The sequence below is a fragment of the Oncorhynchus gorbuscha genome, linkage group LG16 (assembly GCF_021184085.1).
Source record: "Oncorhynchus gorbuscha isolate QuinsamMale2020 ecotype Even-year linkage group LG16, OgorEven_v1.0, whole genome shotgun sequence".
NCBI lineage: Eukaryota > Metazoa > Chordata > Actinopteri > Salmoniformes > Salmonidae > Oncorhynchus > Oncorhynchus gorbuscha.
In genome coordinates this window covers 36194409-36316921 of record NC_060188.1, presented here as the reverse complement: position 1 = coordinate 36316921, position 122513 = coordinate 36194409, and the positions used below count along the sequence as shown (strand labels likewise).

General features: G+C 42.8%; 3 protein-coding genes and 1 long non-coding RNA gene across 16 annotated transcripts; 3 read left to right on the top strand and 1 right to left on the bottom strand.

Moving 5' to 3' along the window:
* The first annotated feature begins 11988 nt into the window (after window positions 1-11988).
* mrps34 (mitochondrial ribosomal protein S34) lies at window positions 11989-21239 on the top strand. The gene is made up of 5 exons (XM_046306537.1): window positions 11989-12078; window positions 12736-12939; window positions 13379-13534; window positions 14696-14738; window positions 19506-21239. Exons 2-5 carry the CDS (start codon window positions 12775-12777, stop codon window positions 19802-19804), a joined length of 663 nt encoding a protein of 220 aa, XP_046162493.1. The 5' UTR covers window positions 11989-12078; window positions 12736-12774; the 3' UTR covers window positions 19805-21239.
* Window positions 21240-25395: 4156 nt separating this feature from the next.
* On the top strand, window positions 25396-31419 carry LOC124000280 (nucleoside diphosphate kinase 3-like). Of its 5 annotated transcripts, none has more exons than XM_046306544.1 (6): window positions 25396-25457; window positions 25825-25878; window positions 29761-29891; window positions 30177-30278; window positions 30451-30563; window positions 30884-31419. In XM_046306544.1, exons 2-6 carry the CDS (start codon window positions 25836-25838, stop codon window positions 30999-31001), a joined length of 507 nt encoding a protein of 168 aa, XP_046162500.1. In that variant the 5' UTR covers window positions 25396-25457; window positions 25825-25835; the 3' UTR covers window positions 31002-31419. The 5 variants fall into 5 exon arrangements, with proteins under 5 accessions (XP_046162500.1, XP_046162496.1, XP_046162498.1 ...); XM_046306540.1 differs by lacking the exon at window positions 25396-25457 and adding an exon at window positions 26265-26318 and having other exon boundaries at window positions 25590-25878; XM_046306539.1 differs by lacking the exons at window positions 25396-25457; window positions 25825-25878 and adding exons at window positions 26038-26146; window positions 26265-26318.
* Window positions 31420-40375: 8956 nt separating this feature from the next.
* LOC124000193 lies at window positions 40376-41436 on the top strand. The gene is made up of 2 exons (XR_006832554.1): window positions 40376-40580; window positions 40901-41436. It is a non-coding gene; the product is annotated as an uncharacterized LOC124000193 (long non-coding RNA).
* An 8898-nt stretch (window positions 41437-50334) lies between these two features.
* On the bottom strand, window positions 50335-119261 carry mapk8ip3 (mitogen-activated protein kinase 8 interacting protein 3). 9 transcript variants are annotated; one of them, XM_046306740.1, is made up of 36 exons: window positions 118836-119261; window positions 118244-118602; window positions 102334-102454; window positions 87704-87774; window positions 87444-87535; window positions 86820-86843; window positions 84068-84128; window positions 82949-83183; window positions 82594-82696; window positions 82297-82415; window positions 81616-81627; window positions 81290-81307; window positions 80585-80642; window positions 80095-80247; window positions 79951-80014; window positions 73636-73787; window positions 72921-72977; window positions 69904-70074; window positions 69047-69206; window positions 66742-66792; window positions 65217-65303; window positions 64202-64366; window positions 63985-64059; window positions 63764-63854; window positions 61702-61890; window positions 59190-59379; window positions 58763-58885; window positions 58441-58521; window positions 58253-58320; window positions 57910-58058; window positions 57463-57634; window positions 56921-57034; window positions 55522-55560; window positions 53228-53404; window positions 51048-51194; window positions 50335-50775 (listed from the first exon to the last, which is right to left on the bottom strand). In XM_046306740.1, exons 2-36 carry the CDS (start codon window positions 118541-118543, stop codon window positions 50648-50650), a joined length of 4017 nt encoding a protein of 1338 aa, XP_046162696.1. In that variant the 5' UTR covers window positions 118544-118602; window positions 118836-119261; the 3' UTR covers window positions 50335-50647. The 9 variants fall into 9 exon arrangements, with proteins under 9 accessions (XP_046162696.1, XP_046162700.1, XP_046162697.1 ...); XM_046306744.1 differs by having other exon boundaries at window positions 69047-69173; window positions 118244-119261; XM_046306741.1 differs by having other exon boundaries at window positions 84068-84125; window positions 118244-119261.
* Between the last annotated feature and the right edge of the window lie 3252 nt (window positions 119262-122513).

The window sequence follows — 122513 nt, the reverse complement described above, 5'->3', positions numbered from 1 at the left end:
ATGTCCAGGCCTTTATTCTTATCTTGATCTCTGTCAATCTTTCTCTCCAATAATGTATATCTAAAGCATGGCCTTTGACTGAAACTAAGATGAATAGGTGAAATATGCACAGAACTATCGCTGTATTGGCAAGGTTTTTTTTTGGTCAAATTATCTGTGCTTTTTGCCTTTTTTTTCCCCCTGGTTCCAGCAAATGTTTCATCTTTAATAATCATTTACATTCAGTATTCTCTGTTAGGTTGCAATAACAATATAAATCTTATGTTTGCACACCAATATTCCTCCCAAGAACTAAGGATTAAGTAAGTAATGTTTGCTGGTCTAAAGAACCTACAATGGCACAATGCAAATACCTTGGCATATCAACATCAAATAAAATACAAATCAACCTTTCTTTGCAAAACAAATGCCACTTTCAGAGTACAGACAGCGGTATCAGCTGAGGCAGCTCTGGCCAAAAAAATAATTTTTTGTGATCTGAAAATCATATTGACAAAAACATTCTACTGGTATTCATATTCGTAGTCTAAGCAGAGGTCACTTCCCAACCTAGCAGGTGACATGACAACAGATGGCCATAGATGCGGAAAAGGAGTCAATGGAACTCAGACCATTCCATTGCCCAGATTGGTGTACATTCAACAAATCTGATCTATCAAAGTGAAAAATGCAGGCCACCTGCATTGCTTGCTGTTTGGGGTTTTAGGCTGTGTTTCTGTACAGCACTTTGAGATATCAGCTATATAAATCAATTTGATTTGATTTGAAGAAGAAAAAATTCCTTTATTTAACCAGGTAGGTCAGTTGAAAACAAGTTGTCATTTACAACTGCGACCTGGCCAAAGCCGTGCGACAACAACAACAGTTACACATGGGATAAACAAATGTACTGTCAATAACACAATAGAAAAATATATGTATAGGGTGTGCAAATGTAGTAAGATTAGGGAGGTAAGACAATAAATAGGCCATAGTGGCAAAATAAATACAATGTAGCATTAACCCTGGAATGATAGATGTGCAGATGATGATGTGCAAGTAGAGATACTGGGGTGCAAAAATAAATCATTTGGGGAATGAGGTAGTTGGGTGGGCTATTTACAGATGGGCTGTCTACAGGTGCAGTGATCAGTAAGCTGCTCTAACTGCTGATGCTTAAGTTAGTGAGGGAGATTTAAGTCTCCAGGTTCAGTGATTTTTGCAATTCGTTCCAGTCATTGGCTGCAGAGAACTAGAAGGAAAGTAAGTTTTGGCTTTGGGGATGACCAGTGAAATATACCTACTGGAGCGCGTGCTATGGGTTGGTGTCCAGTGAGCTGAGATAAGGCAGGGCTTTACCGAGCACAGACTTGTAGATGACCTGGAGCCAGTGGGTTTGGCGACAAATATGGAGCCAGTGGGTTTGGCGACAAATATGAAGCGAGGGCCAGCCAACGAGAGCATACAGGTCGCGGTGGTAGGTAGTATATGGGGATTTGGTGACAAAACGGATGGCACTGTGATAGACTACATCTAATTTGCTGAGTAGAGTGTTGGAGGCTATTTTGTAAATGAGCCGATTCTAAATGTAATTTTGGATTGGAGATGAGTCTGGAAGAAGAGTTTACAGTCTAACCAGACACATAGGTATGTGTAGTTGTCCACATATTCTAAGTCAGAACCGTCCAGAGTAGTGATGCTAGTCGGCGGGCAGATGCGGGCAGCGATCAGTTGAAGAGCATGCATTTAGTTTTACTAGCATTTAATAGCAGTTGGAGGCCACGGAAGTAGTGTTGTATGGCATTGAAGCTCGTCTGGAGGTTTGTTAACTCCTGATGCTGACCGTGAAACCACCCCCCAAAACTTTCCTCAAGTCAGCCACCTGTGCAACTACCTGTGCATTCCTGCGACCTGCTCCCCCTCAGAGCGTGTTTTTAGCACAGGTGGCAACATGGTGACCTGCCATAGGGTAGCTTTAAAGCCAGAGACCGTAGATAGACTTGTCTTTCTTGCTTGTAAGACAACAACTACCCCAACTTCAACTGTGATGTGCCATTAGGCTAAACAGTTATAATGCATATTGACTTGCATAATGTTTTTTTTTTCTTGTTCATAACTTGTAAGGATTTACAGCTATAACCTCTTTGGGCTGAGATCCCTCTAACGGGATCGATATAACAATAGCCAGTGAAAGTGCACCAAATTCAAAACAACAAATCCCATAATTAAAATTCCTCAAACATGCAAGTATTTTACACCATTTTAAAGATACACTTCTTGGTAATCCCACCACAGTGTCTGATTTGAAAAAGACGAAAGCAAACCAAACTATTATGTTTGGTGAGTGCCTAGTCACAGAAAAACACAGCCATTTTTCCAGCCAAAGAGAGGAGTCACAAAAAGCAGAAATGGAGATAAATGAATCACTAACCTTTGATGATCTTCATCAGATGACACTCATAGGACTTCATGTTACACAATACATGTATGTTTTGTTTGATAAAGGTCATATTTATATCCAAAAATCTCAGTATACATTGGCCCGTTATGTTCAGTAGTTCCAAAACATCCGGTGATTTTGCAGAGAGCCACATCAATTTACAGAAATACTCATAATAAACATTGACAAGATGCAAGTGTTATGTATGGAATTAAAGATAGACTTCTCCTTAATGCAACGGCTGTGTCAGATTTTAAAAAAGCTTTACCGAGAAAGCACACCATGCAATAATCTGAACACAGCGCTCAGAGACCAAAACAACCCAAACAGATATCCGCCATGTTGTGTAGTCAACAGAAGTCATAAATAGCATTATAAATATTCACTTACCTTTGATCTTCATCAGAATGCACTCCCAGGAATCCCAGTTCCACAATAAATGTTTGATTTGTTCGATAAAGTGCATAATTTATGTCCAAATACCTCCTTTTTGTTTGCACGTTTTAGCCCAGTAATCCAAATTCATGACACGCGATCACTAGGTGCAGACAAAGTCAAATAGTTCCGTTACAGGCAATAGAAACATGTCAAATGATGTATAGAATCAATCTTTAGGATGTTTTTAACATAAATCTTCGATAATGTTCCAACCGGAGAATTCCTTTGTCTGTAGAATTGCAATGGAACTCAAGCTAACTATCACGTGAAAGCGCGTGGTCAGCTCATGCCTCTCTCATTCGCCCCCACTTCACAGTAGGAAGCATCAAACAAAGACTGTTGACATCTAGTGGAAGCCTTAGGAAGTGCAATTTGACCCCATAGACACTGTGTATTCGATAGGCAAAGAGTTGAAAAACTACAAACCTCAGATTTCCCACTTCCTGGTTGGATTCTTTTCTCAGGTTTTTGCCTGCCATATGAGTTCTGTTATACTCACAGACATCATTAAAACAGTTTTAGATACTTCAGCGTGTTTTCTATCCAAATCTACTAATATTATGCACATATTAGCAACTGGGCCTCAGTAGCAGACAGTGTACTCTGGGCACCTTACTCATCCAAGCTACTCAATACTGCGCCCAGCCATAAGTTAAAAAAGGAGTTCATGTTATTTGCTAGTACTTCTACTTCTGACAATAAATAAGAAACATTAAAGCCTTCGATTTGTTCAGGCTTGAGTCTGAAGAAGAAATTACCCTTTTAAACATTATTTGATTCAAATTGTGATAATTATCAATAAAGCTAGAGACAGTAGACAGACTTGTTTTTCTTACTTGTAAGGTAAGACAACTACCCCAATATAAACTGTGATGTGCCATTAGGCTAACAGTTATAATGAATATTGACTTGCACTATTTTATTTAAAAAATATATATTTATTGCTCATGACTTGTAAGGGTTTACAGCTTTTTTTTAATGGAGTTAAAATGTTATTTGTGAGTTCTACTTCTGACAAATAAGAAACATTAAAGCCATTTGTTTGTTCAGGTATTCTTGAGTCTGAAGCAGATATGCAACTTTTATACATAATTTGATTAATATCCTAATGATTATCATTATCGAATGAAAATATATATATACAGTTGAAGCCGGAAGTTTACATACATCTTAGCCAAATACATTTAAACTCAGTTGGTCACAATTCCTGACATTTAATCCAAGTAAGAATTCCCTGTCTTAGGTCAGTTAGGATAACCACATTATTTTAAGAATGGGAAATGTCAGAATAATAGTAGAGACAGATTTATTTAGCCTCCAAAACTCTACTCAACAAATTGGATGCAGTCTATAACAGTGCCATCCGTTTTGTCACCAAAGTCCCATACACTTACCCACTACTGTGACCTGTATGATCTCGTTGGCTGGCCCTCGCTTCATACTCGTCGCCAAACCCACTGGCTACAGGTTATCTACAAGTCTCTGCTAGGTAAAGCCCCACCTTATCTCAGCTCACAGGTCACCATAGCAGCACCCACTCGTAGCACGTGCTCCAGCAGGTATATCTCACTGGTCACCCCCAAAGCCAATTCCTCCTTTGGTCGTCTTTCCTTCCAGTTCTCTGCTGCCAATGACTGGAACGAACTGCAAAAATCTCTGAAGCTGGAGACTCATATCTCCCTCACTAGTTTTAAGCACCAGCTGTCAGAGCAGCTCACAGATCACTGCACCTATACATAGCCCATCTGTAAACAGCCCATCTATCTACCTACCTCTTCCCCATACTGTATATATTTATTTATCTTGCTACTTTGCACCCCAGTATCTCTACTTGCACATTTATCTTCTGCACATCTACCATTCCAGTGTTTAATTGCTATATTGTAATTACTTCTCCACCATGGACTATTTATTGCCTTAACTCCCTTATCTTACCTCATTTGCACTCAATGTATATAGACGTTTTGTTTTCTTTTGTTCTAATGTATTATTGACTGTATGTTTTGTTTATTCCATGTGTAACTCTGTGTTGTTGTATGTGTTGAATTGCTCTGCTTTATCTTGGCCAGGCCGCAGTTGCAAATGAGAACTTGTTCTCAACTAGCCTACCTGGTTAAATAAAGGTGAAATAAAAAATGAATAAATAAAATGTTCTGCTTAATTTTTTTTCATCACATTCCCATCACATTTGGCCAATTCATCCTGACAGTGCTGGAGTAACTGAGTCAGGTTTGTAGGCCTCCTTGCTCGCACACGCTTTTTCAGTTCTGCCCACAATTTTTTTTATAGGATTGAGGTCAGTGCTTTGTGATGGCCACTCCAATACCTGGACTTTTATTGTCCTTAAGCCATTTTGCCACAACTTTGGAAGTATGTCATTGTCCATTTGGAAGACCAAGCTTTAACTTCCTGACTGATGTCTTGAGATGTTGCTTCAATATATACACATACTTTTCTTTCCTCATGATGCCACCTATTTTGTGAAGTGCACCAGTTCCTCCTGTAGCAAAGCACCCCCACAACATGATGCTGCCACCCCCATGCTCCAGCAGGTGTATCTCACTGATCATCCCTAAAGCCAACACCTAATTTGGCCGCCTTTCGTTCCAGTTCTCTGCTGCCTGTGACTGGAACGAATTGCAAAAATCACTGAAGTTGGAGACTTTTATCTCCCTCACCAACTTCAAACATCTGCTATCTGAGCAGCTAACCGATCGCTGCAGCTGTACATAGTCTATCGGTAAATAGCCCACCCAATTTTACCTACCTCATCGCCATACTGTTTATATTTATTTACTTTTCTGCTCTTTTGCACACCAATATCTCCACCTGTACATGACCATCTGATCATTTATCACTCCAGTGTTAATCTGCAAAATTATTCGCCTACCTCCTCATGCCTTTTGCACACAATGTATATAGATTCTTTTTTTTCTACTGTGTTATTGACTTGTTAATTGTTTACTCCATGTGTAACTCTGTGTTGTCTGTTCACACTGCTATGCTTTATCTTGGCCAGGTCACAGTTGCAAATGAGAACTTGTTCTCAACTAGCCTACCTGGTTAAATAAAGGTGAAATTAAAATCAAATTTAAAAAACGGTTGGGATGATGTTCTTCGGCTTGCAAACATCAACCATTTTCCTCCAAACGTAACGATTGTCATTATGGCCAAACAGTTATATTTTTATTTCATCAGACCAGAGGACATTTCTCCAAAAAGTACGATCTTTGTCTCCATGTGCAGTTGCAAATCGTACTCTGGCTTTTTTATGGCTGTTTTGGAACAGTGGCTTCTTCCTTGCTGAAGGTTATAGGTTATGTCGATGTAGGACTCGTTTTACTGTGGATATAGACACTTTTGTACCTGTTTCCTCCAGCATCTTCACAGAGTACTTGGCTGTTTTTCTGGGATTGATTTTCACTATTCGCAACAAAGTACGTTCATCTATAGGAGACAGAACGCGTCTCCTTACTGAGCGGTATGACGGCTGCGTGGTCCCATGGTGTTTATACTTGAGAACTATTGTTTGTACAGATGAACGTGGTACCTTCAGCCGTTTGGAAATTGCTCCCAAGGATGAACCAGACTTGTGGAGGTCTACAATTTTTTTTCTGATGTCTTGGCTGATTTCTTTTGATTTTCCCATGATGTCAAGCAAAGAGGCACTGAGTTTGAAGGTAGGCCTTGAAATACATCCACAGTTACACCTCCAATTGACTAAAATGATGTCAATTAGGCTATCAGAAGCTTCTAAAGCCATGACATAATTTTCTGGAATTTTCCAAGCTGTTTAAAGGCACAGTCAACTTAGTGTATGTAAACTTCTGTCCCACTAGAATTCTGATACAGTAAATTAGAAGTGAAATAATCTATCTTTAACAATTGTTGGAAAAATTACTCATGTTATGCACAAAGTAGATGTCCTAACAGACTTGCCAAAAACGATAGTTTGTTAACAAGAAATTTGTGGCGTGGTTGAAAAACGGGTTTTAATGACTCCAACCTAAGTGTATGTAAACTTCCGACTTCAACTGTACGTTCGTGGCCAAATGTTTTGAGAATGACACAAATATTAATTTTCACAAAGTCTGCTGCCTCAGTTTGTATAATGGCAATTTGCATATACTCCCGAATGTTATGAAGAGTGATCAGAGGAATTGCAATTAGTTGCAAAGTTTGCCATGCAAATTAACTGAATCCCCATAAACATTTCCACTGCATTTCAGCCCTGCCTCAAAAGAATCAGCTGACATCATGTCAGTGATTCTCTCGTTAACACAGGTGTGAGTGTTGACGAGGACAAGGCTGGAGATCACTCTGTCATGCTGATTGAGTTGGAATAACAGACTGGAAGCTTCAAAAGGAGGGTGGTGCTTGGAATCATTGTTCTTCCTCTGTCATCCATAGTTACCTGCAAGGAAACATGTGCCGTCATAATAGCTTTGCTTTAAAAGGGCTTCACAGGCAAGGATATTGCTGCCAGTAAGATTGCACCTAAATGAACCATTTATCAGATCATCAAGAACTTCAAGGAGAACGGTTCAATTGTTCTGAAGAAGGCTTCAGGGCACCCAAGAAAGTCCAGCAAGTGCCAGGACCGTCTCCTAAAGTTCATTCAGCTGCGGGATCGGGGCACCACCAGTACAGAGCTTGCTCAGGAATGGCAGCAGGCAGGTGTGAGTGCATCTGCACGCACAGTAGGGCGAAAACTTTTGGAGGATGGCCTGGTGTCAAGAAGGGCGGCAAAGAAGCCAATTCTCTCCAAGAAAAACTTCAGGGACAGACTGATATTCTGCCAAATGTACGGCGATTGGACTGCTGAGGACTGGGATAAAATTATTTTCCCCATTGAATTCCCTTTCTGATTGCTTGGAGCATCCGGAAAAAAACTTGTCCAGAGAAGACAAGGTGAGCGCTACCATCAGTCCTGTGTCATGCCAACAGTAGAGCATCCTGAGCCCATTCATGTGTGGGGTTGCTTCTCAGCCAAGGGAGTGGGCTCACTCACAATTTTGCCTAAGAACACAGCCATGAATAATGAATGGTACCAATACATCCTCCGGGAGTAACTTCTCCCAACCATCCTGGAACAGTTTAGTGATGAACAATGCCTTTTCCAGCATGATGGAGCACCTTGCCATAAGGCAAACGTGATAACTAATTAGCTTGGGGAACAAAACACTGATATTTTGGGTCCATGGCCAGGACACTCCAGACCTTAATCCCATTGAGAACTTGTGGTCAATCCTCAAGAGGCGGGTGGACAAACCAAAACCCACAAATTCTGACAAACACCAAGTATTGATTGGCCTGCCATCAGTCAGGATGTGGCCCAGAAGTTAATTGACAGCATACCAGGGCGGATTGCAGATGTCTTGAAAAAGAAGGGTCAACACTGCAAATATTGACTCTTTGCATCAACTTCATGTAAATTGTCAATAAAAGCCTTTGACACTTGTGAAATGCTTGTAATTATACTTCAGTATTCCATAGTAACATCTGACAAAAATATTTGGGTCATTCTCAAAACTGTTGGCCCTGACTGTACATACATACATACATACACACACACACACACACACACACACACACACACACACACAAACATATATATATACATATTTAAACACTACCGTTCAAATGTTTGGGGTCACTTAGAAATGTCCTTGTTTTTTAAAGAAAAGCACATTTTTTTTGTCCCTTAAAACAACTCCAAATTCATCAAAAATACATTGTAGACATTGTTAATGTTGTGAATGACTATTGTAGCTGGAAACGGCAGATTGTTTTAATGGAACATCTACATAGCCGTACAGAGGCCCATTATCAGCAACCATCACTCCTGTGTTCCAATGGCACGTTGTGTTAGCTAATCCAAGTTTCTCATTTTAAAAAGCTAATTGATCATTAGAAAACTATTTTGCAATCATGTTAGCACAGCTGAAAACTGTTGTACTGATTAAAGAAGCAATACAACTGGCCTTCTTTAGACTAAATCTCGCGTCTTGTGACGGCCGGCCGCCCAACAACCTGCCCGCTTGACCCTATCCCCTCCTCTCTTCTCCAGACCATTTCCGGAGACCTCCTCCCTTACCTCACCTCGCTCATCAACTCATCCCTGACCGCTGGCTACGTCCCTTCCGTCTTCAAGAGAGCGAGAGTTGCACCCCTTCTGAAAAAACCTACACCCGATCCCTCCGATGTCAACAATTACAGACCAGTATCCCTTCTTTCTTTTCTCTCCAAAACTCTTGAACGTGCCGTCCTTGGCCAGCTCTCCCGCTATCTCTCTCTGAATGACCTTCTTGATCCAAATCAGTCAGGTTTCAAGACTAGTCATTCAACTGAGACTGCTCTCCTCTGTATCACGGAGGCGCTCCGCACTGCTAAAGCTAACTCTCTCTCCTCTGCTCTCATCCTTCTAGATCTATCGGCTGCCTTCGATACTGTGAACCATCAGATCCTCCTCTCCACCCTCTCCGAGTTGGGCATCTCCGGCGCGGCCCACGCTTGGATTGCGTCCTACCTGACAGGTCGCTCCTACCAGGTGGCATGGCGAGAATCTGTCTCCTCACCACGCGCTCTCACCACTGGTGTCCCCCAGGGCTCTGTTCTTGGCCCTCTCCTATTCTCGCTATACACCAAGTCACTTGGCTCTGTCATAACCTCACATGGTCTCTCTTATCATTGCTATGCAGACGACACACAATTAATCTTCTCCTTTCCCCTTCTGATGACCAGGTGGCGAATCGCATCTCTGCATGTCTGGCAGACATATCAGTGTGGATGACGGATCACCACCTCAAGCTGAACCTCGGCAAGACGGAGCTGCTCTTCCTCCCGGGGAAGGACTGCCCGTTCCATGATCTCGCCATCACGGTTGACAACTCCATTGTGTCCTCCTCCCAGAGCGCCAAGAACCTTGGCGTGATCCTGGACAACACCCTGTCGTTCTCAACCAACATCAAGGCGGTGGCCCGTTCCTGTAGGTTCATGCTCTACAACATCCGCAGAGTACGACCCTGCCTCACACAGGAAGCGGCGCAGGTCCTAATCCAGGCACTTGTCATCTCCCGTCTGGATTACTGCAACTCGCTGTTGGCTGGGCTCCCTGCCTGTGCCATTAAACCCCTTCAACTCATCCAGAACGCCGCAGCCCGTCTGGTGTTCAACCTTCCCAAGTTCTCTCACGTCACCCCGCTCCTCCGTTCTCTCCACTGGCTTCCAGTTGAAGCTCGCATCCGCTACAAGACCATGGTGCTTGCCTACGGAGCTGTGAGGGGAACGGCACCTCAGTACCTTCAGGTTCTGATCAGGCCCTACACCCAAACAAGGGCACTGCGTTCATCCACCTCTGGCCTGCTCGCCTCCCTACCACTGAGGAAGTACAGCTCCCACTCAGCCCAGTCAAAACTGTTCGCTGCCCTGGCCCCCCCAATGGTGGAACAAACTCCCTCACGACGCCAGGACAGCGGAGTCAATCACCACCTTCCGGAGACACCTGAAACCCCACCTCTTTAAGGAATACCTAGGATAGGATAAGTAATCCCTCTCACCCCCCCCCCCCTTAAGTTTTAGATGCACTATTGTAAAGTGACTGTTCCACTGGATGTCATAAGGTGAATGCACCAATTTGTAAGTCGCTCTGGATAAGAGCGTCTGCTAAATGACTTAAATGTAAATGTTAAATGAGTATCTGGAGCACCAGCATTTGTGGGTTCGATTACAGGGTCAAAATGGGCAGAAACAAATAACTTTCTTCTGAAACTCATCAGTCTATTCTTGTTCTGAGAAATGAAGGATAATCCATGCAAGAAATTGCCACGAAACTGAAGATCTCATACAATGCTGTGTACTACTCATTTCACAGAACAGCACAAACAGGCTCTAACCAGATTAGAAAGAGGAGTGGGAGGCCCCGGTGCACAACTGAGCAAGAGGACAGGTACATTAGAGTGTCTAGTTTGAGAAACAGACGCCTCACAAGTCCTCAACTGGTAGCTTCGTTAAATAGTACCCGCAAAAAACAACAGTTTCAACATCAACAGTGAAGAGGCAACTCCGAGATGTTGGCCTTCTCAGACTGGCCAATAAAAAGAAAAGGTTAAGATGGGCAAAAGAACACAGACACTGGGAAGATGAATATGTGTTATGGACAGACAAATCTAAGTTTGAGTTGTTTGGATCACAAAGAAGAACATTTTTGAGACACAGAAAAAAAAATAAAGACGCTTGAGGAGTGCTTGATGCCATCTGTCAAGCATGGTGGAGGCAATGTGATGGTCTGGGGGTGCTTTGGTGGTGGTAGAGTGGGAGATTTGTACAGGGTAAAAGGGATCTTGAAGAAGGAAGCCTATCACTCCATTTTGCAATGCCATGGTATACCCTGTGGACGGTGCTTAATTTGAGCCAATTTCCTCCTACAACAGGACAATGACCTGAAGCACAGCTCCAAACTATGCAAGAACTCTCTAGGGAAGAAGCCGTCAGCTGGTAGTCTGTCTATAATGGAGTGGTCAGCACAGTCACCGTATCTCAACCCTATTGAGCTGTTGTGGGAGCAGTTTGACTGTAAGAAGTGCCCATCAAGCCAATCCAATTTGTGGGAGGTGCTTCAGGAAGTATGGGGTGGAATCTCTTCAGATTACCTCAACAAATTGACAACGAGAATACCAAAGGTCTGCAAGGCTCTAATTGCTGCAAATGGAGGAATCTTTGACAAAAGCAAAGTTTGAAGGACACAATTATTATTTCAATAAAAAATCATTATTTATAACGTCTTGAAATTGTAACTAATTTCATGTATGTTTTCATGGAAAACAAGGACATTTCTAAGTGACCCCAAACTTTTGAACGGTAGTGTACATATATACATCTTTTTAGAATATATTTTCCTTAATTATTCCCTACAATCCCTACCACCCCTCCCCCAATTGGAGTAAACTAATAAACAATAACACTTGTGCTTCTACTTCCATCTTATACATATTATATACATGTTACAGAATCTATTTTACAATAGTTGTATTTTGCTTGTTATAACTTCAATCTTTGCAAACAACGCAGGGCAAAAACTAAGTCTGGAGTGTCCCCGGAGTGACCACCCCCAAAACGTATCAAAGCGGAACGGTTTCTATCCCGGAACCAAAGTAATGTATCAATAATTCTAGGGAGGAATTTTGTCCGTCGTGTGTTGTGGAGGTCAAGTCAAGGCTCAGGTAGCTATCTAGTTATGCAAAATAAAACATCCCTTGGAAATTTAAGCAACTCTTTTTTATTTATTTATTGTGATAACAAGAATACTGTGTGTTGAATAGTGGAGTACTTAGCTAGCCCGCGACCGTTAGCGTGTCATGCTCTCTGGCTAACATATGTCATGTTAGCTAGCGTGCTATAGACAGATTGCCAGTGCCAGCACGTGAAATAGTAGCTAACCTAAGCGGACCGCATTTAGCTATTTAACAGTATTGATTTAGATTCTTAATAAAGATGTTTGGCTTTAATGGGATTACCTACAGTATGATGACTAGTTACTTAATGGCTAGAATGTTGCTATCTTACATAACAGTCAGACTCTTGAGGAGTACACTGAATGCAGACCCAGGAAAAACTAGGGTTCCATGGTCTGCTGTATTTGGGACTAATGATTCTCTTTCAGCAGATAGCTAGATAGATACTGCCCCAAATTCACTAGACCAAAAACTCTGTTTTTACCTGGGTTTGCATTCAGTGTATTTGGGTCATTCTAGTTTATCGAACCTGCGAGTGTCTCCAGGTTATCAGATCTGTGAATGTCTTCATTTGTACCCCTGTTGTAAAATGGTCAGAACTGTCCTCTGTGAGCCTAACCCCTAATGTAACCACCCCCCCTCCAGGTTCTGAAGGAGACCCGGTGACAACATTATTGACCAATCATGGTGAAGAAGAAGCGCATCCGCCTTATCGCTGAGATGGCCCGGAAGATCCGTGTGTACCGGGAGCTTAAGAATCGGCCACGGGAGTCTGAGAAGTATGCACTGGACTACGACACCATGACGCGACCGCACACCAGGAAGACCCTGCCCGTGCTTGCCTGGCAGGTATGTGTGTGGGGCTCCAGGTAGACTAGAGGTTAGAAAGCAGGACCAGTAGCCAGAAGGTTGATGGTTCAAGCCCCAGGCCAGATGTAAAAAGTGGGAGCTTAACTAGCAATCAGAAATTAGAGTTATTTCAATTAAATGAAAGCATACATGTTTGTTTTATTAACAATGAATAATGAGTAGAAAGTTGTGGGTCTCTGATGCCAGATCCCATCGACTACTGTTGTTCCCTTGATAGGGTTGACAAATTCTGGTACATTTCCCAGAAGTTTTCCTGAAATCCTGGTTGGTGTGATTCCTGGATTTCCTGCTTATTTCTGCAAGACCCTGGGAACCTTCCGACTGTGTTTTTGGGAAAACCTGGGAATTTCAGAAACCTGGGAACCCTAGCCCTCGAACAACGGGGAAAAAAACCTAGAACTGCTTTATTTCTATTCAGGACGTGAGGAGAGAGAGCCGTCTCTTCTCCCTGCTGTCTGGCCTCAGGATGTTCGGGGTGGGCCACCTGTTCACACGCAAGTCCTGGCTGACAGAGCACCCTGAAGCACCTAGCTACTGGCAGGTCACCAAGGTCAAGGTGGACTACACTGCAGAAGTGAGTGGGGAGGGGGGTGGAAAGGAGTTGCAGGGGTAGAGGGTGAAGGGGAGTGGAGGCTTATAACACTGTTATTACACTGATAAGTCTGAATATAAAGCCTCATACTTTTGTGTATATATAGTGTATGTATGTGGACACCACTTCAAATGTATGGATTCGGCCATTTCAGCCTCACCCGTTGCTGACTGGTGTATAAAATTGAGCACACTGCCATGCAATCTCCATAGACAAACAATGGCAGTAGAATGGCCTTACTGAAAGAGCTCGGTGACTTTCAACGTAGCACCGACATAGGATGCCACCTTTCCAACAAGTCAGTTTGTCAAATTTCTGCCCTGCTAGAGTTGCCCCGGTCAACTTCGGAAGAAATGTCAGCACAAGAGCTGTTTGTCGGGAGCTTCATGAAATGGGATTCCAGAGCCGAGCAGCCGCAGACAAGCCTAAGATCACCATGTGCAATGCCAAGCGTCGGCTGGAGTGGTGTAAAGCTTGCCCCGATTGAACTTTGGAGTAATGGAAAGGCATTCTATGGAGTGAAGAATCACGCTTCATTGTTTGGCAGTCCAACAGATGAATCATGGTTCGGCAGATGCTACCTGCCCCAATACATAGTGCCAACTGTAATGTTTGGTGGAGGAAGAATAATGGTCTGAGGCTGTTTTTCATGGTTTGGTCTAGGCCCATTAGTTCCAGTGAAGGGACATATTAACGCTACAGCATTCAATGACATTCTAGACAATTTTCTTCTTCCAACTTTGTGGCAACTGTTTGGGGAATGTTCTTTCCTGTTTCAGCATTGCAGTGCCCCCGTGCACAAAGCGAGGTCCATATAGAAATGCTTTGTTGAGATCGGTGTGGAAGAACTTGACTGGCCTGCACAGAGCCGTGAACTCCATCCCATCGAACTAATTTGAGATGAATTGGAACGCCGACTATGAGCCAGGTCTAATCGCCCAACATCAATGCTCATCAATGGAAGCAAGGTCTAACATCTAGTGGAAAGCCTTCCCAGACGAGTGGAGGCTGTTATAGCAGGAAAGGGGGGACTAACTCCATATTAATAACCATGATTTTAAAATGAGATGTTCGATGAGCAGGTGTCCACATACTTTTGGTAATGTAGTGTACATGTTTATAACTCTGCTGCCTTCTCTGTAGAACATGGACCACGGCAGAGCATGGGGAGTCCTGACCTATAAAGGTGAGAATTTTCCATTCACACATCCAATATCATGCTCTCTTCCTGAAGAAAGTATAGGTTTGGCTTTCCTCGGTAGTACTCTGTAGTACCGACATGTGATTCACGATAGTGGTCGTGAACAAATAAGAGATGACAACCTTTTTATTTGTTTTCACAGAATGACATTTCAGCAGCTTTTCATATGCCTCTCTGTCATTGTATAATCTCTCACAGATTAAATAATGCCTAGGTTTAGGTTTCTTCGGCATTAACTTCGTCCCCAGGCTCGAATAGCTGGTTACATAGAGCCTGGTAACAGTTTAAGTGCCTATTGACGATAGTATCTTTTTTTTAAGAGTTAAAATATTTTTAAAAGTTAAATTATTACACCTTTATAGAGTTAGGGTTCCATGTTACAGCACTTGTTTATGGAAAACGCTGAAGAATAATTGGCTAATGAGCTATCTGTGTCTCCGAACACCTGTGTGTAAACATAAGACAGAAGCCACAAACGTGTTGTAACTGAAAAATACTATCGGCTCCTGTAAGTCCAACTATTGGGCTAGACAACAGTGTGCATTAATGTGGGACTTGAAAGGGGTGTAGTTAAAATTGAGGCGGGAGAAGGAGAGCCTGCTACAGCTGTAGCCTTGGCCTATTACACTGAACAAAAATAGAAACACAACATGTAAAGTGTTGGTCTCATTAGCTGAAATAAAAGATCACAGAAATATTCCATATACACAAAACGTTTATTTCTCAAAAATGCTGTGCACAAATTTGTCTACATAGCTGTTAAGTCAGCATTTCTCCTTTGCCAAGATAATACATCGACCTGGCAGGTGTGGCATATCAAGAAGCTTATTAAACAGCATCACTTTACACAGGTGCACCTTGTGCTTGGGACAAATGCCACTCGAAAATGTCCAGTTTTGTCACACAACGCCACAGATGTCTTAGGCTGATACAGCGTGCAATTTGCATGCTGACTGCAGGAATGTCCACCAGAGCTGTTGCCAAAGAATTTAATGTTCATTTCTCGACCATAAGCCACCTCATATATTTAGAGAACTTGGCAGTTCTTCCAACCGACCTCACAACCGCAGACCACCTTTAACCACGCCAGCCCAGGACCTCCACATCCGGCTTCATTTGCAGGATCGTCTGAGACCAGCCACCCGGACAGCTGATGAAACAGTGGGTTTGCACAACCGAATAATTTCTGCACAAACTGTCAGAAACCATCTCAGGGAACCTGATCTGCGTGCTTGTCATCCTCACCAGGGTCTTGACCTGACTGCAGTTCGGCGTCGTAACTGACTTCAGTGGGCAAATGTCCACCTTCGATGGCCACTAACACACTGGAGAAGTGTGCTCTTCACGGATGAATCTCGGTTTCAACTGTACCAGGCAGATGTTGACGTGAACAGAGTGCCCCATGGTGGCGGTGGGGTTATGGTATGGGCAGATGTGAACTGAGTGCCCCGGACAGGAATTGTCCGTAGAGCTCCGAGACAGGATTGTGTTTCAGCACAGATCTGGGGAACAGTACCAAAAAATGTCTGCAGCGTTGAAGGACCCCAAGAACACAGCGGCCTCCATCATTCTTAAATGAAAGAAGTTTGGTTGGAATCACCAAGCCTTTTCTTAGAGCTGGCCGTCCGACCAAACTGAACAATCGTTGGAAAAGGGCCTTGGTCATGGGGGTGACCAAGAACCCGATGGTCACTCTGACAGAGCTCTAGAGTTCCTCTGTGGAGATGGGAGAACCTTCCAGAAGGACAACCATCTCTGCAGCACTCCACCAACCAGCCCAGACAGAAGCCACTCCTCAGTAAAAGGCACATGACAGCCTATTTTGAGTTTGTCAAAAGACACCTAAATGACTCCGATCATGAGACACAAGATTCTCTGGTTTGATGAAACCAAGATTGAACTCTTTGGCCTGAATGCCAATCGTCACGTCTGGAGGAAACCTAGCACAATCCCTACGGTAAAGCATGGTGGTGGCAGCATCATGCTGTGGGGTTTTTCAGAGGCAGGGACTGGGAGTCAGGATTGAGGCAGAGATGAACGGAGCAAATTTACAGAGAGATCCTTGATGAAAACCTGGTCTAGAGCACTAAGGACCTCAGACTGGGGTGAAGGTTCACCTTCCAACAGGGCAATGACCCTAAGCACACAGCCAAGACAACGCAAGAGTGGCTCTGAATGTCCTTGGGTGGCCCGGAATTGAACCTGATCTAACATCTCTGGAGAGACCTGAAAATAGCTGTGCAGCTATGCTCCCCATCCAACCTGACAGAGCTTGAGAGGATCTCCAGAGAAGAACGGGATAAACTCCAAATACAGCTGTGCCAAGCTCATACCCAGGAAGACTCAATGTTGTAATAGCTGCCAAAGGTGCTTCTATAAAGTACTGAGTGAAGGGTCTGAATACTTATGTAAATATGATATTTCCATGTGTAATATTTTATAAATTAGCAAAACAATTGAAAAACCTGTTTTTGCTTTGTCATTATGGGGTATTGTGTGTAGATATTTTAGAATAAGGTTGTAACATAACAACATGTGGAAAAAGTCAAGGGGTCTGAATACTTTCCGAAGGCACTATATGAGTAGCTCCCCAAACAATTCTGAAAGTACATGCAATTTTCACGTATTCTGCCGCAAAACTCATAAACAAATCTCAAGTATCAGACACCGCAAGCTCCCAGCGGCTATATCTAGCCAATGCAACATTGACATTATCCCACCCCTGGTCAGCCACTATTGGCTTAAAAATCCAAACCTAACATATCTTCCAATTAATTGCACATCTGTCTGTGTGATGTGCAAGTTTGTCCATCACTCCGTGTGTAGCTAGTCGATGTGATTATCGTCTTGTGCGTTGATAGAAATACTTTCCCCAAAACCTTCTCATTAAATGTTAACTGCAAAGTAGGCTTACTTGGCAGAAGTATATCATGATTAAGTATATAATTTGTATCTATTAATTGTTAGTTGCAAACTTTACATGAAATGAGCTGCAGCAGTACAGAACCATCACTAGACCGGAACATTAGATGGCACATTCCTTAACTTCTTGATGCACCCATCCCTTTAGCGGGATCATTTTCGTCAACATCCGCTGAATTGCAGAGCACCAAATAAAAATTTAATTACTAAAAATATTTAATTTTCATGAAAGCACAAGTGCAATATAGCAAAACACAGCTTAGCTTGTTGTTAATCCAGCTGGCGTGTCAGATTTAAAAAGAGCTTTCGGCGAAAGCATACCAAGCGTTTATGTAAGGACATCTCTCTCAGCAGACAAAACATTACAAAAAGCTAACAGCAGATTGGTCACGATAGTCAGAAAAGCAATAAAATGAATCTTACCTTTGATCTTCGGATGTTTGCACTCACGAGACTCCCAGTTACACAATAAATGTTCCTTTTGTTCCATAAAGATTATTTTTACATCCAAAATACCTCCATTTGGTTGGCGCGTTATGTTCAGAAATCCACAGGCTTGAGCAGTCACGACTGGGCAGATGGAAATTCCAAATAGTATCCGTAAAGTTCGTAGAAACATGTCAAACGTTTTTTATAATCAATCCTCAGGTTGATTTTACAATCTATAATCGATAATATTTCAACCGGACAGTAGTTTCTTCAATAGGAGAGAGAGAAAATGTCTGCTCCACTCTGGCGCATGCAAAATGCTGCTGGCACCCAGCCATCCAATGACTCGATGTGATCTTTCTTGCTCATTTTTCAAAATAAAAGCCTGAAATTATGTCTAAAGACTGTTCACAAAATGTGGAAGCCATGGGAAAAGGAATCTGGTTGATATCCCTTTAAATGGAGGATGGGCATGCAATGGAACAGGGAGATTCGTTTCTCTTATGTACTTCCTGGTTGGATTTTCCTCGGGTTTTCGCCTGCAATATCAGTTCTGTTAGATTCACAGACAATATTTTGACAGTTTTGGAAACTTTAGTGTTTTCTTTCCTAATCTGACAATTATATGCAGATTCTGGGCCTGAGAAATAGGCAGTTTCATTTGGGTACGTTTTTCATCCAAACATCAAAATACTGCCCCCTACGCTCAAAAGGTTTTAAAAACGCGCACTTTTCTTTCTTTTTTTTTTCTCTTTTTTTCACAGACTTAAAAAAGTGTCTTCAGATTTAAGCGTTGACATGAATTTGAACATCAACGTAGTTTGTCTACTAACAATTGTAATTTTTAGAGTAAAAAACAAAAAATATAAAATCTGGAAAAATACAACGGAACATAATTTGGGAAAATATTAAACAGAATTTGGGGGCGGGAAAAGATTTTATAGGGCCCCCGTTAGCTGTTTATTATTATTGTTTATTATTATCAATTATTTTACCAGCTATATTGACAGAGAACTGTACACTAAGGACCTGGGGAAGAGTTGCAGGGGAGAGGACAAGAGAAGAATGTGCCTATTTGAAAGCTTGAAAAAATGTGTAGCTCTTGACATGTTTAATTTTCTCATGCTAGAGAAGGTTGGAGACCCCTGTGCTAGATGGTGATGGACTGAGAGAACAGTCAATTAAAACCGGTGGCTGTTTTCGCCGCTCCTGCCATAGACTCACAGTCATGTTCCGTTCTGAGGCGCTGTGAAACCAGACGTCTCGACAGAGAGAGCTGGCTGATGGGCCAGACTACCTCCGCATTACTGCCATTTGAGATATTTATCACAGCAGTGGTTGTGAAAAGAGATTAGGAAAAGATGACCAAGTCACCATTGTGTATATTATTATTTTCCACAGGCAAGCAGGAGAGTGAAGCGAAGGAGATGGACAAGGTGATGTACCATGACTGGCGTCTGGTGCCCAAACATGAGGAGGAGCAGTTCAAACTCTACAACCCTGTTCCCGAGCCCCCCATACGCTATGTGTCGTACCCGCCCCTGCTCCGTGCCATGCTCCTCGCCCAGCGGCAGAAAGATGAGCTAGGGTCGGCAGCTGAGGAGCCAACCTTACCCCTAAAGAGGGATGTCCTACTCAGCAAAGAGTACTTCAGAAGTCAGGAGAAAAAGAGGGAGAGGCAGGAGGGGACAGCAGTGTGAGAGAGGGGTCAAGCGGAAAGGGGGTGAAAGGTTACCATCAAGGGACTGATGTCAACTTGGATAGATCATAGGCTGCGTTCTGTTTCTCAAAGTATTGAATTGGTGCAAGCATGGAGTTTTGACCATATCCTTTGCACCAATCCTTTAAATCCATGAGAAGGTGTAGGAGTGCACATCTCAGGAAAAGGGTAGAGCATTGGACCACAGCTATAGCCGTTTTCCTTTACATTCATATGAGCCTTCTATAACAATTCCACTGAATAGAAAGAATTTGGATTATCAGATGGACTTGAGTGACAGCTTGCTGTAAGGTTTCCACAACTGGCACTTGTCTCTTGTGCATATTGTGATGTGATGCTTGTGTGTTTGTATTGTAAATAGTAAAATATAATACTACATTATGAAAAGAATGGGCACTCTTAGTTTTTCTTAAAACGGATTCATTCTAACTGGATGACTGGGTTAAGATCGATAATAAATAAAAACTATTGTCCCACCCATGTCAAAGCAATTATTATTCCATATCCATCTCAACAACTCTGATGTGTGTTTTTTTTATCAAAGTTGCCAGGATGTCACTTGTCCTACTCAAAATCAGTACACTCGTAACAATTAAAGCATTGCAAAACTTCTATTCGATCAAATAAACCTTTTGCTTGATACGGGCTAAATGAAATACATGTTTTTGAACTCCTAAGAATGTTTCAGGTTAAGTACATGTTCGCTCATGGATCTCCAGTTGAACGTGTTCCCGCATATAAATACTTAGGCGTATGGATTTGACGTTCAAAAACAGATTGTGCTTTTCTCTAAGCAGTGAGAAGCAGATTATTCAGTCAACCTTTTTATCTGTTCTTGATTATGGTGATATTATTTATCAAAGTGCAGCTTCTACTACTCTTAAACCTTTGGATGCCATCATTTAGTGCCCTTCGTTTTGTGACAGTTTTGATACTCATCACTGCATCCTGTATCAAAAAGGTTGGCTGGACTTGGCTGAAGACCTTTATAGATCTCTACATTAGTCCCTGTTTTTGTTTTCAAGGCCCTACTTCATACTTCTGTCATATCTAACTTCTGTTGAAGCATAGACACCTGAGTTGCCTAATCCGTTCACATGATTAACTCTTGATGTTCTGTTGCCATTCAGGTCATTTAAAGTATTGATTGAGGACGTATTTGTGGAGGGATGTCACTTTGTTTTACAATTTTTGAATTGTTTTTATATTTTTTGTTTTGAATCTTTTATTTTAGACAGATTTCCTAATATAATGTGTACCATTTTTTCCAGATGAAGTTGAAAAGCATCTGGTCAACCGCTTTACCTATTTTGTTGTCAAGATGTAGAGACTGGGCTGCATAAGTAGGTCTGGAGATACCTTCAGCTTTAGAAAGCAATTCTCAACCTTTCAAGAATAAATCGCTCTGCAACCAATGGTTCAACTTCTGTTTGGTTTTTTCAATAATAGGTATGAAATTTAATGAGCATCTTTCCTGTTGATTCTTAGACATGGTAAAACAAGGTATATTACCTTTTTCCTTGACTGGAATATTGCATATAGAGGGTATCACACGGTCTTTAACAGCAAACAATTCACACTTAAGGTTTAGGCAAAGACCATATGCTTTGGAAAAAATATTTATCACATCGACTACTCTAGGAATCTGGTAAGCATCTTTCCAAAAGAGGATGGTGTCATCTGCAAGCTGATTTATAAAATTATATCTGTCAGCAATAGAGATCCCTTTTATATCGCTGGATTTAACAAAACGTGTAATATGTTGGGTTGCAAGCAGGAAGAAGTAAGGCGAAATTGGGCAACCTTGCCTAATTCCTCTTTTCAAATCTAGGAGAAGCGCCATGCTTTAATTTAATGGAACTGTTCCCATTCATATAAAGAGCTTTAACAGTACTACAAAATAATTCCCCAAAACCAAATTTTTCAAGGGAGAGAAATAGAAACTCATGCTTCACTGCATCGAAGGCTTTATAAAAGTCTAAGAAGACAAAACTATCTTGGAAGATTAGATCAGAATAGTCAATAAGGTCTAACACCAGTCGGATATTATTAGATATATGTCTATTCCTCATGAAGCCAGATTGGGTCTTGTCACGTTCTGACCTTTATTTCCTGTGTTTTGTATTTAGTTAGTATGGTCCGGGCGTGAGTTGGGTGGGCAGTCTATGTTTGTTTTTCTATGTTTTGGGTATTTCTATGTTTCAGCCTAGTATGGTTCTCAATCAGAGGCAGGTGTCATTAGTTGTCTCTGATTGAGAATCATACTTAGGTAGCCTGGGTTTCACTGTGTGTTTGTTGGGTGATTGTTTCTGTCTCTGTGATTGCACCAGATAGGACTGTTTTGAGTTTTCACATTTATTGTTTTTTTTTTGTAGTCAGTTGTTCATGTGTACCTTAACGTATTAAAAAGAACCATGGACACTTACCACGCCGCGCATTGGTCCTCTGATCCGTTTTGCCTCTCCTCTTCGGAAGAAGAGGAGGAAATTCATTACAGAATCACCCACCCCAATCGGACCAAGCGGCGTGGTAAAGGACAGCGACGACAGCAGCAGCAGCATCAACAACAGAGGCCAGCATCACAGGACTCCTGGACATGGGAGGAGATACTGAACGGAGAGGGACCCTGGGCACAGGCTGGGGAAAATCGCCGCCCCAAAGCAGAGCTGGAGGCAGCGAGAGCTGAGCGGCGGCAATCTGAGGAGCCAGCACGGCAGTGCGACAGGTACGAGAGGCAGCCCCAAAAAATTTGGGGGGGGGGCACACGAGGTGTGGTACTAAGCCAGGTAGCAGACCTGAGCTCATGCCTCGTGCTTATTATAAGCAGCGCATTACTGGTCAGGCACCGTGTTATGCGGTTAAGCGCACGGTGTCGCCAGTGCGTGTCCATAGCCCAGTGCGCTATAGGGCAGCCCTCCAAAAGTGCCATGCGAGTGTGGGCATTGAGCCAGGGCGTATGGTGCCTGCTCAGCGGGTCTGGTCGCCGGTACGCAGTTTTGGTCCAGGTTATCCTGCGCCGGCTCTGCGTGCTGTGTCTCCGGTGCGCTGGGAGGGTGCAGTGCGTCCTCTGCCTGCGCTCCGCTCGTGCCGGGCAACTGTGGGAGTGGAGCCTAAGGGAGAGGTGCGTGTAGTAAGCACTAGATCTCCCGTGCTTACCCACAGCCCGGTTCAACCTGTGCCTGCACTCTGGAGGGTCCGGGCTAGAGTAGTTGTCCAGCCTGGGGAAGTGGTGCCAAGGTTGCGCACCAGAGCTCCAGTGCTCCCCCACAGCCCGGTCTTTCAGGCTCCTCCTAACACCAAGCCTCCTGAAGGTCTCCCCAGCCTGGTGGTTCCTGTGGCAGCTCCACGCACCAGGCTGTCTCTCTGTCTCCTCCCTGCAGGTGCTCCCGCCTGTCTGGCGCCGCTGCCGGAGCGTCCCGCCTGTCCGGCGCCGCTGCCGGAGCGTCCGGCCCGCTGCCGGAGCGTCCCGCCTGTCCGGCGCCGCTGCCGGAGCCTCCCGCCAGTCCGGAGCCGCTGCCGGAGCCTCCTGTGGCAGCTCCACGCACCAGGCTGTCTCTCTGTCTCCTCCCTGCAGGTGCTCCCGCCTGTCCGATGCCGCTGCCGGAGCGTCCCGCCTGTCCGGTGCCGCTGCCGGAGCGTCCCGCCTGTCCGGTGCCGCTGCCGGAGCCTCCCGCCTGTCCGGTGCCGCTGCCGGAGCCTCCCGCCTGTCTGGTGCCGCTGCCGGAGCCTCCCGCCTGTCTGGTGCCGCTGCCGGAGCCTCCCGCCTGTCCGGCGCCGCTGCCGGAGCCTCCCGCCTGTCCGGCGCCGCTGCCGGAGCCTCCCGCCTGTCCGGCGCCGCTGCCGGAGCCTCCCGCCTGTCCGGCGCCGCTGCCGGAGCCTCCCGCCTGTCCGGCGCCGCTGCCGGAGCCTCCCGCCTGTCCGGCGCCGCTGCCTCCTGTGGCAGCTCCACGCACCAGGCTGTCTCTGTCTCCTCCCTGCAGGTGCTCCCGCCTGTCCGGCGCCGCTGCCGGAGCGTCCCGCCTGTCCGGCGCCGCTGCCGGAGCGTCCCGCCAGAGCCCCTCAGCCCAGAGGCGCCAGCAAATTTGGATTATTTGAAAAGAATTACTTTTTGCTGAGTTGATAACGTAATGTCGAAGGCAATATTAATTACTGTGTCGATAGGGGAGTAGGCTAGTGTACAATAATAATGGAATTTGATGTGCTAGTATTATTTATTTCATGGATTAATTAAATGGTAAATGAAAAATATACAAACATGTGCTATAGGATATATAAAAATGGTACGTTGTAATACACTACCCCGACATGCCATTGTGTGCTAAAGCTATGGGACATTCACACCTGCACTGAATAGAATGGGGGATGCCTTTCCTTGAAGGGCGGAAACGAGGTACAACATACAACTTCGAATTGAAGACCTAAAATCACGCCAGTATCATAACGGTATCCTATCATAAGTGGGCATACTGGAGTAGCCTATTCTACGATAATATAACTTTATGTGCTATCATTATTTATCTAATTGATTACATTTTAAATGTGGATGATATGTTACTTCATTCAATGATTACAGTATTATACAAGGTAGGTACAAGAGTAGCCTACAATAATAATCACGAGTCATTGAATGTGCTGTTAGTATAATTTATTGTAAATGTGGATGGGTAGGCTACTTCATTCAGTGAATACTGAATGTCTATTTTTGAGAGCATGTAAATGAAGGCTTTTCAACATTGAACTATGGCAATGTCTAACTAATTTCTGAATCTGTCTTTCTTTTAATCAAGAAGATGTGATAGCCAAAGCAACCAATCAGCTTCCCTGCAGCTGTTGAACCCACCACCCCCACAAGTAATCACATCCTCTTCTCCTGTTCAACCAAATTTGCCCACCACACAGAAAATGACTGTACACACGTCTGTGCCCATGTCAGTGGATGCCTAAATTTGAGAAATGTAAACAATATGCTACAGTAGTGTGTGTATGTGTGTGTGTGTGTGTGCGTGTGTGTGTGTGGAGTCCCAAGAAAAGACATGAGTGTGATGTGCCACTCTGTATCAATGTTGAAGTGCCATAAATGAAAGATGGCAACGGAAAAAGCGATGTGAGTGAGAGCTTATGAATATAAATACACCTTGGCAGTGCTTAATTTGTAAATTGGGAAGTGCAGGAACAAAAAGTGAGCCAGAGAGGGGGGTGACCCAGAGTATGCTGAGGTACCAGAATGCATGAAAAAAACTACTTTATAATAAAGCATTGCATGCATTATCATTGTTTTAGCATGCTGTCATAGATCAGTATAGGGGGTTGCAGAAATTGCACACATGGGGATTTTTTTTGTTTAGGGTTCGGGGCTATATTTGGGCAACAGGATTAACAGAGAATTTGGCAAAATACAATGTATGTAGGCTGGTATATACAGTATCATCGGTAACAATTGTGTACAAGCCACCTAGCTAATACAATATTGGAGCGAGCAGTCATTCGTTAAGTTACATGTTAACCATAGCAATAGCCTAATTGGGGCGCAGTAGAGTTCACTGGCCGAATGCCGACACACCGGAAATAATAACTAAAACATTAAACGAGAAATGGTGGAGGCTACCAGAATGATTTTGGGGGGAATAAACGTGGTGAGTGAAACACGTAATTACATAGCACACTCCCTACCCGGTATCCTATTCCGCCGCTATACAACTTTGTATGCGTTATTTGTTGGCAACTTTTTTGGAACAGATTCCTCTTGGAACGTTCCATAAATTATACCAACCAGGGTCAAATTGACATGTTTGGACTGCAGCCCTTGTCTCCATTGACAGTGCATATTTAATGCATGGTGGTATTTTATGGAGCGAGGAAGATGTTAGGTAACTTGGTGAAAGGTATCAGTAGCTTATTTCCTGAATCACTCCCCACACTGCGCGTTCGCGCACTACTTCCTGGCTGCTTTCCGAAGATACGTGAAGGACTTTCTTCCTTATTTTCACTTTTTCCCCGTAGATGATGCAACGATGATTTTCCTCTTGACTATATTGGCAAGTGTTTTCCAAACAGGTTTGTTGCACTTATTATGGTTTTATATGACATTTCCTCAATTGCATATTCCCTACCCGGTATCCCATTCCGCCGCTATACAACTTTGTATGCGTTATTTGTTGGCAACCTTGTTATTTACGAAGATTTTGGAACAGATTCCTCTTGGGACGTTCCACAAATTATACAAACCAGGGTCAAATTGACATGTTTGGACTGCAGCCCCTGTCTCCATTGATTGTGGTGGTATCTTATGAAGCTAGGAAGATGTTAGGTAACTTGGTGAAAGGTATCAGTAGTTTATTTCCTGAATCACTCCCCACACTGCGCGTTCGCGCCCTACTTCCTGGCTGCTTTCCGAAGATACGTGAAGGACTTTCTTCCTTATTTTCACTTTTTCCCTGTAGATGATGCAACGATGATTTTCCTATTGACTATATTGGCAAGTGTTTTCCAAACAGGTTGGTTGCACTTATTATGGTTTTATATGACATTTCCTCAATTTCATATGGTTGATTCAAGTTAAATGCATTGCATCTGTTCGATACTTGTTTGCTTGCAGCAGACTGGCGGTAGTGGTTAGTACTGTTAGGGTTTCGTAAATTCGAATCTGGTATCAGGATAAATATAACAATGAGTCACCGATTTTATACTATCTATTTTTATTAGCTAAGTAATCTGCTGGGCTGTTATCTACTGTTTTGCAACATGCAGGTCACACCATGTTACTCAGTTCTTGTCACACACAAACAGGCAAGTAGCAAGCAGTGGTTTAATCTCATAATGATGCCCCAGTGCACAAATGCAGATACCTCACACAACCAACATCAGATAATATTTAAATATATATATATGTAATGGCTATAATGTAAAATACAGGATCCAACAGTACTCGCAGCTATAATGATTCAAGTTTTCACCTGACACTGTAGGCCTGCATATTATGAACGTAGCAGAAGGTTCCGAGTTATTTTGCGAATGGAGTGGGATTCTGACTATTGCCTTGTGTTAGAGTTGCGTCAATTCGAATCTGGTATCAGGATAAATATGACAATGAGTCACCGATTGTATGCTATGTCTTTTTTATTAACTAAGCAATAAGTGGTAAATGCAATTTTCGTATATACAGGCTCTCTGTCCCACCTCGCAGGGCAAAACAGAGAACTGACTTGTTCCTGACAAAGATATTATAAATATACTCTGACAGGGGTAGTTCCTGCTTCTGAGCCGGCCTGTCAGAGTAGAGACTGGGCGTGGTTTAGACTCACCCAACCTATCGTTGATTGTTGGCGTAGAGCTGGTCCCAACACCCAGGCGCTCCAATTGATAGATGTAACTGTTGCTGTGAAGAATATCTATGCGCTCATGCTCGATACCGTTATCTCGCACCTGGCTCCTGTTATTTAACAAAAGACTGTTTGTTCTCGCAACACTACGTTCTGAATGTGCCCCCCCCAACTCATTGCACAGTTCCTGTCTTCATGTTATTCTGTATTTTTCCATCATGAGAATGGCCCATGGCCCTGAAACGGTTAACAATGTGTCAAGTCAGCTATGTTGCATAACACATACATACATCCACACAAGCCAACAGCAGATAATATTCAATCACATATATGGTAACGGGCTATAGTGCATAACACAGAATCCTCATACTTGTGACATTTGTGTGATCTTCGATCGATTGCTGTTTCGTAAATTGCCAATATTGGAGGGTCAGGGTAGAAGGTTTTAATCATAACCGCTGTCAGATTGGCTTTTTCATTGGCAACATTACCATTCAAATGCGGTGATAGCCTATTTATCGTCACTAAAGTGGTCCTTCTGTAGCTCAGTTGGTAGAGCATGGCGCTTGTAACGCCAGGGTAGTGGGTTCGATCCCCGGGACCACCCATACGTAGAATGTATGCAGACATGACTGTAAGTCGCTTTGGATAAAAGCGTCTGCTAAATGGCATATATTATTATTATTATATTAGAAGTTGTCTTTATAGTGCTTTCCTATGTCTACGCTTCGGAATTCTAATGCTGCATTCAAAACAACTGGGAACTCGGGGGAAAAACGAGCTCCGATTGGGTAAAAGCCTCTTTCTGGAGCTCCGAATTTTCGACGTGAAGATCACTGAGGTCATGATTTGACCTCGTTTTTCCCCGAGTTTCCAGTTGTCTTGAAAGCACCACAAGCAACAGAGCCATCAGGTTGTCACTAGTTACCACAGCCGCAAAGTAATAAACCCCGTCAATTTCTTTAATTTATCTTCTTAAATTTTGATTGTCAACATAACCCTTAACCACACTGCTAACCTTATTCATAACGTTAAATTAAGCACATTTAAAAAAAATCGTACAGCCAATTTAGACTTTGTGGCTGTGTTAATAGTAGATACCAAGAAACGCTTTCACAAAAACCTTCACACGTGATCGTCCCAGCTGTACCCAGATAGGAAGAGGAAGAGCGTGGCCAAATTCGGCAATGAGCAATGAGTTTTTGTATGGAGGTGTGTCGAAATTTGGTCAACAAAAAATGGAATGGCTTATTTGGTCGAATAAGTTTTTTAATGGACACATTGTTTTGAGTGTACTGATAAAAGTAGGACACGTGATATCCAGGCAACTATGAGAAAAAACACTTTATATCGGAGTTGTCGCGAGATGGCTATGCATATTCATATCATGAGGCTAGTAAGCATAGCATCTCTTCATTGGATACGGGTGGTTGACATCGACAACCCTCGTCGAATATTACAATAATGAGATGTGTCCACCATCCAAAGAAAGAATAGGCGGGAGCTAGTTAGCCCTAACCCTAACCCTAACCCGACGTTCTTCTTTGTGGACAATGACTCCAATTGTTAGGGCGGAGAGACATGCAATTTTGTCAGTATACCCATCATCTTTGCTGTAACATAGTTAAAACAATTCCATTACGGACACTGTATCCAGTTTCACTATTTGCCACAAAGTCAAAATTGTCAAGGCCTACAATATATCAAAACAATTCATGAAAACAAAATTGTGCTTTGTGGTCTTCATTTAAGGTTAAGCATAAGGTTAGTAGTGTGGTTAAGGTTAGGGTTGTGTAATCAGATTTTAATAAGATAAATTGTAGTCATATGCGGGGTTTATGACTTTGTGGCTGTGTTATAACTTGGGAACCAGGTTCCGGTGACGCCAGCAATCTGATTGGTTGGTCGCACTCGCACAAGAGCACCACGGCGCAAGCGAGTCTATGATATGGGACGAAGAAAACGGTCATTGCCTGTTCAGCAGGAAAAAATTGAGGATTTGGAGGCAAAACATGCACGAATTGAGGAATCTGATGGTAAAGGTGCTATTTCATATTTCACGCAAGCCAAAATGTATGGTTTTTACAAGCAACGCTTTATGGAAGGTGTGGGGGGGGGGTGTAATCCGACACCTCCTCAGCTCATCAGTTATCTAAATCCTCTCTAGAACATTTTAAATTGGCCATGAGATATTGTAGTAATAGTCACATCACAAATGTGATATTTTATTGCTTGTACTTGCTTGGACTGATTAGGTGTACCACATATGATTGTTAAAATAAAAAAATGTCACACACACGGGATAGGTGCAGTGAAATGTTTTGTTTTACATGGTTAGCGTTTTATATGGCGCCCCTGGAGTAAATTCGGGTTAAGTGCCTTGCTCATTCAAACCAGCAACTTTTCAGTTACTGACCCAACGCTCTAATTGCTAGGCTACCTGCCACCCTAACAGATTTGTAAATTTGCCATAATCTGTGGGCTAGATGGAGTTTCCACCATATTGCTCACACACCCCAGCTGCCGATTTCAAATCTACGAGGTATGGCCAATCAGCAAATGTCATAGGCTAGGGTTTGATTTGGGACTGGACATGATGGTCATGCTTTCGTCCTAGGTTGGACGGGTGTCAATGAGCACAGCTTCATAGCTGTGAAACCGGATGGTGTGCACCGGAGGCTAGTGGGAGAGATCATCCAGCGCTTTGAGAAAAAGGGCTTCAGATTGGTGGGAATGAAACTAGTCCAGGTAATAGCACACACCATGATATACGTCCATCAAACCCACACGCGAGAAGGAGGAAGCACTTCATTAGACAGTTTATTAACATAGTTTACAACACTTGTACGCCATCTTTCAAAACAAACAGGCAATAATTAGCCTTTCCAGAGCAGTGTGAAGGGGGTAACTGGAGAAATCTTGTAAAATATATTTAAATAAAATATGTGATTTATGTTTGTGAAAGGGGCTTATGATATACTGTCTGTGTTGGATCTCTCTGATGTGATGTGGGTGGGTGTGTGTGTTCGTCAGGCGTCCGAGGATCTCCTGAGAGAGCACTACAGGGACCTGAGAGACAAACCCTTCTTCAATGGATTGGTGCGCAACATGAGCTCTGGACCCATCGTTGCCATGGTGAGATAGCATGCCTACTACTACATACACAGCTGCCCTCTCCCGCTCAAGATATTTGACATATTTTATTATGGTTTACACAATTTAAACGTTACTGGTTATCCACGTTAATGTGCACATCCCTAGTTGTGCAATTGTTCATCCAGGTGTGTATATGTGTGCATGTGTTTAGGTGTGGCAAGGTCTGGATGTGGTGAAGATGTCTCGCAAGATGCTGGGGGAGACCAACCCGGCAGACTCCCTACCAGGAACCATCAGAGGAGACTACTGTTTGGAAGTGGGCAGGTAAAGTGTGTCTGTGTATTGTGTGTGTGTGTGTAACTGGTTGTGAAATGGCTAGCTAGTTTGGTGCGCACTAATAGTTTTTCAATCAGTAACGTCACTTGCTCTGAGACCTTGAAGTAGCTGTTTCCCTTGCTCTGCAAGGGCCTCTGCTTTTGTGGAGCAATAGGTAACGATGATTTGTGGGAGGCAGTTGTTGATGTGTGCAGATGGTCCCTTGTTTGAGCCCAGGTAGGGGCGAAGAGAGGGATGGAGAAGCAATACTGTTACATGTTATCATCAGTGACCATGAGATTATATCTTGTTGACTTTCTGTGTTGTAGGAATGTGATCCATGGCAGTGACTCTGTGGAGAGCGCTCAGAGAGAGATCTCTCTGTGGTTCAGGCAGAATGAGCTACAGTGCTGGGAGGACAGCAGCGGACACTGGATCTATGAGTGACACACACACACCACTTGTAAGACCACCCAAGTGCCTTCAGAAACTATTCATACCCCTTTACTTTTTCCACATTTTGTTTTTCCAAGCGGGATTAAAATAGATTTAGTTGTCATTTTTTTCTGTCAACGGTCTACACAATACTTTGTCAAAGTGAAAGAAATTCTAACATATGTACAAATATTCATGAAAAATTGAAAACAAATATGTCTTTGATAAGTATTCATACCCTTGAGTCAATACATGTTAGAATAACCTTTGGCAGCAATCTTTCTGGGTAAGTCTCTTAAGAGCTTTGCACACATGGATTATACAATATCTGTACTTTGGATGTTGATCATGCTAGACAGCTATTTTCAAGTCTTGCCATATATTTTCAAGCTGAGATGAATGAGATGAAATAAAAGATCCCTGAAATGTTCCATATGCTCAAAAAGCTTATTTCTCTCAAATGCTGTTCAATTTTGTTTACATCCCTGTTATTGAGCATTCCTCCTTCGCCAAGATAATCCATCCACCTGACAGGTGTGGAATATCAAGAAGCTGATTAAACAGCATGGTTATTACACAGGTGCACCTTGAGCTGGGGGCCACTCTAAAATGTGCAGTTTTGTCAAACAGAACAACGCCACAGAGCTCTCAAGTTTTGAGGGAGGTGTGCAAATGGCATTGCTCACTGCAGGAATGACCACCAGAGCTGTTGCTAATTTCTCTACCATAAGCTGCCTCCAACCTTGTTGTAGAGAATTTGGTAGTACGCCCAACTGGCCTCACAACTACAGACCACGTGTAACTACGCCAGCCCAGGACCACCACATCTGGCTTCTTCTCTTGTGGGCATAGCCGCAGGAAGTAGTTTGAGGGTGGGGCTGCTGCAAAAATGCTTGCCTGCGCAAAGGGGGCCAATTTTGGTCCACTAATACAGGACGAGTAAAGGCCAAGAGCACTCATTTTGTGAAAACATTTTAACAAAATGTATTTGAGTGTTTCCGAACATTTGTCTGATTATTATCTGTAAAAAAAAGTTAATATGATACTTGCTTGATATACAGTGAATTCAGAAAGTATTCAGACCCCAGAGTTCCTCTGTGGAGATGGGAGAACCTTCCAGAAGTACAACCATCTCTGCAGCACTCTACCAATGAGGCCTTTTTACGGTAGAGTGGCCAGATGGAAGAATGGGAGAAACTCCCCAAATACAGTTATGCCAGGTTTGTAACGTAACGTCATACCCAAATGTGATTCAACAAAGTACTGAGTAAAGGGTCTGAATACTTAGTTGAAGTTGGAAGTTTATATACACCTTAGCCAAATGCATTTAAACTCAGTTTTTCACAATTCCTGACATTCAATCCTAGTAAAAATCCCTGTTTTAGGTCAATTATGATCACCACTTTATTTTAAGAACCAGACTTGTGGTCTAAAATTGTTTTTCTGAGGTCTTGGCTGATTTCTTTTGATTTTCCCATGATGTCAAGCAAAGAGGCACTGAGTTTTGTAAGTCGCTCTGGATAAGAGTAATGGATAAGAGTAATGTAATGTAATGAGTTTGAAGGTAGGCCTTGAAATACAGCCACAGGTACACCTCCAATTGACTCAAATTATGTCAATTAGCCTATCAGAAGCTTCTAAAGCCATTACATTTTCTGAAATTTTCTTAGCTGTTTAAAGGCACAGTCATCTTAGTGTATGTAAACTTCTAACCCACTGGAATTGTGATACAGTAATCTGTAAAATAACTTGTGTCATGCACAAAGTAGATATCCTAACCGACTGGCCAAACTATAGTTTATTAACAAGAAATTTGTGGACTGGTTGAAAAATGAGCTTTAATGACTTCAACCTGTGTATGTAAACTTCCGACTTCAACTGTATGTAATTGTGATAATTTTTTTAAAAAGTATTATAAATTTGCAAACATTTCTAAAAACCTGTTTTTGCTTTGTCATTTGGGGTATTGTGTGTAGATTGATTAGGGAAAAAAATATTGAATCAATTTTAGAATAAGGCTGTAATGTAACAAAATGTGGAAAAAGTCAAGGGGTCTGAATACACTATGTTTTCCAGTTTCTTGAAATACTTTGCAAATGCAACTTATTTCTTTGTGAAAACTGAAATGGTCTATTCATTTATTTTCCATTTTAGTAAACTCTCTTATCCAGAGCAACTTAGTAGTGAGTGCATACATTTTCCCCAATGGAATCGAAACCACAACCCTAGCATTGCAAGCGCCATGCTCTACCAACTGAGCCACATTATCACATCATCACATCATCACAAACCACTTGATGTCACAATGTGCTCAATTACTGTATTCTGCAATGTTTTTCATCATGCTGATGATGTAAAGTGTACAGGTACAAACCTTGATGACCAGCCTATGTACAATATAGTAATGTACATTTACATTAAGTGGTTTGTAAGGATGTTAAAATTATACTACACCAGAAGTGGTTGTTTTTGATCAAGATAAATATTTAATTTGATGTGTATGTTTTGTGTGGATTACTGCAACTCGCTGTTGGCTGGGCTCCCTGCCTGTGCCATTAAACCCCTACAACTCATCCAAGAACGCCGCAGCCCGTCTAGTGTTCAACTTTCCCAAGTTCTCTCACGTCACCCCGCTCCTCCGCTCTCTCCACTGGCTTCCAGTTGAAGCTCGCATCCGCTACAAGACCATGGTGCTTGCCTACGGAGCTGTGAGGGGAACGGCACCTCAGTACCTCCAGGCTCTGATCAGGCCCTTACACCCAGGCGTTCATCCACCTCTGGCCTGCTCGCCTCCCTACCACTGAGGAAGTACAGTTCCCGCTCAGCCCAGTCAAAACTGTTCGCTGCTCTGGCTCCCCAATGGTGGAACAAACTCCCTCACGACGCCAGGACAGCGGAGTCAATCACCACCTTCCGGAGACACCTGAAACCCCACCTCTTTAAGGAATACCTAGGATAGGATAAAGTAATCCTTCTCACCCCCCTTAAAATATTTAGATGCACTATTGTAAAGTGGTTGTTCCACTGAATGTCATAAGGTGAATGCACCAATTTGTAAGTCGCTCTGGATAAGAGCGTCTGCTATAAATTACTTAGTTGTAATGTAATGTAAATGTGTCTTTGCCCATAACTTTGCACCTTTTGATGTAAATGGACAGGGTTTTATTGTTTCTGGATTCCATTAGAATGACAATCGCAGAGAATGGGACAGCAACTCTTCAAATTCTAACGGAGACGAATATGCATATATTTAGACGGATTTCTTTCATTGATGCCTAACATTCTAAACCCGATATATATAACTAGATATGTTCTATTGAGTCTGTGGTCAAAATTCAAACTAAGATAAATGTACTAAAAACCCTATTGAATTAGTTTTTCCTACAACTGTATTGCTTGCTGTTTGGGGTTTTAGGCTGGGTTTCTGTGCAGCACTTTGATAAATCAGCTGATGTAAGAAGGGCTACATTTGATTTGATATTGAATGAAAACTCCATGAGAAAATCCGTTGGCCAGTTAAGTAGGAGGGTTTGCAGCAGTTGAATTACCACACCAGTAAATACTTATGTAAATGAGATATTTCTGTAATTCATTTTAAATAAATTTGCTAATTTTTTTATACATTTGTTTCACTTTGACATTATTAGGTACTGTGTGTAGGTGGGTGAGATTATTATTATTATTTAATTCAGGCTGTAACAAAACAAAATGTGTAATAAGTGAAGGGGTATTGAATAGTTTCTGAAGGCACTGTATATTTGGCCTTGTGTTTTAGGTTATTGTCCTGCTGAAAGGTGTCTCCCAGTGTCTGTTGGAAAGCAGACTGAACCAGGTTTTATCTATTCCGTTTATTTTTATCATGCAAAAACTCCCTAGTCCTTGTCGATGACAAGCATACCCATAACATGATGCAGCCTGGTGGTCCAGGCTTGCAAATATTAAGAGTGGCACTCAGTGTTGTGTTGGTTTTGCCCCAAACATAAGACTTTGTATTCAGGACATAAAGTACATGTTTTTGCCACAATGTTTGCAGTTTTACTTTAGTGCCTTATTGCAAACCTTGATGCATATTTTGGAATATTTATATTTTGCATTTGCTTTTGACTCTGTCAATTAAGGTTAATATTTTGGGGTAACTACAATGTTGTTGATCCATCCTGTTCTCCTATCACAGACAAACAAACTGTTTTATAGTCACCATTGGCCTCATGGTGTAATCCTTGTGTGATTCCTTCCTCTTTGGCAACAGGGTTAGGAAGGATACCTGTGTCTTTGTAGTGACTCGGTTTAGTAATACGCCATCCAAAATGTAATTAATACATCATTAATCATTATTAATAATTAACATCATGCTCAAAGGGATATTCAATGTATGTTTAGGTGCCCCTCTTTGTGAGGCACTGGAACACTTCCTTTGTCTTTGTGGTTGAACTTTTATTTTATTTTATTTATTTCACCTTTATTTAACCAGGTAGGCAAGTTGAGAACAAGTTCTCATTTACAATTGCGACCTGGCCAAGATAAAGCAAAGCAGTTCGACACATACAACAAGACAGAGTTACACATGGAGTAAAACAAAACATACAGTCAATAATACAGTAGACCTATACGATGTGAGCAAATGAGGTGAGATAAGGAAGGTAAAGGCAAAAAAGGCCATGGTGGCAAAGTAAATACAATACAGCAAGTAAAACAATGGAATGGTAGATTTGCAGTGGAAGAATGTGCAAAGTAGAAATAAAAATAATGGGGTGCATAAATAAATAAAATAAATACAGTAGTTCCTTACTGAGGTAGTTGTTTGGGCTAAATTATAGATGGGTTAAAGTAATCTGTGGGCTGCTCGGACAGCTCGTGCTTAAAGCTAGTGAGGGAGATAAGTGTTTCCAGTTTCAGAGATTTTTGTAGTTTGTTCCAGTCATTGGCAGCAGAGAACTGGAAGGAGAGAAAGAAATAATTGGTTTTGGGGTTGACCAGAGAGATATAACCTGCTGGAGCGCGTGCTACAGGTGGGTGATGCTATGGTGACCAGCGAGCTGAGATAAGGGGGACTTTACCTAGCACAGTGTCCAAAGAAGGGCCAGAAGTATACAGAATGGTGTCGTCTGCGTAGAGGTGGATCAGAGACTCACCAGCAGCAAGAGCGACATCATTGATGTATTACAGAGAAGAGTCGGTCCAAGAGTTGAACCCTGTGGCACCCCCATAGAGACTGCCAGAGGTTCGGACAGCAGACCCTCCGATTTGACACACTGAACTCTATCAGAGAAGTAGTTGGTGAACCAGGCGAGGCAATCATTTGAGAAACCAAGGCTGTCGAGTCTGCCGATGAGGATGTGGTGATTGACAGAATTGAAAGCCATGGCCAGATCAATGAATATACGGCTGCACAGTAATGTTTCTTATCGATGGCGGTTAAGATATCGTTTAGGACCTTGAGCGTGGCTGAGGTGCACCCATGACCAGCTCTGAAACCAGATTGCCTAGCAGAGAGTGTATGGTGAGATTCGAAATGGTCGGTAATCTGTTTGTTGACTTGGCTTTCGAAGACCTTAGAAAGGCAGGGTAGGAAAGATTATAGGTCTGTAGCAGTTTGAGTCGAGTGTCCCCCCTTTGAAGAGGGGGATGACCGCAGCTGCTTTCCAATCTTTGGGAATCTCAGACGACACGAAAGAGAGGTTGAACAGACTAGTAATAGGGGCGGCAACAATTTCAGCAGATCATTTTAGAAAGAAAGAACTCGCCCAAGCCTTCCCCATTGTCTAGCCCGGCTAATTTGTCTAGCCCGGCTGATTTGTAGGGGTCCAGATTTTGCAGCTCTTTTAGAACATCAGCTGACTGGATTTGGGAGGAGAAATGGGGAAGGCTTGGGCGAGTTGCTGTGGGGGGTGCAGTGCTGTTGACTGGGGTTAGGGGTAGCCAGGTGGAAAGCATGGCCAGCCGTAGAAAAATGCTTATTGAAATTCTCAATTATAGTGGATTTATCAGTGGCGAAAGTGTTTCCTATATTCAGTGCAGTGGGCAGCTGGGGAGGTGTTCTTTATTCTCCATGGACAGTGTCCCAGAACTTTTTGAGTTAGTGTTGCAGGAAGCAAATTTCTGCTTGAAAAAGCTAGCCTTGGCTTCTCTAACTGCCTGTGTATTATATTGGTTTCTAGCTTCCCTGAAAAGCTGCATATCACGGGGGCTGTTCGATGCTAAATGCAGAACGCCATAGGATGTTTTTGTGTTGGTTAAGGGCAGTCAGGTCTGGGGAGAACCTGTTCCTGGTTCTAAATATCTTGAATGGGGCATGCTTATTTAAGATGGTTAGGAAGGCAAAAAAAAAAAAAAACAGGCATCCTCTATTGACGGGATGAGATCAATATCCTTCCAGGGATACCCCAGCGAGGTCGATTAGAAAGGCCTGCTCGCTGAAGTGTTTCAGGGAGCGTTTGACAGTGATGAGTGGAGGTCGTTTGACCGCTGACCCATTACGGATGCAGGCAATGAGGCAGTGATCGCTGAGATCTTGGTTAAAGACAGCAGAGGTGTATTTAGAGGGCAAGTTGGTTAGGATGATGAAAATATATTTGCGGCTTTTTGTAGTAGGCAGCTAGGAGTGATATTGCTGCTTTGATGAAATATATTGAAGGAATGACAACACATCTTCGCCACGGTTACTTACACAAGATAACATTGAGATTAAACTGCAAGGTGTGAGATTCACAGTGGGTTAACTTTAAGATTGAATTTCCACTGCAAGGAGAATCCTTGTACTGTAGGTTCTTTAATTGCATATCTGCTGCTGCTTTCTGTATGTACTGGACAGTCATGGATGTGGAATGCAATTAGTGCTCTCTCTGAAACTTAGCAATAACCACTGACAGAGAGAGAAGAGAGAAAGGCGAATAAAGGGCACATTTTTCTAATCTCATTCATTCATAGTGATTTATTGTGTTTTAATCTGAAGGCACAACATTCACAGTTCGGTCAGTGTATTTGTTTTATTCATTTTTAGCAGTTTTAAAGATGTCGTCATAAACAACTCTTGGTTTTTGAAGAATATGTCATGAAGCAGCTGTGTCCTGCTTTCTTACCTCATCATAATCCAAAAACACTCTTAAAAACCTCAGAGAACCAACAGTGAAGAAGGAAGTTTGTAAACACTGAATGTGGTCGAACAGCCAACTGTATCGCTTCAAATAAATTTGGATGAATGAATTGAAATTAATAAAAAAAATTCTCAATGAATTTCATTCCTTTATTTTTACAGGTATTATCATAGACATTAAGGGTGGTTGTATGTGTGATAGGCTATGTACTGTCGTCAAAGGACTTTTAACCTGGATCTCAAATGTAACATAATGTCCACTGTGCAATATGAACATCTATAGTACTGCTGTTAGAGGTGCCTATAAAGTTTGACAGGGTATGTTCCAAATGGACTTGAGCTTCACTCTTCCGAATCTGAACCACTGTCCTTGTTACTTCTTTGTACATCTTCAATTAATTCCCGTAAACCCGGAAGTTCCGAACTGCAGCATCATTTAAAGGCAATGTTCCCATGTTAGCGGAAACTGCATTCACAGTAAACTCTGCATACTGTATTGTCGGCTCAATCGGAAATTACCTTTAAATGCGGCAATTCAAAAAAGTAAATTTTTTAAAAAGATCACAAAAAAAGGTTGAAAATAAGTTAATCGACAGAGAACGACAGACAACACAGCCTCTGGTTTTCAGCGCACAAATAGGTTTAATATTTAATCCACACAGATAAAGAGATCAACATATGAGTAACATACTGAACAAGAAGGGGAAGGGCCTTGGGCATGTCTGGAGAGTTACAGAATCGTCAATTACAGCTGTCATTCAAAACAGGCGACCATGCACAAACCTCACTGTCCAACTGTCAGTCTGGGAATCAGAGTAAAGTGGGCGGTTGGTGAATTTAGTTATGAACCAAACAGCCCACAGTCGAGGATATGCCTGGCTCTCTCTCTCCTTCCACTATTTGGCACGGTTACTTTCCCCTTCGCCCTTACCCCTTTGGTGTTCACAGACCTGAGAAGACTAGATAGGTTTTTACAAAGGCCGAAACAGAACTGAGCCTCTTTACCTGTCCATTTTCTCTACAGGAGAGTTTGGGTTTGATCGACAGTGCAAGCCTGACTTATCTACAAATCACCTTGCATCATAAATAACTACTCATTATTATTTGTAGATCAATCAGTCACAATTTACCCACAATGCATCACATATTTGATCCGCTCAAACACGGCCCTTCTATGTCATTAAGGCTGTCTGGAAACTTGCTTCTAATGTGGACCAATTCAAATCCCTGTTCATCCTCTGATGCCAAAACAAGAGTTTCTCTTCACTCCAACTACACCTGATTTACTGGCTCAGTTATCCCCCATGAATTTAACTACATCTGTATTACAAATGGCACCCTATTCCCTATATAGTACACTACTTTTGACAAGCTCTGATCAAAAGTAGTATTATAAAAAGGCATTGGGCGCCATTTCCGAGGCATCCTGAGTCTGCACACCTCCTGATCAAACTTCACTGTATTTACAGGCCAATGCATTCAAGACTGATCTTGTTTTTTTCCCAGTACATTCAACAACGTCTCCTCACCTTCTAACTAAAAGCTGGCTGAGGTAAAATCACCCTGAACCAACCAATCACCTGTCAGTCTCTCTCTCTACATTCAACTCACCAATGAGCAGCCAGTGACCGTGTCACTCACTCAGACCAATAACTGCCTATCTCTGAATTCCTCTTGACCAATCAGCTGTCTCCGTTTCCAGCGTGGTTCAGTGAGCTGAAAGCTGATTGGAGGTGGGGGGTCTTAGTAAGTCATACCATAAATAGTTTTGGGATTACTGGTTGGCAAAACTTGGGTCATTTCTGGAGAGACGTTATATTATGCCTTTAATGTTCCTGTACTTGTGTTGTTGATAAGATGCAGGTGGGCGAGAAAGGGTTGGGTTAGGGGTGATTGTAGGTATCAGGGGGTAGCTTGGGGGAAGATGCAGGCCATTACAAGTCAAAGGTCAAATACAGGAGAGATACAGATGTACTTCCAGGGGAAAGTACATCTGAGTGACATCTAAAACGGCACCCTATTCCCTATATAGTGCATTAGTTTTGTCCAGCGCAATATGGGTCTTTATCAAAAGTAATGCACCATATAGGGACTAGGGTGCCATATCAGACACACTCCAGGCTTTAGGGAGTAGATACAGGGTAGCTGGAGGTAGTTTTACTGTCGTCAAAGGACTTTTAACCTGGATCTCAAATGTAACGTAATGTCCACTGTGCAACATAAACATCTATAGTACTGCTGTTAGAGGTGCCTATAAAGTTTGACAGGGTATGTTCCAAATTATGGTTTACACAATTTAAACGTTACTGGTTATCCACGTTAATGTGCACATCCCTAGTTGTGCAATTGTTCATCCAGGTGTGTATATGTGTGCATGTGTTTAGGTGTGGCAAGGTCTGGATGTGGTGAAGATGTCTCGCAAGATGCTGGGGGAGACCAACCCGGCAGACTCCCTTACCAGGAACCATCAGAGGAGACTACTGTTTGGAAGTGGGCAGGTAAAGTGTGTCTGTGTATTGTGTGTGTGTGTGTAACTGGTTGTGAAATGGCTAGCTAGTTTGGTGCGCACTAATAGTTTTTCAATCAGTAACGTCACTTGCTCTGAGACCTTGAAGTAGCTGTTTCCCTTGCTCTGCAAGGGCCTCTGCTTTTGTGGAGCAATAGGTAACGATGATTTGTGGGAGGCAGTTGTTGATGTGTGCAGATGGTCCCTTGTTTGAGCCCAGGTAGGGGCGAAGAGAGGGATGGAGAAGCAATACTGTTACATGTTATCATCAGTGACCATGAGATTATATCTTGTTGACTTTCTGTGTTGTAGGAATGTGATCCATGGCAGTGACTCTGTGGAGAGCGCTCAGAGAGAGATCTCTCTGTGGTTCAGGCAGAATGAGCTACAGTGCTGGGAGGACAGCAGCGGACACTGGATCTATGAGTGACACACACACACCACTTGTAAGACCACCCAAGTGCCTTCAGAAACTATTCATACCCCTTTACTTTTTCCACATTTTGTTTTTCCAAGCGGGATTAAAATAGATTTAGTTGTCATTTTTTTCTGTCAACGGTCTACACAATACTTTGTCAAAGTGAAAGAAATTCTAACATATGTACAAATATTCATGAAAAATTGAAAACAAATATGTCTTTGATAAGTATTCATACCCTTGAGTCAATACATGTTAGAATAACCTTTGGCAGCAATCTTTCTGGGTAAGTCTCTTAAGAGCTTTGCACACATGGATTATACAATATCTGTACTTTGGATGTTGATCATGCTAGACAGCTATTTTCAAGTCTTGCCATATATTTTCAAGCTGAGATGAATGAGATGAAATAAAAGATCCCTGAAATGTTCCATATGCTCAAAAAGCTTATTTCTCTCAAATGCTGTTCAATTTTGTTTACATCCCTGTTATTGAGCATTCCTCCTTCGCCAAGATAATCCATCCACCTGACAGGTGTGGAATATCAAGAAGCTGATTAAACAGCATGGTTATTACACAGGTGCACCTTGAGCTGGGGGCCACTCTAAAATGTGCAGTTTTGTCAAACAGAACAACGCCACAGAGCTCTCAAGTTTTGAGGGAGGTGTGCAAATGGCATTGCTCACTGCAGGAATGACCACCAGAGCTGTTGCTAATTTCTCTACCATAAGCTGCCTCCAACCTTGTTGTAGAGAATTTGGTAGTACGCCCAACTGGCCTCACAACTACAGACCACTACAGACTACGCCAGCCCAGGACCACCACATCTGGCTTCTTCTCTTGTGGGCATAGCCGCAGGAAGTAGTTTGAGGGTGGGGCTGCTGCAAAAATGCTTGCCTGCGCAAAGGGGGCCAATTTTGGTCCACTAATACAGGACGAGTAAAGGCCAAGAGCACTCATTTTGTGAAAACATTTTAACAAAATGTATTTGAGTGTTTCCCAACATTTGTCTGATTATTATCTGTAAAAAAAAGTTAATATGATACTTGCTTGATATACAGTGAATTCAGAAAGTATTCAGACCCCAGAGTTCCTCTGTGGAGATGGGAGAACCTTCCAGAAGTACAACCATCTCTGCAGCACTCTACCAATGAGGCCTTTTTACGGTAGAGTGGCCAGATGGAAGAATGGGAGAAACTCCCCAAATACAGTTATGCCAGGTTTGTAACGTAACGTCATACCCAAATGTGATTCAACAAAGTACTGAGTAAAGGGTCTGAATACTTAGTTGAAGTTGGAAGTTTATATACACCTTAGCCAAATGCATTTAAACTCAGTTTTTCACAATTCCTGACATTCAATCCTAGTAAAAATCCCTGTTTTAGGTCAATTATGATCACCACTTTATTTTAAGAACCAGACTTGTGGTCTAAAATTGTTTTTCTGAGGTCTTGGCTGATTTCTTTTGATTTTCCCATGATGTCAAGCAAAGAGGCACTGAGTTTTGTAAGTCGCTCTGGATAAGAGTAATGGATAAGAGTAATGTAATGTAATGAGTTTGAAGGTAGGCCTTGAAATACAGCCACAGGTACACCTCCAATTGACTCAAATTATGTCAATTAGCCTATCAGAAGCTTCTAAAGCCATTACATTTTCTGAAATTTTCTTAGCTGTTTAAAGGCACAGTCATCTTAGTGTATGTAAACTTCTAACCCACTGGAATTGTGATACAGTAATCTGTAAAATAACTTGTGTCATGCACAAAGTAGATATCCTAACCGACTGGCCAAACTATAGTTTATTAACAAGAAATTTGTGGACTGGTTGAAAAATGAGCTTTAATGACTTCAACCTGTGTATGTAAACTTCCGACTTCAACTGTATGTAATTGTGATAATTTTTTTAAAAAGTATTATAAATTTGCAAACATTTCTAAAAACCTGTTTTTGCTTTGTCATTTGGGGTATTGTGTGTAGATTGATTAGGGGAAAAAAATATTGAATCAATTTTAGAATAAGGCTGTAATGTAACAAAATGTGGAAAAAGTCAAGGGGTCTGAATACACTATGTTTTCCAGTTTCTTGAAATACTTTGCAAATGCAACTTATTTCTTTGTGAAAACTGAAATGGTCTATTCATTTATTTTCCATTTTAGTAAACTCTCTTATCCAGAGCAACTTAGTAGTGAGTGCATACATTTTCCCCAATGGAATCGAAACCACAACCCTAGCATTGCAAGCGCCATGCTCTACCAACTGAGCCACATTATCACATCATCACATCATCACAAACCACTTGATGTCACAATGTGCTCAATTACTGTATTCTGCAATGTTTTTCATCATGCTGATGATGTAAAGTGTACAGGTACAAACCTTGATGACCAGCCTATGTACAATATAGTAATGTACATTTACATTAAGTGGTTTGTAAGGATGTTAAAATTATACTACACCAGAAGTGGTTGTTTTTGATCAAGATAAATATTTAATTTGATGTGTATGTTTTGTGTGGATTACTGCAACTCGCTGTTGGCTGGGCTCCCTGCCTGTGCCATTAAACCCCTACAACTCATCCAAGAACGCCGCAGCCCGTCTAGTGTTCAACTTTCCCAAGTTCTCTCACGTCACCCCGCTCCTCCGCTCTCTCCACTGGCTTCCAGTTGAAGCTCGCATCCGCTACAAGACCATGGTGCTTGCCTACGGAGCTGTGAGGGGAACGGCACCTCAGTACCTCCAGGCTCTGATCAGGCCCTTACACCCAGGCGTTCATCCACCTCTGGCCTGCTCGCCTCCCTACCACTGAGGAAGTACAGTTCCCGCTCAGCCCAGTCAAAACTGTTCGCTGCTCTGGCTCCCCAATGGTGGAACAAACTCCCTCACGACGCCAGGACAGCGGAGTCAATCACCACCTTCCGGAGACACCTGAAACCCCACCTCTTTAAGGAATACCTAGGATAGGATAAAGTAATCCTTCTCACCCCCCTTAAAATATTTAGATGCACTATTGTAAAGTGGTTGTTCCACTGAATGTCATAAGGTGAATGCACCAATTTGTAAGTCGCTCTGGATAAGAGCGTCTGCTATAAATTACTTAGTTGTAATGTAATGTAAATGTGTCTTTGCCCATAACTTTGCACCTTTTGATGTAAATGGACAGGGTTTTATTGTTTCTGGATTCCATTAGAATGACAATCGCAGAGAATGGGACAGCAACTCTTCAAATTCTAACGGAGACGAATATGCATATATTTAGACGGATTTCTTTCATTGATGCCTAACATTCTAAACCCGATATATATAACTAGATATGTTCTATTGAGTCTGTGGTCAAAATTCAAACTAAGATAAATGTACTAAAAACCCTATTGAATTAGTTTTTCCTACAACTGTATTGCTTGCTGTTTGGGGTTTTAGGCTGGGTTTCTGTGCAGCACTTTGATAAATCAGCTGATGTAAGAAGGGCTACATTTGATTTGATATTGAATGAAAACTCCATGAGAAAATCCGTTGGCCAGTTAAGTAGGAGGGTTTGCAGCAGTTGAATTACCACACCAGTAAATACTTATGTAAATGAGATATTTCTGTAATTCATTTTAAATAAATTTGCTAATTTTTTTATACATTTGTTTCACTTTGACATTATTAGGTACTGTGTGTAGGTGGGTGAGATTATTATTATTATTTAATTCAGGCTGTAACAAAACAAAATGTGTAATAAGTGAAGGGGTATTGAATAGTTTCTGAAGGCACTGTATATTTGGCCTTGTGTTTTAGGTTATTGTCCTGCTGAAAGGTGTCTCCCAGTGTCTGTTGGAAAGCAGACTGAACCAGGTTTTATCTATTCCGTTTATTTTTATCATGCAAAAACTCCCTAGTCCTTGTCGATGACAAGCATACCCATAACATGATGCAGCCTGGTGGTCCAGGCTTGCAAATATTAAGAGTGGCACTCAGTGTTGTGTTGGTTTTGCCCCAAACATAAGACTTTGTATTCAGGACATAAAGTACATGTTTTTGCCACAATGTTTGCAGTTTTACTTTAGTGCCTTATTGCAAACCTTGATGCATATTTTGGAATATTTATATTTTGCATTTGCTTTTGACTCTGTCAATTAAGGTTAATATTTTGGGGTAACTACAATGTTGTTGATCCATCCTGTTCTCCTATCACAGACAAACAAACTGTTTTATAGTCACCATTGGCCTCATGGTGTAATCCTTGTGTGATTCCTTCCTCTTTGGCAACAGGGTTAGGAAGGATACCTGTGTCTTTGTAGTGACTCGGTTTAGTAATACGCCATCCAAAATGTAATTAATACATCATTAATCATTATTAATAATTAACATCATGCTCAAAGGGATATTCAATGTATGTTTAGGTGCCCCTCTTTGTGAGGCACTGGAACACTTCCTTTGTCTTTGTGGTTGAACTTTTATTTTATTTTATTTATTTCACCTTTATTTAACCAGGTAGGCAAGTTGAGAACAAGTTCTCATTTACAATTGCGACCTGGCCAAGATAAAGCAAAGCAGTTCGACACATACAACAAGACAGAGTTACACATGGAGTAAAACAAAACATACAGTCAATAATACAGTAGACCTATACGATGTGAGCAAATGAGGTGAGATAAGGAAGGTAAAGGCAAAAAAGGCCATGGTGGCAAAGTAAATACAATACAGCAAGTAAAACAATGGAATGGTAGATTTGCAGTGGAAGAATGTGCAAAGTAGAAATAAAAATAATGGGGTGCATAAATAAATAAAATAAATACAGTAGTTCCTTACTGAGGTAGTTGTTTGGGCTAAATTATAGATGGGTTAAAGTAATCTGTGGGCTGCTCGGACAGCTCGTGCTTAAAGCTAGTGAGGGAGATAAGTGTTTCCAGTTTCAGAGATTTTTGTAGTTTGTTCCAGTCATTGGCAGCAGAGAACTGGAAGGAGAGAAAGAAATAATTGGTTTTGGGGTTGACCAGAGAGATATAACCTGCTGGAGCGCGTGCTACAGGTGGGTGATGCTATGGTGACCAGCGAGCTGAGATAAGGGGGACTTTACCTAGCACAGTGTCCAAAGAAGGGCCAGAAGTATACAGAATGGTGTCGTCTGCGTAGAGGTGGATCAGAGACTCACCAGCAGCAAGAGCGACATCATTGATGTATTACAGAGAAGAGTCGGTCCAAGAGTTGAACCCTGTGGCACCCCCATAGAGACTGCCAGAGGTTCGGACAGCAGACCCTCCGATTTGACACACTGAACTCTATCAGAGAAGTAGTTGGTGAACCAGGCGAGGCAATCATTTGAGAAACCAAGGCTGTCGAGTCTGCCGATGAGGATGTGGTGATTGACAGAATTGAAAGCCATGGCCAGATCAATGAATATACGGCTGCACAGTAATGTTTCTTATCGATGGCGGTTAAGATATCGTTTAGGACCTTGAGCGTGGCTGAGGTGCACCCATGACCAGCTCTGAAACCAGATTGCCTAGCAGAGAGTGTATGGTGAGATTCGAAATGGTCGGTAATCTGTTTGTTGACTTGGCTTTCGAAGACCTTAGAAAGGCAGGGTAGGAAAGATTATAGGTCTGTAGCAGTTTGAGTCGAGTGTCCCCCCTTTGAAGAGGGGGATGACCGCAGCTGCTTTCCAATCTTTGGGAATCTCAGACGACACGAAAGAGAGGTTGAACAGACTAGTAATAGGGGCGGCAACAATTTCAGCAGATCATTTTAGAAAGAAAGAACTCGCCCAAGCCTTCCCCATTGTCTAGCCCGGCTAATTTGTCTAGCCCGGCTGATTTGTAGGGGTCCAGATTTTGCAGCTCTTTTAGAACATCAGCTGACTGGATTTGGGAGGAGAAATGGGGAAGGCTTGGGCGAGTTGCTGTGGGGGGTGCAGTGCTGTTGACTGGGGTTAGGGGTAGCCAGGTGGAAAGCATGGCCAGCCGTAGAAAAATGCTTATTGAAATTCTCAATTATAGTGGATTTATCAGTGGTGAAAGTGTTTCCTATATTCAGTGCAGTGGGCAGCTGGGAGGAGGTGTTCTTTATTCTCCATGGACAGTGTCCCAGAACTTTTTTGAGTTAGTGTTGCAGGAAGCAAATTTCTGCTTGAAAAAGCTAGCCTTGGCTTCTCTAACTGCCTGTGTATTATATTGGTTTCTAGCTTCCCTGAAAAGCTGCATATCACGGGGGCTGTTCGATGCTAAATGCAGAACGCCATAGGATGTTTTTGTGTTGGTTAAGGGCAGTCAGGTCTGGGGAGAACCTGTTCCTGGTTCTAAATATCTTGAATGGGGCATGCTTATTTAAGATGGTTAGGAAGGCAAAAAAAAAAAAAAACAGGCATCCTCTATTGACGGGATGAGATCAATATCCTTCCAGGGATACCCCAGCGAGGTCGATTAGAAAGGCCTGCTCGCTGAAGTGTTTCAGGGAGCGTTTGACAGTGATGAGTGGAGGTCGTTTGACCGCTGACCCATTACGGATGCAGGCAATGAGATCTTGGTTAAAGACAGCAGAGGTGTATTTAGAGGGCAAGTTGGTTAGGATGATGAAAATATATTTGCGGCTTTTTGTAGTAGGCAGCTAGGAGTGATATTGCTGCTTTGATGAAATATATTGAAGGAATGACAACACATCTTCGCCACGGTTACTTACACAAGATAACATTGAGATTAAACTGCAAGGTGTGAGATTCACAGTGGGTTAACTTGAATTTCCACTGCAAGGAGAATCCTTGTACTGTAGGTTCTTTAATTGCATATCTGCTGCTGCTTTCTGTATGTACTGGACAGTCATGGATGTGGAATGCAATAGTGCTCTCTCTGAAACTTAGCAATAACCACTGACAGAGAGAGAAGAGAGAAAGGCGAATAAAGGGCACATTTTTCTAATCTCATTCATTCATAGTGATTTATTGTGTTTTAATCTGAAGGCACAACATTCACAGTTCGGTCAGTGTATTTGTTTTATTCATTTTTAGCAGTTTTAAAGATGTCGTCATAAACAACTCTTGGTTTTTGAAGAATATGTCATGAAGCAGCTGTGTCCTGCTTTCTTACCTCATCATAATCCAAAAACACTGAAGTTTGTAAACACTGAATGTGGTCGAACAGCCAACTGTATCGCTTCAAATAAATTTGGATGAATGAATTGAAATTAATAAAAAAAATTCTCAATGAATTTCATTCCTTTATTTTTACAGGTATTATCATAGACATTAAGGGTGGTTGTATGTGTGATAGGCTTATGTACTGTCGTCAAAGGACTTTTAACCTGGATCTCAAATGTAACGTAATGTCCACTGTGCAACATGAACATCTATAGTACTGCTGTTAGAGGTGCCTATAAAGTTTGACAGGGTATGTTCCAAATGGACTTGAGCTTCACTCTTCCGAATCTGAACCACTGTCCTTGTTACTTCTTTGTACATCTTCAATTAATTCCCGTAAACCCGGAAGTTCCGAACTGCAGCATCATTTAAAGGCAATGTTCCCATGTTAGCGGAAACTGCATTCACAGTAAACTCTGCATACTGTATTGTCGGCTCAATCGGAAATTACCTTTAAATGCGGCAATTCAAAAAAGTAAATTTTTTAAAAAGATCACAAAAAAAGGTTGAAAATAAGTCAATCGACAGAGAACGACAGACAACACAGCCTCTGGTTTTCAGCGCACAAATAGGTTTAATATTTAATCCACACAGATAAAGAGATCAACATATGAGTAACATACTGAACAAGAAGGGGAAGGGCCTTGGGCATGTCTGGAGAGTTACAGAATCGTCAATTACAGCTGTCATTCAAAACAGGCGACCATGCACAAACCTCACTGTCCAACTGTCAGTCTGGGAATCAGAGTAAAGTGGGCGGTTGGTGAATTTAGTTATGAACCAAACAGCCCACAGTCGAGGATATGCCTGGCTCTTCCACTATTCCACTATTTGGCACGGTTACTTTCCCCTTCGCCCTTACCCCTTTGGTGTTCACAGACCTGAGAAGACTAGATAGGTTTTTACAAAGGCCGAAACAGAACTGAGCCTCTTTACCTGTCCATTTTCTCTACAGGAGAGTTTGGGTTTGATCGACAGTGCAAGCCTGACTTATCTACAAATCACCTTGCATCATAAATAACTACTCATTATTATTTGTAGATCAATCAGTCACAATTTACCCACAATGCATCACATATTTGATCCGCTCAAACACGGCCCTTCTATGTCATTAAGGCTGTCTGGAAACTTGCTTCTAATGTGGACCAATTCAAATCCCTGTTCATCCTCTGATGCCAAAACAAGAGTTTCTCTTCACTCCAACTACACCTGATTTACTGGCTCAGTTATCCCCCATGAATTTAACTACATCTGTATTACAAATGGCACCCTATTCCCTATATAGTACACTACTTTTGACAAGCTCTGATCAAAAGTAGTATTATAAAAGGCATTGGGCGCCATTTCCGAGGCATCCTGAGTCTGCACACCTCCTGATCAAACTTCACTGTATTTACAGGCCAATGCATTCAAGACTGATCTTGTTTTTTTCCCAGTACATTCAACAACGTCTCCTCACCTTCTAACTAAAAGCTGGCTGAGGTAAAATCACCCTGAACCAACCAATCACCTGTCAGTCTCTCTCTCTACATTCAACTCACCAATGAGCAGCCAGTGACCGTGTCACTCACTCAGACCAATAACTGCCTATCTCTGAATTCCTCTTGACCAATCAGCTGTCTCCGTTTCCAGCGTGGTTCAGTGAGCTGAAAGCTGATTGGAGGTGGGGGGTCTTAGTAAGTCATACCATAAATAGTTTTGGGATTACTGGTTGGCAAAACTTGGGTCATTTCTGGAGAGACGTTATATTATGCCTTTAATGTTCCTGTACTTGTGTTGTTGATAAGATGCAGGTGGGCGAGAAAGGTTTGGGTTAGGGGTGATTGTAGGTATCAGGGGGTAGCTTGGGGGAAGATGCAGGCCATTACAAGTCAAAGGTCAAATACAGGAGAGATACAGATGTACTTCCAGGGGAAAGTACATCTGAGTGACATCTAAAACGGCACCCTATTCCCTATATAAGTGCATTAGTTTTGTCCAGCGCAATATGGGTCTTTATCAAAAGTAATGCACCATATAGGGACTAGGGTGCCATTTCAGACACACTCCAGGCTTTAGGGAGTAGATACAGGGTAGCTGGAGGTAGTTTAGGGGGCAGGGGTAGTTACAAGGTGGGGGGAGACGATTACATTGGTAGAAGCGGCAAAAAACAGGGCGAGGGAGGGAGGGGAAGGGGGTAGTCATAGTCAATGTATTTTGAAAGTTACTAGACTGGGGGAGTGATACTTACAAGGCAATAGGTAGTTACAAGGTCTTTGGAGGGGATATTGAGAGTTAAAAGGGGTGTAATAGTACATACATGGGCCGTAGGGATAGTTACACCATGACCAGGGGTAGATACAGGGGCCGTAGGGATAGTTACATCATGACCAGGGGTAGATACAGGGGTAGACCAGGGGTAGATACAGGAAAGAGCGGGGTGGGTAGGGTGGGTTAGTTTTAGGATGGGAGAAGGGGGTGAGAAGGGGGTGATCATCTGGGTGCAAGAAGGGGGACAGGGGGATGCAAGGTGACCCTAGAGGGTGGGAGTGTCACTCGGGGACGTAGGACACCTGCCACACGATGATATGGCTCCGCTCGGCTTTGCACACGGCAGGCTTCATCTGCGGGGCGCCCCCCAACACCTCCCCTTCCTCTGTCTCGTCGTCCTCACCATCACCTGACACACAGATGACGTGAGAGAGTCAGTCAGCATGAAAAGACACACCCGCTTTCTGTAACCTTTGCACTGGTGTTTCTGCACATCCACACACATAAAAGCATTGGATTGGTATTTTAAATGCATGAAGTGAAATGAACAAGTGCACAACTAGGGCAGAAGGGTAGAGAATCTGGAGACAAGTAGAATTCAATTTGTATTTCAAAAGAGCGCCACATGGACTTGGGTGTATATGGCAGAGTGTGCGTGCATGCGTGAGTGATTTTCCTCACCGATGCGGAAGTCGATGTAGCCCTCCCCTCCACTCAGCACCAGGACGTTATGTACGCTCTGAGCCTCAGCCTCCGGCTGTGCCGAGGACCCCTGACCCTCTGACGGACTGTCCAGCACACTACCATTTAGGGTGGCCAACACGTTGCCTGACAGATAAACAGAAAAATAAAATATATATACACACACACACACACACACACACACACACACACACACACACACACACACACACACACACACACACACACACACACACACACACACACACACACACACACACACACACACACACACACACACACACACACACACCTTAGCCAAATACTTTTAAACTCAGTTTCACAGTTCCTGACATTTAATCCTAGTAAAAAATCCCTGTTTTAGGTCAATTAGGATCACCACTTTATTTTAAGAATGTGAAATGTCAGAATAATAGTAGAGAGAGAATGATTTATTTCAGCTTTAATTTTTTTCATCACATTCCCAGTGGGTCAGAAGTGTACTCAATTAGTATTTGGTAGCATTGCCTTTAAATTGTTTAACTTGGGTCAAACATTTCAGGAAGCCTTCAACAAGCTTCCCACAATAAGTTGGGTGAATTTTGGCCCATTCCTCCTGACAGAGCTGGTGTAACTGAGTCAGGTTTGTAGGCCTCCTTGCTCTCACACGCTTTTCCAGTTCTGCCCACAAATTCTCTATAGTATTGAGGTCAGGGCTTTGTGATGGCCACTCCAATACCTTGACTTTGTTGTCCTTAAGCCATTTTGCCACAACTTTGGAAGTATGCTTAGGGTCATTGTCCATTTGGAAGACCCATTTGCGACCAAGCTTTAACTTGATGTCTGATGTCTTGAGATGTTGCTTCAATATATCCACATATTTTTCCTCCCTCATGATGTCATCTATTTTGTGAATTGCACCAATCCCTCCTGCAGCAAAGCACCTCCACAACATGATGCTGCCACACCCGTGCTTCACGGTTGGGATGGTGTTCTTCGACTTGCAAGCCTCCCCCTTTTTCCTCCAAACATAACGTTGGTCATTATGGCCAAGCAGTTCTATTTTTGTTTCATCAGACCAGAGGACATTTCTCCAAAAAGTATGATTTTTGTCCCCATGTGCAGTTGCAAACCGTAGTCTGGCTTTTTCATGGCGGTTTTGGAGCAGTGGCTTCTTCCTGGCTGAGCGGCCTTCAGGTTATGTCGATATAGGACTCGTTTTACTGTGGATATAGATACGTTTGTACCTGTTTCCTCCAGCATCTTCACAAGGTCCTTTGCTGTTGTTCTGGGATTGATTTGCACTTTTCGCACCAAAGTACGTTCATCTCTAGGAGACAGAACGCGTCTCCTTCCTGAGCATTATGACGGCTAAGTGGTCCTATGGTGTTTATACTTGCATACTATTGTTTGTACAGATGAATGTGATACCTTCAGCCATTTGGAAATTGTTCCCAAGGATGAACCAGACTTGTGGAGGTCTTTTGATTTTCCCATGATGTCAAGCAAAGAGGCACTGAGTTTGAAGGTAGGCCGTGAAATACATCCACAGGTACACCTTCAATTGACTCAAATGATGTCAATTAGCCTATCAGAAGCTTCTAAAGCCATGACATACTTTTCTGGAATTTCCAAGTTGTTTAAAGGCACAGTCAATTTAGTGTATGTAAACTTCTGACCCATTGGAATTGTGATACAGTGAATTATAAGTGAAATAATCACTCTGTAAACAATTGTTGGAAAAATTACTTGTGTCATGCACAAAGTAGATGTCCTAACTGACTTGCCAAAACTATAGTTTGTTAACAAGAAATTTGTGGAGTGGTTGAAAAACAAGTTTTAATTACTTTTTTGTAACAGGTAACGAGAAACAGATCAGTCAATCAATTGTATTTATAATGCCCTTTTTACAATAGCAGTTGTCACATAGTAGTAAAGGACGTTACCAATAGGTACCCAGAAATGAAACACTGTAAACCACTTTTGAATTTTAGTGCCCAAGTTGACAACCTGGTCCATCCTCACAGTCCTTAAATACATCAAGTTGAGAGTATTGACAGTAGGTATAATACTTTTTAGTTTGTCAATTACTCCACATTTGATGTAATGTGTTTAAGAGTATAATAAACTCTATTTACTTTTATTGACTTTATAAAATCAAATTATGATTACTAACTGACCTGGCACAGAGACAAAGAACTTGACGGCATCTCTGTGTCCATGGAAACAGAGCTGAGCCTGGGCCATGGAGCAGTATGGGATGAAGCTGCCGCTGCTTTTCTCTGGGTTGTCGTCCGCATACACATGAATCACACCTCCGGCCACGCCGCCGGACGACGTTGGAGACACCTTATTGGCTATCGGGATGAGAGTGGCGTCAATAGCCAATCAGAACATCTGACAGACCAGCAAATAGGACAAGGACATTGATGCATGAGACCATCCAATCACATTAGCACACACAGAGCAGGCTTGCCAATAAGACCCATCAATTGGGCAGGCTACATCGTTACAGAGCATTTAAAATAGAAATGTGTAATATAGAACAGACATCCCTCTCAGTCATGCAGAATAGGAAACTGTGTCAGCTGACTCTATACATAGCAATTCTCTGTACGTGGCAACTCACTGAATAAGCCTGTGGTCATCCACTTATGAATTTGCAAACGGTGAATAGAAAACAATCTGAATACTGAAATAGTAGCAATACCAAAACATGCCATCAAAATGCAATAATGAAGAGACAAGGCATCCCCAAAACCCCATTACCTAATATATTGACTATGTCACTGAAATGATCCATATTCATCACAGAAATAGCATACAAACATGACTCATACATATACATACATTAACACCATACTCAACATACACTACCGTTGAAAAGTTTGGGGTCACATAGAAATGTCCTTGTTTTTGAAAGAAAATCACATTTTTTGTCCATTAAAATAACATCAAATTGATCAGAAATACAGTGTAGACATTGTTAATGTTGTAAATGACTATTGTAGCTGGGAACAGCAGATTTTTTATGGAATATCTACATAGGCGTACAGAGGCCCATTATCAGCAACCATCACTCCTGTGCTCCAATGGCACATTGTGTTCACTAATCCAAGTTTCTCATTTTAAAAGGCTAATTAATAATTAGAAAACCCTTTTAAAATTATGTTAGCACAGCTGTAAACTGCAGTTCTGATTAAAGAAGCAATAAAACTGGCCTTCTTTAGACTAGTTGAGTTTCTGAAGCAATCAGCATTTGTGGGTTTGAGTACAGGTTCAAAATGGCCAGAAACAAAGAACTTTCTTCTGAAACTCATCCATCTATTCTTGTTCTGAGAAATGAAGGCTATTTCATTTGAGAAATTGCCAAGAAACTGAAGATCTCATACAACGATGTGTACTACTCCCTTCACAGAACAGCGCAAACTGCCTCTAACCAGAATAGAAAGACGGGTTGGAGGCCCCGGTGCACTGCTGAGCAAGAGGACAAGTACATTAAGAGTGTCTAGTTTGAGAAACAGACGCCTTAACTGGAAGCTTCATTAAATAGTACCCGTAAAACACCAGTCTTAACGTCAACAGTGAAGAGGCAACTACGGGATGCTGGCATTCTAGGCAGAGTTGCAAAGAAAAAGCCACATAGTTGCAAAGAAAAGGTTTTATTGCTTCTTTAATCAGTACAACAGTTTTCAGCTGTGCTAACATAATTGCAAAAGGGTTTTCTAATGATCAATTAGCCTTTTAAAATGAGAAACTTGAATTAGCTAACACAACATGCCATTGGAACACAGGAGTGACGGTTGCTGATAATGGGCCTCTGTACGCCTATGTAGATATTCCATAAAAAAAATCTGCCGTTTCCAGCTACAATAGTCATGTACAACATTAACAATGTCTACACTGTATTTCTGATCAATTTGATGTTCTTTTAATGGACAAAAAATGTATGCTTGTCTTTCAAAAACAAGGTTCTTGTTCTTTCTGACCCCAAACTTTTGAACGGTAGAGTATATGTGTGCCAATGCATTATATACAGTACTTTACAACACCTGAAGATAGCATGCAGAGTTACATGTGAACAAAAGTCATTTCCCTGAATCAGATCCAGACCACCAGACCACTGTTTCTGTTTCATTTCGGCCGCTAGCCCCTCGTCCCCTTTGTGGTTGACAGATCTGAAATGACTGGATATGTGGCCTTATGAACAAACATGTGCTCGTCCTGTTGGAGGGCTATCTAATCCTCTCAAATCTCCACAAGTGCTATATACTGTAATTTACTCCGGTCCAATCACTATATTACTCACACCTATCCAGTCTATCAGATATGTGAACATTAGGGTAATAAGTGTGCTTAGGACTGAAACTGAACCAGGCCTATGTTGGAGAGCGATTAAGGGGATATGGAGGTAAGACAGGCAGGCAGATGTATGTGACATCATCCCTGTGGGACAGAGGGAGTCCTAACTTACCCCTCAGACCTAGGAGCTGTCCCCGATGAAGTACTACCGCTAAGGGAGGGAAGGAGGGAAGAGAGGAGAGAGTGGACAAGAGTGACAATCAGGACAGGGAGGACAAGTACAGGGATACCAGCCATAAACTAGAGAAAGAAAGAGAGAAAGAGAAAAAACGAACAGAAGCCATTACGGAATAAGAGAAGACAGAAAAATGGACCGACCGATATACATTGAACAAAAATACAAAAGCAACATGTAAAGTGTTGGTCCCATTTTACATGAGCTGAAATAAAAGATGCCAGAAATGTCTAAATGCACACATTTGTTGACATCCCTGTTAGTGAGCATATCTCCTTTGCCAAGATAATCCATTCAAGTGTGTCATATCAAGAAACGAATTAAACAACATGATCATTACACAGGTGCACCTTGTGCTGGGGACAAGAAAAGCCCACTCTAAAATGAGCTGTTTTGTCACGCAACATAATGCCACAGATGTCTCAAGTTTTGAGGGAGCGTGCAATTGGCATGCTGACTGCAGGATTGTCCACCAGATCTGTTGCCAGACAATTGAATGTACATTTCTCTACCCTATAAGCCACCAACGTCGTTTTAGAGAATTTGGCAGCACGTCCAACCTGCCTCACAACTGCAGACCACGTGCATTGTGAACAGAGTGCCCCATGGTGGCAGTGGGGTTATGGTATTTGTTAGGCATAAGCTATAGACAACAAACACAATTGCATTCTATCAATGGAAATTTGAATGCACAGATATACCATGACGAGATCCTGAGGCCCATTGTCGTGCCATTCATCCGCCGACATCACCTCATGTTTCAGCATGATAACGCACAGCCCCATGTCGCAAGGATCTGCACACAATTCCTGGAAGCTGAAAATGTCACAGTTCTTCCATGGCCTGAAATGCTCACCAGACGTGACCCATTTAGCATGTTTGGGATGCTCTGGATTGATGTGTATAACAGCGTGTTCCAGTTCCTGTCAATATCCAGCAACTTTGCACAGTCATTGAAGAGGAGTGGGACAACATTCCACAGGCCACAAATCAACAGCCTGATCTGGAGATGTGTCGTGTTGCATGAGGCAAATCTTGGTCACACCAGATACTGACTGGTTTTCTGACCCACACCCCTACTTTTTTTAAATGCATATGTGACTAACAGATGCATTTCGGTATTCCCAGTCATGTGAAATCCATAGATGACGCCCTAATGAATTTATTTAAATTGAAAGATTTCCTTATATGAATTGTAACAGTAAAATCTTTGAAATTGTTGCATGTTGCATTTATATTTTTGTTCAGTATAAAAAGGGAAAGTAAAAGACAGAAGCAGACATAAACACAGAATAGTGGAATCAAAGAGGTGTGTGTGCGCACCACTCAAACTCACTCTCTGTCAGTGGTATGGAGATGACCACACCATTCCCAGTCCCCACCCACAAGCGGTTTCCACCAATAAGAAGGGCTGTTATTCGCACAAAGGAGAAGCCCAGCTTGCCAGTACCTGTCAATCAGAGTGAGAGAGAAGAGAGAAAGAGATAGAACACAGGTCAATCCATACATTGGATGCATGTCAATAGACTAAAAGTGGAGTCAAATAACATGGTGTCCTATCAATGAGTTGGCCGAAGCTTAGCCTGCTGGTCCCAGATCTGATCTGTCTGAGCTGTCTTGCCAACTCTTATAGTCATTGTCTTGATATGACAACAAACATACAAATTGTCCGTACAACACAAACAGATCTTGGACCACCAGCCAGAGCTGGATAGCATGGTTGCTGTCAATTTCATTTCAATTCAGTCAATTCAGGAAGTAAACTGTAATTCCAAATCTTTTTCTTAGAGGAAAACTGAAATTGGAATTTTAGTTTACTTTCTGAATTGACATGGAAATTGACTCCATTCCTGCTGTTTAGCTTAGGTTTATTCCTACCCAGCATCTTGCTGACGTAGGGTTCGATGTCGACATCCTGTAGGTGCTGGTGTGTGAGGGCGTGGTAGAGACGCAGCGTGGAGTCCAGACGGATTGACACCCACACCCCATCCCCGATCCACGCCAGCTGCCTCACCTGGCTCTCCCTGCGAGGGTGGGCGTCAAAGGACTTCTGACGTGGGAGGGGTTAGGGGGGTGAATTGGTGGATTGATTTACTTTTGATTTATTTCAGAATATTATCAATGTGGAGCGACATTACATGAGCTCTCCCCGACCCATCTCTATCGGCAACATAACTGCAGATAGACTCAAGACTGGGTTAGCCCACTGGGCTAATGTCTTGGCATTATTATGTCTGGGAGCTAGCGTGAGTCTTCAGGTCTCAAAAAAGGTAACTTTGCAACTTCCTCTACTATACAAACAGTCCCTCCCCTCCTGTGACCAACCTCTATCTGCATGCTCTTGGGCTGGATGACATGGATCTTGTTCTTGTAGCCACACCACACTTTGTCATGGACCATGGCCATGCAGCGGATAGAGTGGTGCGGTCTACCCAGGTCCATCAGGTGGTAGTTTGACAGGTCCCACTGCCCGTCTGGAGATAAAGAGATACACAAACACACACAGGCCCACACATGAACAAATGATGTAAAGCTTTAAATCACGATTAGAAAAAGCAATGTTGCTCTCATGGAATGTCATTTTTTGAGCACAGCAGACAGTTAATGGTTAAGGCTCATAGGTGAGAGCTCAGAAGAATTAGGTAGGTTAGGGTTAAGTTTACGTTACCCTCAGATCTGTGGAAGATAGCCAGTGTCCCGTCTGCCAGAGCCACAAGCACACGACCCTTCACATGCCTGAAACAGAGACAGTCATGTTACACAAAGCAACATGCACCCATTTACTACAACATTAATGAAGGACTGGTAAAAATGTCCATTCTAAAAGCAGACAGTGGTCAGTAGTGGGGGACTTACACTAGACTGAGCACAGAGTCCTTCAGTTTGATGGAGTGGAGACACTTCTTCCAGTTGGCCACTGCCGAATGGACGTAAAGCCTGGAGAAGGGATGTAAAGCTCAGTTAGGACATAGACAGAGATAGGGTTTTATGGGTTGGGAGACATATGCAGGCAAAACTGGTTGCCGAAAAAATTATGTTGTTGTTTTTTGTGACATTGTGGTCAAGTGTTGTAAAAATACATTTTTGCACTTTTTTAGAAAACCAGAAAACAACATCACTATGATGTCCCATATTACATTTCCGCCACTAGCTAGGCATTAAGTGATTAATTACCCACCAGCCATTTTGTGCTCCCAGCCACATGGTGGGGGCTACGCTGGTTCCAGCTTTCGGGTCGTCGCTTCCATCCTCCGTCTCCTGGGGTGGGGAGTTAGACTCCTCTTTTGACTGGCCTGCACACCTGACAGGGGACACAAACAGAGAGTTGTCTTGAAGTCCACTATAGACTACCACAGTCCAACTACTGTAGCATGTTAGCAGTATTATCTGCTGCAGAAATGTAAAGAGATGACTAAAGGATTTAAAAAGTAGAAGTTAGACTAAAACAAAATCAAATCAAACTAAAGTGTATGTAAATACACTTTCAGTAAAAATGTTGAGAACATTTATGAAAGTTTCAATGACAACATTTCAATAATGTACTGGCGATATTCTTCTCTTTACAACTACTAGCAATTCAAAACTGGTCAAATCTTGTGTCTTACCGGTCATATTGGCCAGCATCAACCACCGGAGGCTGGGGGTCTGTGAAGACGTGCTCCATGAAGGGCCCTGGAGGCCCCAAGGTGTTGTCTGTCTCGCTGGCGGCTGGCTCAGCTACCTCTGTAGCCTCTGTGGCCTCCTCTGCTGACTGGGCCGGGTGCAGCTTCCCACTGAGTGGTGGAGCCATGGGAGCTGAGGCGACAGGGACACAGGGTGATACATTATACACTATATACTACAACAACTATACCTATTAACTATAGATGGGCACTAATACGGAAAGTCCCTATCGATATTAGTTGAAATTTGTTGTTTGCAATTGATATATCAGATTTTTTTTTTAAACATGTGGAGGCCTATTAACTATACTTATAACTCTTCAACTGACTGGGCTGGGTGCAGCTTCCAATGAGAGGGGAAACTACTGGGGGGAAGGGGGGACATATCAGCACTTGCTGGGATATATACACCAACATATATAGTGGAGGTTCCCAACTAGATTCACCCGAAATCAGCCTCCCACTGAGCGGGAGAGCCACGTCAGAGACACAGGGAGGAGGGACAAGAAGAGGAAGAATTGTGCCGCAATTAAAGCCTATATTTTTTCATTGCAAGCCCGATGATACATATACAGTGCCTTGCGCAAGTATTCGGCCCCCTTGAACTTTGCGACCTTTTGCCACATTTCAGGCTTCAAATATAAAGATATAAGAAGGTGCTCTGGTCAGATGAAACCAAAATTGAACTTTTTGGCAACAATGCAAAACGTTATGTTTGGCGTAAAAGCAACACAGCTCATCACCCTGAACACACCATCCCCACTGTCAGACATGGTGGTGGCAGCATCATGGTTTGGGCCTGCTTTTCTTCAGCAGGGACAGGGAAGACGGTTAAAATTGATGGGAAGATGGATGGAGCCAAATACAGGACCATTCTGGAAGAAAACCTGATGGAGTCTGCAAAAGACCTGAGACTGGGACGGAGATTTGTCTTCCAACAAGACAATGATCCAAAACATAAAGCAAAATCTACAATGGAATGGTTCAAAAATAAACATATCCAGGTGTTAGAATGGCCAAGTCAAAGTCCAGACCTGAATCCAATCGAGAATCTGTGGAAAGAACTGAAAACTGCTGTTCACAAATGCTCTCCATCCAACCTCACTGAGCTCGAGCTGTTTTGCAAGGAGGAATGGGAAAAAATGTCAGTCTCTCGATGTGCAAAACTGATAGAGACATACCCCAAGCGACTTACAGCTGTAATCGCAGCAAAAGGTGGCGCTACAAAGTATTAACTTAAGGGGGCTGAATAATTTTGCACGCCCAATTTTTCAGTTTTTCATTTGTTAAAAAAGTTTGAAATATCCAATAAATGTTGTTCCACTTCATGATTGTGTCCCAATTGTTGTTGATTCTTCACAAAAAAAATACAGTTTTATATCTTTATGTTTGAAGCCTGAAATGTGGCAAAAGGTCGCAAAGTTCAAGGGGGCCGAATACTTTCGCAAGGCACTGTACAGTGTAATATACAGTGCCCTAAGAAAGTATTCACACCCCTTTGTTAAGGCAAGCCTAAATAAGTTCCTGAGTGATTTGCTTAACAAGTCACACAATAAGTTGCATGGACTCACTCTGTGTGCAATAATAGTGTTTAACACTGTCAAATTGAGCCCATGGGCCCCCAGTTGGGGAACCCTGCTGTACAGAATAAAAATGGCAAGACCTTCATCCTGTTTGCAGCAAGGCACTAAAGTAATACTGCAAAAAATGTGGCAAAGTAATTCACTTTTTGTTCAGAATACAAAGTGTTATATGTTTGGGGCCAATCCAATACAACACATTACTGAATACCACTCTCCATAAACATAGTGGTGGCTGCATCATGTTATGGATATGCTTGTAATCGTTAAGGACTGGGAAGTTTTTCAGGTTGAAAAGAAACGGAATGGAAATCCTAGTTGAAAACCTGGTTCAGTCTGCTTTCCACCAGATACTGGGAGATGAATTCATCTTTCAGCAGGAGAATAACCTAAAACACAAGGCCAATGTACACTGGAGTTGCTTACCAAGACAGTGAATGTTCCCGAGTGGCCTAGTTACAGTTTTGACATAAAAACTACATGAAAATCCATGGCAAGACCTGAAAATAGTTGTCTAGCAATGATCAACAACCAATTAGACAGAGCTTGAAGAATTTTGAAAAGAATAATGGGCAAATGTTGCACAATCCAGGTATGGAAAGCTCTTAGAGACTCATCCAGAAAGACTCACAGCTGTTATCGCTGCCAAAGCATCTTCTACAAAGTGTTGACCCAGGGGTGTGAAAACTTATGTAAATGAGATATTTCTGTATTTCATTTTCAATAAATTTGCTAAACATTAATAAAAACATATTTTCCCTTTCTCATTATAGGTTAAAAAAAATCAATTTTGAATTAACACAACAAAATGTGGACTAAGTCAAGGGTATGAATACTTTCTGAAGGCACAATAATTAAATCTCTGGGGTTCTCACCTTGCCCTCGGTCCAGTACGGGTGTGTCTGTGCGCGAGGAGCAGTTGCTGCGGACCACGCTACAGTTGGTGGCACAGCCCACCAGGGTGATGCCTGCTAGCATGCCCTCCACCCCACCTGTCTCCTCACCACCACCCTCCCCAGAGTCCAGCACGATCTCACCCGCCGGGTAGTCACTCTCACTGGCCGCTGCAGACAGACACACAGAAAAGCACATATGCAAACACAGAAACAAGCACGCACACACAGAAATACACACCCATACACATGCACACAAAGCACAAACATTAGATGTGATTCTAGTTCAGTAGATTTAGATGGAATTACAGTGCATTCAGAAAGTATTCAGACCCTTTCCCTTTCTCTACATTTTTAAACATTACAGCCTTATTCTAAAATGTATGAAAAAACATTTTCCCTCATCAATCTACACACAATACCCAATAATGACAAAGCGAAAACAGGTTTTTAGAAATGTTTGCAAATGTATAATATTTTTAAAATCAGAAATACCTTAAGTTTTCAGACCCTTTGCTATGAGACCTATAATTTAGCTCATGTGCATACTTTTTCCATTAAGATGTTTTTTACAACCTGATTGGAGTCCACCTGTGGTAAATTCAATCGATTGGACATGATTTGGAAAGGCACACACCTGTCTACACCTGTCTATATACAGTTGCCAGTGCATGTCAGAGCAAAAACCAAGCCATGAGGTCAAAGGAATTGTCCGTAGAGCTCCGAGACAGGATTGTGTCGAGGCACAGATCTGTGGAAGGGTACCAACACATTTATGCACCATTGAAGGTCCCCAAGAACACAGTGGCCTCCATCATTCTTAAATTAAAGAAGTTTGGAACCACCAAGACTCCTCCTAGAGCTGGTTCGCCCAGCCAAACTGAGCAATCGGGGAAGAAGGGCCTTGGTCAGGGAGGTGCCCAAGAACCCGATGGTCACTCTGACAGAGCTTCAGAGTTTGTCTGTGGACAACCATCTCTGCAGCACTCTACCAATCAGGAGACCATGAGAAACAAGATTCTCTGGTCTGATGAAACCAAGATTTGTCCTGAATGCCGAGCGTCACATCTGGAGGAAACCTGGCACCATCCCTACAGTGAAGCATGGTGGTGGAAGCATCATGCTGTGGGGATGTATTTCAGTGGCAGGGACTGGGAGACTGGTCAGGCTCGAAGGAAAGATGAAAGGAGCAAAAAGTACAGAAAGATCCTTGATCAAAACCTGCTCTAGAGCGCTCAGGACTTCAGACTGGGGTGAAGGTTCACCTTCCCAATTGCTGTAAAAAGTGCTTCAACAAAGTACTGAGTAAAGGGTCTGAATACTTATGTAAATATGATATTTCAGTTTTTATTTTTTTATACATTTGCTAAAATTTCTCAAAAACTTTTTTACTTTGTCATTATGGGGTACTGTGTGTAGATTGATGAGGGGAAAAAAAACAATTTAAGCAATTTTATAATAAGGCTGTAAAATAACAAAATGTGGAAAAAGTCAAGGGGTCTGAATGCACTTTATATATTACGTTGATTTTTGAATTTTTTAAATTTTATTTTTAACCTTTATTTAACCAGGCAAGTCAGTTAAGAACATATTCTTATTTTCAATGACGGCCTGGGAACAGTGGGTTAACTGCCTGTTCAGGGGCAGAACGACAGATTTGTACCTTGTCAGCTCGGGGGTTTGAACTCGCAACCTTCCGGTTACTAGTCCAACACTCTAACCACTAGGCTACGCTGATCTGAATACTATGGTCATGTCATGGTAGTAGATTTGGTTCAGGTGGAGAGTGCTATATGGTTTGTGTTGTGTTAATAGACAGGGTGTAGGATAGGTGGTCGGTAGTCATGTTATTATGGCAGTAGATTCCTTAGTGGGCAAGTTGCAGTAGATTTGGTCCAGATGGTGAGTGCTAATGTATGTGGTCATGTTGTGGTAGTAGATCTGGTTGTGTTATTATAGTAGTAGGGTGCTAAGTTGTCAAGTAGCGGTAGAGTTGGTCTAATAGGTGAGTACTATGTGTTTGTGTTACGGTTTGACCGCTAACCTGGCACGCTGGAGATGCAGAGCACGTGGGCATTGCAGACGTTGAACTGGTCGACCAACGAGCCGGGCTGGTTGGCATCAATTATGACCACCTTGATGATGATAATGATGATAACAGTTTTTTATTATTTGATCAATTGAAACAAATAGCAGCAACAATCTGTGTTACAAGTACAACTTATTAGAAACAAAACAATATGATTTAAAAGTATTATTTAACACCTTGCTGGCCGAGTGGGTACTGGTCAGGATCCAGACTCTGCTACTCATAGTGTCTGTTTCATGGAGCTCCTTAGACTGGGGGAAGGAAAGGGAGAGGGACAGAAAAGGAGGGAGAGGTGGGGGTGAGAAACGGAAGAAGGGGCAATAAGTATGTTTTCAAACTAAAACATTCGCTAAATTAACTAACAAACCAACTAGATCAAGAGACAGACTGTACCTTTCTCTTCTCTGGTGAGCTGTGGTTGCTCTTGCCGTCTCCTCCCTCCCCCTCCTCTATGGCTAGAGGATTCGTAACGCCGTTGCCGGGGCCAGCCTTTAGTGTCATAATTTCCTGAGTGCATGTCTTCCATCCCGTCAGGTCCACCCCCGCCGCACACCACAACTAAACAGAGTTTGTTTTCACACATTGTTAACACAGCTCTCGAGCGGCTAGATGTTCTTTACCATTTGGCCATCAGATTTGCTACAAATGGTCCTTATAGGACACTTTCACTGCACTCTATACTACTCTGTAAACTGGTCATCTTTATACACCCGTCGCAAGACCCACTGGTTGATGCTTATTTATAAGCACTCCCCCCTATCTGAGATATCTACTGCAGCCCTCATCCTCTACATACAACACCTGTTCTGCCAGTCACATTCTGTTAAAGGTCCCCAAAGCACACACACATCCCTGGGTCGCACCTATTTTCAGTTCGCTGCAGCTAGCGTCTGGAGCGAGCTGCAAAAAACACTCAGACTGGACCGTTTTATCTCCATCTCTTCATTCAAAGGCTCAATCACGGACACTCTTCCTCACAGTTGTGGCTGCTTTGTGTGATGCATTGTTGTCTCTACCTTCTTGCCCTTTGTGCTGCTGTCTGTGCCCAATAATGTTTGTACCATGTTTTGTTCTGCTGCCATGTTGTGTTGCTACCATGTTGTTGTCATGTGTTGCTACCATGCTATGTTGTTGTCTTGGGTCTCTCTTTATGTAGTGTTGTGGTGTCTCTTGTCGTGGTGCGTTTTGTCCTATATTAAAAAAATATTTAAAAAATGAGTCCCAGCCCCCATCTCAGCAGGAGGCCTTTTGGTAGGCCGTGATGGTAAATAATAATTTGCTCTTAACTGACTTGCCTAGTTAAATAAAGAATCAATGGGTATATATAATGAATTAACACGACGATTGATTGAACAGCAGTAAATATTGCAGATTTTTGCTTTAACCAAGTACATATTTGTTTGTTTACCTTCCTGTTGGGGTCCTTCTCCACCAGGGGGCGACAGTAGACAGGAACAGGGACATTCTTCATGCGGTTGTCCTCCTTCTCATTGGCCTGGGAGAAGACAGACAGACAAACCCTCCAATCACAAAACTGCTCCAAGACCTCCAATAGAAGAAGCCATTACCACTCAACTAAATCAAAACTACATTGCTGTGTTCATATAGCCATATAACCACACTTTTGACACATCTGATGTGTCTTGGGGAAGAGCTTTGAGATTGGAGGTAGGTTGATATAGCAGAGAAACAGAGTCAACGGGTTGTGGGGTGTCTGTTAACATGACTGAGGGACAGGGGCATTGTGTCAATAGCTTATGTTAGATTGTGTGTTGTGCTGCTGTCTGTGCCCAATGTGTGTCTACTTGGGGACATTAATACAGTAATGTACACACACTTAAGGTTACAAATATATATGTTTTGAGCAGAATAGTGATTTCTAGGTACAAGTGCAAACTTCATGTGCTAGGACATTTAAGAAGTTGGTCTGATGGTGCCCTCTGATGTCATTGGCCTCCCCCTTGCTTGGGGGAAGAATACAATTCCGCAGTACCTAACGTCATTAACAAACTTTTAATGTACAAATGACCAAACCCTGTCTTAGGGATGGCTAACTCAGGAGATCCCTTCAGTCTCCACAGAGTTGGATAAATCTGCTTTTGGTTTCCTTGCACCCCATGTGTGGAACAATCTACAGAGTTCCCTGCAACTAGATGTACTGGTGCCTCTCAGGCAGTTCAAATTGTTGTTTGGGGACATCTATGCTGATGAATGATTCTCCTGAGTATGTTTTGTAGTTTTGTATTATGTTGTATTTATACATTGTGTATATGCAAGGCTCCCTTGTACGAGAGATCTTCATCTCAATGGGACTCCTGCTAAAAAAAAGAAAGGTGAAATAGAAATAGAGAACAAAAGAGGAAAGCTCCCCCTTTTCCTCGACACAATCCTGTCTCGGAGCTCTACGGACAATTCCTTCGAGCTCATGGCTTGGTTTTTGCTCTGACATGCACTGTCAACTGTGGGACCTTGTATAGGCAGGTGTGTGCCTTTCCAAATCATGTCCAATCAATTGAATTTACCACAGGTGGACTCCAATCAAGTTGTAGATCTCAAGGATGATCAATGAAAAAAGGATGCACCTGAGCTCAATTTCGAGTCTCATAGCAAAGGGTCTGAACACTTACATAAATAAAAGGTATCTGTTTTTATTTGGAATACATTTACAAAAATGTTTAAAAACCTGTTATTGCTCTGTCAATATGTGGTATTTCTGTGTAGATTGATGAGAGAAAACATGTATTTAATCAATTTTAGAATAAGGCTTTAAAGTAACAAAATGTGGAAAAAGTGAAGGGTTCTGAATACTTTCTGAATGCAGTGTAGGTGTTGTGTCAGACTTGGGGTCTGTTGGTGTGTCTTGTGATGGGTCTATGGGGTAACTAAATGCGGCTCATGCTAGGTTAGGGAGGGACCCTGTGGGTGTAACTTGCCTGTTGTTTCTTCAGCGGGCCTTCCAGTGCACTGTCCAGCTGAGCACCAGTCTTTGGGAGAAATAGAGTTAAAGAGACACCGCCCTATATGATGTATTTTGACTGCTACATGGATGGCATTTTTTGTTATATATATTTATATTTAGGGGGTACATTTAATATCGCAGATAGATTGTAGCTTCCATCAATGTAATTGTCTGCATCATTTCCAATCCCCCATATATTCTTTTGTAAATATGATATTTAAAAAAAACATGTTCCTTTTATTATTTTCCCCTAACCCTACCACCCCACCCCTAATTGGAGTAAATTAATGGCTTCTTTAAACACGTAGGCTTCTACTTCCAGCTTACGGTGCATTTGGAAAGTATTCAGACCCCTTCATTTTTTCCACATTTTGTTACACTACAGCCTTATTCTAAAATGGATTTAATTGTTTTTTTTCTTCATTAAATCTACACACAATACCCCATAATGACAAAGTAAAAACAGGTTGTTTTTTTTCCCCTCCAGACGTGACGCTTGGCATTTAGGCCAAAGCATTTACATTTACATTTAAGTCATTTAGCAGACGCGCTTATCCAGAGCGACTTACAAATTGGTGCATTCACCTTATGACATCCAGTGGAACACTCACTTTACAATAGTGCATCTAAATCTTAAAGGGGGGGGGTGAGAGGGAATACTTATCCTATCCTAGGTATTCCTTAAAGAGGTGGGGTTTCAGGTGTCTCCGGAAGGTGGTGATTGACTCCGCTGTCCTGGCGTCGTGAGGGAGTTTGTTCCACCATTGGGGGGCCAGAGCAGCGAACAGTTTTGACTGGGCTGAGCGGGAGCTGTACTTCCTCAGTGGTAGGGAGGCGAGCAGGCTAGAGGTGGCCTTGTTTGGGTGTAGGGCCTGATCAGAGCCTGGAGGTACTGAGCGTTCAATCTTGGTTTCATCAGACTGGAGAATCTTGTTTCTCATGGTCTGAGAGTCCTTCAGGTGCCTTTTGGCAAACTCAAAGCGGGCTGTCACGTGCCTTTTACTGAAGAGTGGCTTCCATCTGGCCACTTTATCATTAAGGCCAGATTGGTGGAGTGCTGCAGAGATGGTTGTTCGTCTGGAAGGTTCTCCCATCTCCACAGAGGAACTCTGGAGCTCTGTCAGAGTCACCTCCCTGACCAAGGCCCTTCCTCCCCCGATTGCTCAGTTTGGCAGGGAAGCTAGCTCTAGGAAGAGTCTTGGTGGCTCCAAACCTCTTCCATTTAAGTACGATGGAGGCCACTGTGTCCTTGGGGACCTTCAATGCTGCAGAAATGTTTTGGTACCCTTCCCCAGATCTGACTCGACATAATCCTGATCAATGGAAACAGGATGCACCTGAGCTCAATTTTGAGTGTCATAGCAAAGGGTTTGCATTTATTTTTAATACACTTGAGAAAGAAAAAAAAGTTTGTCATTATGGGGTATTGATGAGGGAATAATACATTTTAGAATAAGGCTGTAATGTAACAAAATGTGGGAAAAGTGAAGGGGTATACATTTTATATACATTTTACGGACAAAATGTATTTTAGAATAGTTATTTGTTTGTTTTTAATCCCATCTACCCTCAACCCCTCCCATCTATCTCTGAAGACCATCCAGTCCTATCCTTCAGTTACCCTAAACCCCTCCCATCTATCTCTGAAGACCATCCTTCAGCTACCAGCAACCTCTCCCATCTATCTCTGAAGACCATCCCATTTTTATTTCTATTCACCATATATTTTTAACTGTGCTGTTTCACAAAAATTCTGTATCTACAGTATATACATTTCACGGACACAATATATTTTACATTAGTTATCTCGTTGTTTTCAGTCCCACCCTTCAGCTCCACTCAACCCCTCCCATCTATCTCTTAACACCATCCATTTTTTATTTCTATTTGCCATATATTTTCCAACTGTGCTGTGATGTTTCACAAAAGTTCTGAACCTTTCTATTGTCATAGTTTCTACAAATTGTACATTAAAGACAACATTTTTGCTAAAAGTATTATTATATTATTGATCAGTTGACTATGACTTTTCAAATCACCCAGCAGGCTCCAGGTAAATGTTACAATTCATTCCTAGACATGCCATTCCTAGACATGCAACCAAAAACAAGCTACATATGGACAGTACTAAAACAAATGATCTAATGATTCTGTCTCTTCACAGCTAAATCTGCAGAGCTGGGATGGAAGACATTTTACTTGGATGCTGAATGCTTGCTAAATACTCAGATTGGTGGGCAAACGGCCGGACAGACGGACAGGTGGATGAGAGACGGTACCTGTTTGAAGCGTGGTGGTACGCTCCAGCCGCAGGCCTGCATAATGCCGTCATCGCGGCGCATGTGCTCTCGGACCTGCCGGTATTGTTCCCGGCGCTGCTCGCGACGAGCTGACAGCGCAGAGTCGCTAAGGAGAGACGCAACACCATTACTGGCCAGTCTAGAACAGAGGGTGGAGAGAAAGGCATAGAGAGAGAGAGAGAGAGAGAGAGAGAGAGAGAGAGAGAGAGAGAGAGAGAGAGAGAGAGAGAGAGAGAGAGAGAGAGAGGCGGAGAGAGAGAAGCGAAGCGTTAGCAAGCGCGGCCAAGCTGCTGCAAAGAAAGAGAGAAGCTACAGCAGCATTGTGAGTTTTTAAGCAGTTAAGCTACAGCCAGCTATGAGAAAATAAATGGAAAACAAAAGAACACACCCAGAAACAAGAGTAGAGCGTAAAATAAGCAGCAATCACTATATGTGATCTGCACTTAGCAATAATCACTAAGAACAATGCACAAAGCAGTAATATGAACTAGCAACCATACATCCTTTTGCACTTTAACATGATGCCACATGCAAGAACACTACTAACTGATTCAAAATATGATGGGAGGTAATAAATTATATCACACATATTGTAGGATTACACATTACACACTCTCCCCTACACATGCATAGACAACTAACTCTACAATGTTAGAGGGTGGACAAGGAAGGGATGGAGATGGAGGTATGAAGGAAGGGATAGAGGGATGGAGATGGAGGATGATCAGAGAGAGAGAGAGAGAGGGGTGGAGGGATAGAGGGATGAAGGTATGGACAGAGACAGATTGAGGGAAGAATGTAAATAAAAAAGGTTGGTGTGTGTGTTTTTCTCTCACTCTTCTGGGAAAAACTCCAGGGTTCGGTTTGAGGTGGAGATCTGACACATGGCGTGGCTGCGTCTCTGGGGGAAGCCTGCAGGGGACGGGGATTTGTAGTGGATGTTGACGCTGTAGTATGGACGCTTGACTGGCGGAGGACTCGCAGAGGAACTGAACAGGCGGGCGAAACTGGAAGGAGAGAAGAGAGAGAGAGAGATGTACAGTCAGAAAGTTCAGTAAAGATTTAATTAACTGTACACTACCATTCAAAAGTTTGGGGTCACTGAAAAATGTCCTTGTTTTTAAAAGAAAAGCAAATGTTTTGTACATTAAAATAACATCAAATTGATCAGAAATTGAATAGCCTTCATTTCTCAGAACAAGAACAGATTGACGAGTATCAGAAGAAAGGTCTTTGTTTCTGGCCATTTTGAGCCTGTAATCGAACCCACAAATGCTGATGCTACAGATACTCAACTAGTCTAAAGAAGGCTAGTTTTATTGCTTCTTTAATCAGTATAACAGTTTTCAGCTGTGCTAACATACTTGCAAAAGGGGTTTTCTAATGATCAATTAGCCTTTTAAAATGAGAAACTTGGAAATAAGCTAACACAACGTGCCATTGGAACACAGTGATGGTTGATGACAATGGGCATCTGTACGCCTATGTAGATATCCCATAAAAAAAGTCATCCGTTTCCAGCTACAATAGTCATTTACAACATTAATGTCTATACTGTATTTCTGATCAATTTGATGTTATTTTAATGGACAAAAAATGTGCTTTTCTTTCAAAAACAAGGACATTTCTAAGTGACCCCAAACTTTTGAACTTTTGACCCCAACTAGTGTACAGTACACAGCCTTAAGGCGTCCGCATGCTACCCAGCTGAAACAGTTCAGCAGAGTTTGTGCATACAGTTGAAGTCGGAAGTTTACATACACTTAGGTTGGAGTCATTAAAACTAGTTTTTCAACTGCTCCACAAAATTCTTGTTAAACTATAGTTTTGGCAAGTCGGTAAGGACATCTACTTTTTTCTTGACACAAGTAATTTTTCCAACAATTGTTTACAGGTGAAGCACCAATTTGTAAGTCGCTCTGGATAAGAGCGTCTGCTAAATGACTTAAATGTAAATGTAAATGATTGTACTTATAATTCACTGTATCACAATTCCAGTGGGTCAGAAGTTTACATACACAAAGTTGACTATGCCTTTAAACAATTTGTTTAAAATGATGTCATGGCGTTAGAAGCATCTGATAGGCTAATTGACATCATTTGAGTCAATTGGAGGTGTACCTGTGGATGTTTTTCAAGGCCTACCTTCAAACTATTTGCTTGACATAATGGGAAAATCAAAAGAAATCAGCCAAAAAAGACAAAAGACAAAAAATTGTAGACTTCCACAAGTCATCCTTGAGAACAATTTCCAAACGCCTGAAAGTACCACGTTCATCTGTACAAACAATAGTACGCAAGTATAAACACCATGGGACCACACAGCCGTCATACCTCTCTGTCTCCTAGAGATGAACGTACTTTGGTGCAAAAAGTGCAAATTTATCCCAGAACAACAGCAAAGGACCTTGTGAAGATGCTGGATGAAACAGGTACAAAAGTATCTATATCCACAGTAAAACGAGTCCTATATTGACATAACCTGAAAGGCCGCTCAGCAAGGAAGAAGCCACTGCTCCAAAACCGCCATAAAAAAGTCAGACTATGGTTTGCAACTGCACATGGGGACAAAGATCATACTTTTTGGAGAAATGCCCTCTGGTCTCATGACACAAAAAGAGAGCTGTTTGGCCATAATGACCAACGTTATGTTTGGAGGAAAAAGGGGGAGCCGAAGAACACCATCCCAGCCGTGAAGCAAGGGGGTGGCAGCATCATGTTGTGGGGGTGCTTTGCTGCAGGAGGGACTGGTGCACTTCACAAAATAGATGGCCACATGAGGGAGGAAATATATGTGGATATATTAAAGCAACATCTCAAGACACCAGTCAGGAAGTTAAAGCTTGGTCACAAATGGGTCTTCTAAATGGACAATGACCCCAAGCATACTTCCAAAGTTGTGGCAAAATGGCTTAAGGACAACGAAGTCAAGGCTTTGGAGTGGCCATAACAAAGCCCTGACCTCAATCCTATAGAAAATTTGTGGAAAGAACTGAAAAAGCGTGCGCGAGCAAGGAGGCCTACAAACCAAACTCAGTTACAACAGCTCTGTCAAGAGGAATGGGCCAAAATTCACCCAACGTATTGTGGGAAACTTGTGGAAGGCTACCTGAAACGTTTGACCCAAGTTAAACACTTTAAAGGCAATGCTGATTGAGTGCATGTAAACTTCTGACCCACTGGGAATGTGATAAAATAAATAAAAGCTGAAATAAATCATTCTCTCTACTATTATTCTGACATTTCACATTCTTAAAATGAAGTGGTGATTCTAACTGACCTAAGGAAATTTTACTAGGATTAAATGTCAGGAATTGTAAAAAACAGAGTATTGGCTAAGGTGCATGTAAACTTCCGACTTCAACTGTATATTCAGACGGCATTTTGTGACGTTTCTGTTCGTTTTCGTTTTCGGGATTTCGGGTAAGGTTTTTTTGGCTGTTCGGGCACACAACATTTTTTCGAGGCAAGCCGAAGTCTACGTCCCTTCATCGTGATTGGTCAACAGTAGGGATTCTTCTATAGAGTCTGTGGTCCTTTAACAAGAGACGACTCGTTTTCAACACAAAAAAATACTGCACCAAACATCTTAGTTTAGATATAATATTGTAACTAAGAACTCCTCGGCAAAAACGTCAAAATAAATGACAGATTTATTGAGTTATCTTAGATTAATTAGGATTATTTTGAGTCGTCTCAAAATTGACAAACAGAACTAGTGCCGCTTTTTTCTCATTTTTCAAGCGAACGTCTTTTAAGGGAGTATGCGAGCTCACTCGTTCGGTTCCAGCCAAACTAGGTGCTAGCCGAACTGAAGTATGCTGACACCTTTATGCCACTGATAATAACTCACAACTGCCAGATGGTGGATTTCTTCTTCTCCTGCATCTGAGGACTCTCCCTGGATGCCCTGAGGAGACAGAGAGAGACATGTTTTTGCAGGAATAAATCATGGGAGCAGCATATATCTAGCCTGGTCACAGATCTGTTGGTCTTGCCAACGTCTTTGGTCATTGTCATGCTAAATATAGGAGATACGGCCTGCCTTTCCCGATCCTCTCTGTCCACCAGATGGCCGACAGCATCTCCATTAGCCTATCCTTGTACTGGTTCCTCCCCCTTTCACCCCTCACTCCCCTCCTCCCACTCCTCCTTCTCCTGTCATCACCTGATCCTCTCTGTCCACCAGACAGCCGACAGCATCTCCATTAGCCTATCCTTGTACTGGTTCCTCTCCCTTTCACCCCTCACTCCCCTCCTCCCACTCCTCCTTCTCCTGTCATCACCTGATCATCTCTGTCCACCGGACGGCCTCCTTTACATTTACATTTACATTTAAGTCATTTAGCAGACGCTCTTATCCAGAGCGACTTACAAATTGGCGCATTCACCTTATGACATCCAGTGGAACAGTCACTTTACAATAGTGCATCTAAATCTTAAAGGGGGGGGGGTGAGAGGGATTACTTATCCTATCCTAGGTAGTTCCATTAGTCTCTCCTTGTACTGGTTCCTCTCCCTTTCACCCCTCACTCCCCTCCTCCCACTCCTCCTTCTCCTGTCATCACCTGATCATCTCTGTCCACCGGACGGCCTCCTGTAGTTCCATTAGTCTCTCCTTGTACTGGTTCCTCTCCATCAGGACCCTGGCCATCTCTACCCGCGTGAAACGCCGACGCTGCGTCATAGTCACATCCCCATCCACCATCGGAGACGAGTACTGAGGGAGAAAAGGAGGGGGAGAAAATGGGGAAGAGAGAAGGGGGAGAGAAGAGAGGAAGAGAAAGGGGAGGATGAGAAGGGATACCCTTTTACACTGTTGTGCCTGCTGACCCCAAACTGTTCTGTGCTGGCTATCAGAAATGTTATTTTTCACAACATTTTCAGAAAGAAAACTATTCAATGCCAACCCAAGAGGCATAGTTAGCTTAACATGCCCCTAGATCAGCATTTCTGTCACACCCTGATCTGTTTCACCAGTTTTGGTGATTGTCTCCACCCACCTCCAGGTGTCTCCTGTTTTCCCCATTAGTCCCCGGTGTATTTATCCCTGTGTTTCCTGTCTCTCTGTGCCAGTTCGGCTTGTTTTGCCAAATCAACCAGCGTTTCTCCTAAGCTCCTATTTCCCAGTCTCTGTTTTTTCCTAGGCATCATGGTTTTGACCCTTGCCTGTCCTGACGCTGTTTCCGCCTGACTATCCCCTTGTACTGTTTGGACTCTGACCTGGTTTATGAACTCTCGCTTGTCCCCCGACCTGCCTTTTGCCTACCCCCTTTTGGCGTAATAAATATCAGAGCTCAACCATCTGCCTCCTGTGTCTGCATTTTGGTCTCGCCTTGTGCCCTTATAGTTTCCCAAAATAGGGGTCACCTGATTTGAAAATGGGGTCGCAAGAGACTCTCCAGTAGCCGCTAGATGTGGTTGTAATAAACAGAGAGGTTTCTGTTATCTTCCAACAAATGCCTCTTATCTTTTCATTGGTTTAAACTGCTAAATATTTTGACCCCATCACTTAAAGATAAGAGTCTAAGGAACATGTACAGTGCATTCGGAAAGAATTTAGACCCCTTCACTTAAAGATAAGAGTCTAAGGAACACGTACAGTGCATTCGGAAAGAATTTAGACCCCATCACTTAAAGATAAGAGTCTAAGGAACACGTACAGTGCATTCGGAAAGAATTTAGACCCCTTCACTTTTTCCAAATGTTGTTGCGTTATAGACTTATTTTCAAATGTATTACCAATAACTAACAGAAATAACTTATTTACATAAATATTCAGACCCTTTGCTATGAGCCTCAAAATTGAGCTCAGATGCATCCTGTTTCAATTGATCATTCTTGACATGTTTCTACAACTTGATTGGAGTCCACCTGTGGTACATTCAATTGATTGGACATGATTTGGAAAGGCACACACCTGTCTATATAAGGTTCACATTTGACAGTGCAGATCAGAGTAAAAACCAAGCCATACTGTCGATGGAATTGTATGTAGAGCTCCGAGACAGGATTGTGTCGAGGCACAGATCTGGGGAAGGGTACCAAAACATTTCTGCAGCATTGAAGGTTCCCAAGAAGACAGTGGCCTCCATCATTCTTAAATGGAAGAAGTTTGGAACCACCAAGACTCTTCCTAGAGCTGGCCAAACTGAGCAATCGGGGGAGAAGGGCCTTGGTCAGGGAGGTGACCAAGAACCCGGTGGTCACTGACAGAGGTCCAGAGTTCCTCTGTGGAGATGGAAGAACCTTCCAAAAGTACAACTATCTCTGCAGCTCTCCACCAATCAGGCCTTTATAGTAGAGTGGCCAGACGGAATGCCAAGAGTCACATCTGGAGGAAACCATGCAACGCTCATCACCTGGCCAATACCATCCCTACGGTGAAGCATGGTGGTGGCAGCATCTTGCTGTGGGGATGTTTTTCAATGGTAGGGACTGGGAGACTAGTCAAGATCGAGGGAAAGATGAACAAAGCAAAGTACAGAGAGATCCTTGATGAAAACTTGCTCCAGAGCGCTCAGGACCTCAGACTGGGGAAAAGGTTTACCTTCCAACAGGACAACGACCCTAAGCACACAGCCAAGACAGCGCAGGATTGGCTTCGGGGAAAGTCTCTGAATGTCCTTGAGTTGCCCAGCTAGAGCCCGGACTTGAACCCGATCGAACATCTCTGGAGAGACCTGAAAATAGCTGTGCAGCGATGCTCCCCAATCAACACGACAGAGCTTGAGAGGATCTGCAGAGAAGAATGGGAGAAACTCCCCAAATACAGATCTGCCAAGCTTGTAGCGTCACACCCAAGAAGACTCAAAGCTTAATCACTGCCAAAGGTGCTTCGACAAAGTACTGAGTAAAGGGTCTGAATACTTATGTAAATGTGATATTTTAGTTATTGTTTTTTTATACATTTGCCAAAAATTCTAAAAACCTGTTTTTACTTTGTCATTATGGGCTATTGTGTGTAGATTGATGAGGGAAAATAACAATTGAATCAATTTTCAAATAAGGCTGTAACGTAACCAGGGCTGTTACGTGACTGTAATCATTGTACCTCTAATCATCCTGACGGCAATGCAAATGTATTCGAAAATCGAATCAAACACTTCATGAGAGCCCATGAGTTCATGTTCTGCAACATTTCTATAGGCTATGCAATTGCATGAGAAAAGAGAGTGATGGTCTCTATTAAAAAGTGATGGCCTCAATCACATTGACCGTTACTCTCTTTGCTGACCATAATTTTCACTTGTCTGACCACTTGCATGATGACGAGTTTCTCACACGACTGGCCTTTCTGGGTGATGTTTTTTCTTGCCTGAATGATCTGAATCTAGGATTACAGGGACTCTCCGCAACTATATTAAATGTGCGTGACAAAATTGAGGCTGTGATTAAGACGTTGGAGCTCTTCTCTGTCTGCATTAAAAGGACAACACACAGGTCTTTCCATCATTGTATGCTTTTCTGAGTGCAAATGAACTCAAGCTTACGGACAATGTCAAATGTGATATAGAAAAGCACCTGAGTGAGCTGGGCGCGCAATTACGCAGGTAAACGGATGACACAAACAACTGGATTCGTTATCCCTTTCATGCCCTGCCTCTAGTCCACTTACCGATATCTGAACAAGAGAGCCTCATCGAAATTTAAACAAGCGGTCCTGTGAAAATGTAATTTAATCAGAAGCCACTGCTGGATTTCTGGATTGGGCTGCGCTCAGAGTATCCTGCCTTGTTGCAAATCGCGCTGTTAAGACACTGATGACTTTTGCAACCACGTACCTATATGAGAGTGGATTCTCGGCCCTCACTAGCATGAAAACTAACTACAGGCACAGACTGTGTGTGGAAAATGATTGAAGACTGAGACTCTCTCCAATTCAACCCAACATTGCAGAGTTATGTGCATGCTTTCAAGCACACCCTTCTCATTAACCTGTGGTGAGTTATTCCCAATTTCCAATGAACAAATACGGTTTTACATGTAAGATGGTTAAATAAAGAGCCAAATTATTGATTATTATTATTTGTGCCCTGTGCCCATATACAATAAGAGCTTTTTGTCACTTCCCACGAGCCGAGTTGTGACAAACTCACACTCATTCTTATGTTTAATAAATGTATCGTATAGTGTGTGTGGCAGGCTTACAATGATGGCAAAAAAACAACATTTGAGAGTGCGCTGACCCTGGTGCTAGAGAGGGTACGTAGCTGGAGGTTGAATGTTTGAAGGGGTATGGGACTATAAAAAGTTTGGGAACCACTGGTGTAGGCTATATTACATGGATATATTAGACTTTTTAAAATGTAGGCTATGCGTGGAAGGAAGGAGATGCTAAATGTGTTTATGATAATTAACAGTCAATTACCGTGAGACTGGCAGTTATTTGCCTGACAATCACCATTTGACAAAGTTTCATGACTGCCATAGCCCTAAACGTAACAAAATGTGGAAAAAGTGAAGGGGTCTGAATACTTTCCGAATGCACTATATGTGTGCCACTCTACAATGCCAACAAGCCACGCAGGAATCATCAGAACAGTGGACGAGACCAGGTACTAAATCAGACTGGGATAAAATATATAAACAAGACCATACAAATGTATGGCCTGGTGACCTTCTGAACTTCCCAATACCTTTCTGATGCATTTCAGTCACTTCAAACCATACTTCCTGTAGATTGAAATACTGTCAAAAGTAGAAGTAAAAACATTGACTGTTGATTACATCACTTTGTTACATGGTGGGGTCGCAAAACATTTTTTATATAAAAATGGGGTCGTGGGGCTAAAACAAATTGGGAACCCCTGCCCTAGCTAATCTTAGTTGAACAGGTAGGTATGTGAAATGTGGTTGTGAATTTCATATGAGCTCAATTAGGATTGAGGGCTCCTGCAAAGGCATTTCTCTCAAACAACCAAGGTCAGTTCTACAGAGAAAACTGGCACAAGAATCTCAATAGTAATTTGGCAGGTGGCATTCTCCCAGGATTAACCCATATACAACAAATCTAACACCAACTACAGTAATTCGACATTTGAAAAAAAAAATCACTGTTGTACTTGCCTTTCTTGCACTACCAGCTGCATTAGTGTGAAAGCAAAAGTGCAAGACCATGTTATAAAACTGTAATTGCATCAAATGGTTGTTTTATGTAACAGAATAGAGAGTTCTTATAACTCTATTGTGTCTGTGTGACCTGAAAGTGGGTCTCTGGGGGATTTAACACGGACATGAGTTAATGTTTCTGTACTGGGGTACCAGGGGGAGATGGCTTCAGTGTGGAGTTGGGGGGGCCAGACCCTCGTTTCCACACAATGTGGACAGTTTTTACAGAAGATACTGTCTGCTGTGAATTATAAGTATCTTTCATACAAATCTTAACCTCGTGACCCATTCCATACATATGTTCTTTGTCATGTAAACTGAAGGAGGATGGACTTTGCTATTAAACGCTGTGGCTCAAACCAGCTCGTTGAGTTCTCAGTGATCACCTCAAGGGGTGATTACCAACCAGCTCCATTACTGCAGTAATTAAATAATAAAGTTTGATTGTTTTGAAGAAATCTAAAAGTCTCTCATTTTTGATTACAATAATTCCACCAAACTAGTCTTTTCTTACTAGATTTTTCTGCTTTATTAAAGAAAATGTTACCTACAGAAACCAGGTTTCCATCCAACCTTTTAATGTCGGATAAAACAATTGCACCACAGGCCTGATGGAAATAGCAAATGTAGATAAATGTAGACAAAACAAAACGCTAGACAAAGTGAGATATTTTTCTGTCTGTAAAATTAATTATGCAAAAAAAGGCGGTGGAAACGCCTTTATGAGTAAATAATGATATACACTGAACAGAAATATAAACGCAAAATGTAAAGAGTTGGTCCCATGTTTTATGAGTTGAAATAAAAGATCACAGAAATGTTCCATATCCACAAAAAGCTAATTTCTCTCAAGTTTTGTGCAAAAATGTGGTTACACACAACACAATTGCACAGATGTCTCAAATTTTGAGGTAGTGAGCAATTGGCATGCTGACTGCAGGAATGTCCACCAGAACTGTTGCCAGAGAACTGAATGTTCATTTCTCTATCATAAACTTTTTTAAAGGTATCTGTGACCAATAGATGCAAATCTGTATTCCCAGTATTGTGAAATCCATAGATTCGGGCCTAATGCATTTATTTCAATTGACTGATTTCCTTAACTGTAACTCAGTAAAATCTATGAAATTGTTGCTTCATATCGAAGTAAACTTGGAGTCACGCGATGATGTGTTGTGTGGTCCTCCCACTACAACTCGGGAAAGAATGCAGTTTATTAGAATACAAATGAAATAAGTTATGAACTTCACAGAGTGGTGAAAGTCCACATTGATGAGCTTAATGATCCTATCTAGGGTCTTATTCTGGTAACATGATGATCGATCTCGCTATTTTGTCCATAATAATCTCATCATGTTGTAGGCTATTCCCAGACTGTGTCTGTGAGGTATTGGTTAGAGCGCATGTGCCAATACCAGATTGGGCACATTCGCAATATAACAAAAATAATTTGTCACAAAACCATCAGTAGAATTGAAAATGTGATGGAAACCCATTTCAATTGTATTTTTATTTGGTACATGGGAGTTCAACTGCAAAAGTGTGTTTTATGTGCACTAAGTCACCACGCATAGCCTTTAATCCGCAACAAGTCAATTTGATGGAAACATCTCCGATGGAAGCATATTTTAAGAATATTCGCATGAAAATCTGTTGCCAATTGGATGGAAACCTATCTTATGACTCTATAACCGTGATATGTGGCTCTGGATAAGACTGTCTTCTATATGACTAATTGTACATTTGTTTATTTTTTGTTTTGTTTTACTCACATCTTCTCCTCCTTCATCCTTGGAGTCCTGAGATGCTCCCAGAGTCAGAGCCTCTGCTCTCAACCTGAAGAGGCAAAGAGTCATAAGAGTCAAAAGTCACACACACACTATGCCCGCAATGCACACACTCCCAACACCCCTCACCTCTTCAGCTCTTCTTCCAGTTCTTTAACCTTTGTGTCTACTTTGTTCTTGGCGGTCCTAAGAGCCTCCAGTTCCTCTCTCAGCACCTCATGCTCCCCAGAGAGCTCATCCACTTTGGCTATTAGGTCGTTCTTCACGATGTTCAGAGCATTTCTGAATGGGGAGAAATGGGAATCAATACTGCTTAACTCAATAATGGTTTCAAGGTGGGGAGGGAGGACGGGCAGATGGATGGGGACATCTTGCATTCATTTATTTGATTGTTTTTTTTTGTACCTGTAACCCCACATAAAAATAAAATGGACAAAACTAAATAAAAACTACACCCTTGCATGTCTGTGTGTGCTCTCTCTATTCATCAAAAATCATTTACTTTTTACTCAACCCTTGCAAAAGAACAGCCCCCCCTAGTAAATCTATCTTGCACCAAACCATCTTTAACATGCAGCAGCACAACAAACAAGAGTAAGTTTAAAACACACACACTTACTTGGTCTCCAGAAGATGTTTGTTCTCCGTCAGCAGGTTCTCCACCTCCTTGCCCATCCCTGTGACGTATCAGTTAGCGTTAGTGTTAGCATTGATTAGCACTAACAACACTCTTTCTAGCGTGGTCCCAGATCTGTTTGTGCTGTCTGTCTTGCCAAACAGTTGGAGAGAGCACAAGCAGACTCCTTCTATAGCTCTATAAACACTTCACGAACTTTCCAAGTGTTCATTAACTATAAACTTAGCTAACTTTTTTTCACGAACACATGAATCGTCTTTGAATATGAATTCTGGGGCTATTTATGGATTAATTCTACTTCAGTAATGTATGAACATTTCGAGGTTTTGGGGAGCATCATCGTGTTTAAGCCAACTTCCGCAAGCTGAAATGAAACCAAGAAAAGCCCAAAAGAAATACAGATATGATAGTGTGTTTGCTGTGACATGCTAAAATGAAAGGAGAATAGATCTCTGAAATTAAGTCAAAGATGAAAAACAAATACAAAAGAAGAAAAAAAAAGCTTGCCACAGACTCAAATAACAGCCAACAGGAAATGGGAGGAAGTGACATCACAGCAGAGGAACAGATAGGAAATGGCATCACAACATGGAACACAGCAAAGACGAGACATCGCAGACAGACACAACAACATGGGAAGATGAGCAACCTTCTAGAGATGCTGAATAAGGCTAGAGGGAGCCTTACCGAAAAAATCATCACGGACTGGGAGAGAGGAAGAGAAACAGGGAGAGAGAGGAGAAAGAAAGAGAGAGAGAGAGAGAGAGAGAGAGAGAGAGAGAGAGAGAGATGGGGTGAGATAAAAGAGAGAGAGAAGAGAGAATGCTGATAAGCACTTGTTATATACTAAAGCTTCAGAGAGTAAAACAACTGGTGTGGCCTGGAATGCCAGCACTGTGTTATTGGGTAAAGCCTACAGGCATACAGTGGAACTTCATGTATTGGAAGATGGGAGGCAGGGGTGTGTGTGTGTGTATGTGTGTGTCTGAGAAAGAGAGGGTTCAGATACACACCTGAGAACTCCCCTAGGGGCGTGTCCAGCATACACAGGAAGGGAGAGAGGAAGCATAGAGAAGGGTCACGGGTCAATAAACTAATATGATCGCAATGAAATAAACTAATCATAAAGCTATGTCAACTAAACCCGGTAACAGAAAGTAAACCAAGACTAAATCAAGAATAATTTAGCTTGCCCTGTAAAATCAACCATTCAAATATATCAAATAAATGTGGACAGCAGCCATGGTGCAAGTGATATCCTAGAGGGCTTTGCAGTGCAGTGGAGGATGGGGGAGCTGCCGGGCATGTGGGGTGGTGGTGAACATTCTGCCGTGTGTAGGGTTAAAGTTCAGAGCCAGCCAGTGCTATGGCAACGGTGACACAGCTGGTGACACAGCCTCAAAACATAGTGCTTAATTGTGACATTTATACAAAACAAAAGCTAAACAAATTTCACAGGAATAACTCTTTCCTCATTTTGAGGCGTTTGGGGCACCCACCAGCTTAGCACTAAGCACCGCAGCTTACATTCCCAATGACTCTTTGCTTAATGCAGACAGAGGTCGGGATCCAGACGCATGCCAGAACTCACAATGCTGGATAGGTGTTTAACATATCAGCTCACCACATCAATCATCCATCATCCAATAGCTAATTTGCATATACCACACCCAAAGCTCCTCTGATTGGCTTACCTAGTAGCTCCGCCCCAGCGTCAACATCCCCGATGATGTCAGACTTGGCATCCTTGATCTCATGGTAGAGGGAGTCTGTGTTGATACCGAATGCCTCGTTCACGATGCCCTGGGAAGGACTGACACACGCACTGATATTTAATCATTGCTGTGTGTGTGTGTGTGTGTGTGTGTGTGTGTGTGTGTGTGTGTGTGTGTGTGTGTGTGTGTGTGTGTGTGTGTGTGTGTGTGTGTGTGTGTGTGTGTGTGTGTGTGTGTGTGTGTGTGTGTGTGTGTGTGTGTGTGTGTGTGTGTTACCTGTTTCCTCCACCATAAAGACGGGGGTCCACACACATATCCAGCTCTGGGGTGGAATCGATGATCTCTTGGAATTCTGACCACTCATCACTGCTACCCATACCTGAGTTCAGATAGAATATCATACACACTCAATACCGTATTCACAAAGTATCTCAGAATAGGAGTGATCTAGGATCAGTTCTGCCTTTTAGATAATAATGAATAAGATTACATGGACAGGGGGGGACCTGATCCTAGATCAGCACTCCTTCTCTGAGGGACTTTATGAATTACAGGCCCTGATCAACGTGTGTGTGCATGGGTGCTTGTATGTGTGTGTGTGTGTGTGTGTGTAACTATACTTTACACTCACCAATGCTGACGTTCCTGGTTTCCTGGGAGACCTGCACCTCCATGTTTCTGCTGAGGCGTTTAGCACTCTTCCTGCCGCGGCTTACAGCATGCATTGGGTCGAACTCGCCGGGCGGGAGGAAGCCCTCGTTGAGGGGCGTGACGGTGGCGGAAGGGACGGAGGACGTGGGCGTGTTGGACTTACTTCCTGTGCTACTGGGCGTGGCTGCCACCGAGTCCGACTCGGAACCATCCTCCTAGGGCATCAGAGGTCAGGGGTTAAAGAGGTCAAGGGGTTATATTGTAAAAGAGGGGCTGCATCCCGATTCTTCCCCCTGCTCCCAAAGTGTACACTTCCCTTCATGGATTTAACAATGGTGGAAACTCCCTCCAGACAATGTTTGCACCAAGCCAATGCTTTAAAATCAATGACGGAGAGTATGCAAGTGCACATTTAGGCTGAAGGGTGGAGAAAAGAGAAGCCAGGGATCTTCTCTTGCAAGGATTGTTCACGATCTTGCTTATACTTACAATCTTGCGCATAGACTTAGTAACAAAGCATCACACTTAGCCTTACACGTGAAATGGGATGTAAAGACAGGTGCAAATGGGACGATAGAAGCTAAGTTATGTTCTATTATTGTAGAAAAAAAGCACTTAAGGGAAAATAAATGACACAAATTTAATGTAATATTTGTCCTAATATTAATTTATTCCTCATATATGTTTATACAATGTAATGTCTTCATTACACTCACTGCCATAAAAAACAATCGACAAACACCACAAAGAAAGGCCCTTGGAAGACAAGGGACACAAGCAGGCGTGAGGGATGTGTCTGGATGATTCTGAATGAAGGTGGGTGTGGCATGACGTGTTCTGCAGATGTGAGGTCCAGGGGGAGTTTCTATGTGCGTCCCAAATGGCATCCTATTCCCCTTTATAGTGTACCACTTTTAACCAGGGCCCATAGTGCTCTGGTCAAAAGTAGTGCCCTATAAAGGGAATAGGGTGCCATTTGGGACAGAGCCTCTATCACACCTGGTAGCCAGAGGTGTGGTGGGATTGGCTGAGCTCGCTGACCTGTCAGACGTTGGTCCCCGACCCAGGCATCCTAGCCCCCCCCGAGACCCCCACGTACCATTCCCATGCCCTCTCCACTGGGGTACAAGCTCAATGACGGGGGACGCTCCACCTTGCTGCTGGGGGAAAAAGACAGGGAGAGAGGTGGGAGGAGAGAGGAGGAGGTGAGGGGAAGGGTAAAGGTTTGAGGGAGAGAAGAAAAAGACAATGAGAATGAAAGACAGAGAGAGAGGTGAGGGGAAAGAGGAGAGGGGCAGAGAGAGGATGAGATAGAGAGGGAGAGGCAGAGAGAGAGGTGTGAGGGGGAAGAGAGAGGAGAGGGGCAGAAAGTGGGGGAGATAGAGAGAGGGAGGGGTAGAGAGAGGGGGAGATAGAGAGGGAGGGTGGGAGGGAGATAATATACTGTACATTAGGTATCTGGGGAGACATGAAAGCTAACTTTGGGGTTGCATAACATAAAACTGAAAATCCCCTGAATTAAGCACAACACACAAAGCCAGCTACTGGACAGACTGACACTAAACCAGACCAACATAATATGACACAATATATCCACATTATGGAGAAACGGGAGAGACTATATGGACTCGCCTGTTGCCCAAATTGATGACGTACTGTATGTTGCGCAACTGAGAGTAAAGTGGAGACGAGTGGATTGGGTTCGGTCAAGCCGGTGCGAATGACCAGTGCAACGATGTGGTATCAAGGCTTGCCGACGTGAGTTGCTTACCACAGGGTAGCTGTATCACATGGGCAATTTGTTCCATCCCAATTGATTTTATCTTGAGTAAGGATAACAGCCTACATGAAAAAGAATGTGTCAAATTGGTAGTAACCATATGGATGTCACCGTGATACAGTCTACTGCTCAATGGGGAGAGTTTGTCGGCAACAACATTTTTATTTTATTTTTTCACCAAAGCAAACAAGTGAAAACAACAATACAGATAAAAACTAATTAAAACAAAAAAACGGTACGCAGGTGTGGTTGGAAGCCCAAGGGCTTATATGAAAACCACACCACAAAAAAACAATATGCAATACATAAGTACAACTAAGCTATTAACGTCTACTTAAAAAATATATATTACTCCGATAAAAACGTAATGATTCTGAATTACATTCCAAGTCCCGACTTCGGCAGACAAGTTTCAAATTCTCGCTGAAGTTTCTAGCCACAAGCATAAACTAGCGAGCTGGGAAGGGCTCATCAGGATGATTGCATGAACTAACTGAACCGAATCCATTCGTCTCCACTCGATTCAGCTGCGCGACAGACAGACAGACAGACAGACAGACAGACAGACAGACAGACAGACAGACAGACAGACAGACAGACAGACAGACAGACAGACAGACAGACAGACAGACAGACAGACAGACAGACAGACAGACAGACAGACAGACAGACAGACAGACAGACAGACAGACAGACAGACCATAAACAGTTGGTGATAGAGGAGAAGGTAAAGGACAAAGGCACGAACTCTGGGTCATTCCATATTGGGACATAGTGGGGGCAGGGGAACTTCTAGTCCAAGAAGGAGAGGCTGGTTGGTCAATGGAGCCAGGGCAGTGATAATCAAGTCCTAGTCCTGGGAACCACAGTGTCTGCAGACCTGATTCAACTAATCAACAAGCCCCCTAGTAGTTGAATCAAGTGTGTTAGTGCTGGACTTGAGCAAACGCCTGTATACCCAGCAGAGCTGGGTTTTTAAACACCTGAAAAGGTGCTGAGCGATTAACCACATTTTAGTTTTTTTGTTGTTATTACAAACAACTAATTGACCACCGTCATTTCAATTACTTGAAATCAAGTTATATATTTTTTTCTTAGTGCCATTTCTCTAGATAGAAATCAAATCATTGACCAGATAAATTAAGTCCAGAACTATATGGGATGCTGGGCTGAAGGGAGTTGTAGTTTTCATTAAGCAAATATTCAACCTAGCTCAGCTCAGAAACGTGGTAATTAACTACAATGGCCATAATCCAATGTGCCAGTTCTTTTCTGGTTCGGATACATTTTTACGCCTGCTACATTAGGTTAGATACACACAGACCGCATTCGCCACCGCATGAGAGAGAGGATAGTAGACAACACAATGACGAGAGTGAGGGATAGAGAGTTCGTGAAAGTATGCCTTATCTACTTTAAAGAACTAGTCAAATGATTTCGTCTGACAGTTCTGCAGCATACTTAGGCAGGCTAGCCTAGCTAAATAGGATGGCTAAAGACTACACAGTATGGTGAGAACAGAGATAACGTTAGATGGTTGTCTTGCTGGCTGCTACTGCCTGAGCAGTTGAGACGAGATGCTGACTTTAAGGAATGAAAAATGATAAAGTCGTCAAATAAAACTAAGTAATATACACAACTGAAATATTTAATTATTTAATAGCAATTCTCGATTTGTGGACCTGACAGAGACAATGAAAATATTTCCAATGTTTTGGCTTGAATGTTCACTATTTTTCTATCTCCATTAAAAAACCTTTAATCATTTTAATGTAAAAAATAAATAACCAAACTGAAACCGAACAGACTTCAAAAATCACTAATCGCTCAGCACTACTGAAATAAATATCTGAGCCTGATTCATCTTGCCTGGCTTTATAAACCAATAGAAAAGTTCCAAAGAGACTCAAACAAAGTGTGTGTTTAAAATTATTTTTCAAGTATTTGAACCTGGGTCCTATCTATACTCAGGACCAAGACTGACAAACACTGAATGAGATTGGGATTGAGGGGACAGGGATGGGGGGGGGGGGGGGGGGGTAAGAGGCAAAGAGGTTTTTGGGAGTAGTACCTTTTCCTCCACACGTGGCGTTGACTGTGCAACACAGCAGCACGAGCACAGAGTGAGACAACGAGACAGACATATGGTGATTAGAGTGAAGCCAAACAGGTCACAAGTGGTGTAGTGGGGGGTAGACACACGTACATTTTGTTTAGTGACATATTTTATTTTGCACAAGCATTTACCCACCTTATGCAGAAAAAGGGCATTGAAAGTATAGGGAGTGTTATTTTACTCACCACAAACAGCGATCATCTTTTACCAACCTGTTTGGTAAACCACTACATCACTGGTCACAAAACAAGCTAACACAGGCTAACACACACAGCACAACACAACTACAGCACACTAAACCCAAGCACAACAAACCACATACAAATACCTCAGCATAGTTGTTACTACTAGCTATGCCAGGATCAATTACTATACCCTTCCCCCTGCACACACACTCCCACCAACACACCCACCCATCCATGCACACTTTCCAGAAAGGTCACAACTAATTATATTATATTTATGTTGTTGTATGAACTGTATTGTTTTGTCTGTACGCTGCTCAATGGAATTCCTCACTGGGGGATAATAACGTTTTTTGATGAACATGTTTTTTTTTTTTTTAAGTCAGCCACTCACGTCCGTCCACTGCCTGGTCCTTCTGGCTGGCTGTTGTTCCCTGCCTGTTGCATCTTGGACCTCTCAATATGCTCCACGTATGTTTGAATCATCTGACAGGAAGATAAGAGGATGAGTGAGGAAGCTGGACGTAATTCCATTGACTTGGTTCTATTGTACCAGGCAAACTACATCAAGATACAAACCTAGCAGCTAGTATGGAGTCAGATACAAAACTCTCCCATGCACACACACACACCCACACCCTCTGCTGTTACTACCTCTGTGTGTCGCTGGTGCAAAGCGTTGTACTCCTTCTTCATGTCTGACTCACGCTCCTCCAGACGCGTGACTGAAACCCAGAAAAACAGAATCAGAGTCAACCAGCCTCCCATTGCAACAGCACTGTGGGTTATATACTTCGGGCTGATTTCCCGGACACAGATCTTGGACAAAAACCTGTTCAAATGAGATTCTCCATTGAAAATGTCTATTAGTCCAGGACTTGCTGGACAAGGCTCCATATTGGACAGTGGATAGTGTGATGGTGCTCTCCATTTGTTAATTGTTTACTCCATGTGTAACTCTGTGTTGTCTGTTCACACTGCTATGCTTTATCTTGGCCAGGTCGCAGTTGTAAATGAGAACTTGTTCTCAACTAGCCTACCTGGTTAAATAAAGGTGAAATAAAAATAAAAAAATTAAATCTGGTCTGCTTTGAAACACGAAATGGTGGCAGGCCTATTTCCTCATTGATTGAATATGTGAGTCTGTTTGCTGTCAGAGGCACTAAAACCCTATTAAGCCATATTGACCACAGAAGACAGAACATGCACTGGCTCATCCGTTCATGGTGGGTTAAGTGTAAAACAGGCTATACTGTGTCCTTGAATACTACATGCAAAGCTCTTCACGGTGCAAAACCAATGTGTGCTAGTATGCTATGTGTAGTCCTCCACAGTGTAGGTAGACAATAGTGCACAGTCACGATGTGCTGGGCTATGCACTTTGTGCTTGGCTGTCAATAGTGCACTGTCACATTGTGCTAGTTCTGAGTAATGCAGACTCACAGTGTGTGTGGTAGTTCTGAGAAGGGAAGACTCACAGTGTGCTAGTTCTGAGTTGTGCTAGTTCTGATTAATGCACACTTACAGTATGCTAGTTTTGAGAAGTACACACTCACTCTGGTCAAAGTAGTTCTTGCTCTGAGTAATAATACACAGTATTTTACTACTGAGGTACTATTCACTCTGGTCAGAATAGTTCTAGTTATTAAAGACTGACCAGCAACGGAAAAACACATGCCGAATCGATGTGTTGTCTTATGTAAACAAAGTCTGATCCATCGCACTGCTGGTCATAACTGTCTCGCTGCATATGCCATTAGATACAGCGCAATCACCTGCAGCTGTTTATCCCATGTAGTGGGCAAATGGCATTGTCGAAATCAAATTGTCAGAGTACTTCTAGTTTATAAGTCTAGTTAACACTTGTTGAAGTCATGTTTTTTAAATATTTTTTTTTATTAGGGGATGGCTCAGCTTTAATATTGGGGATAGATTGTTGCTTCCATCAATGTAATTGTCTGCATCATTTACAATCCCCAATACATTTTTGGGGTAACTATATACAGTTGAAGTCAGAAGTTTACACACACCTTAGCCAAATACATTTCAACTCAGTTTTTCACAATTCCTGACATTTAATCCTAGTAAAAATCTCCTGTCTTAGGTCAGTTAGGATCATCACTTTATTTTAAGAATGTGAAATGTCAGAATAATAGTAGAGAGAGAACGATTTATTTCATTTATTAATTTCATGACATTCCCAGTGGGTCAGAAGTTTATATACACTCAATTAGTATTTGGTAGCATTGCCTTTAAATGGTTTAACTGGGGCAAACATTTCAGGTAGCCTTCCACACGCTTCCCACAATAAGTTGGGTGAATGTTGGCCCATTCCTCCTGACAGAGCTTGGTGTACATACACACAAATATATACATATTGATTACCTTTCAAAATTTTGGGGTCATTTACAAATGTCCTTGTTTTTGAAAGAAAAACTATTTTTTTGTCCATTAAAGTACCATCAAATTGATGCGTCCTCCGAAACACAACCCAACCAAGCCGCACTGCGCACATCCAACCCGGATGCCAGCCGCACCAATGTGTCGGAAAGAAACACCGTACACCTAGCGACCTGGTCAGCGTGCACTGGGCCCGGCCCGCCACCGGAGTCGCTAGTGCGCGATGACACAAGGATATCCCTGCCGGCCAAACCCTCCCTAAACCGGACAACGCTGGGACAATTGTGCGCCGCCCCATGAGCCTCCTGGTCGCGGCCGGCTGCGGCAGAGTCTGGGCTCGAACCCAGAATCTCTGGTGGCACACCTAGCACTGCAATGCAGTGCCTTAGACCACTGCACCACCCGGGAGGCCCGGAAACGGCTGATTTTTTAATTAAATATCTACATAGGCTTACAGAGGCCCATTATCAGCAACCATCACTCCTCTGTTTCAATGACACATTGTGTTAGATAAACTTGAATTATCATTTTAAAGGGCTAACTGATCATTAGAAAACCCTAACGCAATTATGTTAACACAGCTGAAAACTGTTGTCCTGACTAAAGAATAAATACAATTGGCCTTGTTTAGACTAGTTTAGTTTCTGAGGGTCAGCATTTTTGGATACTTCAAGGTCTCAGAGCGAGTGACGTCACCGATTGTAACAGGCTCAAAATGGCCAGAAACAAAGAACTCGTCCGTCTATTCTTGTTCTGAGAAATGAAGGCTATTCCATGTGAGATCTCGTACAACGCTGTGTACTACTCCCTTCACAGAGCAGCGCAAACTGGCTCTAACCAGAATAGAAAGAGGAGTGAGAGGCTCCGGTGCACAACCGAGCAAGAGGACAAGTACATTAGAGCGTCTAGTTTGAGAACCAGACACCTCACAAAACTGGCAGCTTCATTAAATAGCACTTCGCAAAACACCAGTCTCAAAGTGAACAGTGAAGAGGTGACTCTGGAATGCTGGCAGGCGGAGTTGCAAAGAAAAAGACATATCTCAGACTGGCCAATAAAAAGCTAAGATTAAGATGGGCAAAATAACACAGACACTGGGCAGAGGAAGATTGGAAAAAAGTGTTATGGACAGACTAATCTAAGTTTGAGGTGTTCGGATCACAAAGGAGAACATCCGTGAGACGCAAAAAAAAATGAAAAGATGATGGAGGTGTGCTTGACGCTTCTGTCAAGCATGGCGGAGGCAATGTGATGGTCTGGGGGTGCTTTGGTGGTGGTAAAGTGAGAGATTTGTACAGGTTAAAAGGGATCTTAAAGAAGGAAGGCTATCACTTCATTTTGCAACGCCATGACCTGTGGACGGCGGGTTCATTGGATCCAATTTCCTCCTACAACAGGACAATGACAGTCCCTGTCTCCAGTCCCACGTCTCGTCATCCTGCTACTCTGTCATGGATTCCACAATCCACTACTTCTTTGGATTCCCCTCGAACTGCTTACCCTGTCCCAACCCCTCTCACCTCAGCCTCCGTACCTGGTTTCCTGCAAACCCCAAGAGTGTACTCCATCTCCCCCCTGTGTTGTAATAAATACCTTGGTTGCTTCATCCCAGTTTCCTCGGTTGAGTCTGCTCTTGGATTTCCCTGTTCCACTCCACGTACCAATACCTTCTTTTATTATTCCCTGCAAACCCTACCACCCCTCCCCCAATTGGAGTAAACTAATAAACAATAACACTTAGGCTTCTACTTCCAGCTTATACATACTATGCACATTTTACAGACAATCTATTTTACAATAGATATATTTTATTTTGTTTTTAGTCCTGCCCTACCTCTATTACTGATGTTCTATTTGCCATATATTTGTAACTGTGCTATTTCAAAGGTTCTGAACCTATATACATTTTACAGACCCCATATGTTTTACATTTGTTATTAGTCCCACCCTTCAACTCCATTCTGGAGCAACGAACCGCCCTTGCTGTCTCTGCCTGGCCGGTTCCCCTCTTTCCACTGGGATTCTCTGCCTCTAACCCTGTTACGGGGGCTGAGTCACTGGCTTGCTGGGGCTCTCTCGTGCCGTCCCTGGGGGGGGTGCGTCACCTGGGTGGGTTGATTCACTGTTGTGGTCGGCCTGTCTGGGTCCCCCCTTGGGTGGTACCGTGTCGGAGATCTTTGTGGGCTATACTCGGCCTTGTCTCAGGATGGTAAGTTGGTGGTTGAAGATTTCCCTCTAGTGGTGTGGGGGCTGTGCTTTGGCAAAGTGGGTGGGGTTATATCCTTCCTGTTTGGCCCTGTCCGGGGTGTCCTCGGATGGGGCCACAGTGTCTCCGGACCCCTCCTGTCTCAGCCTCCAGTATTTATGCTGCAGTAGTTTATGTGTCGGGGGCTAGGGTCAGTTTGTTTATCTGGAGTACTTCTCCTGTCCTATTCGGTGTCCTGTGTGAATCTAAGTGTGCGTTCTCTAATTCTCTCCTTTCTTTCTTTCTCTCTCTCGGAGGACCTGAGCCCTAGGACCATGCCCCAGGACTACCTGACATGATGACTCCTTGCTGTCCCCAGTCCACCTGGCCATGCTGCTGCTCCAGTTTCAACTGGCCTGGGCCCTAGGACCATGTCCCAGGACTACCTGACATGAGGACTCCTTGCTGTCCCCAGTCCACCTGGCCATGCTCCTGCTCCAGTTTCAACTGACCTGAGCCCTAGGACCGTGCCCCAGGACTACCTGACATGATGGCTCCTTGCTGTCCCCAGTCCACCTGACTGTGCTGCTGCTCCAGTTTCAACTGTTCTGCCTTATTATTATTTGACCATGCTGGTCATTTATGAACATTTGAACATCTTGGTCATGTTCTGTTATAATCTCTACCCGGCACAGCCAGAAGAGGACTGGCCACCCCACATAGCCCGGTTCCTCTCTAGGTTTCTTCCTAGGTTTTGGCCTTTCTAGGGAGTTTTTCCTAGCCACCGTGCTTTTACACCTGCATTGTTTGCTGTTTGGGGTTTTAGGCTGGGTTTCTGTACAGCACTTTGAGATATCAGCTGATGTACGAAGGGCTATATAAATAAATTTGATTTGATTTGATTTGATTCAACCCCTCCCATCTCGGATTTCTATTTGCCATTATTTTTACTGTGCTGTGAGGCGTCACAAAAGTACTGAACCTTTCTATTCTCATAGTTTCTACAGATTGTAAATTAAACATTTTTGCTGAAATCATTATTGATCGATTGACTGACTTTTCAAATCACCCTGTATTGCTATCTGCAGCGTTAGCTCTAGGTAAATGTTGCAATTCTTCAGCCATCCCTGGACCTGTGACAAAACAAGCTACATCTGGACAGTTCCAAAATAAATGACTCCGCCTTCTCGCTGGCAAAATCTGCAGAGCTGAGAAGATTGTATCCCCCATATATAACATTATATTTATTGCAAGTTTTGAATGTCAATTCATAAACCATGTGCCATGGAATCGGTACATCAAAATCCCTTCCCAACTATTTCGCAATTTATATGGTGTAACAGTTTAAACTTTAGTCCGTCCCCTAACCGGGATCGAACCAGGGTCCCTCTGCCCACATCAACAACTGACACCCATGAAGCATCGTTACCCATCGCTCCAGAAAAGCCGCGGCCCTTGCAGAGCAAGGGGAACGACTACTTCAAGGTCTCAGAGCGAGTGACGTCACCGATTGTAACGCTATTAGTGCGCACCACCGCTAACTGGCTAGCCATTTTACATCGGTTACACTGGCACAGCTGTACATTTGTTTTGGTCCTTAAATGAAAGTAGTATATTTTATATCACAATTTTCTTTGACCAATTTTGGTCTTTAATGCAGGGCCAACAGACAAGTTCCTTACTTTGTCCCGCTTCCATTTTTGGGTTGAGCAGACATTTCCGTATGTCTGTGTTAGCTGCATGTGTGACATAACTCCACCAGTCTTTATATCATTTACAAAGATTATACCTTTACCTTTTTATCAATTTGTATATTTGAGTTTAACCACAATACTTGAATTATTTGTTCTGTCTTTTCAGGTGGATTAAATTGAAATTGCAATCAACTTTCTATGGCTTGTTTAAAAGATAACATTTTCGAGATTATTTAGTTTTCGAATAACCAAAAGTGAGCGGTTGTAATCTGAATAAAGGGAAAAAGGCCATTCTGGAACATGGGGTGAGACATTCTTACTAATATACTAGATAACCATTTTGGATTTAAGTATAACTTTATGACTGATACCTTTAGTGAGAGGTCTAATGCTTTGATATTTAATTTCTGCCCTCCGAATTCATGTTCATCATATAAATAGGCCCTTTTAATTTTGCCTGGCTTGTCATTCCAAATCAAATTCAATATTTTTTGCTCATATAATTTAAAAAGCAGGTCACTAGGTGTAGGCAAAACCATAAGCAAATAGGTCAACTGTGATATGACAAAAGAGTTCAATCAGGGTGATTTTTCCACAAATAGACCGATATTTTCCTGTTCATGGTAGCAAGATCTTATCAATTTTTGCTAACTTTCTATTAAAATGTATTGGAGTGAGATTTCTTTCTTTCGGGATATGTATACCGAGAATGTCCACATCCCCGTCAGATATTGTTTTGGTGAACTACACGGTAATATAAAAGTTCAATTTCTTTGTGATCCAATATGTAATATAGTATCATAATTTGGTTTTAATCCAGAGAGGTTAGAAAAAGTATCTAGATCCTCTATGTGGCCGTGGAGGGATTCTTATTGTGGATTTAAAAGAAAACATGTACAATGTACAATAACATCTTCGTTCTTAAGCCATGGATTTCTAATTCCTTAATATTATTGTTGGATCTAATTTTAACAGCTAACATTTCGATGGCCATAATAGATATGCCGATAGTGGACAACCTTGTATTACTCCAACAGTTTAAAACTTTATGAGATGTAGCCATTATTTACCATTTTACACCTACTATACATAACTTTAACCCAAATTGAAATATTCCAGGCATTTATATATAAACCCCAGTCGTACTTTATCAAAGGTTTTTCCGTACACGGTCGCCAGGTGTACGGTGTTTCCTCTGACACATTGGTGTGGCTGGCTTCCGGGTTAAGCAGGCATTGCATCAAGAAGCAGTGTTGCTTGGTTGGGTTGTGTGTCATGTTTTGTCATTGATTGTCATGTCTTGTTTCTGTGCTTCCCCTTCTATTCGTTTCCCCCTGCTGGTCTTATTAGGTTCTTTCCCTCTTTCTATCCCTCTCTCTCCCCCTCCCTCTCTCCCTCTCTCTCTCTCTCTCTCTCTCTCTCTATCGTTCCGTTCCTGCTCCGAGCTGTTCCTCATTCTCCTAACTACCTCATTTACTCTTTCACACCTGTTCCCTATTTTGCCCTCTGATTAAGTCCCTATTTCTCTCTCTGTTTTCGCTTCTGTCCTTGTCGGATCCTTGTTTGCTGTTCTGTGTCCTCGTTCCGTCCTGTCGTGTTTTTGCCTTCTTCAGATGCTGCGTGTGAGCAGGTGTCTAGATCAGCTACGGCCTGCGCCTTCCCGAAGCGACCTGCAGTCTGTGGTCGCATCTCCAGTTGTTCCCCTCTACTGACTAGAGGGTTTCAGTTTTCCTGTTTTGACTTGGAATAAACTCTGTTTCTGTGAAGTCGCTTTTGGGTCCTCATTCACCTGCATAACAGAAGGATCCGACCAAGAATGGACCCAGCGACTACGGATTCTCGCAACTCAGCCGTCAAGATCCAGGGAGCGATGCTCGGCAGACACGAGCAGGAATTGTCTGCAGCTCGTCATGCCGTTGAGACCCTGGCCGCTCAAGTCTCCGACCTCTCAGGACAGTTTCAGAGTCTCCGTCTCGAGCCATCAGCTACTTCCTGGTCTTCCGAGTCTCCGGAACCTAGGGTTAATAACCCACCATGTTACTCTGGGCAGCCCACTGAGTGCCGCTCCTTTCTCACCCAGTGTGATATTGTGTTCTCTCTCCAGCCCAACACATACTCTAGAGAGAGAGCTCGGATCGCCTACGTCATATCACTCCTTACGGGACGGGCTCAGGAGTGGGGCACAGCTATCTGGGAGGCAAGGGCTGAGTGTACTAACGAGTATCAGAACTTTAAAGAGGAGATGATACAGGTTTTTGATCGATCAGTTTTTGGGAGGGAGGCTTCCAGGGCCCTGGCTTCCCTATGTCAAGGTGATCGATCCATAACGGATTACTCTATAGAGTTTCGCACTCTTGCTGCCTCCAGTGACTGGAACAAGCCGGCGTTGCTCGCTCGTTTTCTGGAGGGACTCCACGCTGAGGTTAAGGATGAGATTCTCTCCCGGGAGGTTCCTTCCAGCGTGGATTCTTTGATTGCACTCGCCATCCGCATAGAACGACGGGTAGATCTTCGTCACCGAGCTCGTGGAAGAGAGCTCGCGTTAACGGTGTTCCCCTCTCCGCATCTCAACCATCTCCTCCCACTGGCTCAGAGATTGAGCCCATGCAGCTGGGAGGTATTCGCATCTCGACTAAGGAGAGGGAACGGAGAATCACCAACCGTCTTTGCTTCTATTGCGGTTCTGCTGGACATTTTGTCATTTCATGTCCAGTAAAAGGCCAGAGCTCATCAGTAAGCGGAGGGCTACTGGTGAGCGCTACTACTCAGGTCTCTCCATCTAGATCCTGTACTACCTTGTCGGTCCATCTACGCTGGACCGGTTCGGCAGCTTCCTGCAGTGCCTTGATAGACTCTGGGGCTGAGGGTTGTTTTATGGACGAAGCATGGGCTCGGAAACATGACATTCCTCTCAGACAGTTAGGGGAGCCCACGCCCATGTTCGCCTTAGATGGTAGTCTTCTCCCCAGTATCATATGTGAGACACTACCTTTAACCATCACAGTATCTGGTAACCACAGTGAGACCATTTCCTTTTTGATTTTTCGTTCACCTTTTACACCTGTTGTTTTGGGTCATCCCTGGCTAGTATGTCATAATCCTTCTATTAATTGGTCTAGTAATTCTATCCTATCCTGGAACGTTTCTTGTCATGTGAAGTGTTTAATGTCTGCTATCCCTCCTGTTTCTTCTGTCCCCTCTTCTCAGGAGGAACCTGGTGATTTGACAGGAGTGCCGGAGGAATATCATGATCTGCGCACGGTCTTCAGTCGGTCCAGAGCCAACTCCCTTCCTCCTCACCGGTCGTATGATTGTTGTATTGATCTCCTTCCGGGGACCACTCCCCCTCGGGGTAGACTATACTCTCTGTCGGCTCCCGAACGTAAGGCTCTCGAAGATTATCTGTCTGTTTCTCGACGCCGGTACCGTTGTGCCTTCTTCCTCTCCCGCCGGAGCGGGGTTTTTTTTTGTTAAGAAGAAGGACGGTACCCTGCTCCCCTGCGTGGATTATCGAGGGCTGAATGACATAACGGTTAAGAATCGTTATCCGCTTCCCCTTATGTCGTCAGCCTTCGAGATTCTGCAGGGAGCCAGGTTCTTTACTAAGTTGGACCTTCGTAACGCTTACCATCTCGTGCGCATCAGGGAGGGGGACGAGTGGAAAACGGCGTTTAACACTCCGTTAGGGCATTTTGAATACCGGGTTCTGCCGTTCGGTCTCGCTAATGCTCCAGCTGTCTTTCAGGCATTAGTTAATGATGTACTGAGAGACATGCTGAACATCTTTGTTTTCGTTTACCTTGACGATATCCTGATTTTTTCACCGTCACTCGAGATTCATGTTCAGCACGTTCGACGTGTACTCCAGCGCCTTTTAGAGAATTGTCTCTATGTGAAGGCTGAGAAGTGCGCCTTTCATGTCTCCTCTGTCACATTTCTCGGTTCTGTTATTTCCGCTGAAGGCATTCAGATGGATCCCGCTAAGGTCCAGGCTGTCAGCGATTGGCCCGTCCCTAAGTCACGTGTCGAGTTGCAGCGCTTTCTCGGTTTCGCGAATTTCTATCGGCGTTTCATTCGTAATTTCGGTCAAGTGGCAGCCCCTCTCACAGCCCTTACTTCTGTCAAGTCGTGCTTTAAGTGGTCCGGTTCCGCCCAGGGAGCTTTTGATCTCCTCAAGAAGCGTTTTACATCCGCTCCTATCCTTGTTACTCCTGACGTCACTAAACAATTCATTGTCGAGGTTGACGCTTCAGAGGTGGGCGTGGGAGCCATTCTGTCCCAGCGCTTCCATTCTGACGATAAAGTCCATCCTTGCGCGTATTTTTCTCATCGCCTGTCGCCATCGGAACGCAACTATGATGTGGGTAACCGCGAACTGCTCGCCATCCTCTTAGCCCTAGGCGAATGGCGACAGTGGTTGGAGGGGGCGACCGTTCCTTTTGTCGTTTGGACTGACCATAAGAACCTTGAGTACATCCGTTCTGCCAAACGACTCAATGCACGTCAAGCTCGTTGGGCGTTGTTTTTCGCTCGTTTCGAGTTCGTGATTTCTTATCGCCCGGGAAATAAGAACACCAAGCCTGATGCCTTATCCCGTCTCTTCAGTTCTTCTGTAGCTTCTACCGACCCCGAGGGGATTCTCCCTGAAGGGCGTGTTGTCGGGTTGACTGTCTGGGGAATTGAGAGACAGGTAAAGCAAGCACTCACTCACACTGCGTCGCCGCGCGCTTGTCCTAGTAACCTTCTTTTCGTTCCTGTCTCTACTCGTCTGGCTGTTCTTCAGTGGGCTCACTCTGCCAAGTTAGCTGGCCACCCCGGCGTTCGGGGTACGCTTGCTTCTATTCGCCAGCGGTTTTGGTGGCCTACTCAGGAGCGTGACACGCGCCGTTTCGTGGCTGCTTGTTCGGACTGCGCGCAGACTAAGTCAGGTAACTCCCCTCCTGCCGGTCGTCTCAGACCGCTTCCCATTCCTTCTCGACCATGGTCTCACATCGCCTTAGACTTTATTACCGGTCTGCCTTCGTCTGCGGGGAAGACAGTGATTCTTACGGTTGTCGATAGGTTCTCTAGGTTCTCTCTTATTCCCCTCGCTAAGCTTCCTTCCGCTAAGGAGACGGCACAAATCATCATTGAGAATGTGTTCAGAATTCATGGCCTCCCGTTAGACGCCGTTTCAGACAGAGGTCCGCAATTCACGTCACAGTTTTGGAGGGAGTTCTGTCGTTTGATTGGTGCTTCCGTCAGTCTCTCTTCCGGTTTTCATCCCCAGTCTAACGGTCAAGCAGAACGGGCCAATCAGACGATTGGTCGCATATTACGCAGCCTTTCTTTTAGAAACCCTGCGTCTTGGGCAGAACAGCTCCCCTGGGCAGAATACGCTCACAACTCGCTTCCTTCGTCTGCTACCGGGCTATCTCCTTTTCAGAGTAGTCTTGGGTACCAGCCTCCTCTGTTCTCGTCCCAGCTCGCCGAGTCCAGCGTTCCCTCCGCTCAGGCTTTTGTCCAACGTTGTGAGCGCACCTGGAGGAGGGTCAGGTCTGCACTTTGCCGTTACAGGGCGCAGACTGTGAGAGCCGCCAATAAACGTAGGATTAAGAGTCCTAGGTATTGTCGCGGTCAGAGAGTGTGGCTTTCCACTCGTAACCTTCCCCTTACGACAGCTTCTCGCAAGTTGACTCCGCGGTTCATTGGTCCGTTCCGTGTTTCTCAGGTCGTCAATCCTGTCGCTGTGCGACTGCTTCTTCCGCGACATCTTCGTCGCGTCCACCCTGTCTTCCATGTCTCCTGTGTCAAGCCTTTTCTTCGCGCCCCCGTTCGTCTCCCCCCCCCGTCCTTGTCGAGGGCGCACCTATTTACAAGGTACGGAAGATCATGGACATGCGTTCTCGGGGACGTGGTCACCAGTACTTAGTGGATTGGGAGGGTTTACGGTCCTGAGGAGAGGAGTTGGGTTCCATCTCGGGACGTGCTGGACCGTTCGTTGATTGATGATTTCCTCCGTTGCCGCCAGGGTTCCTCCTCGAGTGCGCCAGGAGGCGCTCGGTGAGTGGGGGGGTACTGTCATGTTTTGTCATGTCTTGTTTCTGTGCTTCCCCTTCTATTCGTTTCCCCCTGCTGGTCTTATTAGGTTCTTTCCCTCTTTCTATCCCTCTCTCTCCCCCTCCCTCTCTCCCTCTCTCTCTCTCTCTCTCTATCGTTCCGTTCCTGCTCCCAGCTGTTCCTCATTCTCCTAACTACCTACCTTTACTCTTTCACACCTGTTCCCTATTTTGCCCTCTGATTAAGTCCCTATTTCTCTCTCTGTTTTCGCTTCTGTCCTTGTCGGATCCTTGTTTGCTGTTCTGTGTCCTCGTTCCGTCCTGTCGTGTTTTTGCCTTCTTCAGATGCTGCGTGTGAGCAGGTGTCTAGATCAGCTACGGCCTGCGCCTTCCCGAAGCGACCTGCAGTCTGTGGTCGCATCTCCAGTTGTTCCCCTCTACTGACTAGAGGGTTTCAGTTTTCCTGTTTTGACTTGGAATAAACTCTGTTTCTGTGAAGTCGCTTTTGGGTCCTCATTCACCTGCATAACATCGTGTTTCAGAGGATGCATGGCTCTCTACCTTCGCCTCTCCCGAGTCCATACGGGAGTTGCAGTGATGAGACAAGACTGTAACTACCAATTGGATACCATGAAATTGGGGAGAAAAAGGGGTCAAAGTAAAAATAATAATTCTATCTGTACTGTTAGTCCTTCAATTTCCTTTGTTAGTATGGACTCTTTTAGGCACATATAATAAGGAGAGCTGCTGTACCTATGTTATGTCAGAAAAAAGTCAGTTATTTACATTTACATTTAAGTCATTTAGCAGACGCTCTTATCCAGAGCGACTTACAAATTGGTGCATTCACCTTATGACATCCAGTGGAACAGTCACTTTACAATAGTGCATCTAAATCTTAAAGGGGAGGGGGGGTGAGAGGGATTACTTATCCTATCCTAGGTATTCCTTAAAGAGGTGGGGTTTCAGTTATAAATTATTCTGTCCTAGTTAAAAGTACCTAGGTACATATCGGTATTTAAAACAGTATTATAATCTCCCACCATAATAAGAGTCTAGTGTTGCTTGTAGAGTTGATAAATTCTTATATATATTTTCTAAGAAGCTTGGATCATCATTATTTGGACCATATAGGTTAATAAGTCATCTGTTTATGGCACAATAACATATTTGAAATCATCCATCTACCTTGAGGATCTGTTTGGACAATTTGCACATTTGGATCAACATTACTGTTAATTAATATCATCACCCATTTTATAATAATATATATTATATATGCCATTTAGCAGACGCTTTTATCCAAAGCGACTTACAGTCATGTGTGCATACATTCTACGTATGGGTGATCCCGGGAATCGAACCCACTACCCTGGCGTTACAAGCGCCATGCTCTACCAACTGAGCTACAGAAGGACCAAATTTCTTTGCTCATGGGAGAAATATATTTCACTTCCCCAGTCGTTTTTCCATAAAACTTCATCTAAAATTGTTGAATGAGTTTCCTTTAAACAATAGATATTATATTCCTTCTCTTTTAGGAAGGTAAATACTGATCGTCTTTTCTTATTATCTGCTAAGCCATTACAATTATAACTGGCTATACTTACTTCACCAATTACAATAATGAGACAAGTTTCAATTCTATTCATCATAATGTTTGTAAACATACCATTAAAAAGTAACATGATGATTGAGTGTCTATATAGCTGTACCATGATATTTGCATTGCTACTAAGTAAACCACCAATTGGTCCCCACTATTCCACCCGCTAAAACCCCTCCTCATCCCGAGTTGGGTTGTCATCCCAATGACCGGCACACCACCCTCAACCCCCCGGATCCCATGGCCCTGGAGAGACCGTGACCATCCTTCGAAAGACCACACAGTGCCACCCACAGAACAGAAGCAGATCAACCGCCAAAAGCATTTCCATTGCCCTCACCTCGATTTGTATTATATATAGCTATTAAAAAATATATATTTAAATCCTGTTTATCTTAATTTCCATAATTAGCTATTCATATTTGTAATAATTCTAGTTATTACGTCTATACTCACTCTGGTCAGCGTCGTTCTAGTTATTATAGTTCTATACCCACTCTGATCGAAGTAGTTCTGGTTATTATAATTTTATACTCACTCTAGTCAGAGTAGTCCTACTTATTAAGTCTAAGGGTCTATTCACAAATAGTCCTCTTTAAAATAACCGATCTCGGTGAACTCTGGAGTAAAAGAAAGCAAAATAACTCAGTTCTCTTTGTATCAACTCTTTTTTTTCTTCCAGTTCACTTCACCTATTTTGTGGTCCGTGTCTTCTTTGCATTCACATCGCTACGCTTTGAAAGGAACCAAGATCTTTGTCCAACATTTACTGAATGCACTCGGGGTTTTTGCAAAGTGCAGGATAAGCCATTCCATCAGAACGTGTTATCATACAGATATTTATATCTACTTATATTTTGGAAGCTAATAGATTCCATTTAGTTCAAAGATGAGACATAATAATTATAATTACTATTAACAAATAGTATTAGTAACAGAATAAATAGCAGAAGAATAACTGCAGATTAAATAATGCTGTAATTTAAAATTGTACACCCAATATAGTCTACTCCCCTTTAAGAGCTAGAATTGATTTTGTACCCTACCCTTTGTTGTGATTCTCACCAAATATATTGTTGTCATCTCACACTATTCAAACCCCACAGGCGAATAAACAGGTTAGAATCTCTCTTTACAGATCACATATTGCAAACAAATGTGGCACGAATGTGAGGGGTTATGGGAGGGGAAACGGTGTTGCAGAACTCTAGTATGTGGAGTGTTCACACTGGACAAAAAATGAAGCGAGCCACACTGAGGTCATGAAAATTGTCAGAAAGGGACCAAGTGTGAAAACATCCTAATGCTCACTCTGGTCAGAGTAGTTCTAGTTCTGAGCAGTAACAGTAGTTTATACTCACTCTGGTCAGAATAGTTCTTGGTCTTGAGCTCCAGCTGTTTCCCCTGCAGTTCCAGGCTCTCCACATGAGTCTGCAGGTCCTTCTTCTCCCCCTCCAACGCATCCTCAAACTCTATGAATTTCTGTGGGATAAAACAACCAATAATTAATTCAGGAAGTGAATTGAAATTGCAAATCAAGAATGGAAAAATCTTAATAAAAATATAAAAAAATAGATAGGAAATACAGCACAGTCGGCAAGTATTCAGACCCCTTGACTTTTTCCAAAGTTTGTTACGTTACAGACTTATTCTAAAATTCCTCAATCTACACACAATAATGACAAAGCGAAAGCAGTTTTTTTTAGAAAGGCTAGCAAATGTATTAAAAATAAAAAACAGAAATACCTTACTTACATAAATATTCAGACCCTTTGCTATGAGACTTCGAAATTGAGCTCAGGTACATCCTATTTCCATTGATAATCCTTGAGATGTTTCCACCTGAGGTAAATTAAATTGATTGGACATTATTTGGAAAGGCACACACCTGTCTATATAAGGTCCCACTGTTGACAGTGAATGTCAGTGTTATGCAGGTGAATGAGGACCCAAAAGCGACTTGGCGAAAACAGAGTCTTTAATCCAGTAAAGTGAATCTACAATCATAAGGCATAATTCCACTCGTAATGACGAGAACAGACTGGAGACTCGATCAAGAACTGCAGGTTGCCTCGGGAAGGCACTTGAACGTAGCAGACTCAGACACCTGCTCACCACGCAGCATCTGAGGGAAACACGACACGACAGGGCGATACACAGACACAGCACGGTGAACAATAGACAAGGATCCGACAGGGCAGAAACGGAAAACAAGGGGAGAAATAGGGACTCTAATCAGGGAAAAAGATAGGGAACAGGTGTGGGAAGACTAAATGATTGATTAGGGGAATAGGAACAGCTGGGAGCAGGAACGGAACGATAGAGAGAAGAGAGAGAGGAAGGGAGAGAGAAAAAGGGGAACGAACCTAAAAAGACCAGCAGGGGGAAAATGAACAGAGGGAAAAGCAAAATGACAAGACAATCTAAGACAAAACATGACAGTCAGAGCAAAAACCAAGCCATGAGGTTGAAGGAATTGTCCTTAGAGCTCCGAGACAGGATTGTGTCGAGGCACAGATCTGGGGAAGGGTACCAAAACATTTCTGCAGCATTCAAGGTCCCCAAGGACACATTATTAAATGGAAGAAGTTTGGAACCACCAAAACCCTTCATAAAGCTGGCTGCCCGGCCAAACTGAGCAATCGGGGGAAAAGGGTCTTGGTCTGGGAGGTGCCCAAGAACCCGACGGTCACTTTGACAGAGCTCCAGAGTTCCTCTGTGCAGATCTGAGAAACTTCCAGAAGGACAACCATCTCTGCAGCACTCCATCAATCAGGCCTTTATGGTAGACTGGCCAAAAAGAAGCCACTCCTCAATAAAAGGCACATGACAGCCCACTTGGAGTTTGCCAAAAGGCACCTAAAGGACTCTCAGACCATGACAAACCAGATTCTCTGGTCTGATGAAACCAAGATTGAACACTGGCCTGAATGCCAAGCATCACGTCTGGAGTAAACCTGGCATCATCCCTACGGTGAAGAATGGTGGTGGCAGCATCATGCTGTGGAGATGTTTTTCAGCGGCAGAGACTGGGAGACTAGTCAGGATCGAGGGAAAGATGAACAAAGCAAAGTACAGAGAGATCATTGATGAAAACTTGCTCCAGAGCGCTCAGGACCTCAGACTGGGGCAAAGGTTCACCTTCTAACAGGACAACGACCCTAAGCACACAGCCAAGACAACGCAGGATTGGCTTCGGGGAAAGTCTCTGAATGTCCTTGAGTGGCCCAGCTAGAGCCCGGACTTGAACTCGATCGAATATCTCTGGAGAGACCTGGAAATAGCTGTGCAGCAACTAAGGGTCTGAATGCCTATGTAACAAAGGGTCTGAATGCCTATGTAAATGGAATATTTTTGTTTTTTATTTGTAATAAATGTGCAAACATTTCTAAAAACCTGTTTTTGCTTAGTCATTATGGGGTAATATGTGTATATTGATGAAAAAAAAGCTATTTAATCCATTTTAGAATAAGGCCGTAACGTAACAGCGTCCAACAAGCTTTCTCTACCCTTAACCTTGCTCTGAACACCTCCAAAACAAAGGTCATGTGGTTTGGTAAGAAGAATGCCCCTCTCCCCACAGGTGTACATGTAAATGTGTTTTGCATTGGATATATTTACCATATCATAAAGAGACAGAAACAAACCTTTTACCTTGTCATAAATAGACATAATTGCAAATGATTAAATCCTTCCAATAGAGAAATAAATAAAAAATTAGTTACGAACTGAACTTTATTTAAATGAGTTAACTCTTCACATGGGATGATTTCACTGAACAACAAAAGAAAGGGAATATTGAATGATCCATCTCATCTCCCAAAATCGTTTTTCAAAATACATATGTAAAAGGATATAGCCTAGAAACTAAAGATTTGGTGGTCTTCGTCTCAGGCTTACATGTCTTCTCCCTGGACCAATGTCCACCTCTTGAACATCAGAATCTTCACTGTCACTTTCCAACCTGGTTGAGGATGGCTCGTTGTCAGGCTCAAAAGGCCTCAAATTTGCCCGGATGGCCACCAATTTTTCAACCCTTATATTGGTCAGCCTGTTACGTGCTTCGGTGTGTGTGATCCCAAACAAGAACCAGTTGCGCTCTGAGGCGGCTGATGTTGGTGGGATTTGGAGGATGATGGAGGAAACAGGGGAAAGAGCCGCAGAGCCACAAAGTCCCTTCCACCAGGTGGCTGATGAGATATGTTGGCACGACTGCCATATTGAATCTCCATCCCAAAGCCCTTGTTTGGAAGTGTACTTCGCTAGACTGCCAAGAACCTTGCCCTCATCCAGGCCAAGGTTGCGAGAAATGGTAGTGATGACACCATAGGCCTTCTTGATCTCTGCACCAGACAGGATGCTCTTGCCAGCATACTTGTGGTCCAACATGTACGCTGCGGCAGGTATGGGCTTCAGGCAGAAGTCTTCACACTTTTTGATGTATTTCAGATCTGCAGTTTCCTCTGCTTGGAGCAACAGTGAAGTGGGCATGGCAGTACGGATTTCTTCTCTTACATTGCTACTGCTATAGGTTTCAGGAGTTTCAGACTTCTTACCACTCTCTCCCAAAATACATCCTCCAGGAGGATCTTCTTGATGGGGCTGTCAATATCGGCAGACTGTGATATGGACATTTTTGGAGAGACTCCTTCCCCTCCACGAGACTGTCAAACATGATGACAACACCACCCCAACGGGTGTCGCTGGGCAGCATCAATGTGGTGCTCTTATTCTTCTCACTTTGCTTGGTGAGGTAGATTGCTGTTATAACTTGATGACCCTTCACATACCTAACAATTTCCTTGGCTCTCATGTAGAGTGTATCCATTGTTTTCATGATGTCCCTGAGGAGCATATTCAATGCATGAGCAGCACGAGTGTGATGTGAGGGTAGGACTCCTCCACTTTAGACCAAGCAGCCTTCATGTTCGCAGCATTGTCTGTCACAAGTTCAAATACCTTCAAATACCTTCTGTGGTCCAAGGTCATTGATGACTGCCTTCAGCTCATCTGCAATGTAGAGACCGGTGTGTCTGTTGTCCCTTGTGTCTGTGCTTTTGTAGAATACTGGTTGAGGGGTGGCGATGATGTAGTTAATTATTCCTCGCAAACAGAACATTCGACAACCCATCTGAGATGATTGCAATAGTCTGCTTTCTCTATGATTTGCTTTACCTTCACTTGAACTCTGTTGAACTCTGCATCCAGCAAATGAGTAGATAAAGCATGTCTGGTTGGATGCTGGGCAAAGAACATTCAGAAAACTCTTCCAATACACATTACTTGTGAGCATCAGAGGTGAACCAGTTGCATACACAGCTCGAGCAAGACATTCATCAGCATTTTTCTGACTACGTTCCTCCATTGAGTCAAAAAAACTCCTGAATTCCAGGAGGACCATGAACTGTTGCTATCGATAAGGTGTCTGATTCATCATTTTCACCTCGAAATGAAGTAGAGGGACTTTTGTCAGAGGTTGCTTGTTGTGAGCACTGAAGGAACTTTATGCACATGGCCAGATGATTCTGCATCTTTGTTACATTCTTCACATATGATTTGGCACAGTATTTGCAAATGTACACAGCTTTTCCTTCTACATTAGCTGCAGTGAAATATCTCCACACATCAGATAGTTCCTGTGGCATTTTCCTGCAAAGATTAGACAAAAAGGAGAGAAAAAAATACAATTCCATGTACAGATAAATATTTAAGGAGTCAGATTAAACAACTCCTTTGTAAGATAAATGTTTTAAAATGAAACATGTATGGAAACAGGTGAATTAACACTCCTCAGTTAGCAGACTCAAGCAAGCTAAAACCCACATGGTAGCAAAAACTAACTAGCAGAACTTGTTAACAAGTTAGAAATTATTTACACACACGTTGCTGTAGGCTACTACTTACTAGTTAACAAAAAACATGTATGTCATACAAAATATATTCACACCACCCAGCATTGTAATCAAAACCTACCGGAAAGCATGCAGTCCTTGACTCAGACAGTGTAGTAGTGTGGTCTCAATAGCATCTCATTAGTATGCAAGATCTTGAGAATCAGCTGTACAGGTGATGGAAGAGTGCACTGCACATGTGATGGAAAAATGCACTGTGCATGCAGAGGGTTGCATATCCATTGAATTGGGGATAGTTTAACCAAAATATGTGTGTATCCCACAAAAAAGGTTCACAGTTATAAGCTAACTTTGATGAATTTAAGCAAAATTCACGGACTTAACTACCCATTGAAATGTCCAACCTTTTGCAACCCTACTTGGGAGTATAGCTAGACGTTACACTGTCCTTCGCTCAGCACATATCAAAGCTGCAGGCTAAAGTTAAAACTAGACTTGGTTTCCTCTATCGTAAATCACTCCCCTTTCACCCCAGCTGCCAAACTAACCTTGATTCAGATGACCATCCTACCCATGCTAGATGACGGAGACATAATTTATAGAACGGCAGGTAAGGGGGCTCTCGAGAGGCTAGATGTTCTTTACCATTCGGCCATCGCATTTGCCACCAATGCTCCTTATAGGACACATCACTGCTCTCTATACTCCTCTGTAAATTGGTCATCTCTTTATACCTGTCGCAAGACCCACTGGTTGATGCTTATTTATAAAATACTCTTAGGCCTCACTCCCCCCTATCTGAGACATCTACTGCAGCCCTCATCCTCCACATACAAAACATGAAAATTAGCAGTATTTTTGTGACACGTTCATGTATTAGCATATCTCCTCCATTTCAAAGCGTTTTGTCCCATGTCGTGCCAACTGAATCAGACCCTGCTCTCCTCTCTCTCTATATACATACTGTTTTTTATACTGTTTTTATTTATTTATTTTTCTGCTCTTTTGCACACCAATATCTCTACCTGTACATGACCTGATCATTTATCACTCCAGTGTTAATCTGCAATACTGTATTATTCGCCTACCTCCTCATGCCTTTTGCACACATTGTATATAGACTGCCCATTTTTTTTTTTTTTTTTTTTTTTTCTACTGTGTTATTGACTTGTTAATTGTTTATTCCATGTGTAACTCTGTGTTGTCTGTTCACACTGCTATGCTTTTATCTTGGCCAGGTCGCAGTTGCAAATGAGAACTTGTTCTCAACTAGCCTACCTGGTTAAATAAAGGTGAAATAAAAAAATTTTAAAAAAATAAAACAGAAAGCAGAAAACGAACAGAAACTAACACAGCTGCCTGGCCTGCCAGCCTTCCTTCCAAGGGCTCTCTCTGCAGCCTGCAGGGATTTATAAAGCCTTGCACAATGGGCCGGCCGGGCTGCAGTCTTACGACTGTAATCCCCCGACTGCAGCGAGGCCCTGCTTGCTGCTAGCTGCTTGCTGCTAGAGATATGCTCTACCATCGCCTGGCTGACCTCAAATAACAGGATCCGGGAACATGGGGAGGCAAACCTGCCAAAGTTAGGGACATGGACATATGTCCATTTGCTCACCCAGTACGTCCCTAAAAATGCCCCTGTTATAAGTCTATGGCAGCCCTATTCATGTAGCCTGTCCAATGCCATTTTCCTACAAATGCCCGGCGTTGCCCCCTGACTAGAGGTCGACCGATTAATCGGAATGGCCGATTATTCATTCAAACAGCACTTTTGTGCATTTTGCCAGCAGCTCTTCGCAAGCACAGCACTGTTTATGACTTCAAGCCTGTCAGCCTAATGGCTGGTGTGAAATGGCTAGCTAGTTAGCTGGGTGTGCGCTAATACTGTTTCAAACGTCACTCACTTTGGAGTAGTTATTCCCCTCGCGCTGCAAGGGCCGCAGCTTTTGTGGAGCGATGGGTAACGATGGTTCGAGTGTGGCTGTTGTCGATGTGTTCCTGGTTCGAGCCCAGGTAGGGGCGAGGAGGGGGAGGGAAGCTATACTGTTACACTGGAAATACTATAGTGCCTATAAGAACATCCAATAGTCAAAGGTATATGAAATACAAATGGTATAAAGAGAAATAGTCCTATAAATACTATATTAACTACAACCTAAAACCTCTTACCTTGGAATATTGAAGTCTCATGTTAAAAGGAACCACCAACATTCATATGTTCTCATGTTCTGAGCAAGGAACTCAAACGTTAGCTTTTTTACATGCCACATATTTTACATGGCACATATTACTTTCTTCTCCAACACTTTGTTTTTGCAATATTTAAACCAAATTGAACATGTTTCATTATTTATTTGAGGCTAAATTGATTTTATTGATGTTTCATATTAAGCTAAAATAAGTGTTAATTCAGTATTGCTGTAATTGTCATTATTACAAATTTTTAGGTATCGGCCTTTTTGGTCCTCCAATAATCGGTATAGGCGTTGAAAAATCATAATCGCTCGACCTCTACCCCTGACCTCAATGAATAGACAACTCCACCCCATCTCACCTCATCTCCTTATTCCCTACATAGTGCTCAACTTTTGACCAGGGCCCATGGTGCACTATAGGGAACCGGGAACATGGGTCCCATTTGGGACACAACTCCATTCTCACCATTTGACCAAAGCAAAGCAACATCATGAGAAAACAATAGCATCATGCTGTAGTCTGGCTTCACACACACACACACACACACACACACACACACACACACACACACACACACACACACACACACACACACACACACACACACACACACACACACACACACACACACACACACACACACACACACACACACACACACACACACACACACACACACACACACACACACACACACACACACACACACACACACACACACACACACACACACACCCCGCCTTGCCACACTATACTATTACACCCCGGGCAACTGTCCTGCTGAACCTCCTGCCCTTCAAACGCCCTCCCCAGGACACTGCTTGCCCCTGTGCACCCCTCCTCCCCAGCCAGACCCAGCAACCCAGCCAGCTCTCAGCAGCATCCACAGCTAGATGCAGCCAAAACAATAACAGGCCCTCTTATTAAAAGGCCCTCTTATCAAAATTAATGAATTGAAGCGCCGCACAGTGGGATGGTGCATTTATATTCTGATAGAACATACTGTATTTCAATCAATAAATCAAATTGTATATTGTTCTTTCAAAACAACATTTGTCACAAAGTGCTTTATAGCATATAGCATATTGGGATCAACATGTTGAGGTCTCAAACTATCAGGAATCAAACAATAAACATTCATGGTCCTTTGAACATATTTATCTACATTTCAGCCTTAGAGTGACGGTGGTTGTCAATTACACTCCTTCGTGGATACAATGGAGACTCAGGGAGGAATCATAGAACGTGATGTTGCCTTTATTTATCAGTGGGTCTATCTAAATCTGGGTCCAAAATGGTACCCTATCCTCTATATAGTGCACTATATTTGACTACCTATGGGCCCTGGTCAAAACTAGTGCACTATAAAGTAGAGGTCAACCAATTAATCGGAATGGCCGATTAATTAGGGGCGATTTCAAGTTTTCATAACAATCGGAAATCTGTATTTTTTTTTACACCTTTATTTAATCTTTATTTAACTAGGCAAGTCAGTTAAGAACACATTCTTATTTTCAATGACGGCCTAGGAACGGTGGGTTAACTGCCTCGTTCAGGGGCAGAACGACAGATTTTTACCTTGTCAGCTCGGGGGAATCAATCTTGCAACCTTACAGTTAACTAGTCCAACGCACTAACCACCTGCCTCTCATTGCACGGGGAGACTGCCTGTTACGCGAATGCAGTAAAGCCAAGGAAAGATGCTAGCTAGCATTAAACTTATCTTATAAAAAACAATCAATAAATCAATCATAATCACTAGTTAACTACACATGGTTGTGTCCTGCGCTGCATATAACCGATGCGGTGCGTATCGTTGCTCCCATGTGTACCTAACCATAAACATCAATGCGTTGAAGTATATATATACAGAAGTATATATTTTTAAACCTGCATATTTAGCTAAAAGAAATCCAGGTTAGCAGGTAATATTAACCAGGTGAAATTGTGTCACTTCTTTTGCGTTCATTGCACGCAGAGTCAGTGTATATGCAACAGTTTGGGCCTCCTAATTTGCCAGAATTTTACGTAATTATGACATAACATTGAAGGTTGTGCAATGTAACAGGAATATTTAGACTTATGGATGTCACCTGTTAGATAAAATATGGAACGGTTCCGTATTTCACTGAAAGAATAAACGTCTTGTTTTCGAGATGATAGTTTCCGGATTCGACCATATTAATGACCTAAAGGCTCGTATTTCTGTGTGTTATCATGTTATAACTAAGTCTATGATTTGAGAGCAGTCTGACTGAGTGGTGGTAGGCAGCAGCAGGCTCGTAAGCATTCATTCAAATAGCACTGTCGTGCGTTTGCCAGCAGCTGTTTATGACTTCAAGCCGATCAACTCCCGAGGTGAAATTGCTAGCTAGTTAGTGGAGTGCACGCTAATAGCGTGTCAAACGTCACAAGATCTGAGGCTAAATTGATTTTATTGATGTATTATATTAAGTTCAAATATGTGTTAATTCAGTATTGTTGTAATTGTCATTATTACAAATTTAAACATTTAAAAACAGCAGATTAATCGGTATCGGCTTTTTTTGGTCCTCCAATAATCGGTATCGCCATTGAAAAATCATAATCGGTCGACCTCTACTAGGGAATAGGGCGCCATTTGGGTCTGTCTAAAGTCCTTGTAATCTGAGCCTTGACAATCACTCCCAAAGGAAACACATGGCACAGGGAGGAGATTCCAGCCAGGGTGTGGGCTGTTGTTGTTTTTTCTCTAGACTTGGGAAGATGTTCCCTCTGTATCTCTGTATCTCTCACCATCTCTGTCTCTCATTCTTTCACTCTGTCTGCCTCTTTCTCTCTCTCCCTGGGAAGATGTTCTCTCTCTCCCTCCCTTTGTATTTCTCCATCTCGGTCTTGTTCTTTCGCTCTTTGTCTACCTTTCTCTAACTCCCTCTGTTTCTCCTCTCTATCCCTGTTTTATGGCATGTATTCCTGTTCATATTCCATCTGTCGCTCTCATCCTCTCTATCACTCTCTCATCCCCTCTCTCTCTCCTCTGTATTGCTCCTTCTCTCTCCATCTCTCGCTCTCTGTCATAAGCACAAAATCAGGTTACAGTGCCAATCTCCCTCAGTGTACAATTGATTTCCCATAATGCACCCTGCCCCACCCCCCCACAACGCACCACGCCACTGTCTCAGGCAGTGCCTTAAAACCAATCATTGGGGCGCATCTAAAACATTTATGTTCGAAATAGCATCTGCGTACTCATATGTTCGGTGCTGTATTCAAAGTTCTAATCCACCACAGCAAATATAGTGTGTTATGGTCTCATTGAAAATGGAGCTCTTGGACTGTTCTGAAGGTTATAACTGTGACCTCAACTCTTAACCTTATAACATTGTACAGGTAACGTAATGTGATTATTACTGTTACTTTAGTGTATAGCACACTATTCTGCAGTTCATCATGAAGTCTCTAATTCATATAATACAGTACGAGTTACTCCAAAGGGCTTTCACTATATCTTTACAGGTTGTCAATATCATTATTAATTTTGGTTGTATCAAGCACGATTTCATCCAAATACTTATCATATTTTCTGACCGACACACTTACTAATTCTTACACATGCTATTTTTGTGTCACTTGCTTCAAAAAGCATATAAACAAATCCTCTTTACACTTTCATGATAATCTATTTCAAATGTACGCATTTAATCATGTTCTCTTCTCCTAAATGTAGCAAAAAATGAGACAGAGAAAACCCCAGTGTCCCAAATGGCACCATATTCCCTATATAGCCCCATGGGCCCGAGTAAAAAGTAGGGCACTAGGCTGGGAATAGGGTGCTATTTTGGACCTTACAATGACTGTACACACATCTATGACTAAGCATCATGTGGCATTGGACCTTTATTTTGGGTAAAACCCTGCACAGCTGTCTGCTTATACTGTACTAGAATGTGTCTAGGATAACACCAGCAACAGTCATCAAAATTGTTAAAAGGTTTTAAAAACAATTATTATAAAACAGTTGGACAATGGATGAAGATACTCCAAATATTTTGAATTTATAGCACATAAAACATTTGACATGAATGGACAAATAACAAATGGAGTTCAAGGATTTTGGTGGGAATTCAGGTATTAAATGTATTGTCAAATGTCACTTTTTTCTTAGAATGCACTCATATATAAATGGTCTAATGGTATCAGGTATTTATTTCATTTTGTGTTTAAAATAAAGATAATTATATGCACCTCATTTCCATAAATGTACATACAGTGCCTTCGGAAAGTATTCAGACCCCTTGACTTTTCCACATTTTTTACGTTACAGCCTTATTCTAAAATGTGTTAAATAATAAAAATCCTCAGCAGTCTACACACACCCCATAAAGACAAAGCATTGTAAATGTTTGCAAATGTATAAAAATAAAAGAAATACCTTATTTACATAAGTATTCAGACCTTTTGCTATGAGACTTGAAATTGAGCTCATGTGCATCCTGTTTCAATTGATAATCCTTGAGATGTTATTACAACTTGGAGTTTACTTATGGTAAATGAAATTGATTAGACATGATTTGGAAAGGCACATGCCTGTCAATATAAGGGCCCACAGTTGAGAGTGCATGTCAGAGCAAAAACCAAGCCATGAGGTCGAAGGAATTGTCCGTAGAGTTCCGAGACAGGGTTGTGTCTAGGCACAGATCTGGGGAAGAGTACCAAAAAAATGTCTGCAGCATTGATGGTCCCCAAGAACAGAGTGGCCTCCATAATTCTTAAAAGGAAGAAGTTTGGAACCACCAATTCTCTTCTTGGTCGCTCGGGCCAAACAGCAATCGGGGTAGAAAGGTATTGGTCAGGGAGGTGACTCTGACAGAGCTCTAGAGTTCCTCCGTGGAGATGAGAGAACCTTCCAGAATAACAACTATCTCTGCAGCACTCCACCAATCAGGCCTTTATGGTCGAATGACCAGACGTAAGCCACTTGTCAGTAAAAGGCACTTGACATCCCACTTTGAGTTTTCGAAAGGCACCTAAAGACTCTCAGACCATGAGAAACAAGATTCTCGATTCTGATGAAACCAAGATGGAACTCTGCCTGAATGCCAAGCATCACATCTGGAGGAAACCAGGCACCATTCCTACGGTGAAGCATGGTGGTGGCAGCATCATGCTGTGGGAGGTTTTTCAGCGGCAGAGACTGGGAGACTAGTCAGGATCGAGGCAAAGATGAATGGAGCAAAGTACAGAGAGATCTTTGATGAAGACCTGCTCCAGAGTGCTCAGGACAGACTGTTTAACACTATTTGACGTGCCAAATAAGCTTGTTGACCAATCAGGACCTGAATATGACTGCACGTCACATAATAATGTAACCCGTTGATACATTTTTTACATAATTATTACACATGGATTTCACTACCAATCGTATTTCATATGTCACAAACGATTCATCGATACGTATGCTATGATGCTGGTAAAGTTGTCTCGCGCACCTACAGTGCTGGTCATAAAAAAAGCTAGTTAATGGATGCAAACAATGTTCTTCCCCAAAAACATAACAAAACAACATAATCTGTTTCAGTAGCTATAGTTAGCTAACTATATAGCTAGGTGTCATCATCTAAAATAACCCTCATTTATAAAACAGTTCTATTTTGATTAATGGTGGTCGGACTCATCTATGTGAAGCTAGCCATAGGTTGTTATTCTGGCACCACACGGCCAGGTCTCTGACCTCCTCCATATAGGCTGTCTCGTCGTTGATCAGGCCTACCACTGTTGTGTCGTCTGCAAACTTAATGATGGTGTTGGAGTCGTGCCTGGCCGTGCAGTCGTGGGTGAACAGGGAGTACAGAGCAAGCACCCCTGTGGGGCTCCAGTGTTGAGGATCAGCGTGGCAGATGTGTTGCTACCTACCCTCACCACCTGGGGGTGGCCCCGTCAGTAAGTCCAGGATCCAGTTGCAGAGGGAAGTGTTTAATCCCAGGATCCTTAGCTTAGTGATGAGTTTTGAGGGTACATGGTGTTGAACGCTTAGCTGTAGTCAATGAATAGCATTCTCACATAAGTGTTCCTTTTGTCCAGGTGGGAAAGGGCAGTGAGGAGTGCAATAGAGATTGCATCATCTGTGGATCTGTTTGGGCGGTATGCAAATTGGAGTGGGTCTAGGGTTTCTGGGATAATGATGTTGATGTGAGCCATTACCAACCTTTCAAAGCACTTCATGGCTACGGATGTGAGTGCTACGGGTCTGTAGTCATTTAGGCAGGTTGTCTTAGTGTTCTTGGTCACAGGGACTATGGTGGACTGCTTGAAACATGTTGGTATTACAGACTCAATCAGGGACATGTTGAAAATGTCTGTGAAGACACTTGCCAGTTGGTCAGCACATGCCCGGAGCACATGTCCTGGTAATCCCTCTGGCCTTGTGAACGTTGACCTGTTTAAAGGTCTTGCTCACATCGGCTATGGAGAGCATTATCACAGTTGTCCGGAACCGCTGGTGCTCTCATGCATGCTTCAGTGTTGCTTGCCTTGAAGCCTGTATAAAAGGCATTGAGCCCGTCTGGTAGGCTCGCGTCACTGGGCAGCTTGTGGCTGGGTTTCCCTTTGTAGTCCGTAATAGTTTACAAGACAACTTGTAATTGTGAAAAGTCCAGTTTCATTTCAGGCATATTGTTGTCAATTAAAAGTCTGTGTCAAATACAATTATTTTATTGAATAAAATGGAATGAAATATAGTACATTCACGTCAGCATCATAACACCCCAGCTTTGCAGGAATCCTTCAGCAAACACACAAGCACACTGAACTGATCACCAACTTGGCCCAGGCACAATACAGGCACTAGGCTATTCAAAGGCCCCTATCCTCATTGAACCACCACTGATGATGCTACATAGATAAGCCTTTCCACTGTCTCTGATCTGCTGTGTTTATATGGATGGGCCATTAGTCCAGATATGAGTACATAGACTGACCAGGTGAATACAGGTGAAAGCTATAATCCTTTACTGATGTGACTTGCTAAATCCACTTCAATCAATATTGATGAAGAGGAGGAGACAGGTTAAAGAAGGATTTTTAATCCTTAAGACAATTGAGACATGGATTGTGTATATGTACAGTCGTGGCCAAAAGTTTTGAGAATGACACAAATATTAATTTCTACAAAGTTTGCTGCTTCAGTGTCTTTAGATATTTTTGTCAGATGTTACTATGGAATACTGAAGTATAATTACAAGCATTTCATAAGTGTCAAATGCTTTTATTGACAATTACATTAACTTGATGCAAAGAGTCATATTTGCAGTGTTGACCCTTCTTTTTCAAGACCTCTGCAATCCGCCCTGGCATGCTGTCAATTAACTTCTGGGTCACATCCTGACTGATGGTCCAATCAATGCTTGGAGTTTGTCAGAATTTGTGGGTTTTGTTTGTCCACCTGCCTCTTGAGGATTGACCACAAGTTCTCAATGGGATTAAGGTCTGGGGAGTTTCCTGGCCAAGGACCCAAAATATCAATTTTCTTGTTCCCCGAGCCACTTAGTTATCACTTTTGCCTTATGGCAAGTTGCTCCATCATGCTGAAAAAGGCATTGTTGGTCACCAAACTGTTCCTGGATGGTTGGGAGAAGTTGCACTCAGAAGATGTGTTGGTACCATTCTTTATTCATGGCTGTGTTCTCGGGCAAAATTGTTAGTGAGCCCACACCCTTGGCTGAGAAGCAACCCCACACATGAATGGTCTCAGGATGATTTACTGTTGACATGACACAGGATTGAGGGTAGTGCTTTGAGGGTAGTGCCCAAACAATCGGAAAGGGGACCCATCAGAAAAAAATGACGTTACCCCAGTCCTCAGCAGTCCAATCTCTGATCCTTTTGCAGAATATCAGTCTGTCCCTGATGTTTTTCCTGGAGAGAATTGGCTTCTTTGCTGCCATTCTTGACACCAGGCCATCCTCCAAAAGTCTTCACCTCACTGTGCGTGCAGATGCACTCACACCTGCCTGCTGCCATTCAGTGCCCCGATCCCGCAACTGAATCAACTTTAGGAGACGGTCCTGGAGCTTGCTGGACTTCAATAATTGAACCACTCTCCTTGAAGTTCTTGATGATAAATGGATTATTTAGGTGCAATCTTACTGGCAGCAATATCCTTGCCTGTGAAGCCATTTTTGTGCAAAGCAATAATAACGGCACGTGTTTCCTTGCAGGTAACCATGGATGACAGAGGAAGAACAATGATTCCAAGCACCACCCTCCTTTTGATGGGTCCAGTCTGTTATTCGAACTCAATCAGCATGACAGAGTGATCTCCAGCCTTGTCCTCGTCAACACTCACACTTGTGTTAACGAGAGAATCACTGACATGATGTCAGCTGGTCCTTTTGTGGCAGGGCTGAAATGCAGTGGAAATGGTTTTTTGAGATTCAGTTCATTTGCATGGCAAAGAGGGACTTTGCAATTAATTGCAATTCATCTGATCACTCTTCATAACACCCTGGAGTACGTGCAACAGACTTTGTGAAAATGTATATTTGTGTCATTCTCAAAACTTTTGGCCACGACTCTATGTGTGCCATTCAGAGCATGGGCGAGACAAAATAGTTAAGTTCCTTTGAATGGGGTATGGTAGTAGGTGCCAGGCGCACCGGTTTGTGTCAAGAACTGCAATGCTACTGTGTTTTTCACGCTCAACAGTTTCCCGTGTGTATCAAGAATAAAAAGAAACACAACTTGACACAACTGTGGAAAGCAATAGTCAACATGGGCCAGCATCCCTATGGAATGCTTTCAACACATTGTATAGTCAATGCCTGACAAATTGAGGCTGTTCTGGAGGTAAAAGGGGGAGGGGGGCTGTGCAACTCAATATTAGGAAGTCGTTCCTAATGTTTGGTATACTCAGTGTATATTACATTTGGCCCTATCAGCTCTGGTCAAAAGTAGTGCACAATATAGGGAATAGGGTGCCATTTGAGACGTATCCCTTGTTATATGGGCCTGGCCAATTAGGCCTAGAAATAAATGGCCTACAGAAGGAATGTGATGGGATGTGGGTGTAGCTTATAATGGCTAGGTTTAGGGTTTCATTTTGGTAAAATGGGCATACAGTGGCAATGAAAACTGAACTGCTATTGAAAGTGAATGTATGTGCAGTGATTATTAGTCATAGATATGGCTAGTGATGAAGATACTGGTAATTTATAAACAAAACAGCCATGGATGGAGTAACCCTCACCTCCTCTGCCTGCTTGCGCAGCGCCTTCTCGCGCTCGTACTGGGTGATGAGCTGCTCGTTGTCCTCCTTCAGCAGCTCGAGCTCCACCTCGTGCTCCTGGTTCTCCGTTAAAACCGAATCCAGATTCTCCAGAACGTTCACCACCAGCGGCATTAGCTCCTTGACCACTTCCTCATCGTAGCTGCTGATGAGGCGCTCGAACTCCCGATAGATGCTGTTGGCCAGGCCCGAGACCCGCTCCGACATAACCGAAACTGAGCCATAGTCGTCCTGATAGACAACCTCGTCGATTTCCATCATCTTGGCAAAATGAGGTCTGGGTCCGATTCCAGATGTGAGATGATGTTGATTAGATAGGCCTACAGTTATAAAACACGCTTACCAAGATGAAAGGGAAAATACTACTCATTGAAATTATAATCCGTTCTGATTAATCATCAATAAATATTTCCTGTGTCATTCCATATTTCGAACGATTTCAAAGATTGTTATCATTTGGGTGGTATTTTTTGCAGTTAGGATTTATAACCTTGAACTACTAAACTGTATTGAGACATTTTTATTCACAATAAAAGAGATATAGGCTATTTACAAGGGGATAGAGAGACCGCCCTCCCGAGCCGACCACCACTGCAGCCTCGAGGACGGAACGACGCACCCTGCTACTGCCTTCCTCGCGACAGCAACATCCAATTCCGGTAGCAGTCGGTTCAGTCCTTACCGACCTGTGTATCCGCCGTAGTTGAATACATAATGAATGAGAAATAAGTCCTCAACAATACACCTGCCGCTCAGCAGCCGGAGGCATGGACCCCAGCCATTACTGGGAGGATTCGAAATCCGTTGGGGGAAAAAAAAACAATATATAAATAGGTAAAATGAAGAGGATAACGGCGTTCCCTTGTGCTGCCAACACCCAAGCCGCCGCTTTAAATCATATTTGATCCGTTTTTTTTCTACCGATGTTGTTCTCAGTGAAGGACGATGCTGTTTCGGAGTCGGTGTCGCTGTGGACTAGTATTCTGACAGCAGCACAAACTATAACGTCATTTTCGTATGATACTAGTGAGACCTTCTAAATAAAAGCCCGCATTTCAATACATTTCAATGTGGATAACTCATTCAAATTATATTCAACTTGAATCAATGGACACTTTTATTCTGCCAACAAGAAAATGCAATAAGTCATTTATAAAAAGAAAAAAAATATGGTGAAAAAAAATAACAATTAAGACAAAAAAATGAGAAAAAATAATACAATGTTGACACTGGTATGTTGAGAATATTGGACTGTATTGCATACCTGTCTTAGGTAGAAAAGTTCTCATGTACCATGTATTGCATTGCAGTGAATGGAGTGGGTGGAGTAAGGAGTCACCAGTACTCTGCATTAAACCAATTGTCCAGCACAAGAGACCTATTTCGTTTTGGCAGACTCGATTGAGTAATTCGAATAACACGTATCTGTGTTTTATGAAAGGTGTATTTCTTTAAATATAGACTACACAATAGCTTTCAACATAACAGTATGTGTAAACTTTAAAAAATAAAGGCTGGTTAAATATGTAAAATGGTCCATGTATTTTTTCAAAGGTGGTTGCAAAGCTGTGAAAAACAGTTGCACTGCACAGCGTTTAAAAAAAAATCGATATTCCCAAAGTTTAGTGTTTCTTTGCAGGGAGACTCTTATAAAACTTTGAAAAAAATCCGGATCATCTGCCAGCATAATATCCTGCTGCTAGGAGAACGGTAATCGGCTCGGAACTCCCTGGCTGTAGATGGATGGAGGTGCCAGCTGACCAATTCTGGCTGACGTCATGCTGTTTACTCTGCAGTTATAATTTTTGACAATTTTTACTTTTGCTCCCATACATTTTCCCAAACACCAACTCGTTACATTTTGAATGCCGAGGCAGGACAGAAATTGTCAAATTCATGCACCTATCAATATAACGAATTGTCATCCCTACTGCCTTTGATCCTGTGGACTCACTAAACATACTGCGTTTGTGAATGATGTCTGAGTGTTTGAGTTTACCCTTGTCTGTCTGTAAATAAAATAACAAAAAATAAAATAGTGACATCTAGTTTGCTTAATATAAGGAATTTGATATAGAGCATTTACTTTTACTTTGTACTTTTACTCAAGTATATCTACAGCAGCTTTGATTGGACTGATCATGTCAACATCATACTTTCAAAATAGTAATCATCATGAATCAAGTCGACAATCTCCTTGTCATATGAAGATATATAATGAAGAGAAATTATAGATAAAATGTATCGGTGTTCATCGGCCATTGGACATAAACATTATACAACAAGTTGGAAATCGCAAATTTAACAATTAATGGTTTGGAAGGAATCAGTGGCTGACTGCAAGCATTGCAAAGCAATCACTAGCCTGCTATTCAGTGGAGTAGGTGTGTGGTCCCAAGTCTGGGTCTAAGAGTCTCTTTTCCAAGCTTAAAAGGATAAACATTTAACATTGGCCATGGTGTCAATCCAGCATGACTTCTGACAAACTCAAACAACTGGAAACTGAAAAAAACAAGCTCCGACTGGGAAAATACGTTTTCAACTGCCATCCAACACCGAATTGCAAAGTCGGGAGCTCCGACTTGAAGGTCACTGATGTCATTATGACTCAACATTGTTTTTTTTACGAGTTTCCAGTTGACCTCAAAGCACCATAAATCCAGAGAATGCCAGACTTTGATGACAATGTTTGATGACAACATTTGCCCACGAAGGAAAGTCATTCCACCTTCCTGTTCAAGTGAGCACAGCACAACAAGGTGAGTCCAAAAATGTATTGTGTGCTGTTGCATAAATTATGTAATATACCAGGGAGATACGTATACTGTAGCTAAGAAAGTAATACTAAGTGTATGTTGTGAAAGCTAAGTAAGCTATTAGTAGCCCATGGTCCTCACCCCAATAATTTGGTCCCGTTTCCCCTCCTAATTTCGCCTACTGTTCTGACTTGGTGGTGCACATGTAGCCTGTTTTAGAGAAATGTAATTATTGCATATTGTAAGAGCTTTCATTGTCTGCTTATATGCCCCCTTTATTTATCCTATAGTTTTGACTTTGTGTACAGGGAGAATACTGTAAGGATGGATCATGTTTTGAGTTCTGTCGCTGTACATTTCAAAATTGCTGAACAAATAGTTATATTGACTACGTCCATCTGAGCTTGCTCATTAATATCTTAATTAAATTTACGGATTGCCTCTTATCCGCTCGTCATCCCCGTATGCCATAATTTATACGTCTCAATTGTCAGTAGAATCCACCTTTGTTTAAGCAAGTCACCCATATCAGCTATGATTTTTTTAAAGGCAGTAAATGAGTCTGAAAGAACTGTTTCACTGCCAGACAAAGCTCCGATGATAGCCAAGTGTAGCAGGGGTAAGGGGTTGCCGCTGCTGTTGGGACTCTGCTGTTGGGACTCTGCTGTTGGGACAGCTTTACAGTGTGTGAGCACCGTTTGTCACTGTTATAGTGCAATTAATGTATTGTTTAGTGTTGTGTTGTGGGTTTGCTGACATGCATCTAAAACATGTTTTATATGATTTACATGCTAAAATCGGCTCTGTCCTACTGGTACATGTTTAAGTTAGGACAGGCGGGAGGCGGGGGCGCTCCAGTACAGTAGGTGGTGTTAATGCTCAATAACGTTGGATGCTAGCCACCGGCGACAATGGTAGCAAGCTAGCCGTACACTGGTAGGCAGTGTCATTAGTTCCCGCCTGTCGGGCACTGTTTTCCCAGAGTTCTGTTAATGACGGCGAGGGCAGGTGTTCGGCAGGCGGGAGTATGTGATAGCTTAGCCGGCTAGTCCTAAGGAGGACTCTGGTACACAGCAGGCGGGAGACGACAACGTGTGTTAGCGAACTGGCACTGCTGTGCTAGCGGGAGGCAAGGACAACCGGTAGACAGTGTCCTGTGCCCACGCCTGTCAGACACGCTTTACTCCAGTACACAACAGGTGCGAGGCAGGGGACACTGTGTGCTAACTAGCAAGCTAGCACGTGGTGTCGCTAACTAGCAAGCTAGCACACGGTTTCACAGCCTCTGCCCGCTGTGCTACTGGGAGGCGGGGGTGACCGGTCCTTCGCCCACCGCCTGTCAGGAACTGTTTTCCTGCAGTTATGTTAACGACGGGGTGAGGCCAGGTGTTTGGCTGGCAGGAGCGAAAGACACTGTCTACTGGTGTCGCTTCCGCTAGCCAACAAGGAGGACCAGGAGTTGGAACAGATTCAGG

Bases quoted from the DNA above. Each gene is read 5' to 3' on its own strand.
- mrps34 (XM_046306537.1), top strand. From the start codon at position 12,775: ATGGTGAAGAAGAAGCGCATCCGCCTTATCGCTGAGATGGCCCGGAAG. The intron at 12,940-13,378 runs GTATGTGTGTGG...ATTTCTATTCAG, and splicing joins TGCCCGTGCTTGCCTGGCAG to GACGTGAGGAGAGAGAGCCG. The intron at 14,739-19,505 runs GTGAGAATTTTC...TATTTTCCACAG, and splicing joins GGGAGTCCTGACCTATAAAG to GCAAGCAGGAGAGTGAAGCG.
- LOC124000280 (XM_046306539.1), top strand. From the start codon at position 26,065: ATGTTTGGACTGCAGCCCCTGTCTCCATTGATTGTGGTGGTATCTTAT. The intron at 26,147-26,264 runs GTATCAGTAGTT...TTTTCCCTGTAG, and splicing joins GTTAGGTAACTTGGTGAAAG to ATGATGCAACGATGATTTTC. The intron at 26,319-29,760 runs GTTGGTTGCACT...CTTTCGTCCTAG, and splicing joins GGCAAGTGTTTTCCAAACAG to GTTGGACGGGTGTCAATGAG.
- mapk8ip3 (XM_046306740.1), bottom strand. From the start codon at position 118,543: ATGATGGAAATCGACGAGGTTGTCTATCAGGACGACTATGGCTCAGTT. The intron at 73,788-79,950 runs GTGAGTAAAACA...TTTCTCCCTCAG, and splicing joins AGGATGAAGGAGGAGAAGAT to TACTCGTCTCCGATGGTGGA. The intron at 64,367-65,216 runs GTAAACAAACAA...AACTCTGTTTAG, and splicing joins AGAAGGACCCCAACAGGAAG to TTGTGGTGTGCGGCGGGGGT.